The sequence below is a fragment of the Panthera onca genome, chromosome X, assembly GCF_046562875.1.
Source record: "Panthera onca isolate mPanOnc1 chromosome X, mPanOnc1 haplotype 2, whole genome shotgun sequence".
Classification (NCBI taxonomy): domain Eukaryota; kingdom Metazoa; phylum Chordata; class Mammalia; order Carnivora; family Felidae; genus Panthera; species Panthera onca.
The window spans coordinates 52707453-52851631 of record NC_138357.1 but is presented as its reverse complement, the minus strand read 5'-3'; the positions used below and the strand labels follow the sequence as shown (position 1 = coordinate 52851631).

The window sequence follows — 144179 nt, the reverse complement described above, 5'->3', positions numbered from 1 at the left end:
TTAAAGCAGAGATAATACCTATCTTTCTCAAGCTCTTCCAAAAAATAGAAAGGGAAAGAAAACTTCCAGACTCACTCTATGAAGCCAGTATTACTTTGATTCCTAAACCAGACAGAGACCCATTAAAAAAAGAGAACTACAGGCCAATATTCCTGATGAATATGGAGCAAAAATTCTCAATAAGATACTAGCAAATCGAATTCAACAGCTTATAAAAAGAATTATTCACCATGATCAAGTGGGATTCATTCCTCGGATGCAGGCCTGGTTCAACATTCGTGAATCAATCAACGTGATACATCACATTAATGAAATAAAACATAAAAAACATATGACCCTGTAATCGATGCAGAAAAGGCCTTTGACAAAATTCAGCACCCTTTCTTAATAAAAACCCTCGAGAAAGTCGGGATAGAAGGAACATACTTAAAGATCATAAAAGGCATTTATGAAAAGCCCACAGCTAACATCATCCTCAATGGGGAAAAACTGAGCACTTTTTCCCTGAGATCAGGAACACGACCGGGATGTCTACTCTCACCACTGTTGTTGAACATAGTGTTGGAAGTTCTAGCATCAGCAATCAGACAACTAAAGGAAATCAAAGGCATCAACATTGGCAAAGATGTACTTAAGCTTTCACTTTTTGCAGATGACATGATATTATACATGGAAAATCCGATAGACTCCACCAGAAGTCTGCTAGAACTGATACATGAATTTAGCAAAGTTGCAGGACACAAAATCAATGTACAGAAATCACTTGCATTCTTATACACTAATAATGAAGCAACAGAAAGATAAATAAAGAAACTGATCCCATTCACAATTGCACCAAGAAGCATAAAATACCTAGGGATAAATCTAACCAAAGATGTAAAAGATCTGGATGCTGAGAACTATAGAAAGCTTATGAAGGAAATTGAAGAAGATATAAAGAAATGGAAAAACATTCCGTGCTCATGGATTGGAAGAATAAATATTGTCAAAATGTCAATACGACCCAAAGCTATCTACACATTTAATGCAATCCCAATCAAAATTTCAGCAGCCTTCTTCTTGAAACTGGAACAAGCGTTCCTAAAATTCATATGGAACCACAAAAGCCCCCGAATAGCCAAAGTAAGTTTGAAGAAGAAGACCAAAGCAGGAGGCATCCCAATCCCAGACTTTAGCCTCTACAACAAAGCTGTAATCATCAAGACAGCATGGTATTGGCACAAAACCAGACACATAGGCCAATGGAAAAGAATAGAAACCCCAGCACTAGACCCACAAACGTATGGCCAACTCATCTTTGACAAAGCAGGAAAGAATATCCAATGGATAAAAGACAGTCTCTTTAACAAATGGTGCTGGGAGAACTGGACAGCAACATGCAGAAGATTGAAACTAGACTGCTTTCTCACACCATTCACAAAAATAAACTCAAAATGGATAAAGGACCTGAATGTGAGACAGGAAACCATTAAAACCCTAGAGGAGAAAGCAGGAAAAGACTTCTCTGACCTCAGCCGTAGCAATTTCTTACTTGACACATCCCCAAAGGCAAGGGAATTAAAGGCAAAAATGAACTACTGGGTCCTTATGCGGATAAAAACTTCTGCCCAGCAAAGGAAACAACCAACAAAACTATATGGCAACTGATGGAATGGGAAAAGATATTTGCAAATGATATATCGGACAAAGGGCTAGTATCCAAAATCTATAAAGAGCTCACCAAACTCCACACCTGAAAAACAAATAACCCAGTGAAGAAATGGGCAGAAAACATGAATAGACACTTCTCTAAAGAAGACATCCGGATGGCCAACAGGCACATGAAAAGATGCTCAACATCATTCCTCATCAGGGAAATACAAATCAAAACCGCACTCAGATATCACCTCACACCAGTCAGAGTGGCCAAAATGAGCAAATCAGGAGACTATAGATGCTGGTGAGGATGTGGAGAAACGGGAACCCTCTTGCACTGTTGGTGGGAATGCAAATTGGTGCAGCCACTCTGGAAAACATTGTGGAGTTTCCTCAAAAAATTAAAAATAGATCTGCCCTATAACCCAGCAATAGCACTGCTAGGAATTTACCCAAGGGATACAGGAGTGCTGATGCATAGGGGCACATGTTCCCCAATGTGTATAGCAGCACTCTCAACAATAGCCAAATTATGGAAAGAGCCTAAATGTCCATCAACTGATGAATGGATAAAGAAATTGTGGTTTATATGCACAATGGAGTCCTACATGGCAATGAGAAAGAATGAAATATGGCCCTTTGTAGCAACATGGATGGAACTGGAGAATGTTATGCTAAGTGAAATAAGCCATACAGAGAAAGACAGATTCCATACGTTTTCACTATTATGTGGATCCTGAGAAACTTAACAGAAACTCATGGAGGAGGGGAAGGGAAAAAAAAGAGGTTAGAGTGGAAGAGAGCCAAAGCATAAGAGACTCTTAAAAACTGAGAGCAAACTGAGGGTTGATGGGGGATGGGAGGGAAGGGAGGGTGGGTGATGGGTATTGAGGAGGGCACGTTTTGGGATGAGCACTGGGTGTTGTATGGAAACCAATTTGACAATAAACTTCACACATTGAAAAAATATTTAAAAAAATAAAAAATAAATAAACTCAAACAAACAAAAAAAACACATTGAGATATCACCTCACACCTGTCAGAATTTCTAAAATTAAAAATGCAAAAAAAAAGTGTTGGCAAGGATGTGGAGAAAAAGCAACCTTTCTGCACTATTACTATGAATGCAAGTTGGTACAGTCACTGTGGAAAACAATGTGGAGTTTCGTTAAAAAATTTAAAAAGAAACATAATTTCCATAGGATCTAGCAAATCCACTGCTGGGTATTTACCCAAAGAAAATACAAACGCTAATTTGAAACACTTATGTTTATTACAGCATTATTTATAGTAGCCAATATATGGAAACAACCCAAGTGTTTTTCCATAGATAAATGGTTATAGAAGATGTGAAATGGATAGATAAGTAGATATAAAGATAGATAGATGATACATAGATAGATAGATAGATACACAGATGTAGTGGCACATTACTCAGCCATTAAAAAGAATGGTATCTTTCCATTTAAAACAACATGGATGGATTTAGAGGTTCTAATTATAAGCAAAATAAGTCTTTCAGAAAAAGACAAATACCATATGATTTCATTCATAAGCAGAATTTAAGAAGGAAAACAAACAAGCAAAGAAAAAGGGTGCCAAACAAAAAACAGAGTCTTAAATATAGGGAAAAAACTGGTGGTTGCCAGAGGGGAGGTAAGGGGGATGTGTGAAATAGGTGAAGTATATTAAGAGTACACTTATCATGATGACCACTGAGTAATGTACATAATTGTTGAATCATATTATACACCAAAAACTAATATAATGTTATATTTTATTATATTTAAATTTAAAAATGGAGCACCTGGGTGGCTCAGTCAGTTGAGTATCTGACTTAGACTCAGGTCATGATCTCATGGTTCATGAGTTTGAGCCCCGCGTCCAGCTCTGTGCTGATAGCTTAGAGTGTGGAGCCTGCTTTGGATTCTGTCTCTCTCTCTCTCTGCTCCTCCCCTACTTGCTCTCTGTCTCTCTCAAAAATAACTAAAAACATAAATAAATTAAAAATGAATTAATTTTTAAGATAGGAATAGGTTATTATATGTAAATTGTTCCTCAATATCTTTTTATTAGATACATATGAGCAATACAAATCAAGTAATATATTTGACATAAAGTCAAAATTTCAGGGCCTTGTTTTAGGCCTACTTTCAAAAGCAATATAGGAAATTCTCAAAAGAAACTAAGATTACATGAACAGACTGCCAGGATAGTCATCACGAAAGCTTCCCAGGAAAAGGCCTAAGGAGAAGTTGTCAATTCCTAAATATAGCAGACACTTTTGATCATCTACCTCCCTAATAGGTACTATTTCCTTCATACTTGCTGCTGAGACCTACAATTTAATACAGGAATTCTATCCCTCCACCACATGACCCAAGGGTAAGTCCTGAGTATTATAATCTAATAACAGTGATCTCTTAAAATCAGGCAATGTTTGACTTATAGGTGAGTATGTGATTCACCTTTAGCTAATGAGAATAAACAGATCGGTTGGAAATTTTTGACAAATATTTCTTCTTAAAAAAATAAGGAAGGAAAAACTACATTTTTATTTCATTAGATATTGTCTTTTCTGGGGCAGAGGGAAAATGGCTTAAAGACAAAGCTAGGACAATAAAGATACCAGAACAAAAAATAGAAAAGACCTGAGTCCATGATGATATCACTGAGTCAATGTAATGAACTACATAGGATATGTCTAAATTGAATTTCTTTAATGGGGGAAATAAATTTCTTCCTTTTTATTCTACTTTTCTCTGTTTTCTGTTACTTCAAGTTGAAGCATCTTGATACTTGCACTGATATGGCAGCCTTGGGAAGAAATTCACTAAAGAATAGGTAGCTTAGTGGCTGGCAATTTTCCATGCAGTGAATAGCAATTCAATATAAAATTATATATTCACATCAAATTGAGAATATAAAAATACTATAAGGACCCAGGGTCTATTAAACTTAAATTGGCTTCATTTAGCAAAAACATAGCTTAACTAAAAATAAAAACAATACTTTAAGTATATGTGCAATCTGAAATGGAAAATGGAGATAATTATCCAAATAAGTCACTTTTTCTTGAATTACTTCTGTCTATCATGAAATATCTGTGAGCTGTACATAAGTACATTTTGAGAGAAAGAATATGGCTACATGTGAAATGCATAAATTAATGAAATTATTTTAAAATATAGTATATGTGAAAGTGATTACTCAACTATAAAATCCTACATTTAACTTTATGAGGTATTTATTTGGACTTATATATTCATTGGATTTCGCACATGTAGATACATGTATAGTTTCAACTTTAATCATAACATAAACACTATAGACCTTCTCTGCCACTTATGAAAATTTAGTTATGCTAAATATAGCAATTCTCATTATTTTTCATATACCCCTGAATACATGTATAGCAACATCATCTTACCAATTTGCAAATGGAGAAATGGAGATGGTTATAAAAAAAATTAAGTCACCCACTCTTAAGTATGTGATAGAAATGACCAGATGGAATTTGAAACAGAATTAAAATCAGAATTCAGGCACAGACTGAGCTTATCTTTTTAACAAGAATACCAAATCTCATTTCTTTCAAGGAGATACATAAAATTACAACATTCAGTGTATTGAAAAGTTTGTGGTAGTTTATCTGCAACTGTGAAAAATAAAGCAAGTTGTTTTCTAACACATATCTCCAAAGAAAAGAAATAAGGTCAGATAAGCAGGAGGGCATTGAGTTTCTTCAGTATTAGAAAATGTACTGGTTGAGTATCAGTCTTTAAATACTGAAGTATCCTCTGAACAAAACATTTATTTTTTTTTTTTTAATTTTTTTTCTAATGTTTATTTATTTTTGAGAGAGAGAGAGACAGAGTGCGAGCATGGGAGGGGCAGAGAGAGAGGGAGACGCAGAATCTGAAGCAGGCTCCAGGCTCTGAGCTGTCAGCACAGAGCCCAATGCAGGGCTTGAACTCACAAACTGTGAGATCATGACCTGAGCCGAAGTTGGACACCCAACCGACTGAGCCACCCAGGCGCCCCTGAACAAAACATTTAAAAAGAATAAAGATAAAGGAAGGTATTCCAAAGCAATGGGTTACAGAAGTTGTTGGGAAAGGAAGAGTTATGATTCATAACTGAAAAACTGCAGTTGATTTATTTATGTGGGACGTAAAGCAAACCAATTTCATTTGCAGAAATTAATAAAGAAGATGTTACAGTGCCGCATAATAGGATTATTTTGAAGAATAGAAGGGGAAACATAATGAAAAGCAATGTTTTATCAAAGGAAAATCAGAAGTAAAGAATCTAAAGGCCTAAAACTCTTTGTGGTAAGGATAGGACATACAGCAATTCTGAGTTCTACCAAAGAAGACAGAATATTTTTCTAACATGTTTATATATAACTGGGCTCATTTAAATTGTTGAAAGAAAACAATATAAAATAAGTAAAATATCCATTTATGATTAAAAGTTATTTTCTGTGTTAGTAAAATATTCTAGGACTATCATATTTAACAAACATATATTCCTTTAATATCTATTTTATACTGAGTTAACACTTTTTTTTTTTTTTTACATCTGCTCCTCAAGTCCTTTCTTCTTCCTCTTATATACCAACTTCCATAACTCAGAGCCTACCTCTGTTCTGGATGACAACTAGTGAGTCTGGGAAAGTAAGTCATTCTATAGTTTTCTGGGAATAATGAGATACTATGTTAGTTATTCCCACCTCTCTGTTCCCCTTGTAGGAGTCTCATTTGAATAGATGCTTCTGGGTGAACTCAACTTTTAAAGTAGCTTGGATACCATGGAAAGTGCACTTAAAACTGAACTGTCAATGATCAAGATTCAGCTTTTTTTGTGACTTACATTCCACTTGGTGAGTATAAATTAACCTCACTGACCATTAATTTTCTCTGCCTACAAAAGTTGTATAACAATATTTCCAACTTAAAGTTGTTAGAATTCAATGACATAATGTATGTAAAGGCACTTTGAAAATGGTAATATGCTGTACAGAAAACGGTAATATACTGTATAGGTGTAAGGCACCATTGCTTCCCCATAATCCTGAAAGAATAACTCCAATTAGAGGTGAGGATTTAAAGTTCTAAATTACAGACAGCGGGACAAAGAAGTTTGAGGAGGCACTCTTCACATTACACCATGTATGGGGCAACTATGGATTGGATCATGCCTAATAACTCTGTCCCATACCACAAATTTTAGAACATAATTCTATAAATTAAAAAAAGTGACTTTTTAGCTCTATATCTTATTTGTATTCAAAGCATCCTACACTAAACATATCTTGCAGAAAAGTTATTCAAATGATTTTCAAATATACACCCTCAAACATGAAAAAAACATAAGTTTGTGTGATTAGGTGTATGTATATGTATTAGTCCTGGAATACTGGTGCTGCTATACTATTTCTATTTCTTGAAGAGGTTATTAAACAGAAACATGCTCCATATGGAATAGAACAATCTACTAGTCTTAAGTAAAAATAATTTTCTAGGTATTATTACTTTATATTTTTCATTTTAGTGAGTAAATGTGTTTTTATCACTAATTATTAGCTTTTGATTTGAATCTCACGTTCACAAATTTGGCTCATTACTGATAAACATCCCCTGAAATCAATTGAGTTCAGGTTTTAAAAAGCTCTATTGAGATATAATTCACAGATTTTTAAGTTGTTTTTATTTTAATTTCAATATAGTTAACACACAGTGTTATATTAGTTTCAGCTGTACAGTATAGTGATTCAACAATTATATGCCTCACCCAGTGCTCCTCATGCCAAGTGAACATCTTAAACCACATCACCTAGTTCACCCATACCCCCACCTACTTCATCTTTGGTAACCATCAGTTTGTTATCTATAGTTAAGAGTCTGTTTTTTGTTTTGTTTCTCTCTTTTTTTCTTTGCATGTTTGTTTTGTTTGTTAAATTCCACATATGAGTGAAATCATATTATATTTGTCTTTTTCTCATTCATTTGCTTAGCATGACACTCTATAGCTACATCCATGTTTTTGCAAGTGGCAAGATATCATTCTTTTTATGGCTGAATAGTATTCCATTATATATATATATATATATATATATATATATATATATATATATATATATAATCCCTTCCTCTTTAGCCATTCATCTATCATTGGGCATGGGGGCTGCTTCTATAATTTGTCTATTAAAAATAATGCTACTATAAACATTGTGGTGACTGAATCCCTTTAAATTACTGTGTTTTTTTTTTTTATTTTAGGGGTAGATACTCAGTAGTACAATTGCTGGATCATAGGATATTTCTATTTTTAACTTTTTGAGAAACCTCCATACTGTTTTCCACAGTGCTTGCACCAGTTTGCATTCACATCAACAGTACAAGAAGTTTCCCCTTCCTCCACATCCTTGTCAACACCTGTTGTTGTTTCTGTTGTTCATTTCAGTCATTCTGACAGGTGTGAGGTGATATCTCATTGTAGTTTTGTTTTGCATTTCCCTGATGACCAGTGACATTGAGCATCTTTTCATGTGTCTGTTGGCCATCTTTGTTAATTCTTTGGAAAAAGGTCTATTCATATCTTCACATTTTTAGTTTTTGTTTTATTTTATTGTTTTTTGAGTGATGAGTTTTATACCTTCTTTATACATTTTTGGATAAAAACCCTTTATCAGTTATGTCATGTGCAAATATATTTTCCATTTCAGTAGGTTGCCTTTTAGTTTTGTTGTTCGTTTCATTCATTATGCAGAAGAAGCTTTTTGTTTAGATTAAATTCCAATAGATTAATTTGCTTTTGTTTCCTTAGCCTCAGGAGACATATCTAGAAAGATGTTTCCATAGTGATGTCAAAAAGGTTACTGTCTGTGTTCTTTTCCAGTATTTTGATGGTTTCTGGTCTCAAATTTAGGACTTCCATCCATTTTGAATTTATTTTTCTGTATGGTGTAGGAAAGTGGTCCAGTTTCATTTTTTTGCATGTAGCTGTCCAGTTCTCCCAACACCTTTTAATGGAGAGACTTTCTTTTTCCCTTTGGATATTCTTTCTCGTTTTTTCTGATATTCATTGACATACAATTATGGGTTTGTGGGTTTTCTGTACTGTTACATTGATCTATGTGTCTATTTTGTGCCAGTACCATACTGTTTTGATTTCTACAACTTTGTAGTATAACTCAAAGATTAGAATTGTGATATATCCAGCTATGTTTTTCTTTTTCAAGGTTGCTTTGGCTATTTGAGGTCTTTTCTGGTCCCATACAAATTTTGGGATAATTTACTCCAGTTCTGTGAAAAATTTTGTTGGTATTTTGATACAGATTATATTAAATTTCTAGATTTCTTTCAGTCCTATAGACATTTTAACAATATTTCTTCTTCCAACTCATGAGCATGGAATGTCTTTCCACTTCTTTGCATCTTCAATTTTTTTCATCAGAGTTTTATGGTTTTCAGAGTGCAGGTCATTCACCTCTTTGGTTAAGTTTATTTCTTGGTACTTTATCATTTTAGGTACAATTGCAAATGGGATTGATTTCTTAAATTCTCTTTCTGCTGCTTCATTATTATGATATAAAAATTCAACCAATTTCTCTACCTTGATTTTGTATCCTGTGACTTTATTGAATTCATTGATCAATTCTAATATTTTTTTGGTGAAGTCTTTAGGTTTATATATAGCATCTATATATTATTCTCTGCAAATAATTTTACTTCTCCCTTATCAATTTGGATGCCTTTTAATGTTTTTTTTCTTGTCTGATTGCTGTGAATAGGACTTCTGATACTACATTGAATAAGAGTTAGCATGGATATCCTTGTCCTGCTCATGACCTTAGCATTAGGAAAACTGAGAACTTTTTCCCATTGAGTATAATGTACACTGGGTTTTTCATTTAACATTTTTATTGCATTGAGCTATGTTCTGTCCAAACCTACTTTGTTGATATTTTTTACCATGAATGGATGGTTCACTTTGTCAATTGCTTTTTCTGCATCTATTGAAAGGATTAATTATTAATGAATGATTTTTTAAATATATTGTTGGATTCAGTTTGCTATTATTTTGTTGAGGGTTTTTGTTTCTATGTTAATCAGAGACATTGGCCTGTGATTCTCTTTTTTTGGTGGCATTGTTATCTGGTTTGGGTATCAAGGTTTCTATTTCTTCCTACTTCAGTTTTAGTAGGTTATAAGTTTCTAGGAACTTATCAATTTCTTCTAGGTCCTCTAATTTGTTGACATATAATTTTTTCACAATATTCTCTTAAAATTGTTTGTATTTCTGTGGTGTTGGTTGTTATTCCTTGTTTTTCATTTGTGATTTTCTTAATTTGAGTCATTTCTCTTTTTTAATGAGTCTGGCTGGAGTTTTCAATTTTGTTGAGTTTTTTTCAAGGAACCATCTCCTGGTTTCATTGATTCTGTTCTATTCATTTTTCAGTTTCTATATCATTTATTTCTACTCTAATATTTATCACTTCTTTCTGTTGTTTTTGGGTGTCATTTTTTTTTCTTTTTCTATATCCTTATTATAAGGTTATGTTGTTTATTTAAAAATTTTCTTGCTTCTTCAAGTAAGCCTGTATTCATATAAACTTCCCTCTTTAAACTGTATTTGCTGAATCCCAAATATTTTGGACTGTTGTGTTTTCATTTTCATTTGTTTACATGTAATTTTTAGTTTTCTCTTTCATTTATTGGTTGACCCATTCATTGTTTAGTAGCATATTATTTTACCTCCATGAGTTTGTGGTTGGTTTCTAATTTCATAGAGTTATGGTCAAAAAAGTTGCATACTATGACTTTCATCTTTTTGAATTTGTTGAGACTTGTTTTGTGGCCTAAGATGTGATCTATTCTACAGAATGTTCCACGTGCATTTGAAAAAAAAATGTGTATTCTACTGTTTTAGGATGAAATAGTCTCAATATGTCTGTTAAATCCATCTGCTCCAGTGTGTCATTCAATGCCACTGTTTCCTTGTTAATTTTCTCTTCGATGATCTGTCCATTGATGTATGTGGGGTGTTAAAGTCCCTTGCTATTATTGTAGTACTATGGATTAGTTCCTTTATGTTTGTAATTAAACTGTTTTATGTATTTGTGTGCCTCAATGTTGGGTGCATAAATATTTAAAATTGTTGTATGTTCTTGTTGGACTGTCCCCTTTATTATTATATAGTATCTTTGTCTCGTTATAGTCTTTGTTTTAAAGTGTATTTTTCCAATATAAATATTGATACTCCAGCTTTATTTGACATTAATTAGCATGATAAATGTTTCTCCATTCCTTTACTTTCAATCTGCAGGTGACTTTGATCTGAAGTGAGTCTTTTGTAGGCAGCATATAGATGGGTCTTACATTTTTTTATCCACTCTGTCATCCTATGTCTTTTGATTGGAGCGTTTAGTTCATTTACATTCAAAGTAATTAATGATAGATATGTTTTCATTGCCATTTTAGTATTACTGGTTTTTAATTTTTGGTTACCATTAAGTTGGTATATAACTACTTTTGCATATAGTAGTCTATATTAAGTTGATAATCACTTAAATTTACTTGCATTTTTTACTCCTTTCTCCCACTACATTTTTTGGGGTATATGGTGTTATATTTTGTATCATTTTATTTTGTGAATCCCTTGACTGATTTTTGCAGATATATTTCATAGTCTCATTTATGGCCTTTCCTTTCCACTCTGAGGAGAGTTCGATTTAATATTTCTTGCATGGAAGGTTTAATGGGCATGAACTCTTAGTTTTTTTTTAATGTCTGGAAGACTATCTTTCCTTTCTATTCTGAATGATAGCTTTGCTGAACAGAGTGTTCTTGGCTGAAAATTCTTCCTTTTCAGCAGTTTGAATATATCATGCCAATCTCTTCTGGCCTGCAAAGTTTCTGCTGGAAAATTCCCTGGGTTTTCCCTTGTATGTAACTACCTAGTTTGCTCTTGGTGCTTTAAATTTTTTTATCTTTATTTTTTTTTCAATTTAATTACTATGTGTCTTGATGTGAACCTCTTTGGGTTGATTCTTTGGAGGGATCTGTATACTTCCTGTGTCTGGATATCTGTTTCCTTCAGATTAGGAATGTTTTCTGCTATTATTTCTTTAACTAAAATTTTTGGCCCGTTTTCTTTCTTTTTCTTGTACTGGCATCCCTATAATGTAAATGTTATTACAGATGATGGAGTCACTGAATTCCCTAAGTCTGTTCTCTTTTTGCATTTTTTCCCTCTCATTTGCTAACTTTGATTAATTTCTATTACACAGTCTTCCAGGTCATTAATTCCTTCTTCTGCTTCCTATAGCCTACTATTTATTCTATCAAGTATGTTTTTAATTTCATTTATTGTGTTCTTCATCTGTGATTGGTTCTTTTTTATGTTTTCCATCTTTTTAAAGGGTCTCACTGATGTCCTCCACTTTTTCTCAATCCCTGTGATTATCTTTATGAACATAGCTTTAAATTCCCTGTCAGGCATGTTACTTACATCTGCTTTGCTTAGGTCTCTTGCTGTGATTTTTGTCTTTTTTTTTTTTTTTTTTTTTTTTTGAACACATTCCTCTCTGTTCTCATTTTGTCTAACTCTCTGTGTCTGTATCTGTGTTAGGAAATAAATCTACATACCCTGCCCTGGATTAGTGTCCTTATGAAGAAAAGGTCCTATAGACTCTGCCATGTAGTGTACCCTGTTCACTAGAAACTGGCGCTTCAGGGATATCTCCTATGTGTGATGCATGTGCCTTGCTATTGTGTCTGAGCTGCTTTTCCCATCAGTCCAGTCATCTTCACTGGCTTTCTTGGTCTATTATAAGCAGTGTGGTTCTCATAATAGCACCTGTCTATTATAATACCTGTGCTGTTAGTGGGCCAGTTTGTGGATACCTTGGGTTTGAGTCAGACTAGGTGTTTGCCAGACATGCAGTAACACCAAACTGCAGGGGGATTTCCCTGTGATGTCCCTTGAGAAACTTTCATTGGTGGGTGGTACCTGCAGTTAGAAAAGTTGTCTGCCTCCAGCCCACTGTTGTGGCCTCTCACTGGAATGTGTGGTTATCTTCCCTTCTCTCTCTGGGACAGGAGTCACTTTGGAGTATTGCTAGCCACTGAAGTGGCTGTTTTCCCACTGTCAGGCCTTCATCACCACCCTGTGTGGGCTTTGGCCAGGAACATATTGGAGAAAGCTGATCCTACAGAGCACAGCACAGAGGCAGTGAAGTGGGTGGCAGTGTTAGTAAGCTTTGCACACCAGGAAAGGGGACCTACAGCATCAAGACTGAAGTGGCCTATTTAGGTTTACAGAAGGGCAGTGCAGGACCAGGGGGGTGGAACATCAATTCTAACAAGTTTTTCATGCTCTAGGTCCTCTACAAAAGGGATCCTGTAACAATGGGACTGAGGCACCTTCTAGAGAGGTAGGTCCTTGGAAGCACGGTGCTAGGAAGGAGGAGGGCAATGAAGCATCAGTGTCAGCAAGTTTTGTGCCCCCAGCTCCTCTGCTTGAAGGGCCCTGCAGCACCAGGACTAAAGTGGCCTGTCTGGTTCCATGGAAGCACATTGTGTGAGGACAGTGCTGCAGTGCTAACAAGTTAGGTAGCTAGTCCCTTAGGTGCTTGTGTGTTTAAACTGGGGAATGGAGGAGGTAAATGATGCTTTCCAGTTCCTTTGATCCTAGAGGAGTTCCCCAGCAATTTCTGTCCCTCTGGGACAGGCCCTGAGATGAGTAAATAACTCTCCCTCCTGTATGCCCCAGAAAACTTTTCAAATTGCTACTTATATGCTCTATTTCTATGGGCTGTTTATTGTTCTGTCTCTTTAAGTGCAGGGACTCAGTTTCCTCTCACCTTCTCAGCTCTCCCTCATTTTGTTGAAGTTCAAGGTTTTAAGTGCCAGTTGTTGTAAGAACTTATGAAATTCAGCCCCTCTGGTTTTCAAAGCCAAATGTTATGGACATTTTTCTTCCCCTTGCAGGTGCTCCAGAACAGGGGTCTGTTTATCTCCCTTTTAGGTGCCCATGGATGGTGTCCCTCCTTTCCCCAACAGGGAACATCCTGCAAGTCCATTTAGTTCCCAGCTCTGACTTTGCCCTTCTTACCCTTTTCATTCTGGCCTCATCTGTACATTTAATTTTTGTGGAATTTATTCTACCAGTCTGAAGTCATTTTATGAGTTATTTACACTGCAGTGAATCTTCCTCTAGTTCTATTCAGGGTAAGACGAGGTGATACTAGGGTCTATAGAGGCTGCTTTTTAGCAACAATCTTGAGCAATGGACACTTGAGCAAGGTGAAAGTACCCACAGTGACCACCAAGTTGAGTGCAAACATGCTCATTAAGCAACCTACCTCAAAAAGGCCATAGGTCCTAACTAACCAATGTGTTACTTACAACTAGCACAGTTACCAAAAAAGGGAAAACTTCACATGTTCCCATACTTCCTCAATCCATCCTATTGAGGCATAGCCCCTCACCACCACCTTGTGGCAGACAGTCTCTCCTTTGCTGCACTGCCTGCTGCTCCCTTGCAGTGTATTCAATAAGAATTCTTTCATTGCCCACAGCTCTGGCTCTCACCCAATCAGACTGCACCATATGGTCCTCCTACTCTGCCATCATCCCTAGAAATCCATAATTCACATACTTTTAAATTGTACAATTCAGTGTTTTTTGTATATTCAAAATTTATGCAATCATCACTATAGTATAATTTTAGAACATGTTCATCACCCACAAAAGAAACACTGTACTTATGACCAGACACTCTCCATTTCTTCACAGCACCCCAACCCTAAGCAACCAATAACCTAATAATATCTTTTTACTATTTATATAGCTTTGCCCACCCTGGACATTTCATATAAATCGAATCATTCAATATGTTTTCCTTTGTGATTGGCTTTCACTTAGCATAATGTTTCAAGGGATCTTCCGTGTTATTTCAGGTATCACTACTTCATTCTTTTTATTGCCAAATAACATTCCATTAAAGGGATAAACCATACTTTGCCCACTTATCAGTTGGAGATTATTTGGGTTGTTTCTGCTTTGAGACGATTATGAACAACACTGCAATAAATATTCGTGTGCACATTTTTGTGTGGACATGTTTCATTTCTATTGGGTATATACCTAGGAAAGGAATTGCTGGATCATATGATAATTTCATAATAATATTTTGAGGAACTGCCAAACTTCTTTCCATAGTGGCTACACTATTTCACATTACCACCAGCAATGCACGAGGTTTCAACTTTTCCACATCCTCATGAAAATTTGTTGTTTTTTTTATGATAAGTAACTTGTGGGTGTGAAGTGGCATCTTGCTGTGATTGTGATTTGTAATTAATTGCATTCCATGATGGCTAATGTTCCTGAACAGCTTTTCTTGTGCTTATTGGCCATTTTTATACTTTTAGAGAAATGTCTATTCAGATCATTTGCCCATTTTTTTAAACTGGATTATCTTTTTATCATTTAGCTGTAGGATTTCTTTATATATTCTAGATACGAGATTTTGTTCAAATATATGATTACAAATGTTTTTTTTCCCCATTCTGTGTTTTTTTCATTTTCTTTATGATGACTTTTGCACAAAAGTTTTTAATTTTAATAAGGTTGAATTATCTATTTTTTATTCTGTCGCTTGTGCTTAAATAGCATACCTAAGAAACCATTGACTAATCCAGTATTACAACCCCTACTCATTTTTTAAATCAAATTTTCTTTTTTAAATACAACAGCTTTGGGGTACCTGGGTGATTCAGTTGGTAGGCGTCTGACTTCAAATCAGGTCACAATCTCATGGTTTGCAAGTTCAAGCATTGGTCCCTCTGCTGTCAGAGAGGGGACCTCTTCAGATCCTCTGTTCCTCTCTCTCTGGACCTCCCCCACTTGCTCTCTCTCTCTCTGTTGAAAATTTAAAAAATCATTTAAAATATTTAAATACAACATCTTTATTGATATAATCCATATACCACAAATTTACAATTTTCAATAAACAATTCAGTGGTTTTTAGCCCATTAAATTCCTTTCCCCAGCTTTTAACTGGGTTGCTCATCTCTTTGTTTTGGGTTGTAAATGTAATTTATATATCCTGGATACTAAATCTTAATAGATATATGATATATAAATATTTCTTCTATTTTGTAGGATATCTTTTAACTTTCTTGATACTCTCCTTTATTCACAAGTTTTTAATTTTGATAAAGTCTAAATTATCATCTAAATCAATCAATCATGTTTGCCTTTGTTTCCCTTGCCTCTGTAGTCATGTCTAATAAAAAGTTCCTGTGGCTGAAGTCATAGAGGTTGTAGCCTGTTTTTGCCTCTAGGATTTTGATGTTTTCATGTCTTACTGCTAGTTCTTTCATTGATTTTGAGTTTATTTTCATGTATGGTGTAAGAAATTGGTCCAGTTTCATTCTTCTGCATGTTGCTGTCCAGTTTTCCCAATACCATTTGTTGAAGAGACATTCTTTTCCCATTGGATATTATTTCCTGCTTGTTGAACATTAGTTGACTATATAGTTATGGATTTATTTATAGGTTTTCTATTCTGTTCTATTGCTCTATGTGTCTGTTTTTGTGCCAGTACCATTCTGTCTTGATGACTAAAGCTTTATAATATAACTTGAAGTCTGGAATTCTGATGCCTCCAGCTTTGCTTGTCTTTCTCAAGATTGCTTTGACTAATTAGGGCTTTTTGTGGTTCCATACAAACTTTAGGATTACTTGTTCTAGCTATATGAAAAATGCTATTGGTATTCTGATAGGGATTGCAATAAATGAGTAAATTGCTTTGAGTAGTACAGGTATTTTAACAATATTTGTTCTTCCATTCCATGAGAATTGAATGTTCTTTCCATTTCTTTGTATCATCTTCAATTACTTTCGTCAGTATTTTATAGTTTTCAGAGTACACATCTTTTACTTCTTTGGTTATGTTTATTTCTACATATCTGAAGTTTTTTGTTGCAATTGTAAATGGGATTGAATCCTTGCTGCTGTTAGGTATCTCTGCTGCTTCATTATTGGTGTATAGAAATGCAACAGAGTTCTGTATGTTGATCTTGTATCCTGGAACTTTACTGAATTCATGTATCAGTTATAGAAAAGTTTTATAGAGTTTTCTGAGTTTTCTATATAGAGTATCATGTCTTCTGCAAATAGTGTACATTTTATTTCTTCCTTGTTAATTTAGATGCCTTTTATTTCTTTTTGTTGTTTGATTGTTGAGGCTAGGACTTCCAGCACTATGTTAAATTACAGTGCTAAGAGTGAATATCCTTGATTTGTTCCTAACCACAGAGAAAAATGAAAAGCTCTCATTTTTTTGCCATTGAAGAGGGTATTAGCTGTGGGTTTTTTGTATATGGCCTTCAATTTGTTGAGTTTTTCACTCTATCCCTACTTTATTGAGGGTTTTTATCATGAATAGATGTTGTACTTTGGTAAACACCTTTTCTGAATTGAGAGGAACACATGGTTATCCTTTCTTTTATTAATGTAGTATATCACATTGATTTGCAGTGTTGAAATACACTTGAAGGTCAGGAATAAGTCCCACTTGATCATGGTGAATAATTCTTTTAATGTTTTGTTTGATTCAGTTTGCTAATATTTTAATGGGAAATTTTGCATATATCATCCTCAGGTATATTGGTTTGTAGTTCTTTTTTGGTGGAGTCTTTGAGGGTAATGCTGGTGTTATAGAATGAGTTCAGAAGTTTTCCATCCATTTCTATTTTTTGGAATAGTTTGAGAAGAATAGGTAATAACTTTTTCATTTGTGTATGGTGTAAGACAGTGGTCCAGGTTAATTCTTCTGTGTGTGGTTGTCGAGTTTTCCAAACACCATTTGCTGAAGAGACTGTCTTTTTTCCATTGGATACTCTTTCTTGCTTTGTCAAATATTAGTTGACCATATAGTTGTGGGTCCATATCTAAGTTCTCTATTCTGTTCCATTGATTTATGTGTCTGTTTTTGCACAAGTACCATACTCTTGATGATTACAGCTTTGTAATACAGCTTGAAGTCTGGAATTATGATGCCTCCAGCTTGGATTTTATTTCTTAACATTACTTTGGCTACTGGACCTCATCAATATACACATCTTCTGCACAGTAAAGGAAACAATCCATAAAACTAAAAGGTAACTGCCAGAATGGGAGAAGATATTTGGAAATGACATATTGAATAAAGGGTTATTATCCAAAATCTATAAGAATTTATCAGACTCAACACCCCCCCAAAAAAACCAACAAATAATCCAGTGAAGAAATGGGCAAAAGACATGGACCCACACTTTTCAAAGAAGAGATGCAGATGGCCAACAGACACATGAAAAGATGCTCAGCATCACTCATCATCAGGGAAATACAAATCAAAACCATGATAAGATATCACCTCATGCCTGTCAGAATGGCTAAAATTAACAACTCAATAAATAACAGATATTGTTGAAGATGTGGAAGAATTGGAACAATTTTGCACTGTTGTGGGAATGAAAACTGGTGCAGCCACTCTGGAAAATAGTACGGAAGTTTCTCAAAAAATTAAAAACTAGAACAACATTACTACTCTGAAATTGCACTACTAAGTAGTCAACTTTCCATTGACTGGTGAATGGATAAAGACGTTGTGGAATATACGTCCAATCGAATGTTACTCAGCAACGAAAAAAGAATGGATTATTGCCATTTGCAACAACATGGATGAAACTAGAGTGTATTATGCAGAGTGAAAGAAGTCATTTAGAGAAAGATAAATATCATATGATTTCACTCATGGTCCTTAAGAAACACAACTTATGAAAATCAGGGAAAGAAAGGAAAAAAATAAGGTAAAAAGAGAGGGGGGCAAACCATAAGAGACTCTTAAATATAGAGAATGAACTGAGGGTTGCTGGAAGGGTGTTCAATGGGGAAATGGACTAAATGGGTGATGGGCATTAAGGTGGGCACTTTTTAGGATGGGCACTGGATGTTATATATAAGTGATGAATCACTAAATTCTACTTCTGAAATCATTATTACACTCTATGTTAACTAACTTGGATTTAAATAAAATTTAAAAAATCAATCAATCAATCATAGTTGTGACTCTGGGTATGGTCTGTCCTGGGAAAAACTTCTCCATCTGTGGACCTGTGAAACTAGAAAACAATTTATTATTTTTTTTTCAAAATACAATTGTGAGATAGGCATAGGATAGACATTCCTATTCCAAAAGAGAGAAACAGGACAAAATATTGGCCATGCACTCCAAGGATGTCCAAAACCCAACAGGAAAGATTCCATTAGATTTCAGGGCCTGAGAATAGTCCTTTATGGCTTCAAGTTTTGTCCTGTGCATCCTTGGTTCTACCCTTGCCATTATTTTTCCTTAATTTTGTCCCATCTCAGTCCTTTTTAGTCCAAGCTTCCAGCATTTTTGCTGGCAAAAATTTTCCCAAATTCTGTTAGCCTCCCATTTAATTTATAGAGGACCAAGCCATTAGACAAGATGGTTCTCCGCTGACACTTCCCAGATAACATATCTTATTCTGGCTTTTGCTGAGATGTTTGATTGAATACAGAATTCACATCCCTTAGCAAATTGCTGTTCAGTCACACACTTGGCCATGCTTCCAGACCAATTATATAGACAAACAGAATATTTTCTATATCATCAGATGCTGGTGCCATTGTGCTTAATGCTTAATTTCTCAATCATGTCTCCTTTTATATTTTACTATAAGCAACAAGTAGAAACCAGGTTGAACCTTCCATATTGTGCGTAGAAATTTCCTTGGCTAAATATCCAAGTTCACTGTTTACAAATCCCACTTTCTCCCAGTAATAAGACATAATTCAGTCAAGACTGTTACTGTATTATAAGATTCACGTCTTCTCTAGTGTACAAAAGCAAAATGTTTATCATGCCTAATGACTCACCAGAAGTACATTTAATATTCATATTTCTCCCATCAGAGTTATCTATTATTTTTCTCTCACACACCTCAAAATTATTTTAGTTTCTACCTATTAATTCCAAAATCCACTCCACATTTGTAAACATATGCTATAGCAGTACTCCACTCTCTGACAGTATAATCTGTATTAGATTCCTAGGTCTTCCATAAAACTTACCACTAACTAAGTCACTTAAATTTACAGAAATTTACTAAGTCACAGAAATTTATTCTCTCACGGTTTTGGAGTCCAGAAATTTCAAACCAAGGTGTTGGCAGGGCTATGTGCTCTCTGAAGGCCTTATGAAACAGTCTTTCCTTGTGTCTTACAGCTTCTGGGAGTCTGAGAATCTTTGGAATTACTTTGCTTGTAGATGTATATACAACCTGTGTGTGAATCACTGCATGACATTCTTTTGTGTATCTGTGTCTCTTCATCTGTCTTTAAAGGACACCAGTAATATTGGATTGATGGCCAAACCTGCTTGAGTATGACCTCATCTTAAATAATTACATTTGCAATGGCCCTATTTCCAAATAATGTAACATTCTAAAGTAGTGGGGGTACCTCAAATTTAAACATACTTTTTGGGGACACAAATCAAACTACAATACACATTAGGGTTTTTTTTTGTAGATTCCTTAAGATTTCCTACATATTGGATTGTATTATCTACAAACATAAATAGTTTTCTTTCTTTTCCAAATTTGAAGACTCATTTCCTTATTTCTTTTTTTTAAATATATGAAATTTATTGTCAAATTCGTTTCTATACAACACCCAGTGCTCATCCCAAAAGATGCCCTCTTCACTACCCATCACCTACGCTCCCCTCCCTCCCACCCCCCATCAACCCTCAGTTTGTTCTCAGTTTTTTTTTTAATTTTTTTTGTTTTCCTTTTTAATGTTTCTGTGAATTTCCTTTTACATTTAACTTTTCCCAAGTTTTTTTTTTTAATATATGAAATTTACTGTCAAATTGGTTTCCATACATCACCCAGTGCTCATGCCAAAAGGTGCCCTCCTCAATACCCATCACCCACCCTCCCCTCCCTCCCACCCCCCGTCAACCCTCAGTTTGTTCTCAGTTTTTAAAAGTCTCTTATGCTTTGGCTCTCTCCCACTCTAACCTCTTTTTGTTTTCCTTCCCTTCCCCCATGGGTTTCTGTTAAGTTTCTCAGGATCCACTTAAGAGTGAAACCATATTGTATCTGTCTTTCTCTGTATGGCTTATTTCACTTATCATCACACTCTCCAGTTCCATTCACGTTGCTACAAAGGGCCATATTTCATGCTTTCTCATTGTCACGTAGTACTCCATTGTGTATATAAACCACAATTTCTTATTTCTTTATTTCTTTTTTTTTTTTATTATATATGAAATTTACTGTCAAATTGGTTTCCATACAACACCCAGTGCTCATCCCAAAAGGTGCCCTCCTCAATACCCATCACCCACCCTCCCCTCCCTCCCACCCCCCGTCAACCCTCAGTTTGTTCTCAGTTTTTAAAAGTCTCTTATGCTTTGGCTCTCTCCCACTCTAACCTCTTTTTGTTTTCCTTCCCTTCCCCCATGGGTTTCTGTTAAGTTTCTCAGGATCCACTTAAGAGTGAAACCATATCGTATCTGTCTTTCTCTGTATGGCTTATTTCACTTATCATCACACTCTCCAGTTCCATTCACGTTGCTACAAAGGGCCATATTTCATGCTTTCTCATTGTCACGTAGTACTCCATTGTGTATATAAACCACAATTTCTTATTTCTTTATTTCTTAATTGTTCTAGTTAGGACTTGCAATACAATGCTGAATACCAGTGGCAACAGAATCCATCTGAGTCTTGTTGCTGATCTTCAATGGAAAACTTTCAGGCTTTCAAAAGTTATTAAAATGTTATCTATAGATTCTTCATCAATGCCTTCCATCTTACTGGGAAAGTTATTTTCTATTCTTAGTGTGCAAAGTGTCCCTATGATGATAATGTTGGATTTTTTAAATACTTTTATTGCATAAATTAAGGTGATTATTTTTTCCCTTCATTCTATTAATGTAGTGTATTATATTGATTGCTTTTCTCTTGTTGAACCATTTTTATATTCATGGTATAATTCTCACTTTGTCGTGGTATATAATACTTTTAATATGCTTCTGGGTTTTGTCTGAAAGTATTTTTTGAGGATTGTGCATCTATATTCATAAGGGTTATTTGCCTATAGTTTTCTCATAGTGTCTTTCTCTGGCCTTGGTATATGAGTAATGCTGGCCTTATAAAATAAGTTAAGAAATGTTTCTTCTTTTCTGTTTTTATAACTCTCTGAAACAGACTGGTATTATTAACTAAAATTTTGGTAGAATTCACCAGTGAAATCATCTAGTCCTGGGCTTCTATTTGTTGGAAGATTTTTGATTGTTGAGTCAATCTCTTTACAAGTTATAGGTATGTTTTTATTTTCTCTTTCTTCTTGGGTCAGTTTTGTTAATTTGTGTGTTTCTAGGAATGTGTTCATTTAATCTAGGCTATATAATTTGCTGAAGTACAACTTTTCATAGTATTCTCTTATAATCCTTTTAAACTTTGTAAAGTCAGTAGTAATGTCCACATTTCATTCCTGATTTTTAGTTATTAGAAGTCTATTTTTTTCTTTGCAAGCTTAGATAGCTTCTTAAATTTTTTGTCTTTTCAAATAACCAACTTTTGGCTTTGTTCATTCTATTGTTTTTCTATTCTTTACTTCATTTATCTCTCCTCTAAATTTTTATTTCCTTCATTCTAAATGTGTGTTTAGTTTGTTCTTATTTCTCTTTTTTTTTAAGTTTATTTATTCATTTTGACAGACAGCGGTGGAGGAGAGGTACAGAGACAGAGAGAGGGAGAGAGAGAATTCCAAGCATGCTTCCTGCTGTCAGTGGGGAGGCTGACAATTCAGGGCTCAATATCGGGAAGTATAAGATTTAGACCTGAACAAAAACCAAGAGTCAGACACTTAACTGACTGAGCCACCAAGGTACCTCTTCTTTCTCCTACACATTGAACATATTCAAGTTACGTGTAAAAAAATTTATTGATTTGAGACCTTCTTTTTTAATGAAGGCATTTACAGCTATAAAGTCCCCTCTTGGAGGAGTTAAGGTAGCAGAGCAGCATGGAGACCCTGAGTTGTCTTGTCCCTGAAATGCAGCTAGATTAACATCAAAAATTTTGAACACATAGGAAATTGATCTGAGGATTAATGTAATAATCTGCATAACTTGGGCCACAGATCTTGGCAGGTATGTATTCCAGAGAGGTGAACTGGGGGAGAAAAAAGTTGCGGAGGGAAAGGAGCCATTTTCACAGAGAGAAGGCAGAGAGAGAAAGAGAAATAAAGAGACTGTGGCACACTGGGATCATGCAAGAAAAGCACTCCTCTCTGAAAGTAGTTGGAGAGAAAGAAAGAGAAGGAGTGAAAACACTCTCAGGGTAATGAACAAGAAAACTGCTCCTCAATAACATTGATGGGGAGAAAGGAGAAGGTTTCAATACCACCAGGATTCTATAAGCAGTGGAGGTCAGAGTCTGAAGGTTCACATCTCAGTGCCTGGTGGTTTTCTGGTGAGGAAATAGGGCAAATCCCCAGGAACAGGCAGCAAGGTCTGAAGGGCCCATGTGCCAGACAGGGAGAAGCAGTTCCCTTACTTCTAGTGCATTTAGTAGAGGCCATACAGCCTCTCCACTGCAAAGGTCCCAGCGGACCCCAGAGAGAAGCCATGTTTGCTGGTATTGGGACAAAGATGTCAGAGTGCAGGAAACCTGGTGCCTGCCGTGTGTTGTGATTTGCCATAATATTTGAATCTCTGCTACTGCACGATCATGTGAATGCTCTCTGGGGCACACCGGCACCCAGCCATTGTTCATCTATTCTCTCCTCCAGAGAATTGGCAAAGGTCTAAGCCGTGGGGGTCTCTGAAGTCTGGGTTTTTGGAACACAGCTCCAAATGAGATAAAACTCCTAGAGGGAGGTACCATCTGGCAGGTGGACAGTATGGACACAAACAGGGTAGAGGCAGAGAGCAGACAGAAGCCTGAGACAAAGGAAGGGTGTTGGATCTCCAGTACGTCAGAGCTTGAAGTCCTGCACCAGAGATTAGGGAGCTGGGTGAAGCAATTTTCACTTCTACCATGCACACACTGGCGTGTACCCACCCAGATCCACCCCAGTAAACATCGCCACCTAGTGGAGAGCAGAGCTTTACACCAAGCCCTGCCCAACCACTTCTTCCACGCACATCCTCAGAAGACTAGCAAAAATCCCTCCACCTGCTTATTGTATAGACTATAGGGTGTTTCAACATTTCACTTCTAGGGTAAACTGGATGTAACTTTATTCAGGTTTCATTCTGTTTACTGGTTTATTTGTTCATTTTCTTTGTTTCTGTTTTTGTTTAAATTGTTTTTTTTTTCTTCTTCTTTCTTGGATACAAAAAGAGCAAATTCCTTTATATTTTTATTTACTTATTTATTCGTTTATTTTTTATATTTTATTTAAAATTATTCTATTTTATTTTATTTATTTTATTTTATTCTATTTTATTACATATATACTTTTAGTTTTTAATGGTTATCTAGTTTTTTAAGAGAGAAAGCATGAGCAAGACAGGAGCAGAAAGAGAGGGACACACAGAATCCGAAGTAGGGTCCAGGCTCTGAGCTGTCAGCACAGAGCCAAATGCAGGATTCGACTAATGAGCCAGAAGATCATGACCTGAGCCAAAGATGGATGCTAAACTGACTGAGCCTCCCAGGAGCCCCTATAATTTTTTTTCAATATTTAATTTTTTATTATTTTTTTCTTTCCTTTCCCTTTTCTCTATTGTATCAAACTTCTTTGAAGAAGCACACCAAAACACATCTAGGATCTAGATTCCTTTACTGATTTTTTGTTTTGTTTTTAATTTATTATCTTTTAATTTTTATTTTATTGATGTTTTTCTTCCTCCAAAATGACAAGACAAAAGAATTCACCGCAAAAGAAAGAACAAGAAGAAATGATGGCCAGGGATTTAATCAACAAAGATATAAGTAAAATGTCTGATCTATAATTTATAGCCACAATTATACAAATACTAGCTGGGGTTGAAACAAAGCATAGAACACATCAGAGAATCCTTTTCTGCAAAGATAAAAGAACTAATCTCTAGTCAGGCCTAAATTTAAAATGCTATAACTGAGATGCCATCTTGAATGCATACTGTTATGGCAGGGAAGGACAAAGCAAAGCAGCAAATCAGCAATATAGAAGATAAAATTTTGAAGAATAATGAAGGAGAAAAAAAGAGGGAACACAAGCAAAAGATCACTATACAAAACTCAGACAACTCAATGACTTATTAAAAAGGAATAACGTTTGAGTCATAGGAGTCCAAGAAAATGAAGAGAGATAAAAAGAGGCAGAAGGTTTATGTGAGCAAATGATAGTGAAAAGCTTTCCCAATCTGAGGAAGGACACAGATACCAAAATCCAAGAAGCACAAAGAATTCTCATTATATTCAACACAAACCGACCATCATCAAGGCATATAATAGTCAAATTCACAAAATACATAGACGAGGAAAGAATTATGAAAACAGCAAGGGAAAAGAGTCCTTAACCTACAAGGGAAGACATATCAGGTTCACAGCAGATCTGTCCTCGAAATGTGGCAGGGCAAAAAAAAAAAAAAAAAAGTGGCAGGATATATTCAATGTGTTGAATTGGGAAAATATGCAGCCAATAATTCCTTATCCAGCAAGGCTGTCATTCAAAATAGAAGGCAAGCTAAAGAGTTTCCCAAACAAAAACTAAAGGAGTTCATGACCACTAAATCAGCCCTACAAAAAATGTTAAGAGGGGACTCTTTGAGTTCAGAAAAGACACAACAAAACAACAACAAAGACCAAAAGCAACAAAGAGTAGAAAGGACCAGTGAATATCTCCAGAAACACCAAGTTTACAGGCAACACAATGGCACTAAACTCATATCCTTCAGTACTAACTCTGAATTTAAATGGACTAAACTCCCCAATCAAAAGACATAATATATGAGAATGGATAAGAAAACAAGACCCATCTATATGCTTTCTACAAAAGACACATTTTAGATGTAAAGACTCCTGAAGATTGAAAGTAAGAGGATGGAGAACAACCTATCATGCCAATTGAGGTAAAAAAAAAAAAAAAAAAAAACCAGAGCAGCCATATGTATATCAGACAAACTAGATTTTGAAACAAAAAATGTGATAAGAGGTGAAGAATGGCATTATATCACAAAGAAGAGGTCTATCCACCAAGTAGATCTAACAATTGTAAATATTTATGTGTACAACTTCACCCAAATATATAAAGCAATTAATCACAAGCTTAAAATAATACCATAAAACTAAGGGACTTCAACACCACACTTACAGCAATGGAAAGTTCATCTATGCGGAAAATCAGTAAGAAACCAATGGCTTTGAATGACACGCTGGACTAGATGGACTTAACACATATTCAGAACATTTCATCCTTAGGCAGCAGAATATATATGCTTCTCAAGTGCACATTGAACAGTCTCCAGAAGAGATCACATACTGGGTCACAAATCATCCCTAATCAAATGCAAAAAGATAAAGATTACATCATACATATTTTCAGACCACAGTGCTATTAAACTTGAAATCAAACACAAGAAAATACTTGGAAAGACAATTAATATTTGGAGATTAAAGAACACCCTACTAAAGGATGAATGGGTTAACCAAGGAGTTAAAGAGGAAATGAAAAATGCATGGAACCTAATGAAAATGAAAACATAACAGTCTAAAATTTCTGAGATGTAGCAAAGGTGGTCAAAGAGGGAAGAATATAGCAATCCAAGCCTTCCTAAAGAAGGATGAAAGGTCACAGATACACAACCTAACCTTATACCAAACGGATCTGGAAAAAGAAGAATAAATAAAGCCTAAGCCCAGAAGAAGAAGGGGGAATAATAAAGATTAGAGCAGAAACCAATGATATTGAGGTTAAAGAAAAAAGAAACATAAGAACAGATCAAAGAAATCTGGAGCTGGTGGTCTTTGAAAGAATTAGCAAAAATGGTTAAAACCTAACCAGACTGAAAAGAAAGAGAAGAAAGAAAGAAAGAAAGAAAGAAAGAAAGAAAGAAAGAAAGAAAGAATCCCAATAAATAAAATAACATATGAAAGAGGAGAGATCACATGTCAGAAATACAAACAATAATGGAGAATATATGGTAAATTATATGCCAACAAATTGTGCAATCTGGAGGAAATGGGCAAAGTCCTAGAAACACATAAACTACCAAACTCCAAAAGGAAGAAATAGACAATTAGAACAAACCCCATACCCAGTAAATAAATTGAATGAATAATTAACAATCTCCCAACAAAAAACTGACCAGGGCTACATGGCTTTCCAGAGGAATTCTACCAAACAATGAAAGAAGAGTCAGTGCCAATTCTTTTGAAGCTGTTCCAAAAAAATAGAAATGGAAGGAAAACTTCCAAACTCATTCTACAAGGCCAGCATTACTTTGATTTCAAAACCAGACATACACTCCACTAAAAAGGAGAACTACAGAACAATTTCCCTGATGACCATGGATTTAAAATTCTCAACAAGATATGAGAAAACCAAATCCAACAATATATTAATAAAATTATTCACCATGATAGAGTGGGATTTCCTGGGATGCAGGGCTGGTTTATCTGCATATCAACCAATGTGATACATCACATTAAGAAAAGAAATGATAAAAACCACATTATTTTCTTAATAGATGCAGAAAAGGCATTTGACAAAATACAGCATGCCTTCTTGACAAAACCCTCAAGAAAGTAGGGATAGAAGGAACATACCTCAAGATCATAGAGGTCACATATGAAAGACCCACATCTAATATCATTCTCAACATACTGAGAAAAACTGAGAGATTTCCCTCTTAGGTCAGAACATGACAGGGATGTCCACTCTCACCACTGTTGTTCAACATAGTGTTGAAAGTCCTATCCTTAGCAATTAGACAACAAAAAAATAAAAGTCATATAAATCAGCAATAGAAAGTCAAACTTTGACTTTTTGCAGGAGACATGATACTCTACGTGGAAAAAAAACATAAAAAGACGCCACTAAAAAACTACTAGAACTGATCCATGAATTCAGCAGAGTTGCAGGGTATACCATCAACATACCAAAATTATTTGCATTTCTATACACCAATAATGAAGCAGCTAAAAGAGAAATTAAAGAATCAATTCCATTTAAAATTGCACCAAAAATATGATATCTAGGAATAAACCTAACAAAAGAATTAAAAGAACTATAGCCATTACACATTCAATGCAATCCCTATCAAAATAGCATCAGCATTCTTCACGGAGCTAGAGCAAACAATCCTAAAATTTGTATGGAACCACAAAATACCCTGAATAGCCAAAGCAATGTTGAAGAAGAAAATGAAAACTGTAGGCATCACAATTCTGCAATTCAAGATATATTGAAAAGCTGTAATCATCAGTACAGTATAGCACTGGCACAAAAACAGACACATAGATCAATTGATCAGAATAAAGAACCCAGAAATGGACCCACAACTATTTGGCAAACTAATCTTTGACAACACAGGAAAAACATGAGAAAAAAAAAGTCTCCTTAGCAAATGGTGCTGGGAAAACTGGACAGTGACATGCAAAACTAACCTGAGCCACTTTCTTACATTATACACAAAAATAAACTCAAAATGGATGGAAGACCTAACTGTAAGACAGGAAGCCATCAAATTCCTAGAGGAGAAAGCAGACGACCTTGGCTGCAACCAAGACATATTACTTGATATGTGTCCAGAGGCAAGGGAAACAAAAGCAGAAATGAACTATTGGGATCATATCGAGATAAAAAGCTTCTGCACAGCAAATGAAACAATCAGCAAAACTAAAAGGCAACTGAAAGAATGGGAGAGGATATTTACAAATGACATATTGGGTAAAGGTTTATTATCAAAAATCTATAAAGAACTTATGAAATCAACACCCCAAAAAACAAATAATCCAGTGAAGAAACAGGAAAAAGACACGAATAGACATTTTCCCAAAGAAGACATCCAGATGGCTAACAGAGAAATGAAAAGATACTCATCATTCATCATCAGCGAAATACAAATAAAAACCACAATGAGATACCACCTCACACCTGTCAGAATGCCTAAAAATAACAACTCAGGAAACAACAGATATTGGCGAGGATGTGGAGAAAGGGGAACCCTTTTGCACTGCTGATGGGAATGGAAACTGGTGCAGCCACTCTGGAAAACAGTAGGGAGGTTCCTCAAAAAATCAAAAATAGAACTACCATATGACCCAGGAATCACACTACTAGGTATTTTTCCAAAGGATGCAGGGTGATGTTTCGAAGGGACTCTGCTATAAACAATAAGCAAACTATGAGAAAAGCCCAAGTGTCCATCAACTGATGAATGGATAAATATGAAGTGGTATATATATACAATGATTATTCAGCAATTAAAAGGAACGAAATCATGCCATTTGCAACAACGTGGATGGAACTAGAGTGTATTTTGCTAAGCAAAATAAGTCAGTTATAGAAAGACAAATATATGATTTCACTCATATGTGGAATTTAAGAAACAAAAAGATGAACATAGCAGAAGGGAAGTAAAAATACGATAAAATACAGAGAACAGAGTATTTCTGGAGGGTTTCTGGAGGGGTGATGGATAGTGGGATGGGCTAAATGGGTGATGGGCATTAAGTAAGTCACTCATTGGGATGAGCAACAGGTGTTATATGTAAGTGATGAATCACTTATTTCTGTTCCTGAAATCATTTTTATACTCTATGTTATCTAACTTGGGTTAAGTAAATAATATAAATATTTATAAATGAATAAAGAAAGAAAGAAGTAAATTCCCCCCCCCCCCAACAAAAAAGTCCACTCTGACCCATGCTTCAACTATATCCGTTAAGTTTATATATATATTATATATATAGTCTGTTTTCATGAATCTCTATTCTCTAATTCCCTTTTTTATGTTTAACCTGTCTGTTTTCTAGGAATGTGTTCTTTATTTCTTTAAAATGTTTATTTATTTTTGAGAGAGAGAGAGAGAGACAGACAGACAGACAGACAGCATGAGAGGGGGAAGGGCAGAGAGAGAGAGGGAGACACAGAATGGGAAGCAGGCTCCAGGCTCAGAGCTGTCAGCATAGAACCCAACGTGGGGCTCAAACTCACACACCGCAAGATCATGACCTGAGCCGAAGTCAGATGCTCAACTGACTGAGCCACACAGGCACCCCAGGAATGTATTCTTTAATTTCCACATATTTGTGAATTTTCTAGTTTCCTTCAGTTACTGATTTTTAGTTTCATTCCATTGTGGTCTGTAAGATACTTTGTGTGATTTCAATCTTCTTAAATTCATTGAGACTTGTTTAATGGCCTAATATATGGCCTATCCTGAAGAATGCTCCCTATACACATGAGAGAAATGTGTATTGTGTTGTGCTTGTTGGGTTGATTATTTTTTCCATATATGACTATTATGTCTAGTTGGTTTATACTGTTGTTCAGTCCTATATTTTCTTAGTTATCTTTTGTCTAGATGTTCTATTCGTTATTGAAAGTGGGGTATTGATGTCTGCAACCATTATTGTCAAAACATTTATTTATCCCTTCAATTATGCTGATGCTTATTTTATATATTTAGAGACTTTTATCTTTAGTGTCTACATGAAATTATAATTCTTATTTCTTCTTGATGAATGACCATTTTATTAATATATAATGTACTTATTCACCTCTGATATTAATATAAACTCTCCTGTTCTCTTTTAGTTACTATTTGCATAGAATATCTTTTTCCATCCTATTACTTGCAGCCTATGTGTGTCTTTAGATGTAAAGTGAATCTCTTATATACAGTATCAAGTTGTATCATGTTTTTTAAATCTATTTTGTTAATATCTGGCTATTTTCCCCCATTTTCATAATCTGGTTTTATTTTATTTTATTTTATTTTGAAACTTCAAATTTTGGAAATCCTTTTATTTTTATTTATTTTTTAATATAATTAATTGTAAAATTGGCTAACATACAATGTGTACAGTTTGCTCTTGGTTTTGGGGGTAGATTGCTGTGATTTATCACCTACATACAATGCCCAGTGCTCATCCCGGTAAGTGCTCTCCTCAATGCCCATTACCCATTTTCCCCTCTCCCCTGTTCCCTACCAAGAACCCTCAGTTTGTTCTCTGTATTTAAGAGTCTCTTATGGTTTGCCTCCCTCCCTCTCTGTTTCTATTTTTTACCTTTCCCTTCTCCCATGGTCTTCTGTTAAGTTTCTCAAGTTCCACATATGAGTGAAAACATATGATATCACTCTTTCTCTGACTGACTTATTTCATTTAGCATAATACCCTACAGTTCCAACCACGCTACTGCAAATAGCATTTTTTCATTCTTTCTCATTGCCACGTAGTATTCCATTGTATATATAAACCACATCTTCTTTATCCATTCATCAGTTGATGGACATTTGGGCACTTTCCATAATTTGGCTATTGTTAAAAGACTGCTATAAGCATTGGGGTTCATGTGCCACTATGAATCAGCACTCCTATATGCTTTGGATAAATTCCCTGTAGTGCTCTTGGTGGGTCATAAGGTAGTTCTATTTTTAATTTTTTGAGGAACTGCCACACTATTTTCCAGAGCAGCTGCACCAGTTTGCATTCCCACCAATAGTGCAAAAGGGTTACCATTTCTCTACATCCATGCCAGCATCTGTTGTTTCCTGAGTTGTTAATTTTAGCCACTCTGACCGGTGTAAGGTGGTGTCTCATTGGGGTTTTGATTTGTATTTTCCTGATGAGTGATGCTGAGCATCTTTTCATGTGTCTGTTGGCCATCTGAATGTCTTCTTTGGATAAGTATCTATTCATATCTTCTGCCCATTTCTTCACTGAATTATTTGTATTTGAGGTGTTGAGTTTCGTAAGTTCTTTATAAATCTTTGATACTAGCCCTTTATCTGATATGTCTTTTGCAAATATCTTCTGCCATTCCAACGGTTGCATTTTAGTTCTATTCACTGTTTCTTTTATTGTGCAGAAGTTTTTTATCTTGATGAGGTCCCAATAGTTCGTTTTTGCTTTTAATTCCCTTGTCTTTGGATAAGCGTTGAGCAAGAAATTGCTGTGGCTGAGGTCAAAGAGGATGTTGCATGTTTTCTCCTCTAGGATTTTGATGAATTCCTGTTTCACATTTAGGTCTTTCACCCATTTTGAGTTGACTTTTGTGTATGGTGTAAGAAAACTGTCTAGTTTAATTCTTCTGCATGTTGCTGTCCAGTTCTACTGTTCAGAACCATTTGTTGAAGAGACTGTCTTTTTTCCTTTGGTATTCTTTCTTGCTTTGTCAAAGATTAGTTGGCCATACATTTAGGGGTCCAATTCTGGGTTCTCTATTCTATTCCATTGGTCTATGTGTGTTTTGTGCCAATATCATACTGTATTGAATATTAAAGCTTTGTAGTAGAGGCTAAAGTCTGGGATTGTGATGCCTCCCACTTTGCTTCTCTTTTTCAACATACTTTGCCTATTCAGGGTCTTTTGTGGTTCCATACAAATTTTAGGATTGTTTGTTCTAGCTCTAAGAAGAATGCCAGTGCATGTTGATTGGGATTGCATTGAATGTGTAGATTGCTTTGGGTAGTATTGACATTTTAACAATATTTATTCTTCCAACACAAGAGCATTGAATGTTTTTCCATTTCTTTGTGTCTTCTTCAATTTCCTTCATAAGTTTTCTGTATTTTTCAGCATACACATGTTTTCCATCTTTGGTTAGGTTTATTAATAGGTATTTTATGGGTTTTTTTTTTGCAATTGGAAATAAGATCTATGTCTTGATTTCTCTTTCTGTTGCTTCATTATTGGTGTATAGACATGCAACTGATTTCCATATATTGATTTTGTATCCTAAGACTTTGCTGAATTCATGTATCTGTTCTAGCAGCTTTTGGGAGTCTTTTGGGTTTTCCCTTTTTTAATATGAAATTTATTGTCAAATTGGTTTCCATACCACACCCAGTGCTCTTCCCAACAGGTGCCGTCCTCAATGCCCATCACCCACTTTCCCCTCCCCCCACCCCCATCAACCCTCAGTTTCTCCTCAGTATTTAAGAATCTCTTATGGTTTGCCTCCTTTCCTCTATATAATGTGTTTTTTCCCCCACCTTCCCCTCCCCCTGGTCTTCTGTTGAGTTTCTCAGGATCAACATATGAGTGAAAACATGGTATCTGTCTTTCTCTGCCTGACTTATTTCATTTATCATAACACTCTCCAGTTCCATCCACGTTGCTACAAATAGTCATATTTCATTCTTTCTCATTGCCAAGTAGTATTCCATTATATATAAACCACATCCTCTTTATCCATTCTTCAGTTGATGGATATTTAGGCTTTTTCCATAATTTGGCTATTGTTGAAAGTGCAGAGGACAAATAAAGAAATAAGGGCCCTGAATGATATATTGGAGCAGATGGACTTGACAGATATATTTAGAACTCTGCATCCCAAAGCAACAGAATGTACTTTCTTCTCAAATGCACATGGAACATTCTCCAAGAGAGATCACATATGGAGCCACAAAACAGCCCTTAATAAGTATAAAAGAATTAAGATCATACCATGCACACTTTCAGACCACAATGCTATGAATCTTAAAATCAACCACAGGAAAAAAGTCTGGAAAAACTCCAAAAGCGGAGGTTAAAGAATGTACTGCTAAAGAATTAATGGGTCAAGCAGGCAATTAGAGAAGAAATTTAAAAATATATGGAAACAAATGAAAATGAAAATACAACAATCCAAACGCTTTGGGATACAGCAAAGGCAATCCTGAGAGTAAAATAGATTGCAATCCAGGTCTATCTCAAGAAACAAGAAAAACCCCCAATACAAAATCTAACAGCACACCTAAAGGAAATAGAAGCAGAACAGCAAAGACACCCCAAACCCAGCTGAAGAAGATAAATAATAAAGATCTCAGCAAAAACAAACAATATAGAATCCACAAAAACAGTAGAGCAGATCAATGAAACCAAGAGTTGGTTTTTTGAAAAAATAAACAAAATTGACAAACCACTAGCCAGGCTTCTCAAAAAGAAAAGGGAAAGGACCCAAATAGATAAAATCATGAATTAAAATAGAATTATTACAACTAGTCCCTCAGAAATGCAAGCAATTATCAGGGAATAGTATGAAAAATTATATGCCAATGAACCGGACAACCTGGAAGAAATGGACAAATTCCTAAGCACCCACACACTTCTAACACTGAAACAGGAAGAAATTAAAAAATTGAACAGACCCATAACCAGTGAAGAAATTGAATCAGTTATCAAAAATCTCCCAACAAATAAGAGTCCAGGACCAGATGGCTTCCCTGGGGAATTCTACTAGACATTTAAAACAGACATAATACTTGTCCTTCTCAAGCTGTTTCAGGTTTTCCCTGTAGAGTGTCATGTCCTCTGTGAAACATGAAAGTTTGACTTCTTCTTCTCCAATTTTGATGCCTTTATTTCATTTGTTGTCTGGTTGCTGATGCTAGAACTCCTGACACTATGTTAAACAAGAGTGGTGAGAGTGGACACCATGTTACTGTCGTGTTCCTGATCTCAGGGGGAAAGCTTTCAGTTTTTCCCCACTAGGATGTGGGCTTTTCATATATGGCTTTTATCATGTTTAGGTATGTTCCTTCTATCCCACCATTCTTGAGGGTTTTTATTAAGAAAGGATTTTGTACTTTGTCAAATGCTTTTTCTGCATCTATTGACAGGGTCATATGATTCTTATTCTCTCTTTTATTAATGTGATGTATCACAGTGATTGATTTGAGAATATTGAACCAGCCCTGCAGCATAGGAATGAATCTCACTTCATCATGGTGGATAATTCTATTTATATGCTGTTGAATTCTATTTGCTAGTATCTTGGTGAGAATTTTTGCATCCATGTTCATCAGGGATATTGTTCTGTAATTCTCCTTTTTTGTGGGGTGTCTATCTGGTTTGGGAATCAAGGTAATGCTGGTTTCATAGAATGAATCTGGAAGCTTTACTTTCATTTCTACTTTCTGGAACAGCTTAAGAAGGATAAGTATTAACTCTAAATGTCTAGTAGAATTCCTCTGGGAAGCCATCTGGCCCAAGACTCTTATTTTGGGGAGATTTTTGATAACTGATTAAATTTCTTCACTAGATTGGAGAGTTTTGATAGCTGATTAATTTTCTTCACTTGTTATGGGTCTGTTCATATTTTCTAGTTCTTCCTGTTTGAGTTTTGTTAGTGTGTGGGTATCTAGAAGTTTGTCCATTTCTTCCAGGTTGCCTCATTTGTTAGCATATAATTTTTCATGGTATTCTCTGATAATTGCTTGTATTTCTAAAGGGTTGGTTGTGGTAAGTTCAATTTTATTCATGATCTTATCTATTTGGGTCCTCTCTCTTTTATTTTTGAGAAGTCTGGCTAGGGGGTTATCAATTTTGTTTATTTAAAAAAAAACCTTTTCGTTTCATTGATCTGTTTTACTTTTTTTCAGAGTGTATATTGTCTATTTCTGCTCTGATTTTTATTATTTATCTTCTTCTGCTGGGTTTGGGGTGTGTTTGCTGTTCTGCTTCTATTTCCTTTAGGTGTGCTGTTAGATTTTGTATTAGGGTTTTTTTCTTGTTTCTTGAGATAGGCCTGGATTGCTATCTATTTTCCTCTTAGGACTGCCTTTGCTGCATCCCAAATGGTTTGGATTGTCGTGTTTCCATTTTCATTTTTTTTCATATATATTTTTTTAAATTTCTTCTTTAATTGCCTGGTTGACAAATTCATTCTTTAGTAGGGTGTTCTTTAACCTCCGTGCTTTTGAAGGTTTTCCAGACTTTTTCCTGTGGTTGATTTCAAGTTTCATAGCATTGTGATCTGAAAATGTGCATGACATGATCTCAATGTTTTATATTTATTGGGAACTGTTTTGTGACCCAGTATGTGATCTATCTTAGAGAATGTTCCATGTACACTCGATAAGAATGTATATTCTGCTGCTTTTGGATGAAAACTTCTGAATATATGTGTCAAGTCCATCTGGTCCAGGGTGTCATCGGGGCCATTGTTTCTTTGTTGATTTTCTCTTGGATGATCAATCCATTGTTATAAGTGGAGTATTAAAACCCCCTGCAATTATCACATTCTTTTCAATAAGATTGCTTATGTTTGTGATTATTTTATATATTTGTGCATCTTCATATTGGGTGCATAAGCATTTATAATTGTTCTTCTTGATGGATAGACCCTGTAATTATGATATAATGCCCTTCTTCATCGCTTGTTACAGCCTTCAGTTTAAAATCTAGTTTGTCTGATATAAATATGGCTACTCCAGCTTTCTTTTGACTTATAGTAGCATGATAGATGGTTCTCCATCCCCTCACTTTCAATCTGAAGGTGTCCTCAGGTCTAAAATGGGTCTTCTGTAGACAGCAAATAGATGGGTCTTGTTTGTTTGTTTGTTTGTTTGTTTGTTTGTTTTTATCCATCTGATACCCTATGGCTTTTTATTCGAGCATTTAGTCCATTTACATTCAGTGTTATTATTGAAAGATATGTATTTAGTGTCACATTTTTATCTGTAGGTTTCATGCTTGTAGTCATATCTTGGGTCCTTTGTGGTCTTTGCAACATTTCACTCACCGCGTCCTCCTTAGGATCTCTTATAGGGCTGGTTTAGTGGTGATTAATTCCTTCAGTTTTTGTTTGTTTGAGAAAACCTTTATCTCTACTTCTATTCTGAATAACAGCCTTACTGGGTAAAGGATTCTTGGCTGCGTATTTTTCCTATTCATCACATTGAATATTTCCTGCCACTCAATTTTGGCCTGTTCATGTTTCAGTAGATAGGTCTGCTACTACTCTTATGTGTCTACCCTTGTAGGTTAAGGCCCATATGTACCTAGCTGCTTTCAGGATTCTCTCTTTATCTTTGTATTTTGCCAGTTTCACTATGATATGTAGTCAGAAGATCAATTCAAGTTATGTCTGAGGGGAGTTCTCTGTGCCTCTTGGATTTCAATGTCTGTTTTCTTCCCCAGATTTGGGAAGCTCTCAGCTATAATTTGTTCGAGTACACCTTCCACCACTTCCTCTCTCTTCTTCTTCTGAAACTCCTATGATACGGATATTTTTATATTTTTTTGAATCACTTACTTCTCTAATTCTCCCCTCGTAGTCTAGAATTTTTTTATCTTGCTTTTTCTCAGCTTCATCTTTTTCCATAAGTTTTTCTTCTATTTCACTAATTCTCCCCTCTGCCTCTTCAGTCCTCACTGTCACCACCTCTAGTTTATTTTGCACCTCATTTACAACATGTGTTAATTCATCATGACTATTTTTAGTTACTTGAGCTCTGCAGCAATAGATTCTCTGTTGTCTTCTATGCTTTTTTCAAGCCCAGCAATTAATCTTAAGACTATTATACTAAATTCTTGATCAGATATATTTATGTCTGTTTTGATCAATTCTTTAGCTGTCATTTCTACCTGGAATTTCTTTTGTGGAGAATTCTTCTGTTTCATCATTTTGGCTAGTTTTCTGTACCTTAGGTGTTTTAAAAGCTTGTTATGTGTCCTGCACCTGTGAGTACTACTATATTAAAGAGGGGTCACATGTTGCCCTTCAGGAGGTGTTTTTTGGAGCATGTTACTTGCTCTCTGTTATTGTGAGTCTGGTTGCTTTATCTCCCTACTTGTAGTGATTTTTTGGACCCTCCACCGAGTGTGCTTTGATTTGTTCACTGAAGTAGCCCTATAGCCCATCAGGTTGTCCCTGTGGGCATCTGGAGTTGTCTTTGTCACTCTGAAGCTGGGACTCTTGGAATCCAAAGTCCTTTGGCCTCAACACTGCTGTTTGAGGGACGAAGGAACTTCTGGTCCCCCTACTTCTCTGCCAGTTGGATCTCAATATCTGGTTATTGATTAAAGAGTTTAACCTATTTGCATTTAAAGTAATGGCTGCTAAAGAAGCACTATTGCCATTTTTCTGTATGTTTTCTCTGTTATTCCTTTTTTTTTCATTTTCTTCATTACTATCTTGTCTGTGTTTAGTTTATTTTTGTAGTACACAGTTTTGATACTCTCATTTCCTTTTTAAAATATATTTTAGATATTTTCTAAGTGGTTACCATAGGAATTAATTACAATTAACATAAATTTATAACAATCAAGTTTGAAATTATACCAACTTAGTTTAAATAGCACATAAAATTTCTTTTCTAATACAGCTGTCAAACAACACATTATGTTTTTATGTGGTTGTAAAAAATTAGTGTCATATATGTGTGCCCATTAACATAGATTTATAATTATTATTTTGTGTATTTGTCTTTTATATTCTATAGAAAATAAAGATAGGGATTTCTACCTAAAAATTACCATCACAGCTTTTACATTTACCTATGTAGTGACCTCTAGCTGAGTTCTTTATTTTTTCATATGGCTTTGAGTTACTGTTTAGTGTCCTTTCATTTCAGCCTGAATGACAATTCTTGTATGGCATGTCTACTAGCTGTGAAATTCCTCAGCTTTTGTTTATCTGGAATTGTCTCAATTTCTCTCTCCTTTTTGAAGGACAGTTTTGTGATACATGGAATTACTAATTGACAATTTTTTTCTTTAAATATATTATCTCAATTATTTTTGTCCACCATGGTTTCTACTGAGAACCATGTTCTTAATCTTATTGAGGATCTCTTGTACATTACATGATGCTTCTTTCTTGCTACTTTCAAGATGCTCTCTTTGTCTTTCAATAAAATGTGTCAGTGCATTTCTCTGTTTTTATCATTTTTGGAATTTGATAAGTTTTTTCATTGTGTAGATTCACGTATGGGGTATCAAATTTGGAAGTTTTTAACCATTATTTCTTCAGCTATCCTTTCTCTTCTCTCTTTCTTCTTCATCTGATGTTACTATTATTTTATTTTGGTACACTTTATAATATCTGATAGGTCTCTTAAGCTCTGTTCATTTTTCTTCATTCTTTTTTTTTATTGTTCCTTAGATAGGGTAATTTCCATGGTTCTATATTCAGGTTCGCTACTTTTTTGTCTCCTCAAATCTGGTTTTGATATTCAGGGAATTGTTGATACAACTTGAACACTCTGGATATTAATGCACATTGTTAACTTGCATTCACTTCATTTACTTCATCCATATATGACTTAGTTTCACTTTCCTCTCCTTTTTAATTCTGTCTATATCATTTTAATCCTAGCTTCCATTTAAGCAATTCTTCCCCCTTTTAACATTTTTATATTAAATTTATTTCTAGATCATTTTCATTCTGAGAAATATTTTTCCCTTTATTTTTCATTTTATAGAGCTTCTGGTTTATAACAACCTCATGAAATAGAGATCAACCTTTTTGGTTTCAAATATAAAAGTACTCATGCCTCTCTTATTAAAACACTGCTTTTCCACTACAAAGAAATTCCATGAAAAAATAGTGATAAAAAGAATGAGAATTCACGAAAAGCAATCACCACATTATGCCAAGTATTTGTTATATTTTGGTCCTCTGTTATTCTATTTTTCTACCTGCAAATGGTTTAACATTTAATTGGTAGTAGAGTCTATTCATGCAACCTATATTACACTCAAAATATTTTTACCTAAGCTCTATATTCTTGATTTTTATTATTTCTCACTAATTTTAATCTATATGTATTCAGTAAAAACCTGAAAGTTGGCCACATTTTGTTTGTCTCTCCTTTTCTATTCCTCTTTAAAATAACCTGTTTTGATAATAAGTTTACCTAAAGTAGGAAGATAATTTTTCTGAACACTTTCTTATAAAATTTTGGAGTGATAGTTTTTGACTGATATTTTCTTTTGATTCATTCAACATTGCATCTTTATACTGATGCTACTAAGCACTCTTTCATACTTTTAATATTTTTTCTCCATGAAACAAATTATTTATTTGATGATATGCTTGGTACTCCATGACTTGAAGGGCAAATTTCATTTAATTTTTTATGCTTATTTATTTTTGAGAGGGAAAGAGAGAGAGACAGGGAGAGACAGAAAGAAGGGGAGAAAATCCCAAGCAGGCTTTATGTTTTCAGTGCAGATCCCCACACAAGGCTCATATTCACGAACCATATGATCATGACCTGCATCAAAATCAAGACTCAGGTATTTAACTGACTGAGCCATCCAGGCACCCTTCACTTAATTTCTCTTCTTTCTTTCTTTTTTCTTTCTTTCTTTCTTTCTTTCTTTCTTTCTTTCTCTCCAAAATTATATTCCATTCACCCTTTGCTTCCCTATTCATCGTCTATAGCAATGATTTTAAACTTTTTTTTTGTTTTTTTTTGTGGAATACATAATGCATTTATAGGCTTCAGGAGCTTACATTGATTGACTTTAGGAATATCACATTTTGAGCTGAAAATAGATGAAGGCAGGAAGCATTTTTATTAGTAGTAGTATTAGCATTAATATGAACAAGATTATTTATTTTAGTTAAATTTGTTTAGGGAGAAGCTCTTATGTTAAATTATTCTCCAAAAGGAACCAATTAGAACCTAATCTTTACATGATATTTACTGATGTGTGAGTATATACATGGGTAAGTTGTACCGTGTCAAAATTGTTTAATACACACTAAATAGAGTAAAGGTTATTATTTGTAATATTTATTACCTAAAATAGCATAGCCTCAAATCCTAATGCCTCTGGCAATATCCAAAGAAAACAAGCTAATCAATATAAAATTGTGTCAAATACCCAACTCTGATGTTCATACATTCATAACTGTAAAAAGACTCCATTAATTGACTGTAAACTTCTCTTTACATCAAAATGCATGATGTGAATACATAAGATGCATGCAATCTGATACTCATATTGGACTCCAGACCTATTTTAAGAACAAGACAAATCATACATTAACTACTACAAATTTTGTTGGTCTGCTGCTCTTCTTTCTCACATAATTGTAGTTGTACTTCATTGTTGTAAATTGTACTTTAGTAAATCCATGCAAAATTATATTCTTCTAGGCTCTCCTGCTTTCTGTTGCCAACTTCAGCTGCATTCCATACCCTGAAATACATTCACTGTCACGACTAACCCCTATAGAGTTTTAAGAATCATTGTAAAACTCCTGTGACTGTTTCAAAGCAATTCAGAAATCCTCAGCTGCAACTACAGTCAAAATGCAAAATTACTTTCTGTCCTTTTCCAAAGTGAAAACATGTGGAGTGCTAAACATGTACTTTTAAAGAGATTACCTTCCCTTACTGATTTTGTTTTCCTGCTATTTTCCTAAAACATACCAGGATCCTTCCAGTTTGGGAAGATTCAGGTCACATCTAAGCCCAATCCTTTTCTGAATATTCACAAATAAATCATCCTCAAAATAAAGGAAAAGGTCACACAATCTTCCTACAGCACTAAATTTGTAATCACACAAACAAGTCATGAAATTCAGGACTATGGTTCCCACAGTCCTGTTATCTAAACTGAAATTAGATAAATCAAAATAGCTCACGGGAATTCTAGGTAGAACAGAAAATAATATTCATGTTACAAAGCAATTCTATTAAATCTTACTTGTATTTCCTAAGTTAGCAACTAATTGTCATCTACTGTCTGAAGAATCATCTGTTGAAGGAGGAATAAACTATTGATCCAGTGAGAAATGAAACTGGATTATCTTTTATGCTTGAGGTATTTTGTGACTTCAGAAAATAGATCAAATGTTTAGAATATTTCCAGAATGGACTCTGAGTGTAACATTTTGCAGTTATGTTTTTTTTTGTAAACAATTTTTTAATGTTTATTTAGTTATTTTGAGAGAAAGAGCATGTGGGAGTGGGGGAGGGACATAAAGGGAGGGAGAGAGAGAATCCCAAGCAGGCTCTGTCAACATGCTCCTCATTTTTTAAAAAGTTTTTATTTAAATTCCAGTTAGTTAACATACAGTATAATATTAGTTTCAGGTATACAAATAATGATCCAACACTTATATACAACACCCACTGCCCATCACAACAAGTGCACCCTTTTATCCCCATCACCTATTTCACTCATACCCCCACCCACCACCCCTCTGGGAACCATCAGTTTATTGGTTTGCTTCCTCTCTTTTTTTCACTATGTTCTTTTGTTTCCTTTCTTAAATTCTACATATGAAATTATATGGTATTTATCACTGTCTGCCTTACATATGTGCTTAGGATAATACTCTAGTTCCATTTACATTGTTGTAAATGGCAAGATTTCATTCTTTTTATGTCTGTGTAAGATTAAATTGAATATATATATTCATATATATAATATATCATATATATTAATATATTATATTATAAATAATATTATATATTCACATACATATACACATATGTATATATGTATAATAACACATTAAATATACATATATGTACATATATGTATACATATATGTATATGTATATGAATATATATAATATTCTTTATCCAATGCTCAGCTGGGTGCTTCCAAAATTTGGCTATTGTAGATAATGCTGTAGTGCAGAATTGTGATACGTCCTGTTTAGCTTGTTTTTCAGTGTTGCTTTGGCTAATCAGGGCCTTTTGTGGTTCCCATACAAATTTTAAGATTCTTTGTTCTAGTTCTGTGAAAAATGCTGTTTCCCTTCACTTTCAATATCAAGGTAAAATGAAGACTCATTTTAAGTTTAAAATGAGTCTCTTACAGGCAGCATATAGATGGGTTTTGGTTTTTATCCATTCTGACACTGTTTTTTTTTTATTGGTACATTTAGGCCATTTACATCCAGAGTAATTACTAATGGACATGTATTTATTGCGATTTTATTACTTGTTTTGTCCTTGGTTTTGGAGATTTTCTCTGTTCTTTTCTTGTCTTTGTCACTTTTGGTCTTTCCTTTTGACTAAAAGTGTCTCATTTAATATTTCTTGTAAGGATGGCTTAGTGGTCACAAACTCCTTTAAGTTTTGTATGTCTGGGAAAATCTGATCTCTCCTTTTCTGAATGATAGTCTTACTACATAGATTATTCTTAAATGCATATTTTTGCCATTCAGTCCTTTGAATATATCATGCCATTTCCCTCTGGCTTGCCATTTTTTGTTCAGAAATCTACAGCAAGTCTTATAAGTCTTCCCCTTGTAAATTTTTTTGTCTTGCTGCTTTTAACACTTTTTTTTATCACTAAATTTTGGATATTTAATTACAATATGTCTTGCTGTTGTGCTGGGGTTTTTGCTTTGTTTTTTTTTCCTTTATTTTATTTTATTTTATTTTATTTTTTTAAATGTGAAATTTATTGTCAAATTTGTTTCCATACAACACCCAGTGCTCATCTCAAATCGTGCCCTCCTCAATACCCATCATCCACCCTCCCCTCCCTCCAAACCCCATCAAACCTCAGTTTGTTCTCAGTTTTTAAGAGTCTCTTATGCTTTGGCTCCCTCCCTCTCTAACCTCTTTTTTTTCTTCCCCTCCCCCATGGACTTCTGTTAAGTTTCTCAGGATCCACATAAGAGTGAAAACACATGGTATCTGTCTTTCTCTGTATGACTTATTTCACTTAGCATAACATTCTCCAGTTCCATCCACATTGCTACAAAAGGCCATATTTCATTCTTTCTCATTGCCACGTAGTATTCTATTGTGTATATAAAACACAATTTCTTTATCCATTCATCAGTTGATGGACATTTAGGCTCTTTCCATACTTTAGCTATTGTTGAAAGTGCTGCTATAAACATTGGGATACAAGTGACGCTATGCATCAGCACTCCTGTATCCCTTGAGTAAATTCCCAGCAGTGTTATTGCTGGGTCATACGGTACATCTGTTTTTAATTTTTTGAGGACCTTCCACACTGTTTTCCAGAGCTGCTGCACCAGTTTGCATCCTCACCAGCATCTATAATCTCCTGATTTGTTCGTTTTAGCCACTTTGACCAGCGTGAGGTGGTATCTGAGTGTGGTTTTGATTTGTATTTCCCTGATGATGAGCGACATTGAGCATCTTTTCATGTGCCTGTTGGCCATCTGGATGTCTTCTTTAGAGAATTGTCTATTCATGTTTTCTGCCCATTTCTTCACTGGGTTATTTGTTTTTCGGGCATGGAGTTTGGTGAACTCTTTATAGATTTTGGATACTAGCCCTTTGTCCGATATGTCATTTGCAAATATCTTTTCCCATTCCGTTGGTTGACTTTTAGTTTTGTTCATTGTTTCCTTTGCTGTGCAGAAGTTTTTTATCTTCATGAGGTCCCAATAGTTCATTTTTGCTTTTAATTCCCTTGCCTTTGGGGATGTGTAAAGTAAGAAATTGCTGTGGCTGAGGTCAGACAGGTTTTTTCCTGCTTTCTCCTCTAGGGTTTTAATGGTTTCCTGTCTCACATTCAGGTCATTTATCCATTTTGAGTTTATTTTTGTCAATGGTGTAAGAAAGTGGTCTGGTTTCATCCTTCTGCATGGTGCTGTCCAGTTCTCCCAGTGCCATTTGTTAAAGAGACTGTCTTTTTTCCATTGGTTATTCTGTCCTGCTTTGTCAAAGATTAGTTGGCCATACTTTTGTGGGATTAATTCTGGGGTTTCTATTCTATTCCATTGGTCTATGTGTCTGTTTTTGTGCCAATACCATTCTATCTTGATGATCACAGCTTTGTAGTAGAGGCTAAAGTCTGGGATTTTGATGCCCCCCGCTTTAGTCTTCTTCAATATTACTTGGGCTATTCGGGGCTTTTTGTGGTTCCATACAAATTTTAGGACTGCTCGTTTTAGCTTCGAGAGGAAGGCTGGTGCAATTTTGATTGGGATTGCATTGAATGTGTAGATAGCTTTGGGTAATACTGACATTTTAACAATGTTTATTCTTCCAATCCATGAGCATGGAATGTTTTCCCATTCCTCTTTACCTTCTTCAATTTCCTTCATAAGCTTTCCATAGTCTACATCTTTGGTTAGGTATATTCCTAGGTATTTTATTCTTTTTGGTGCAATTGTGAATGGGATCATTTTCTTTATTTTCCTTTGCATTGCTTCATTATTAGTGTATAAGAATGCAACTGATTTCTGTACATTGATTTTGTATCCTGCGACTTTGCTTAATTCATGTGTCAGTTCTAGCAGACTTTTGGTGGAGTCTATCGGATTTTCCATGTATAATATCATGTAATCTGCAAAAAGTTAAAGCTTGACTTCATCTTTGCCAATTTTGATGCCTTTGATTTCCTTTTATTGTATGATTGCTGATGCTAGCACTTCCAACACTATGTTAAACAACAGCGGTGAGAGTGGACATCCCTGTCGTGTTCCTGATCTCAGAGAGAAAGCTCTCAGTTTTTCCCCATTGAGGATGATATTAGCTGTGGGCTTTTCATAAATGGCTTTGATGATGTTTAAGTATGCGCCTTCTATCCCGACATTCTCGAGGGTTTTTTTTTTTTTTTAAGAAAGGATGATGAATTTTGTCAAATGCTTTTTCTGCATCAATTGACAGGATAATATGGTTCTTATCTTTCCTTTTCTTAATGTGATGTATCACATTCATTGACTTGCGAATTTTGAACCAGCCCTGCAGCCCCGGAATGAATCCCACTTGATCATAGTGTATAATTCTGTTTATATGCTGTTGAATTTGATTTGCTAGTATCTTATTGAGAATTTTTGCATCCATATTCATCATGGATATTGGCCTTTAGTCCTCTATTTTTACTGGGTCTCTGTCTGGTTTAGCAACGAAAGTAATGCTGGCTTCATAGAATGAGTCTGGAAGTTTTCCTTCCCTTTTTATTTTCTGGAATAGATTGAGAAGCATAGGTATTAGCTCTGCTTTAAATGTGTGGTAGAATTCCCCTGGGAAGCCATCTGGTCCTGGACTCTTACTTGTTGGGAGATTTTTGATAACTGATTCAATTTCTTCGCTGGTTATGGGTCTGTTCAAGTTTTCTATTTCTTCCTGTTTGAGTGTTGGACGTGTTTGGGTGCTTAGGAATTTGTCCATTTCTTCCAGGTTGTCCCATTTGTTGGCATATAATTTTTCCTAGTATTCCCTGATAATTGCTTGTATTTCTGAGGGATTGGTTCTAATAATTCCATTTTCTTTCATGATTTTATCTATTTGGGTCCTCTCCCTTTTTTTTTTCTTGAAAAGCCTGGCTAGGGGGTGATCAATTTTATTTATTTTTTCAAAAAAACAACTCTTGGTTTCATTGATCTGCTCTACTTTTATTTTGGATTCTATATTGTTTATTTTTGCTCAGATCTTTATTATTTCTCTTCTTCTGCTGTGTTTGGGGTGTCTTTGCTGTTCTGTTTCTATTTCCTTTAGGTGTGCTGTTAGATTTTGTATTTGGGATTTTTCTTGTTTCTTAAGATAGGCCTGGATTGCAATGTATTTTCCTCTCAGGACTGCCTTCACTGCATCCCAAAGCATTTGGATTGTTGTATTTTCATTTTCATTTGTTTCCATGTATTTTAAAATTTCTTCTCTAATTACCTGGCTGACTTATTCATTCTTTAGTAGGTTGTTCTTTAACCTCCATGCTTTTGGAGGTTTTCCAGAGTTTTTCCTGGGGTTGATTTCAAGCTTTATAGCATTGTGGTCTGAAAGTATGCGTGGTATCATCTCAATTATTTTGTACTTATGAAGGGCTGTTTTGTGACCCAGTATGTGATCTATCTTGGAGAATGTTCCATGTGCACTCAAAAAGAAAGTATATTCTGTTGCGTTGGGATGTAGAGTTCTAAATATCTCTGTCAAGTCCATCTGATCCAATATATCATTCAGGGCACTTGTTTCTTTATTCATCCTGTGTCTAGATGATCTATCCATTGTTGTAAGTGGGAGTATTAAAGTCCCCTGCAATGACCACATTCTTATCAATAAGGCTGCTTATGTTTGTGGGTAATTGTTTTATATACTTGGGGGATCCCGTATTAAGCACTTAGACATTTATAATTGTTAGCTCCTCCTGATGGATAGACCCTGTAATTATTATATAATGCCCTTCTTCATCTCTTGTTACAGCCCTTAATTTAAAGTCTACTTTGTCTGATATAAGTATGGCTACTCCAGCTGTCTTTCGACCTCAAGTAGCATGATAGATAGTTCTCCATCCTCTCACTTTCAATCTGAAGGTGTCCTCAGGTCTACATGAGTCTCTTGCAGACAGCACATAGATGGGTCTTGTTTTTTTAATCCATTCTGATACCCTATGTCTTTTGGTTGGCGCATTTAGTCCATTTACGTTCAGTGTTATTATAGAAAGATATGGGTTTAGAGTCATTGTGATGTCTGTAGGTTTCATGCTTGTAGTGATGTCTCTGGTACTTTGTCTCACAGGATCCCCCTTGAGAACTCTTGTAGGGCTGGTTTAGTGGTGATGAATTCCTTCAGTTTTTGTTTGTTTGGGAAGACCTTTATCTCTCCTTCTATTCTAAATGACAGACTTGCTGGATAAAGGATTCTCGGCTGCATATATTTTCTGTTTAGCACACTGAAGATATTGTGCCAATCCTTTCTGGCCTGCCAAGTTTCAAAAGAGAGATGAGTCACGAGTCTTATAGGTCTCCCTTTATATGTGAGGGCACGTTTATCCCTTGCTGCTTTCAGAATTTTCTCTTTATCCTTGTATTTTGCCAGTTTCAATATGATATGTCGTGCAGAAGATCGATTCAAGTTACATCTGAAGGGAGTTCTCTGTGCCTCTTGGATTTCAATGGCGTTTTCCTTCCCCAGTTCAGGGACGTTCTCAGCTATCATTTCTTCAAGTATCCCTTAAGCACCTTTCCGTCTCTCTTCCTCCTCTGGGATACCAATTATGCGTATATGATTTCTTTTTAGTGTATCACTTAGTTCTCTAATTTTCCCCTCATACTCCTGGATTTTTTTATCTCTCTTTTTCTCAGCTTCCTCTGTTTCCATAATTTTATCTTCTAATTCACCTATTCTCTCCTCTGCCTCTTCAATCTGAGCTGTGGTCGCCTCCATTTTATTTTGCACCTCATTTATAGCATTTTTAGCTCCTCCTGACTGTTCCTTAGCCCCTTGATCTCTGCAGCAATAGATTCTCTGATATCCTGTATACTGTTTTCAAGCCCAGCGATTAATTTTATGACTATTATTTTAAGTTCATATTCAGTTATATTGCTTAAATCGTTTTTGATCAATTTGTTAGATGTTGCTACTTCCTGGAGTTTCTTTTGAGGAGTATTCTTCCATTTCATCATTTTGGATAGTCCCTGGAGTGGTGCAGAACTGCAGGCTCTTCTCCTGTGCTTTCTGGAGTAACTTGTGTTGGTGGGCGGGGCCACAGTCAGACCTGATGTTTGCCCCCAGCACATGCTGGAGCCACAGTCAGACTGATGTGTACCTTATCTTCCCCTCTCCCAGGGACAGGACTCACTGTGCAGTGGTGTGGCCCCTGTCTGGGCTACTTGCACACTGCCAGGCTTGTGGTACTGCTTTTATGGGATCTGGCCTATTAGCTGGGATGGATCCACAAGGTGCACAGTGGCAGGAGTGTCAGGTGCAGCTCGCTTTGTCTTCACTGGTCCACTGTGGGAGGGGCCCTGCAGCACCAGGAGGGAAGCAGACCCCTGGGAGGGATGGATCCACAGAAGCACAACGTTGGGTGTTTGCACGGTGCAAGTTCCATGACAGGAACTGGATCCCTTCAGGATTTTGGCTGGGGGATGGGCGAGGGAGATGGTGCTGGCCAGTGTCTTTGTTCCCCGCTGAGCTGAGCTCTGTCTTTCAGGGCTCAAAAACTCTCCCTCCTGTTGTCCTCTCGGGGCAGAGCTGTTGACTTATAACATTTCAGATTTTACCTCCTGCTGGCTGTCAGAACTCACTCAGTCCAGCCCCTCTACTTTTGCAAGTCAGACTTGGGGGCTCTGCCTTGCTGAGCAGACTGCCCCTCCACCGACCTGGCTCCCTCCAACCAGTGTAGCGTGCACCGCCTCTCAGCCCTTCCTACCCTCTTCTGTGGGCCTCTTTCATATGGTTTGCTCTGGAGAGTCCATTCTGCTAGTCTTCTGGCAGTGTTCTGGCTTATTTAGGCAGATGTGGGTGGAATCTAAGTGATCCTTAGAACGCGATGAGTCCAGTTCCTCTTACTCTGCCATCTTTCTCCCCATTTTTTTTTTTTTTTTTTTTTTTGCTTTGCTTTTGATGAGTGTTCTCTATGCCTCCTGAATCTGGAAGTTTGTTTCCTTCCCCAAATTAGGAAAGTTTTTAACTATATTTTCTTCAAGGACATTTGCTGCCCCCTTTTCTCTTTATTCTTCTTCTGTGACTCATATAATACAAATGTTATTTTTGATGGAATCACTGAGTTCCCTAAGTCTATTCTCATGTTCCATAATTCTTTTTTCTCTTTTGTTCAGCGTCATTATTTTACACTTTTGTCTTCTATATCATTTATTCATTCCTTTGCTTCTCCCAGCCTTGTGTTCATTGCATCAGTCCTGTTTCTAATCTTACATATTGCATTGTTGCATTGTTCAATTCTGGCTGATTCTTTTTAAGCACTTTTATCTCTTTGGTAAGGATCCCCCTGAAGTTCTAGACTTTTCTTTGGCCCAGCAAGTGTCCTTAAGATTGTTGTTTTAAAATCTCCATCACGCATATTACTAAGCTCTTTTGCTTAGATCTCTGGCTGTGGCCTTATCTTGTTCTTTCATTCAGGATGAACTCCTCCATCTTGGCATTTTGTGTAAGTCTCTGCATTCTTCTCTGTATTAGAAAAGCATGTTATATTTCCTGCTCCTGAAAGTAATGGCTTTATGAAGAAGAGGTATTGTAGTGTCCAGGGCTGTCACTTCAGGAAATCTCTCTGGTGTGTGCTGCATGTACTCCACTGTTGTGTTTTGGCTGCTCTTTTTTTTTTATTTTTTTAATGATTATTTATTTTTGAGAGACAGAGAAAGATAGCATGGGCAGGAGAGGGGCAGAAAGAGAGAGGGAGACCCAGAATATGAAGCGGGTTCCAGGCTCTGAGCTGTCAGCACAGAGCCCGATGTGGGGCTCAAACTCATGAGCGGTGAGATCATGACCTGAGCTGGAGCTGGATGCTTAACCGACTGAGCCACCCAGGCACCCTAGTGGCTGCTCTATCTTTTATGTCATTCGTCTGCAGAGGCTCTCCTTGCCTTCAGTTGGCAGTGTTTGTATCTGGGCCAGAATATGTTGAGTTTTAACTAGGTGTGCACCCTGCTGAACTCTTTGGTCAGGAGACATTTTGTGAGCTAGTATTTCTGCTGGAGTAAGAAAATCGGGCTGCCATTGTGACCACTGCACTGCTTCCTACAAGTAGTTCTATGTTTATGCTGAGGGGCTGCAGAGGGAAATGGCGCCAACCAGCTACATTGTCCTGGAGAGGTATCCCCCACAAATGCGGCTTCTCAGAGACATGTTCCAAGAACTATGAATAATCTCCCCACTGTGTGCTTTAGGCATTTTTCAAATCATAGTTTCCATGCCTTCTGCACTCTGATTGTTTGCCTTCTTTTCAGGAGCAGGACAGTCCCTCAGGGATCTACCCTAGCCAAGTCCACCGACCTTCAAAATTCCAAGCTTTATGCCCCACTGGTTGCAAGAATTCACAAAATTCAATCCCTCTAGTTTCCAAGCCAATAGCTTTGGATAAATATTGTCGTTTTGCGTTCCACTGTGTGCCCCTCTCTCTCTTGCCCTTCTCTGCAACCATGGCCCCCTCCCCTCTTGATTATCCACGGTCTATTTCTCCCTTGAACTACATCTCCCCACTTCCTACTTTCTTTGATGTGGCTTCTCTCTCTCTGTTTTCTCTCAGGCTTCAGGTTGGTCCCTAGGGTATTTAGAATGATTTGACATTTATGTAGTTTTATATGTAAGATGTGCTGAGGCTAGGGTCCTCCTCTTCGGCTACCATCTTCTCCTCTTCCTCAATCATCTTAACTGTTATATGTAAGGAATATTCTTTATCATATCAGAGTATGAATATATAATGTCAAAAGATTAACGCTTTCTATGTGGTATTTCTAGTTGTTAGATATTCAACAACAAAGTAATGGACTTTCAGATTTCTGGATCATTGCCTGAAATAACAATTAAGTTTTACTTAATCTCTTAAACCTTATTCAGCTTCCTTATCTCAATTTATTCTGTGCTCAGATTAATTTATGCAACAGGTTTTCTCCCAAAAACTGAACCAAAATCCCTCAATTTATGGGCTTATTCTTTTATAATGATTTTGCTTTGTTATTTATAACTTTTTATGAGACACCTGGGATCCCTTTCAACAACATTGCTTATCAACTCCTCATAGGTAAGGAACTACCACATTTTTATTTATCTTCTTCCATTTTGTATATGGATTTGTCCCTTTTGCTATAGCTACCCATCTCCTTCATGTTCTTAGTGTCTCATACTTATATTCCTAAGATATTCATAATTAGGGTTTTTTTCCTCTATAGAGACAATTAAAGTACACCATGATTATGGTTACCTGACAAAATACAAGATATCCAATTAAATTTTAATATTAGGTAAACAGCAAATTTTTGCATATGTATGTCACAAATATTGAATAGAGTGTATTTATATTAAAATATATTCATTATATGAAATTCAAATTTGCATTGGAGTTATATACACTTATATTTGCTAAACCTGGTAACCCAATGAGCCAGAAATCAATCTCTATTGCACTACTATGATAAGGATCTTTCCTTCCCAAAGAAATACAGGTCATACTAATGAATTCAGGGTAAGAAGAGGAGGCACGAGCCTCTGAAGTGATATGAAAACTATCCAATTTCTTATGACCTTTGCATATGACAAGGCAATGCTGATAACACCATAATGCTAGACTATCCATATAGGTAGGGGAAGTATGTAATTATCTACTTTTTTCCCAATTTGAGGAGCTCTTAGAAATCTTACCTACTAAATATTCTCTCAATCTTTTCTCCATGCATCCTTTTTGAAAATTCAAATATTTCTGGGAGAGTTAACATTTTGTATACCTGAAACAATATATTTCTGAGAGGGAAACATAATATATACTTCAGAGAATATATTTTATCATGTTATTTATTATTAGGAAAAAAGCGTAGGGAAGCAAAAGTTTGGGACACACTGTAGGGAGGTGGGCAGTTATGAAAGGTAAGAAAGGACAGAAAAAGGGAAGATTGAGCTGAGTTGGACACAAAACCTGCTCACAAATATGCTTAAGCTGTGATCCTGTCATAAAATAAAGTTAGAAAACAAATACCCTTGTTTTATCAGAGGCAGTACTACATAGCAATAAAGGGTGAAGACTCTGAAACCACCCTACCTATCACTGAATCTCAAATCTGCCTGTTTTGTAAAATGAAGATAATATTAGTACCTATATCACAGGGTTTCTTGTGTCCTACATGAGATGATACATGTAAATTAGTTATAAGAGTGTCCAGCACATAGAAAGTACATATGTGTTGGTCACTGCATTGCTATTGTCATTACCCAGTAAATTTTTAAAATTTATTACATTTATTATTGGTATCTATTTTTCCTAATAATCGATTTCATGAGAATACACATCTATCTCATCTTTTAACACATTGAAAACTTGTAGTCACTTTTCTGTACCAAAAAAAATAGTATCAGGGAAAATATTTAACTCTACTATGATCTTTAGAGCATTTCATCCCCCAACCCAACAACTACGATTAGTGGAGGTAGACTGGTGTAGTGGACATTCATACTAGGGACAGTCTCCGAAACTGTGGTAACTTTTTTTATAATCTTAAAAGACAATATGTTAGCATGACCCTTATTAAAGCTATAGAAAAGGGAGAGGTTGGAAGATGGCGGCATAGGAGGATGCTGGGCTCACTGCGCATCCTAAGTGCTGATCACTTAGATTCCTCCTACACCTGCCTAAATAACCCAGAAAACCGCCAGAGGATTAGCAGACCGGAGTCTCCGGAGCCAAGCACAGACGAGAGGCCCACGGAAGAGGGTAGGAAGGGCGGAGAGGTGGTGCCCCCTCCACAGACTGGCGGCAGGGAGCCGGGGCTGATGGGCAGCCTACCGGCCAAGCAGAGACCCTGAGTCTGGCTTGCAAAAGCAGAGGGGCCGGACAGAGTGTGTTCCGACAGCAAGCATGATGTAGCGTCTGGGAGGTCATAAGTTAACAGCTCTGCTCAGAAAGCGGGAAGGCTGGAGGACAAAGGGAGGGAGAGCTGCTGAGCCCCTGGACGACAGAGCTCAGCTTGGCAGGGAACAAAGGCGCTCGCCAGCGCCATCTCCCTCGATCACCCCCCAGCCAAAATCCCAAAGGGAACCAGTTCCTGCCAGGGAACTTGCTGGCTCCTCACAAACACCCAACTCTGTGCTTCTGTGGAGACAAACCTCTGACAGCGGATCTGACTCCCTCCCGCTGCCACAGGGCCCCTCCTGAAGTGGATCACCTAAGGAGAAGTGAGCTAAGCCTGCCCCTCCTGCCCCCTTGCACCTTGCCTACCCACCCCAGCTAATACGCCAGATCCCCAGCACCACAAGCCTGGCAGTGTGCAAGTAGCCCAGACGGGCAATGCCACCCCACAGTGAATCCCGCCCCTAGGAGAGGGGAAGAGAAGGCACACACCAGTCTGACTGTGGCCCCAGCAGTGGGCTGGGGGCAGACATCAGGTCGGACTGTGGCCCCGCCCACCAACTCCAGTTATACACCACAGCACAGGGGAAGTGCCCTGCAGGTCCGCACCACTCCAGGGACTATCCAAAATGACCAAACGGAAGAATTCCCCTCAGAAGAATCTCCAGGAAATAACAACAGCCAATGAACTGATCAAAAAGGATTTAAATAATATAACAGAAAGGGAATTTAGAATAATAGTCATAAAATTAATCGCTGGGCTTAAAAACAGTATAGAGGACAGCAGAGAATCTCTTGCTACAGAGATCAAGGGACTAAGGAACAGTCACGAGGAGCTGAAAAGCGCTTTAAACGAAATGCAAAACAAAATGGAAACCACGATGGCTCGGCTTGAAGAGGCAGAGGAGAGAATAGGTGAACTAGAAGATAAAGTTATGGAGAAAGAGGAAGCTGAAAGAAAGAGAGATAAAAAAATCCAGGAGTATGAGGGGAAAATTAGAGAACTAAGTGATACACTAAAAAGAAATCATATACGCATAATTGGTATCCCAGAGGAGGAAGAGAGACGGAAAGGTGCTTAAGGGATACTTGAAGAAATGATAGCTGAGAACGTCCCTGAACTGGGGAAGGAAAACGCCATTGAAATCCAAGAGGCACAGAGAACTCCCTTCAGACGTAACTTGAATCGATCTTCTGTACGACATATCATATTGAAACTGGCAAAATACAAGGATAAAGAGAAAATTCTGAAAGCAGCAAGGGATAAACGTGCCCTCAAATATAAAGGGAGACCTATAAGACTCGTGACTCATCTCTCTTTTGAAACTTGGCAGGCCAGAAAGGATTGGCACAATATCTTCAGTGTGCTAAACAGAAAATATATGCAGCCGAGAATCCTTTATCCAGCAAGTCTGTCATTTAGAATAGAAGGAGAGATAAAGGTCTTCCCAAACAAACAAAAACTGAAGGAATTTGTCACCACGAAACCAGCCCTACAAGAGATCCTAACGGGGATCCTGTGAGACAAAGTACCAGAGACATCACTACAAGCATAAAACATACAGACATCACAATGACTCTAAACCCGTATCTTTCTATAATAACACTGAATGTAAATGGATTAAATGTGCCAACCAAAAGACATAGGGTATCAGAATGGATAAAAAAACAAGACCCATCTATTTTCTGTCTACAAGAGACTCATTTTAGACCTGAGGACACTTTTAGATTGAGAGTGAGGGGATGGAGAACTATTTATCATGCTACTGGAAGTAAAAAGAAAGCTGGAGTAGCCATACTTATATCAGACAAACTAGACTTTAAATTAAAGGCTGTAACAAGAGATGAAGAAGGGCATTATATAATAATTACAGGGTCTATCCATCAGGAAGAGCTAACAATTATAAATGTCTATGCGCCGAATACCAGAGCCCCCAAATATATAAAACAATTACTCACAAACATAAGCAACCTTATTGATAAGAATGTGGTCATTGCAGGAGACTTTAACACTCCACTTACAGAAATGGATAGATCATCTAGACACACGGTTAATAAAGAAACAAGGGCCCTGAATGATACATTGGATCAGATGGACTTGACAGATCTATTTAGAGCTCTGCATCCCAAAGCAACAGAATATACTTTCTCCTCGAGTGCACATGGAACATTCTCCAAGATAGATCATATACTGGGTCACAAAACAGCCCTTCATAAGTTCACAAGAATTGAAATTATACCATGCATACTTTCAGACCACAATGCTATGAAGCTTGAAATCAACCACAGGAAAAAGTCTGGAAAACCTCCAAAAGCATGGAGGTTAAAGAACACCTTACTAAAGAATGAGTGGGTCAATCAGGCAATTAGAGAAGAAATTAAAACATATATGGAAACAAACGAAAATGAAAATACAACAAACCAAACGCTTTGGGACTCAGCGAAGGCAGTCCTGAGAGGAAAATACATTGCAATCCAGGCCTATCTCAAGAAACAAGAAAAATCCCAAATACAAAATCTAACAGCACACCTAAAGGAAATAGAAGCACAATAGCAAAGACAGCCTAAACCCAGCAGAAGAAGAGAAATAATAAAGATCAGAGCAGAAATAAACAATATAGAATCTAAAAAAAACGTAGAGCAGATCAACGAAACCAAGATTTGGTTTTTTGAAAAAATAAACAAAATTGACAAACCTGTAGCCAGGCTTCTCAAAAAGAAAAGGGAGATGACCCAAATAGATAAAATCATGAATGAAAATGGAATGATTACAACCAATCCCTCAGAGATACAAACAATTATCAGGGAATACTATGAAAAATTATATGCCAACAAATTGGACAACCTGGAAGAAATGGACAAATTCCTAAACACCAACACTCTTCCAAAACTCAGGAGGAAATGGAAAGCTTGAACAGACCCATAACCAGCGAAGAAATTGAATCGGTTATCAAAAATCTCCCAACAAATAAGAGTCCAGGACCAGATGGCTTCCCAGGGGAGTTCTACCAGACGTTTAAAGCAGAGATAATACCTATCCTTCTCAAGCTATTCCAAGAAATAGAAAGGGAAGGAAAACTTCCAGATTCATTCTATGAAGCCAGCATTACTTTGTTTCCCAACCAGACAGAGACCCAGTAAAAAAAGAGAACTACAGGCCAATATCCCTGATGAATATGGATGCAAAAATTCTCAATAAGATACTAGCAAATCGAATTCAACGGCATATACAAAGAATTATTCACCATGATCAAGTGGGATTCATTCCTGGGATGCAGGGCTGGTTCAACATTCGCAAATCAATCAACGTGATACATCACATTAATAAAAGAAAAGAACCATATGATCCTGTCAATCGACGCAGAAAAGGCCTTTGACAAAATCCAGCACCCTTTCTTAATAAAAACCCTTGAGAAAGTCGGGATAGAAGGAACATACTTAAAGATCATAAAAGCCATTTATGAAAAGCCCACAGCTAACATCATCCTCAATGGGGAAAAACTGAGAGCTTTTTCCCTGAGATCAGGAACATGACAGGGATGCCCACTCTCACCGCTGTTGTTTAATATAGTGTTGGAATTTCTAGCACCAGCAATCAGACAACAAAAGGAAATCAAAGGCATCAAAATTGGCAAAGATGAAGTCAAGCTTTCGCTTTTTGCAGATGACATGATATTATACATGGAAAATCCGATAGACTCCACCAAAAATCTGCTAGAACTGATACATGAATTCAGCAAAGTTGCAGGATACAAAATCAATGTACAGAAATCAGTTGCATTTTTATACACTAACAATGAAGCAACAGAAAGACAAATAAAGAAACTGATCCCATTCACAATTGCACCAAGAAGCATAAAATACCTAGGAATAAATCTAACCAAAGATGTAAAAGATCTGTATGCTGAATACTATAGAAAGCTTATGAAGGTAATTGAAGAAGATATAAAGAAATGGAAAGACATTCCGTGCTCATGGATTGGAAGAATAAATATTGTCAAAATGTCAATACTACCCAAAGCTATCTACACATTCAATGCAATCCCAATCAAAATTGCACCAGCATTCTTCTTGAAACTAGAACAAGCCATCCTAAAATTTATATGGAACCACAAAAGGCCCCGAATAGCCAAAGTAATTTTGAAGAAGAAGACCAAAGCAGGAGGCATCACAATCCCAGACTTTAGCCTCTACTACAAAGCTGTGATCATCAAGACAGCATGGTATTGGCACAAAAACAGACACATAGACCAATGGAATAGAATAGAAACCCCGGTACTAGACTCACAAATGTATGGCCAACTCATCTTTGACAAAGCAGGAAAGAACATCCAATGGAAAAAAGACAGTCTCTTTAACAAATGGTGCTGGGAGAACTGGACAGCAACATGCAGAAGGTTGAAACTAGACCACTTTCTCACACCATTCACAGAAATAAACTCAAAATGGATAAAGGACCTGAATGTGAGACAGGAAACCATCCAAACCCTAGAGGAGAAAGCAGGAAAAGACCTCTCTGACCTCAGCCATAGCAATCTCCTACTCGACACATCCCCAAAGGCAAGGGAATTAAAAGCAAAAATGAAAAACTGGGACCTTATGAAGATAAAAAGCTTCTGCACAGCAAAGGAAACAACCAACAAAACTAAAAGGAAACCAACGGAATGGGAAAAGATATTTGCAAATGACATATCAGACAAAGGGCTAGTATCCAAAATCTATAAAGAGCTCATCAAACTCCACACCCGAAAAACAAATAACCCAGTGAAGAAATGGGCAGAAAACATGAATAGACACTTCTCTAAAGAAGACATCCGGATGGCCAACAGGCACATGAAAAGATGTTCAATGTCGCTCCTTTCAGGGAAATTCAAATCAAAACCACCCTCAGATATCACCTCACGCCAGTCATAGTGGCCAAAATGAACAAATCAGGAGACTATAGATGCTGGAAAGGATGTGGAGAAATGGGAACCCTCTTGCACTGTTGGTGGGAATGCAGATTGGTGCAGCCGCTCTGGAAAGCAGTGTGGAGGTTCCTCAGAAAATTAAAAATAGACCTACCCTATGTCCCAGCAATAGCACTGCTAGGAATTTACCCAAGGGATACAGGAGTACTGATGCATAGGGGCACTTGTACCCCAATGTTTATAGCAGCACTCTCAACAATAGCCAAATTATGGAAAGAGCCTAAATGTCCACCAACTGATGAATGGATAAAGAAATTGTGGTTTATATACACAATGGAATACTATGTGGCAATGAGAAAGAATGAAATATGGCCCTTTGTAGCAATGTGGATGGAACTGGAGAGTGTGATGCTAAGTGAAATAAGCCATACAGAGAAAGACAGATACCATATGGTTTCACTTTTATGTGGATCCTGAGAAACTTAACAGAAACCCATGGGGGAGGGGAAGGAAAAAAAAAAGAGAGTGGGAGAGAACAAAAGCATAGGAGACTGTTAAAAACTGAGAACTGAGGGTTGATGGGGGTGGGAGGGAGGGGAGGGTGGGTGATGGGTATTGAGGAGGGCACCTTTTGGGATGAGCACTGGGTGTTGTATGGAAACCATTTTGACAATAAATTTCATATATTGAAAAAAAAACTATAGTAAAAAAAGGCCTTAAATAAATCAATTTGAAGGAATGTCCCTTAGATATATAGAAAAGATGAACAAAAGACAGTTCCTCATCTATATGCTTGTTTCCTCAGCAAACAAAGGTGTATTCTCTGACTCCCTTTGATATCAGAACTCTTATTTATCTCCTCGAATATATTCTGACCATGTCTACATTTGCCTACATATTCTCTCCTGGTCATCATGTTTCTCTCTATTATCTTTGCTGTTAAACGTGCATGGGTATCTGCCTCCAGGAGACACATTCAAAGTCATTGCATAGACATGAAAATGAAATGCAAAACAAGAAAGAAAAGACACATATATCATTATATGTTATTTTTATTATACCCTTGCTCAGTAAACTAGTCACAATTTATGTTCATGACCATATGAGATGATACCTAATACATGAAAAGAAAAAAAATGGAGAGAGAGAAACAAGATATCTATTTTAAATTTAAAAACACTTGATTTATATCCACATCACTTTTTTATTTTGTAATCTTGATGATTTGATCTTTAGGACAGAAGTTCAGATGCTAAATCATAAGCTAAAATATGTACCACTGATATTTTTTCTTAGAAAAGAAATTATGCCAGAAAACAGTAATTCTTTGCAAAAATAATAAAGAATTTAGATGAATATTTCTAATTTTTCTAGAGTGTAGCTGTACTACACAGAGGGTATACCATGCAATATGCTCTTCAAAATTACCGTGGTTTTGTATATGTTGTCATTAATATGGCAACAGTCTATGAAGAGTTACAAGAAAAATATAATTTAATACCTTAACCCACCACTATCTCAGAACTAGGGCCCTGGGAATGACAGCTGTAATATTTCCGGAAAAATATTCATCAGATTTTACTTCCTAAATCCCTCATGCTTCTGTATAGAAACTCATGTTTGGGGCATAACTGTCTGGTTAAATCAAGAGTTGAGAAACAGAGCTCTAATTTATTTTCTGCTCAATTCACGTCTCCTTGTATATCTTTGGTTTACTTATTTGCTTCACCACATTTCATCAGTTTACTGATCCATAAAGAAGCCATAATAGTGCTTATTCCTTAGCTGTATTTGGAGGTTAATTTCCTAGGGTGCTTGTGCAAAAACAAAAAAAAAAAAAAAATGAAAAAAAAGAAGAAAAAAACACATGATTTCCATCCTCACTAGTCCCAAACTATGCAATGACACTTTGTGGTATGCTGTCAGTTCTCCAATTCATTCATGATAATTATGTCTCCCAAGTTGGCACTAGAAAGAAATTAAAATTTAAAAGGATTCAAAATCACAATACATACCATTCTTATATAAAACATAATTTCATCTTATTTTGTTACCTACCTACCCTTTATATCAGCCTTATTCTCTTTCTTTTCCCCAAAGACTAGATATTTTGTATCCTATCTCCAAGTTGCACTAAGCATTCTCTTCAACCCACCAAAATACAAGGCAGGTTGCAAATTCACTATGTAATTCCACAGTGTATGTTTGTCACCTCTCCCAAGTCTCTGCATTCTCACCCCTTATGTATGTTTTCCACCTGCTGCTCCCTCTTAAAAACCAATTGTTACAATATAATGGTATCTCAAATACCTTATCAATAATGATCGAAGATTTTTCAAGTTAAATGTTCTAGAAATCCCCTATCCAATAAGCCCCACTTTAGCAAATAAGCCAATCTGCAAACATTGCAAACATAGTTCATTGAAATTCACTTACGTGTTTATTGAAAACCTACTTTCTAAAAACAGTGCTGCCCGCAAGGGATGCATAAATCTTAGAACAAAAGTAGTAGAAAATCACAACTGTCCACATTATCAAATGGTTATGTTTTGTGTGCCTTGTAATGAAATTATACAAATACATTAATATCTGTAGTTTGTATATTTTAAAGTATTAAATAATTTTCGAGAAATATATATATATATACATACATATGTGTGTGTGTGTGTATATATATATATATATATATATATATATATATTCCGTAACTGCTCTCTAAATTAAGGGGAGTGAGTTTCTTTAGGGAATTGGGAATTGTACTGCTTATCCAAATTTTTAACCAATCTTCTTGTGTGCATATCACACACAATTTTTTATGTGAAGTTTGTATGTTCCTATTTAAACATCAAAAGAAATAAATATGCTTTTGGAATCACTGGTTGCCTTTAGTTTCTGAGCCTTTCTGCTGTGTTACAGGAACTTCTCCCTTTGCAGATATTTGAGTTTATATCTTTCTACTCTGTTACATAAATCACTGTTCATCTGTTTGTTTTCTATCTAGTAGATAGGTCTAGTCTTCTGGGTTTCCTCTCCTACTCTCTTTGTCCTTGTGCTTTCACACCTTTTTAATTGCTTTTACTATCCATGCTTTATGTGCTTCAAGAAGTGGCATAGATAAACACATATCTTTATGTAAAAATCCCATTAAAGTACTTTAGTTAGGGGAGTAACATGATCAGATATACATCGCAAAAAACGATGACTCAGGCAATGGTGTAGACAGAATAATTTGAGGAATGGAAGACTGAAAACAAACAGAAAAACTGGAAGAAATGAATAGAGACTGAACTCATGAGTGAGAATAAAGACGAGGTGCCATATATGAAAATTGCTAAGGACGTAGAATTATTCAGAAGTGGTTTCAAATTGAATGTAAAAGCCTATATCTCCACCACAATTGGAACTAGCAAAGGGAGAACAAGCTAGCAAAGGTATAAAAACACATGATTTCTATGTTGGACATGTTTATTTTATGGGTCAATAAGACATGCAGGTAAACATACCCTGTAAACAAATAACTACACAAAACTGAAATTCTGTGGAGAGGTCTAGGCTGAAAATACAGATTTGAGAGCCACCCAAGTAGTTATGCTATAACTTGTCAGAAACACAAATTCTCTATATTAATATCAAAACATGTTATTAAATAGAGATGATATCTTCATTCTATTTTAATGACTTTAGATCTTTCTGAAATGTGAATATATGTGAATAAAACATGCCCATTGCCATCATTTTAGGAAAGCATTCTCAGATGAACATTTATTATGCATATAACACAATTTTGTATGTGAATAACATTCATCTAATAATACTATCATATTTTATAATCAGGTGGAATGGATGGTATCTAGCTCTGACCACATTGGTCACCAGGGTTGATTCTGGACATCTAGCTAGCTAAATCGATATCACCCTTTTACCTCACTTCACTATATATGTCTCTTCCAAAGATATGTGCTCACTCAAGTAAATAATCAGGTTGAAATTTAGTTAAGATTATATGTTAATCATTTTATGGCAGCAAACTATTTGCATACCCCTATTAGTCTTTGCTTTCATGTTGTTTTTGTTTGCTCTAATGTTGTTTAGAAAGATTATATGAAAAGACATCTTTTATGCTGTATAAATTCTAATTTCACCCATGCTTATGAAAATAATTGTTTTCCTTCATGCAGGGACAATAAACAAGTTCCATATTTTTCAGGAGATAGATTCTTAAATTTAACTTATTATTGTTATCTAGCACTTTTATACACTCAAAGGAATTTTATTTTATTATAAATAATATGTCTTCGAGATTGGGAAATTATAAATTATACCATTAAAATAGTATTGAACTTCCATTAATCTTCAAATTACAAATCTTTATCTCAAAACAGAAATCATCTCCTAGTAAAATTCAATAAGTTTATTCATCTCCTATTGATGCCTTTAGTCTCCCAAATATTCTTTTTAAAAAGACCTTTTAATATAAAGTGACTTAGTTGAATTACATTTAAAACCAGATAAAGAGAAATATGTTTTTTCACACCTGATTACAGTAACAGTTTTTTTCATGTAGGTGCTTTTGTTTTGGCAAGCTGTCAAGAGACCCCCAAATTCAACTGTGAAACAGATTCACTAGCCACTGCCTCCCACTAAGATCCTATGCACTACAGAAAACTCATGGTAATTCATTGTCTTTTCAGGATCTCACAGTTGAGGCTGGTGACAGTATTCCTTTCTTGTCTCCCTACTAACCTTTCATAATGTAAATGAGGGTGATATTGTTTACAGGGGTTTAGAATTGAAGATTTTTCCTGATGCTCATTATTTTTCTGTATATTTTGGCCTCAAAAACATCGTTTTCCCAAATTCCAGCATACTAAGACATGATAGTAAAGATTGTTCATACATAAAATCTCCAAAAGTGTTCATATCAAAATTATGCATTTATATCATTTGGAGGTCTTTTGCTCTTTTCTCAAAGCATATGTTTCAAAGATAACACTTATTATACCACACTGGGAGGTACTTCTGTTTTTACTTGCTTCCTTCCCCTTCCTTTTCACTTTACAGTCTGCCTATTTGTAATGTTCTACTTTTTCAGTTAATGGAGATTTTAAGTGTACTAGAGTACAATTTCAACAATGATTTCCAATTGAAATTACAAATTCCCAACTACTCAAGATCAACTAAGTCCATTAACCTGATTTATTGAAAATAATGATTAGAATAACTTCCAAATGGCTCTATGCATGTAAAATAACTTCCAGATGGCTCTATGCATGTAAAATAACTTCCAAATGGCTCTATACATGTCATACATAAATGTATTTAGTTAAAATGAGTTTGATGGCACATACAATTCTTAACATCAATATATTTACTCCCCCAGCATCCAACACAATGTTATTTTGATACTACTTGGCACTGAACTATTAACATTTCAAGTGCAAACTGATGTCATAGTTAAATCACAGCTAATATGTTTGGCATTAGTGCACACTTTGCTGTATTTGCTGTATATATTTTCTTCAAGCTCATATATGCAGATCTTAATTAATCCAGAGACTTGTGGATTTGTGAGCTTATAGTATACTAGTACTACATATCATAGAAGAAGTCCAGGTGAGAAAACATCCCAGATGGTTGAAATTCTGATGCTAAAGTCACATTCTTATGCATATAAAACTAAATAATTTTCCTTATTTAGTTTTATTTACTGAAGTGTTATGCTCTAAAAAAAATGAAATAAAATGAAAATCACAAGTTCTGAGTACAGTGTTGATCATTAAATCACTGAGCTTAAGAGAAATCTTTACTCGAAATAAAATTTGCCATTTGTCTGTTTTACAAAACCAAACATTTCTCCATTATTTCTCTACCACCAAATACACAAGCACAGTATGAAAGAGTAAGATTAGTAATTCTGTTGTAAGGACTCATTACTAAACATGAATTTTCACTATAATGTATATCTAGGCTGAAATGTAACATCCATAATTACCCTTATTCCTTACAGATAAGTCAGCAGGATATTAAATGTTTGAGAGACATTTTTTAAAATAGCCAGAAAATAATTGCAGAGTAATACTTCCCTTTCATCAGTGTACATATGACCAAAAATTGTTTAGTCTGAAGGAAAGCTACTGGTGTTTGTTAGTAAAGTTTATCTTATTTTTACTGGTTGTTATACTTGAAAAGTCAAATATAAGAACTATGAATATAAATTGAATCAAAACTTATAAGTAAAGAAATTATTGAAATAATAGCTAGAGCTATATGCATAGCTGGCCTTGGGCAAATGAAGTAGTGCTTAACTTCAGCATATAAGGAAAAAACTAAATGTGAGTGTGCCTGACCCAATGCTCAGCAAACAGTAGTCTCTTGTTAAAATTTTCCCCCAGAATCATTATACTTCTTTCAGCTTTTTTTCCCCTACTCACAGATATTTCTGCACAATCATCAAGGTATCCCCACCATATCTTTATGCTATATTCCCCATCACTCTCTAATTAAATTCACTACTACCAGATCATTTCCTATATGATTCCTATATTTCATTTCCTATATTATCATTTCCTATATGATTCCTATATTTCCTATATATCATTTCTTTCTTGAAAAACCTCTTTCCAACAGATTATTTTGTTGAAAAGGATATGATCAATTAATTCTCACTTAAGGTATAACAACACTTCATAGCCTAATACATTCTCTCCCAAAGCTACTAGTAACTTACTAGGGACCATCAAAATCTAAACTCCAAAGAGTGATTAATGGTTATTACAGGCGCCAGTAGGGAGCTATTTGGGGGTGTACATTATTATGAGGAGAATCTGTTTAAGTTCTCTCTGTCTACACCCACCAACATTATATTCCAGAGGGCTTTTAAAACATTAAATGTTCATCTTGGGATAGGCCAACATGGCAGAGAAGTAGGGGGATCCATACTTCCTGCATATCTCAAACAAAGAAGTGTTGAAGCCAAAGGGCTTTGAACCCCATAGTCTGGGAGGAAAAGAGACTGAATCTACCTGGAAGAGAATGGGTCAACCAGAGAAAAGATAGGTGGGTGATTGTGAACTGGGGGAGATAAAACAGGCTGTGTAGACACAGAGGGGAGGGATCCCCTTCTGTGGAGACAAAGGGAAGAGAAAGAGAGGCTAGGGAAGTGTAGGACCATATCTAGATAGGAGAAAGATCTCAGACTGGGACTTAGAGGGATACTATCTCTAACTGTGGGGCTTTCTTCAGACTGGGGCCGGCTCCCTGTTCCTGCACCTGGGGAGGAGGAGAGCCAGCCCTGGGCTCGGTGGTAGGTCAGAAGTGCAGTTCACAGTGGTAGAAAGCAGTACCCTCCCTGGAGGGCTTGGGAATAGTACAAAGCCTGCCTGAGTCCACCACCACTGGGCTCAGTGGCTGGGCCGAGGGTGCAGTCCACAGTTGGAGAAAGCAGCCCTCTCCCTGGAGTGCTATGGGGCAGAGCAAAGCCTGCTTGTGTCTACCACCCCTGGGGTTGGCAACAAGGTCAGCAGTACAGTCCATGGGTGGGAGAAAGTGGCCTCCACCCTGGAGTGCCGTGGGAAAAGACAAAGCCTGCCTGCATCAGCCACCCACGGGGCTCGGCGGTGAGGTCAGCAACACAGTCCACAGTAAGAGAAGGTGGTCCTCCCTGAAGTGGGGTGGCACCAAGCCAGCTGGGACCACATATGGGTCCTCACTGAGAGGCACTTCCCCAGTGCCAGAGTGCATGGAGCCGGACTTTAAATCCTAGCCAAGTGCACGGTCAGGGGAGTTGGTGGAGCAAGAAGGACTGCCCATTCTGTGCCGGAGGCACAGTGAGGATGACTCAGATGGAGTCCACCGGGTCTGGGTCTGTGGAGAAGAGACTGCAGGATTGCCACCCCTTACCACCAAGGTGTGGCCTCAGAAATCAATACCAGGGCCCATAGTGGAGGTGGGTCCAGACTACATCAAACCACAACCCTTTGAACAGGGTAACTACATTTCTATGGGAGCTGGACAGACCCTGTAGAGAGCTCCTCCAGACCGGCCCTGCAGAATTGCCTGGATTAACTCTAGGTCGATTCTGGATATACAGATATACCCCCCCCCCCATTTCTCTTCCTTATCTATTCCCTCCTTTATGCTGGTTAATCTGGTTATTGGTTTGTCTAAACAGACATATTTAATCCATTCTCTTCATATATGTTCTACACCTCCTTCTTTACATTCTTTTCTCTGTCTCTCTGGAATAACCAAGCCATATAGTTTCTCAGTCTGGGTAAATTCATTTTCGTTTCATTTTCCCCACCTCCATCTTTATTTTACTTTCTCTATATATATATCAAGCCTTTTAATCTCACTACCTAGTTAGTGTTTGATTATTCTTTGTCCTTGCTCCTGTCATTTCTCTCTTTATATGTGCTCTTCCATCAGCATGCCTCCATCCTGTTCCTTACTTGTAGTCAGTGTTGTTGGGTTTTTTGTTTTTAGTTTTAGTTTTTGTTTATTTGTCTGTGTTATTTGTTTGTGTGTCTGCGTGTTTTTATCTCTTGTTTGTTTGTGTGTTTGTTTTCCTTTACGGGGTTACTCTGAGGAACAAATCGAAGTACACCTGGTGGAGGGTGCAAAATATCACTACAAGTAGGGTAATAAAATAAGCAAAGTCACAACAATGGAGAGAAAGTAACAATCTCCAAAAAAATTAAAAACACCTCCTGAAGGGCCAGGCCCTGGACAGTGTGTGACCCCCATTTAATATAGCAGTGATTGCAGGTATAAAGCACACAACAAGCTTTTAAAACACATAAGGGAGAGAAAACTAGCCAAAATGACAAATGGAAGAATTGTCTACAAAAGAAATTCCAGGAAGGAGTGACAGCTAATGAATTGATCAAAACCAATTTAAGCAAAATAAATGAACAATAATTTAGAATAATAGTAATAAAATTAATTGCTGGGCTTGAGAAAAGCATAGAGTAAGAGGAGAACCTATTGCTAGAGAGATCAAGGGACTAAGAAATAGTCATGAGGAACTAAAAAATGCTATAAATGAGGTGGAAAATAAAATGGAGGCAGCCATAGCACGGATTGAAGAGGCAGAGAAGAGATTAGGTGACTTAGAAAACAAACTTAGGGAAAAAGAGGAAGCTGAGAAAAAGAGAGACAAAAACATCCAGGAGTATGAGGGGAGAATTAGAGAACTAAGTGATGCAATCAAACAGAAAAAGAAACATATCATAGGAATTCCAGAAGAAGAAGAGAGAGAGAAAGGGGCTTAAAGTGTACTTGAACAAATAATAGCTGAGAACTTCCCACATCTGGGGAAGGAGACAGGCATTGAAATCCTAGAGGCACAAATAATTCCCTTCAGACGTAACTTGAATTGATCTTCTGCATGACATATCATAGTGAAACTGGCAAAATACAAGAAAAAAGAGAATTCTGAATGCAGCTAGGGATAAACGACCCCAAGCATACAAAGGTAGACACATAAGGGTAGTAGCAGACCTATCTACTGAAACTTGGCAGGCCAGAAAGGAATGGCAGGAAATGTTCAATGCGATGAACAGAAAAAAAAAAATATGCAGCCGAGAATCCTTTACCCAGCAAGTCTGTAATTCTGAATAGAAGGAGAGATAAAGGCTTTCCCAAACAAACAAACACCAAAGGAATTCATCACCAATAAATGAGCACTATAAGAGATCCTAAGGGGGACTCAGTGAGTGAAATGTTGCAAAGACAATAAAATAACACAGACAACACTACAAGCATGAAACCTACAGATATCAAGATGATTCTAAACCCATATCTTTCAATAATAACACTATGAATGTAAATGGACTATCTTCTCCAACCAAGAGATATAGGGTAGCAGAATGGATTAAAAAAAAAAAACTATCAATTTTCTATCTACAAGAGACTCATTTTAGACTTCAGGAAACCTTCAGATTGAAAGTGAGGGGACGGAGAACTATCTATCATGCTACTGAACTCAAAAGAAAGCTGGAGTAGCCATACTTACTTCAGGCAAACTAGACTTTAAAATAAAGGCTGTAACAAGAGATGAAGAAGAGCATTGTGTAAATATTACAGGGTCTATCCATTAAGAAGAGCTAACAATTATAAATGTCTATGCACCGAATTCAGTAGCCCCTAAATAGATAAAACAATTAATCACAAACATAAGCAACCTTATTGATAAGAGGGTGGTATTTGCCGGGGATGTTAATAGTCCTCTTAAAACAATGGATAGATCATCTAAACAAAGAATCAATAAAGAAACAAGGGCCCTGAATAATACAATGGATCAGATAGACCTGACAGATATATTTAGAAATCTGCATCCCAAAACAACAGAATATACTTTCTTCTCGAGTGCACATGGAACATTTTCCAAGATAGATCACATACTGGGTCACAAAACAGCCCTTCATAAGTATAAAATAATTGAGATCATACCATGCATACTTTCAGACCACAATGCTATGAAGCTTGAAATCAACCACAGGAAAAAGTCTGGAAAACCTCCAAAGCATGGAGGATAAAAAAAACACCCTATGAAAGAATGAATGGGTCAGCCAGGCAATTAGAGAAGAAATTTAAAAATATATGGAAACAAATTAAAATGAAAATACAACAATCCAAACGCTTTGGGATACAGCAAAGGCAGTCCTGAGAGGAAAATACATTGCAATCCAGGCCTATCTAAAGAAACAAGAAAAATCCCCAATACAAAATCTAACAGCATACCTAAAGGAACTAGAAGCAGAAGAGCAAAGACACCCCAAACACAGCAGAAGAAGAAAAATAATAAAGATGTGAGCAAAAATAAACAATATAGAATCCAAAATTAAAGTAGAGCAAATCAATGAAACCAAGAGTTGGTTTTTTGAAAAAATAAACAAAATTGATAAACCTCTAGCCAGGCTTCTCAAAAATAAGAAGACCCAAATAGATAAAATCATAAATGAAAATGGAATTATTACAACCAATCCCTCAGAAATACAAGCAATTATCAGGGAATACTAGGAAAAATTATATGCCTGGACAACCTGGAAGAAATGGACAAATTCCTAAGCACCCACACACTTCCAAAACTCAAACAGGAAGAAATAGAAAACTTGAACAGACCCATAACCAGCAAAGAAATTGAATCAGTTATCAAAAATCTCCCAACAGATAAGAGTCCAGGACCAGATGGCTTCCCTGGGGAATTCTGCCAGACATTTAAAGCAGAGATAATACCTGTCTTTCTCAAGCTGTTCCAAAAAAAAGAAAGCGAATGAAAACTTCCAGACACATTCTATGAAGCCAGCATTACTTTGACTCAGAGATCCAGCCAAAAAAGATGACTACAGGCCAATATCCCTGATGAAATATGGATGCATAAATTCTCAACAAGATACTATCAAATCGAATTCAACAGCATAAAAAGAATTATTCACCATGATCAAGTGGGATTCATTCCTGGGATGCAGGGCTGGTTCAGCATTCACAAATCAATCAAGGTGATACATCACATTAAGAAAAGAAAAGGTGACTGAGTGCCGGAAGATGGCGGCGTAGGAGGACGCGGGGCTCACAGCGCGTCCTGCCGATCACTTAGATTCCACCTACACCTGCCTAAAGAACCCAGAAAACCGCCAGAGGATTAGCAGAAGGGAGTCTCCGGAGTCAAGCGCAGACTAGAGGCCCACGGAAGAGGGTAGGAAGGGCGGCGAGGCGGTGCGCGCGCCACGGACTGGCGGGAGGGAGCCGGGGCGGAGGGGCGGCTCGCCGGCCAAGCAGAGCCCCCGAGTCTGGCTGGCAAAAGCGGAGGGGCCGGACGGACTGTGTTCCGACAGCAAGCGCGACTTAGCGTCTGGGAGGTCATAAGTGAACAGCTCTGCTCGGAAAGCGGGAAGGCTGGAGGACAAAGGGAGGGAGAGCTGCTGAGCCCCCGGACGGCAGAGCTCAGCTAGGCGGGGAACAAAGGCGCCAGCGCCATCTCCCCCGCCCATCCCCCAGCCAAAATCCCAAAGGGAACCAGTTCCTGCCAGGGAACTTGCTCGCTCCGCGCAAACACCCAACTCTGTGCTTCTGCGGAGCCAAACCTCCGGCAGCGGATCTGACTCCCTCCCGCTGCCACAGGGCCCCTCCTGAAGTGGATCACCTAAGGAGAAGCGAGCTAAGCCTGCCCCTCCAGCCCCCGTGCACCTTGCCTACCCACCCCAGCTAATACGCCAGATCCCCAGCAACACAAGCCTGGCAGTGTGCAAGTAGCCCAGACGGGACACGCCACCCCACAGTGAATCCCGCCCCTAGGAGAGGGGAAGAGAAGGCACACACCAGTCTGACTGTGGCCCCAGCAGTGGGGTGGGGGCAGACATCGGGTCGGACTGCGGCCCCGCCCACTAACTCCAGTTATACACCACAGCACAGGGGAAGTGCCCTGCAGGTCCTCACCACTCCAGGGACTCTCCAAAATGACCAAACGGAAGAATTCCCCTCAGAAGAATCTCCAGGAAATAACAACAGCTAATGAACTGATCAAAAAGGATTTAAATAATATAACAGAAAGTGAATTTAGAATAATAGTCATAAAATTAATCGCTGGGCTTGAAAACAGTATACAGGACAGCAGAGAATCTCTTGCCACAAAGATCGAGGGACTAAGGAACAGTCACGAGGAGTTGAAAAACGCTTTAAACGAATTGCAAAACAAAATGGAATCCACGATGGCTCGGCTTGAAGAGGCAGAGGAGAGAATAGGTGAACTAGAAGATAAAGTTATGGAGAAAGAGGAAGCTGAAAGAAAGAGGGATAAAAAAATCCAGGAGTATGAGGGGAAAATTAGAGAACTAAGTGATACACTAAAAAAAAATAATATACGCATAATTGGTATCCCAGAGGAGGAAGAGAGAGGGAAGGGTGCTGAAGGGGTACTTGAACAAATTATAGCTGAGAACTTCCCTGAACTGGGGAAGGAAAAAGGCATTGAAATCCAAGAGGCACAGAGAACTCCCTTCAGACGTAACTTGAATCGATCTTCTGCACGACATATCATAGTGAAACTGGCAAAATACAAGGATAAAGAGAAAATTCTGAAAGCAGCAAGGGATAAACATGCCCTCACATATAAAGGGAGACCTATAAGACTCGTGACTGATCTCTCCTTTGAAACTTGGCAGGCCAGAAAGGCTTGGCACGATATCTACAGTGTGCTAAACAGAAAAAATATGCAGCCGAGAATCCTTTATCCAGCAAGTCTGTCATTTAGAATAGAAGGAGAGATAAAGGTCTTCCCAAACAAACAAAAACTGAAGGAATTTGTCACCACGAAACCAGCCCTACAAGAGATCCTAAGGGGGATCCTGTGAGACAAAGTACCAGAGACATCACTACAAGCATAAAACATACAGACATCACAATGACTCTAAACCCATATCTTTCTATAATAACACTGAATGTAAATGGATTAAATGCGCCAACTAAAAGACATAGGGTATCAGAATGGATAAAAAAACAAGACCCATCTATTTGCTGTCTACAAGAGACTCATTTTAGATCTGAGGACACCTTTAGATTGAGAGTGAGGGGATGGAGAAGTATTTATCATGCTACTGGAAGCCAAAAGAAAGCTGGAGTAGCCATACTTATATCAGACAAACTAGACTTTAAATTAAAGGCTGTAACAAGAGATGAAGAAGGGCATTATATAATAATCACAGGGTCTATCCACCAGGAAGAGCTAACTATTATAAATGTCTATGCGCCAAATACCCGAGCCCCCAGATATATAAAACAATTACTCATAAACATAAGCAACCTCATTGATAAGAATGTGGTCATTGCAGGGGACTTTAACACCCCACTTACAGAAATGGATAGATCATCTAGACACACAGTCAATAAAGAAACAAGGGCCCTGAATGATACATTGGATCAGATGGACTTGACAGATATATTTAGAACTCTGCATCCCAAAGCAACAGAATATACTTTCTTCTCGAGTGCACATGGAACATTCTCCAAGATAGATCATATACTGGGTCACAAAACAGCCCTTCATAAGTTTACAAGAATTGAAATTATACCATGCATACTTTCAGACCACAATGCTATGAAGCTTGAAATCAACCACAGGAAAAAGTCTGGAAAACCTCCAAAAGCATGGAGGTTAAAGAACACCCTACTAACGAATGAGTGGGTCAACCAGGCAATTAGAGAAGAAATTAAAAAATATATGGAAACAAACGAAAATGAAAATACAACAATCCAAACGCTCTGGGATGCAGCGAAGGCAGTCCTGAGAGGAAAATACATTGCAATCCAGGCCTATCTCAAGAAACAAGAAAAATCCCAAATACAAAATCTAACAGCACACCTAAAGGAAATAGAAGCAGAACAGCAAAGGCAGCCTAAACCCAGCAGAAGAAGAGAAATAATAAAGATCAGAGCAGAAATAAACAATATAGAATCTAAAAAAACTGTAGAGCAGATCAACGAAACCAAGAGTTGGTTTTTTGAAAAAATAAACAAAATTGACAAACCTCTAGCCAGGCTTCTCAAAAAGAAAAGGGAGATGACCCAAATAGATAAAATCATGAATGAAAATGGAATGATTACAACCAATCTCTCAGAGATACAAACAATTATCAGGGAATACTATGAAAAATTATATGCCAGCAAATTGGACAACCTGGAAGAAATGGACAAATTTCTAAACACCCACACTCTTCCAAAACTCAATCAGGAGGAAATAGAAAGCTTGAACAGACCCATAACCAGCGAAGAAATTGAATCGGTTATCAAAAATCTCCCAACAAATAAGAGTCCAGGACCAGATGGCTTCCCAGGGGAGTTCTACCAGACATTTAAAGCAGAGATAATATCTATCCTTCTCAAGCTATTCCAAGAAATAGAAAGGGAAGGAAAACTTCCAGACTCATTCTAGGAAGCCAGTATTACTTTGATTCCTAAACCAGACAGAGACCCAGTAAAAAAAGAGAACTACAGGCCAATATCCCTGATGAATATGGATGCAAAAATTCTTAATAAGATACTAGCAAATCGAATTCAACAGCATATAAAAAGAATTATTCACCATGATCAAGTGGGATTCATTCCTGGGATGCAGGGCTGGTTCAACATTCGCAAATCGATCAACGTGATACATCACATTAACAAAAAAAAAGAGAAGAACCATATGATCCTGTCAATCGATGCAGAAAAGGCCTTTGACAAAATCCAGCACCCTTTCTTAATAAAAACCCTTGAGAAAGTCGGGATAGAAGGAACATATTTAAAGATCATAAAGGCCATTTATGAAAAGCCCACAGCTAACATCATCCTCAACGGGGAAAAACTGAGAGCTTTTTCCCTGAGATCAGGAACACGACAGGGATGCCCACTGTCACCGCTGCTGTTTAACATAGTGCTGGAAGTTCTAGCATCAGCAATCAGACAACAAAAGGAAATCAAAGGCATCAAAATTGGCAAAGATGAAGTCAAGCTTTCGCTTTTTGCAGATGACATGATATTATACATGGAAAATCCGATAGACTCCACCAAAAGTCTGCTAGAACTGATACATGAATTCAGCAAAGTTGCAGGATACAAAATCAATGTGCAGAAATCAGTTGCATTCTTATACACTAACAATGAAGCAACAGAAAGACAAATGAAGAAACTGATCCCATTCACAATTGCACCAAGAAGCATAAAATACCTAGGAATAAATCTAACCAAAGATGTAAAAGATCTGTATGCTGAAAAGTATAGAAAGCTTATGCAGGTAATTGAAGAAGATATAAAGAAATGGAAAGACATTCCCTGCTCATGGATTGGAAGAATAAATATTGTCAAAATGTCAATACTACCCTAAGCTATCTACACATTCAATGCAATCCCTATCAAAATTGCACCAGCATTCTTCTCGAAACTAGAACAAGCAATCCTAAAATTCATATGGAACCACAAAAGGCCCTGAATAGCCAAAGTAATTTTGAAGAAGAAGACCAAAGCAGGAGGCATCACAATCCCAGACTTTAGCCTCTACTACAAAGCTGTCATCATCAAGACAGCATGGTATTGGCATAAAAACAGACACATAGACCAATGGAATAGAATAGAAACCCCAGAACTAGACCCACAAACGTATGGCCAACTCATCTTTGACAAAGCAGGAAAGAACATCCAATGGAAAAAAGACAGTCTCTTTAACAAATGGTGCTGGGAGAACTGGACAGCAACATGCAGAAGGTTGAAACTAGACCACGTTCTCACCCCATTCACAAAAATAAACTCAAAATGGATAAAGGACCTGAATGTGAGACAGGAAACCATCAAAACCTTAGAGGAGAAAGCAGGAAAAGACCTCTCTGACCTCAGCCGTAGCAATCTCTTACTCGGCACATCCCCAAAGGCAAGGGAATTAAAAGCAAAAGTGAATTACTGGGACCTTATGAAGATAAAAAGCTTCTGCACAGCAAAGGAAACAACCAACAAAACTAAAAGGCAACCAACGGAATGGGAAAAGATATTTGCAAATGACACATCGGACAAAGGGCTAGTATCCAAAATCTATAAAGAGCTCATCAAACTCCACACCCGAAAAACAAATAACCCAGTGAAGAAATGGGCAGAAAACATGAATAGACACTTCTCTAAAGAAGACATCCGGATGGCCAACAGGCACATGAAAAGATGTTCAACGTCGCTCCTTATCAGGGAAATACAAATCAAAACCACACTCAGATACCACCTCACGCCAGTCAGAGTGGCCAAAATGAAGAAATCAGGAGACTATAGATGCTGGAGAGGATGTGGAGAAACAGGAACCCTCTTGCACTGTTGGTGGGAATGCAAATTGGTGCAGCCGCTCTGGAAAGCAGTGTGGAGGTTCCTCAGAAAATTAAAAATAGACCTACCCTATGACCCAGCAATAGCACTGCTAGGAATTTATCCAAGGGATACAGGAGTACTGATGCATAGGGGCACCTGTACCCCAATGTTTATAGCGGCACTCTCAACAATAGCCAAATTATGGAAAGATCCTAAATGTCCATCAACTGATGAATGGATAAAGAAATTGTGGTTTATATACACAATGGAATACTACGTGGCAATGAGAAAAAATGAAATATGGCCTTTTGTAGCAACATGGATGGAACTGGAGAGTGTGATGCTAAGTGAAATAAGCCATACAGAGAAAGACAGATACCATATGGTTTCACTCTTATGTGGATCCTGAGAAACATAACAGAAACCCATGGGGGAGGGGAAGGGAAAAAAAAAAAAAAAAGAGGTTAGAGTGGGAGAGAGCCAAAGCATTAGAGACTGTTAAAAACTGAGAACAAACTGAGGGTTGATGGGGGGTGGGAGGGAGGGCAGGGTGGGAGGGAGGGCAGGGTGGGTGATGGGTATTGAGGAGGGCACCTTTTGGGATGAGCACTGGGTGTTGTATGGAAACCAATTTGACAGAAAATTTCATATATTAAAAAATAAAATTAAAAAAAAAAAAAAAAAAAAAAAAAAAAAAGAAAAGAAAAGGTAAGAACCCATGACCCTGTCAATCGATGCAGAAAAAGCATTTGATAGAATTCAGCATCCTTTCTTAATAAAAACTCTCAAGAAAGGCAGGATAGAAGGAACATACTTAAACATCATCAAAGCCATTAATGAAAAGCCCACAGCTAATATCATCCTCAATGGGGAAAAACTGAAAGCTTTCCCCCTGAGATCAGGAACACGACAGGGATGTCCACTCTCACCGCTGTTGTTTAACATAGTGTTGGAAGTTCTAGCATCAGCAATAAGACAACAAAAGGTAACCAAAGGCATCAAAATTGGCCAAGATGCAGTCGAGCTTTAACTTTTTCCAATGACATGATAGTATACATGAAAACCCGATAGACTCCACCAAAAGGCTGCTAGAACTGATACATGAATTCACCAATTTGCAGGATACAAAATCAATATACAGAAATCAGTTGCATTCTTATACACTAATAATGAAGCAACAGAAAGACAGATAAGAAACTGATCCCATTCACAACTGCATTAATAATCATAAAATACCTAGGAATAAACCTAACCAAAGATGTACAAATCTCTATGCTGAAAAGTATAGAAAGCTTATGAAGGAAATTGAAGAAGATATAAAGAAATGAGAAAACATTCCGTGCTCATATATTGGAAGAATAAATATTGTCAAAATGTCAATACTACCCAAAGCTATCTACACATTCAATGCAATCCCAATCAAAATTGCACCAGCAAGGGGCGCCTGGGTGGCGCAGTCGGTTAAGCGTCCGACTTCAGCCAGGTCACGATCTCGCGGTCCGTGAGTTCGAGCCCCGCATCAGGCTCTGGGCTGATGGCTCGGAGCCTGGAGCCTGTTTCCGATTCTGTGTCTCCCTCTCTCTCTGCCCCTCCCCAGTTCATGCTCTGTCTCTCTCTGTCCCAAAAATAAAATAAAAAACGTTGAAAAAAAAAAATTAAAAAAAAAAAAATTGCACCAGCAATCTTCTTGAAGCTAGAACAAGCAATCCTAAAATTTGTATGGAACCACAAAAGACCCTGAATAGCCAAAGTAATATTGAAGAAGGTGACCAAATCGGGAGGCATCACAATCCCAGACTTTAGCTTCTGCTACAAGGCTGTAATCATTATGACAGCATGGTATTAGCATAACAACAGACACATAGACCAATGGAATAGAATAGAGACTCCAGAATTGGACCCATAAAAGTATGGCCAACTAATCTTTGACAAAGCAAGAAAGAATATCCAATGGAGAAAAATACAGTCTCTTTAACAAATGGTGCTGGGAGAACTGGACAGCAACATGTAGAACAATGAAACTAGACCACTTTCTTACACCATTCACAAAAATAAACTCAAAATGGATAAAGGACCTGAATGTGAGACAGGAAACCATCAAAACTCTAGAGGAGAAAGCAGGAAAAACCTCTCTGACCTCAGTCGCAGCAATTTCTTACTTGATACATCTCCAAAGGCATTTAAATTAAAAGCACAAATGAACTCCTGGGACCCCATGAAGATAAAAAAAACTTCTGCACTGCAAAGGAAACAATCAACAAAACTAAAAGGCAATTGATGGAATGGGAAAAGATATTTGCAAATTACATATAAGACAAAGGGTAGGATCCAAAATCTATAAAGAATTCACCAAACTCCATACCCGAAAAACAAATAATCCAGTGAAGAAATGGACAGAAGACATGAATAGACACTCCCCTAAAGAAGACATCAAGATGGCCAACAGGCCCATGACAATATGCTCAATGTCACTCCTCATCAGGGAAATACAAATCAAAACCACACTGAGATATCACCTCATGCCGGTCAGAGTGGCTAAAATGAACAAATCAGGAGAGTATAGATGTTGGAGAATATGTGGAGAAAATGGGACCCTCTTGCACTATTGGTGGGAAGGTAAACTGTTGCAGGCACTCTGGAAAACAGTGTGGAGGTCCTCAAAAAATTCAAAACAGAAGTACCCTATGACCCAGCAATAGAACTGCTAAGAATTTACCCAAGGGATACAGGAGTGCTGATGCATAGGAGCACTTGTACCCCAATGTTTATAGCAGCACTTTCAACAATAGCCAAATTATGGAAAGAGCCTAAATGTCCATCAGCTGATGAATGGATAAATAAGTTGTGGTTTATATACACAATGGAATACTATTTGGCAGTGAGAAAGAATGAAATCTGGCCTTTTGTAGCAATGTGGATGGAACTGGAGAGTGTTATGCTAAGTGAAACAAGTCATTCAGAGGAAGACAGATACCATATGTTTTCATGCTTATCTGGATATTGAGAAACTTAACAGAAGACCATGGGGTAGGAGAAGGGGGAAAAATAGTTACAGAGAGGGAAGGAGGCAAACCATAAAATAGTCTTAAAAACTGTGAATAGGGGCGCCTGGGTGGCTCAGTCGGTTGAGCGTCCGGCTTTGGCTCAGGTCATGATCTCATGATTTGTGAGTTCGAGCCCCGCGTCGGGCTCTGTACTGACAGCTTAGAGCCTGGAGCCTGTTTCAGATTCTGTGTCTCCTTCTCTCTCTGCTCCTCCCCTGCTCGTGATCTGTCTCCCTCTCTCTCAAAAATAAATAAACATTAAAAAAAATTAAAAAAAAAACTGAATAAACTGAGGGTTGATGGGGATGGGAGGGAGTGAAAGTGGGTGATGGGCATTGAGGAGGGCACCTGTTGGGATGAACACTGGGTTTTGTATGGAAACTAATTTGACAATAAATTTCATATTAAAAAAATAGAAAAATATATTGTACCAAGTAAGAAGCAACCTGAAGGCTTTTATAGTTTCTTTGGAATTTTCCTTCAACTCTCATACAACCTTGGTTACAATATGCCATATGATATACCAATACAAAGGAAGAAAATTCATCTTCTTATAAAAATAATAGGAAATACAAATATGGTGATGAGAAATACTAGAAATAAACATAATTACAGGCCTCCCCCAAAATTAATTAAATTATTTTGCTCACAGGAATGAATGGGCTATCACTGAATGTGACCAAATTTTGGAAATTTCAAAGGATTTCTGGAGGTTTTAATCTTTTTCCAGTTTTTAGTTGTAACTGGCAAGGGTGCATAAGTTCTAGGATTATGAAATCTTCTAGTATAAGTAAGAATATATATATGACTTAAAGGTCATAATCATATCATCTACTGTTCACAAAGTAAATACTCAAGATCCAGTAATTAAAAGTCAATAGTATAAAAATGAGTCAAGAAGAAACAGATGGATGTAACACAACTCTGGGTCTTCATTGACATTTACACAGTAACTAGTTATATTTTGACAAATTCTAGAACAGATGCCTATATTGAAATATGTTTGGTACATTAACGATTTATATTTGTGTAATTAACTGAAATGGTAAAATCACTGACTTATAAAACAAGTTAAATTTATAGAAAAGAAAAACAAAAAGAAATGTAAAGAAAAATCTTACTTTCAATCTTATTGTGGGATCAAAATATTGACAAGTTGTATCAATCAAGAGCAGTATGAATTCCTGTTGCTAAGACTAACAGGCAGTTTGAGATTGGTTCTGCACAGCCATTTCCCTCTTCAAATGCTATTTAACTGGTACTTAGTTTATGTGACACCAAGCAATGAATTATTATTATTTTTTTTCACTGAATGGAATAAGTTCCTTGGTTAGTTTAACTTATAGACTGCCTGAAATAATAGAAACTTCACCATTACAGTACGTTAATGGGAAATGATGGTCTTTCTAGTTTTGAATGGGTTGGCTGCTGAGCAGTATGGTGCTCTGTAGGCTACATACAAACATATGCAATAACTTAATATCCCCTTTAGTAGAAGATTAAAAATCCATTGATATGGATGCCTTTCCAGAATCTTCTTGCCCATTAAAGTAAATTTCACTAGGAATCTCTTCCATTACTCTGTCTTTTAGGGCCTGTTCAGGGCACTCACCTGCCTGTTTGAAAGTGTATCTACTCTTTTTTGAAGGTGCTATTAAATTTTTTCATTGTCTGTGGTTGTGCAAAATCATTAGTGAAAGGCAGTTCAGTGGAATTCAGGTTGGTCTTGTTTGTTTGATATTGGGTGCTTGAAATCCTCAGTGATGGTCATAAATGCACCGAGAGGCAGTGGAAGAGCACTGCATCTTCTGGTAGTTGTCCAGTTCTTCTGACAAGTTGGCTAGGTCTGCAGAAATTTCTTTGCCTTTAGTGAAAACAGTTCATAATGAGGAGGATCAAACACTTCCTGAAATCTAATTTTATTAAAAGCAGTTTTGAAAGCCATGGCCGTTTTTGAAGATGTTTCACTTGTACTAAAATTTAAATAATGACAAGGAGAAAGACAACCCTTGTTGTAATGCCACTAATTGTTCCATGAGTTTTAGTGATTTGTTCAAATAGTCCTGCTTGTTTCTTTATTCACAATAATTTTCATCCAAGGGCATGCACAATTCTGAACACCATTACAGATTAAGGAATTATTGGTGCACATGTTGCTTTGGGAAAAGAAAGAGCTAACTGTACAAGCAGGTTTCACAAAGAAGTAAAGAGCATACTGAACCTGCTTAGTTGACCACCTTAGTTCTCCCACATTCGGATCACTCCAACTCCTATTTTCAGCATTATATCATTGGCCACAGTACTGCAAAACTTATCCTTCAGATTTTTAATAGAACTGCCTCCATGATAAACTGCAACAAATTTTCTATTGCATTAATTTAGGTGTAATCTAGAAGTCTCAAATAATTCTTGGCTTTTGGAGTAGCTTTAATTGTCCTTATGCAATCAACTACTTGGCCAGGCTTTGTTGTTTCTTCTTTTCTACCTGACTGGAACATACATTCTATCAGCTCCCAAGAGCTAAAACTGGCAATCTGGGATGGAATTTAAAATACCCTCTAGGTAAGTAAAGTCTGGATCTGGAATAAATGAATATTTTGCCTGAAATCCCAATCCTTCAAGTACTTCATAAGAATTAAATTTAATCCACACAAATATCTCTGTTGATCTAATTAGTGGAGGGCTTTTCACACCACAGTAACAAACTGTAAGGGGAGAGAAACAAAATGGCCTGTCTCGAACTTTCAAGTGGTCAAACTGACATCCAAACGATAGTTCTATATAATGTTCATCAAAAGCCAACTCTATTCTTTGACATGGAGCAACTTCCAAAATGTAGGAACACTCCTTGTTTGGTGGATAAGATTCAGGATAATTTGATGAAGTAAAATGACCTCCATTGCTGATTGGAACCCAAATGGTACACTGGGTTGCAGGAACATGCTTAATTCCAACATTTTGTCCATCAGTGAGGGCCACATAAAACTTATCCTTTCTATACTTGCATATAGCTAATTATCAGATTTTAGTGCTCTTCTCATAAATAAGTGGACACTCAAGGATCACCCGACATTTGAGGAAACCTTCTTGGTTCCTTCCACTCCAATCCCTTCCACTACAAGTATTGCTATTAACAACACTTTGAGAACCACGCAAAGCTGTTCCAGAGCCATGTTTCCAAGTGGCCTGGCACTTTGTGGAGGGCTGAAGCAACAGTAAGGAAGAAGGGGTGGTGGTTCAGCACTCACAGCATGGTGTGGTGGCAGTCCCACTCTGTTCCCATTATTGGCCACCAGGCTGCCTCCCCATGAGGCAGGGCTCAGGTCCTGCAGCCCACCATGCCGAAGTCCCACCAACCCGTGAGCTCTCACACTGCTCAAGCCCCCTCAACCACTACAGGTGCCACCTCCTGCTCCTCTGTACTCTCTCTCATGAAGTGGCAGGAATTGGGAGCCCAGGCTTTGAGTTTCTTTTCTCATCACAATGGAATGAAACTATAGTGAAACTGACAAAACTTTAGCTAGTTTTACTAAGGGAAAAGAAAGTTAATTAAAATTACTAAGGTCAGATATTAATGTGAGAACAATACTAACAATTTTGTTAAAATAAAAGGATTAAAAAACAATAGCAGGAGCAATTCTACACCAAAAAAAAAAAAAAAAAAAAAAAAAAAAAAAGATAACCTAGAGGAAATGGATAAATTCCTAAAAACACACCAACTACCAAATGTGACTCAAGTAGAAACTCTGAATAGACCTATATTGTACAAGGAGATTGAATATGTAATCAAAAACCTCCAACACAGTAAATCTTAGGACCTGATAGCTTCACTGGTGAATTCCATGAAATTTAAGAAATAAATGAACACCATTTTTTTTTCAAACTCTTCTGAAAAATTGAAGAGAGATTTTCTAAATCAGTGTTAGGCCAGTATTATCCTGATACCAAAATCAGACATAGACAGTACAAGAAAAGAAAACCACAGACCAATATCCCATATGAATATTAATGCAAAACTTCTCAAATGAATATTGGCAAAAGTATTCAGTAGCATATTAAAAGGATTATATATTATGACTAAGTGATAATTATTCCTGAAAGGCAAGGATGATTCAACATACAAATATAAAACATTTTAGTATACTATATTAAGAGAATTAAGGAAAAGAATCACTATTATCTCAGTTGATTCAGAAAGAAAAAAAAACGTTTGACATATTATAACACTCATTTATGATAAAAGTGCTAAATAAAGTAGGAATATAACTTCCTCAACATGAGAAAGGCCAAATATGAAAAACTCACAGCTATCATAATACTGAAAGATGAAAGATGGAAAGATCTTCTATTCAACCTAGTAATGAAGGTCCCAGATATAGAAATTAGGCAATAAAAGAAATAAAAGACATTCAAATTGGAAAGGAACAAGTAAGATTGTCTCTGCAGATGACATGATTTTTTAATAGATTTTTTAAAGTTACTTTGTTTATTTGTCGGGGAGAGTGGCAGAGAGAGAGGGAGAGAGAATCCCAAGAAGGCTCCTCATTCTCGGTGCAGAGCTGGATGTGGGGCGCAATCTTACAAACCATGGGATCATGACCTGAGCTGAAAAACTGGATCCTTAACTGACTGAGCCACCCAGGTGCCCTGACATGATTTTAACTATAGAAAATCATTAAGATTACACACACACACACACACACACACACACACACACACACAAATGCTGTTAGAATTAATAAGTTCAGCAAAGTTGCAAAATACAAAGTCAAAACAAATATTGGTTGCATTTCTGATACTAGAGGTGGAAAAATTTGAAAAGGAAATTTTTAAAAATTAATTTATAATACAATCAAGAAGAAAGATATATTTAGAACTAAATTTAATCAAGAAGGTGAAAGAATTCTACACTAAAATCTACAAAACATTGCTGAAAGAAATTAAAGTAGACCAAAATAAAAAGAAAAACAACCCATGTTCATAAGACTTAATATTATTAGAATAAAAATACTATTCAAAGAGATCTACAGAGCAGGCCACTTCAAAGGGAAGAGCACTCTAAAGTAGAAAAATCCCCTACTTTTCAAAGGGGAAAAATTAAATCACCTGAGAATAATTGAAATCTGTTTCAATCATACATCAATTATATATTCTTTTCAATTGCAGTTGCACAGGTATGTCCCTGTATATAGAAAAACTGTCCTTCTTCAGGCTATTCCTGCTAAGGAGCTGTTCAGAATCAGGGCAGAGATGAGGAGTTAGTACTACCTCAATCTTTGATTTTATGTTAACTTCTTTTAGGAAATAGGGACACAGACTTCCTAACTGTATTTACAATGTAAATGATATTTTCTCTTTCATTTCCTATATCTTTTCATGCTTAAACCAATTATCCACATAATTGATTCAGTACCCTCCTTCCTTTTAATCAGCATGCTGTACGGTCTTGATTTTAATCACTGACTGCTCCTTGTTTTCTAATTGCTCATCCTAATAAAGTCTGTGATATGAAAGTAATCTATACAGTTAGAGAGGGCAAAAGGGGCCTCCAGTGAATATGGTGTAGTAAATTCATGTAAATAGAGCTTTGACAGAAAAAAAATATTAAAAAAATAAAAAGGATATAGCCAGGATCATAAAGGATACCAACATACCCATTCACCAGAAACAGAACTAAAATGCAGTGAAGTTATCAAAGCTGAGGTCAGGGCTTAAACGCTATAACCTGAAAACAAGCATTGGTTTCCAGGAATCAGGCCATGAGTAAAATGAGACTAAAATTGCTCTACTTGGTATAAAGGACAGACAGTGAGAAATACTATGAAACTGACCAATAGAAGAAACTGACCAAATTGTACTACTTGTGGGCAAAACTTGTGGGATAAGGCTTAAGTGGCATTTGGAACAAATTTATAGCAGTACATGCATTTATTAAAATCATGAAAGATGTAATAAAGAAGCTATAAAAATCACAGAATAAACCAATAGAAAATTGAAGAAAGATAAAAAGTTAACAGAAGGAAGTAATGGAATAGAAACAAACAATATAGGGAATTTAAAAAAACAAAATATGATTCTTTAAAAAAACAAGATTGGTAAAAGAGCTTAGCAAAACTAATCAAGAAAGACAAAAGTCATACAACTACAGAGAAAGTAGAGGTAAACAATCATAAAATAGTATAAATGATATTATAGCAATACATTTGAAACCCTCAATGAAATGAATAATTTCCTAGAAAATATAAATTACCAAAATTATTTACTGATAAAAAATAGAAAGCCTGACTATATCAATAATCATTAAATAAATTAAATCAGTGATAATAATTTCCACTAAAAATTGGCACTAGCCCCTGGTGATTTTAACAGGTGATTTTTATCAAACATCAAGAAAATAAGAATCTAATTTATGTTAAGTGTTCAGAGAACAGAGAAATAAAGAAAACCCTAAGCCACCACTTGGTAAAATTGTGTAGCCATGGGAATACTCATACACTACTAATGGGAATGTAAACAATTTCATGTACATTGTTTAGACAATAATTTGGTGGTATCTAGTAGATTTGGTGATAGATCTACCTTTTAATCCAACAACACAGGGCATAGAAATATCTTTAGAAGTAGAGAAACTTTCACACATTTATACAGTATCCTCAGAGTATTTTCTTTTTCTTGTAGTACTACTAGTAACACCTAAAATAATCAAAAGAAACTAAAAGTGCACCAACAAGAGAACAAACTGGAAAACACTCAAACAATGGAAGAGTACATAGCAATTAAAATGAAAAACTAGAGCTACTTGTATCAATATTATTTTAAGCTCGAAAACAAGTTCGAGAAAAAAAAAGGCTGCAGTGTGATAGTCATTAGAATGATACTGTTTATATTAAATTCATATACAATTTAAAAACATGCAAATAAATTATATAATTGGCACAGTTATATAATTGGCACATATATGCATATGTATGAATATATATCAAATGAAGATTGTCCATCACCTCAAGGAAACAAGTCAAGGCAGCTGGAATAGGAAAAATATCTCTAATATTCTTTTTTTTTCATTCTGAATCAAATACTGAATAATAGCAAAGTTTAGGGGTGAGCACAAAAAAATTTTATTTAGTTATCATGTTTTTCTAACAATTTGATACATCTCAGAACTTTTAAAAAGGGGAAACACACCAAGTGTTTGATATGAACCAGATATAAGTCAAAGCATGTTGCTTGGCTCTTAAATGTACTTGATATATTTGATGAATAAGTGAGTGAATGAATGAATGAACCTATAAAACTCAGCAACATAAATTGAATTTCTTCCTCTTTATTACTTTTTCACCCAAATGCCTTAACTTTATGTTCTCTCAATGTCAGCTTGCATAAACTGTATCTTTATGAAGCACTCTACCTGAAGGAATCGGAAACAACAGTAAGAAAGAAAAAAGAATCCTTTGCCATTTTGCATTGAATAACTGGTGTGTCACCACAGCTCCCTTCGTTTAGAATAGGAATTTCCTTTTTCTGAAAGTTCCCTTCGCTTTTTTTTAGATTCCTCTGATTTTGACTCATTGAACACAAGCACTGTCTGAAACATATTCTAACCTTCTCTCCTGATGTGTAGGAAATAAAATGGATGGTCTTTATTGAAGGATCTTAATGCATCACAGGAAAGGAAATTAACCAATACAAACAATGAAGATCTCTTTTGTCAATAAATTCTGTCAGCTTATGTATTACTGTACTACAATATAGTTACAAGTTAAAGAAGATATAAATATCAAACTTAAAGCTGATTTGTTTCAAAGATGACAAAGTGGGTTTCAAAATGCCTGCCATAATCCTGTAATTAAATTAAAAATATTTTTCTAAAGAGGTTGAGGAATGGTATCTCATAACAAATGTTATTTTCTGGTAAAGGTAGTCTTAAAACAATAGATCACAGATATCCAGAGATAAAAGGGAACAGAGTCTGGATTTCTTATTTTCCAAAGATAATATGAGTCCCAGTGAAGGAGAAAGTGGCTTGCCTTAAATCATTCATCTAGTTAGTGGCAAAGTCAGGATCAGAATATTAGTTCCTGATCCCTGGTTTAGTGCATTTTTGCAAATGTCTTATTCATACTTACAGCCATTTATTTTTATGTTGAAAATTTAATGAGTTAAAAGAGAAACCAGCCAGTAGGCACTGTTGGAAGTAGAGCACTGCATTTCATAACTGCAGCTTCAGTGTGATTCAGGACTCAATTAAATTTGTGCACCACATAGAATAGAGTTTGAGCATCAATTTTAACTAAAGTAACCAGTTAGTTCCCAGAATAGTAGAAACAAACCTGGACAGTTCTACAGGCCTTTCATCAAAGTTTATTGAGACTTCAGGGAAGAGTGTAAATTTTGCCTCGTTTTATATCTTGAAAAATACAACCCTTGGTTCATTTTTGTTACTATATGCTTAGTATTTCCTTATTGCAACAAATCTACTTTAAGAATGTAAAATAACTCATCTCAAGCCTGGAAACACAAAAACACACGTAGGCATCCAGTCACATACACAGGAAGTGTAACATTTGTTTGATCTTATTCTGGTAAGGATTAGGAAGATACATCTAAATAGTCATGCTACCAGAAAGCTGCTTTTTACCTGCTTTTGTTTAGTGGAATAAGTGTATTATCATGCAAGGGTACAATTATATGAAAAAAAAGGTGAAGGTGAATAGGAATATTTATGGCAATGGCATTTGCCTAAGATAAAATTTGTGAAGGAAAAGTAATGTTTATCCCCTAATATGAGCATCTTAAAGTCAGCATTGTTTTGGCACTGAGATGAGAAGAACCATCTGTTTGTGTAGTTATATCATACTGGAGCATTTGATTAGGAAACCCATGTAAGGATCCGTGATTTAAACAGCAGCCACCTGCAACCTATGGAGTCTAGGCACATATCCAATGTAGAAATCCAAGAATCTATAAAACAAAAACTTATCTAAAAAAGAGGAATCTCCACAGATATTTTTTAAAGCAAAATAGGAATGTGAGAATGTAAGACCATTTTAGAAGATCCTCCATTTACATACTCATTTATTACATGCGCTTGGCTAATATAATACCCTACCCAATCTACACTCTGAGTGACATCCACCTAGGAAGCCAGAGGTAATTTAATGATTATAAACTAAATAATGACTGATGTAAAAAACAGTGAATGTGAGTTTTTACACTAATGTTTTCTCAATTCAAGGAGATTTTCTTCTAGGTCCAAAATTCAAAAATTTAGGGAGTGAAAGTATTTTGAGGTCCTAAGTAAAGGTAAAATAGAAGTTGCGATAATGAAATTCTGGAAAACTGAGGTAAATTTTCCCAAAAAAGTACAGAGAAAAATAGAACTTTCAGTTTCAACTTTTAGATATATGACCATGTCACAAGCAATCCAAGCCAATACCCAGAAAAATGACATGTAATAAGAAGCGATGTAAGATGCAATTGTTTTACTGTAAATACTTCATTCTGCTGTTATCAATACTTCTTTGCATGTTTCAATATCACTGTGCAATCACAAGGTCAAAGGAAATTCACTGGTATATAATGGCATTGCTGAATATATGGTTTCACTAATTTTGTTGGCAAGACACTTATGTGTGAAGAAAGAGATCAAAAACAAAACTAACAGACTATGTAATTGATGCCTATTCATCAAGTGTGCATTTTCATCAGTTCTCAGTTAACTCAAAGGGATCCATTGCAATCTACATGCTTCTTAAATTCCCATTACTTTCAATAATTCACAATTCTGTCACTGTTTTGGGGAGCTTTTACCATTATTCACTCTCAACAAAAGTATGATACTGTACTAGATTTTCTTATCTTTTATATGGTTAACAACAAACTGGATATCAGAGTTCAGTGTAGAAGACATTTTGGTTAATCAAACATCCTCATATATGTTAGCCATTTACTGGCTGAATGTCCTATCAGTAATTGAACCATCATAAATAATGAGGTACGAGGTGTTGTTTTTCTTCTTAAATGGCAAAAAATCATTAAAGTAGGCTGCCCACTAGATTTAACAAGAATATGATGCACACAGCAAATACATTATGTCAGCACCAGGCTCGTATTAAGAACCCCTTAAAGGTTTTAAGATCAGCATTAAGGAATGGCAAATAAGTCTTTGGTAAACTGGACATAAGAAAGGTAAATAAAGTCATTATCTTTAAGGGGACTTTTGGTGTTATCAAGTTGGGGATTTATTCCTGAGTTAAAAGTGTGGTTCAATATTTGCAAATCAATCAATGTACTATGTCATGTCAATGAGAGAAATGGTAAGAACCATATGATCATTTCAAAAGACAGAGAAAAAACATTTAATAAGTACAACATCAATTCATGATAAAAACCCTTAACAAAGTAAGTTTAGAGGGAACATACCTCCGCATAATAAAGACCATAAATAAACTTAAAAATCTTCTGCAGATAATCCTCTATGGAGAAAAACAGCTTTTTCCCTAAGGTCACAAACAAGACAAGGATGTCCACTCTTACCACTTTTATTCAACATAGTCCTAGCCACAGCAACCAGACAAAAAATAAGGAAATAAAAAGAATCCATATTGTTAAAGAACAAATCAAACTTTCACTATTTGCAGATGACATGATACTCTAAGTAGAAAACCCAAAAGACTCCACAATAAAACTGATGGAATTGATTTTAAAAATTCAGTAATATTTCAGGATACAAAAGAATTTTACAGAATTCTGTTGCATTTCTATATACCCACAATCCAGTAGCAGAAAGAGGAGATAAGAAAACAATCTCATTTACAATTGCACCAAAATAATAAAATACGTAGGAATAAACGTGTACTCTGAAAACAACAAGAAATGGAAGATGACACAAAGAAATGTAAAGACAATCCATGCTCATATATTGAAAGAAAAATATTTTAAAATCTCTACAACATCCAAAGCAATCTACACATTTAATGCAATCCCTATAAAAGTGCCATCAGCATTTTTCACAGAACTAGAAAAATTTTTTTTTATTCTCAAGTTAGTTAACATACAGTGTAGTCTTGGCTTCAGGAGTAGAACCCAGTGATTCATCTCTTACATATGACACCCAATGCTCATCCCAAAGAGTGTCCTCATTAATGCCCATTACTCATTTAATCTACCTCAACACCCCCCACTCCCATCAACCCTCAGCTTGTTCTTTGTATTTAAAAGTCTCTTATGGTTTGCCTCCCTCTCTGTTTCTATCTTATTTTTCATTCCCTTCCTCTATGTTCATCTCTTAAGTTTCTCAAATTCCACATATGAATGAAATCATATATCTGTCTTTCTCGGACTGACTTATTTCACTTAGCATAATACCCCCCAGTTCCATCCACATTGTTACAAATGGAAATATTTCATTCTTTGTCAACACCGAGTATATATACAAACCACATCTTCTTAATCCATTCATCAGTTGATGGACATTTGGGCTCTTTCCATAATTTGGTTATTGTTGATAGTGCTGCTATAAATATTGGGGTGCATGTGCCCCTTTGAAAAATCATCTTTGTATCCTTTGGATAAATTCTTCATAGTGCAATAGCTTGGCCATAGGGTAGTCCTATTTTTAATTTTGGGGGAAACCTCCGTGCTGTTTTCAAGTGCTGCACGTTTGCATTTCCACCAAGAGTGCAAGAGGGTTTCCCTTTCTCCGCATCCTTTGGTTTCCTGAGTTGTGCATTTTAGCCATTCTTACCAGTGTGAGGTGGTATTTCATTGTGGTTTTGGTTTCTATTAGCCTGACGATGAGTGAGGTTGCGCATCTTTTCATGTATCTGTTTGCCATCTGGATGTCTTCTTTGGAAAAGGGTCTATTCATGTCTTCTGCCCATTTCTTCAGTGGATTATTATTTTGGGGAATGGTCATTTTGGTAAGTTCTTTATAGATTTTGGATACTAACCCTTTATCCAATATGTCATTTGCAAATATGCCTTCCCATTCCCTAGGTTGCCTTTTAGTTTTGTTGATTGTTGCCTTCACTGTTCAGAAGATTTTTATCTTGATGAGGTGCCAATAAGTACATTTTTCTTTTATTTCCCTTGCTTCTGGAGAAATGTCAAGTTAGAAGTTGCTGCGGCTGAGGTCAAAGAGGCTGCTGCCTGTGTTTTCCTCTAGGATTTTGAGGGTTTCCTGTCTCACATTTAGGTCTTTCATCCATTTGAATTTATTTTTGTGTAAGGTATAAGAAAGTAACCTAGCTTAATTCTTCTGCGTGTTGCTATCCAGTTCTCCCAGCACCATTTACTAAAGAGACTGTTTTTTTTTCCATTGGATACTCTTTCCTGCTTGATCAAAGTTTAGTTGGCCATATATTTTTGGATCCATTTCTGGGTTCTCTATTCTATTCCATTGATCTATGTGTCTGTTGTGCCAATACCATACTGTCACATCTGTTTTTGTGCCAATACCATACTGTCTTGATGATTACAGCTTTGTAATACAGGTTAAAGTCTGGGATTGTGATGCTTCCATCTTTGTTTTTCTTTTTCAACCTTACTTTGGCTCTTCAGGGTCTTCTGTGGTTCCATTCAAATTTTAGGATTGTTTATTCTGGCTGTGAGAAGAATGCTGGTGTTATTTTGATAGGTATTGCAATGAATGTGCAGATTGTTTGGGTAGTATCTACATTTTAACATTTGTTCTTCCAACCCATGACCATGGAATGTTTTCCCATTTCTTTGTGTCTTCTTCAATTTGCTTCATAAGCTTTCTATAGTTTTCAAAAGACAGATCTTTTACCTCTTTGGTTGAGTTTATTCCTAGGTATTTTGTAGTTTTTGGTGTAATTGTAAATGGGATTGAGTCTTTGCTATTTCTTTCTGTTGCTTCATTATTGGTACATAGAAATGCAACCAAATTGCATACAGTGATTTTATATCCTGAGACTGCTGAATTCATGTATCAGCTCTAGCAGTTTTTTGGTCAAGTCTTTCAGGTTTTCAATGTAAAGTATCATGTCATCTGTGAAGAGTAAATGTTTGACTTCTTCTTTGCGAATTTGAGTGCCTTTTATGTCATTCTTTGATTCATGAGGCTAAGACTTCCAATACTATGTTAAACAACAGTGGTAAGAGTGGGCATCTGTGTGGTATTCCTTATCTCAAGGGAAAGTTCTCTGTTTTTCCCCACTGAGGATGATATTGTCTGTGGGCCTTTCATATATGGCTTTTATGATGTTATGTTCCTTCTATCCAGACTTTATTGAGGGTTTTTATTAATAAAGAATGTTGTATTTTGTCAAATGCTTTTTATGCACCTATTGATAGGGTCTTCTGGTTCATATCTTTTCTTCTATTAATGTGATGTTTCACGCTAATTGATTTGTGAATATTGAACCAGGTCTGCAGCCCAGGAATGAGTCCCACATGATTGTGGTGAATAATTCTTTTAATGTATTATTGAACTCAATTTGCTAGTATCTTGTTGAGAATTTTTGCATCAGGTTCATCAGGGATATTTGTCTGAAATTCTCCTTTTTAGTGGGGTCTTTGTCTGGTTTTGGAATCAAGGTAATGCTGGCTTCATAGAATGAGTTTGGAGCTTTCTTTTCATTTCTCTGTTTTGGAACAGTTTGAGCAGAATAGGTATTAACTCTTCTTCAAATACCTGGTAGAGTTCCCCTGGGAAGCCATATGGCCCAGGACTCTTATTTGTTGGGAGATTTTTGATAACTGATTCAATTTCTTTACTGGTTATATGTTCATATTTTCTATTTCTTCCTGTTTGAGTTTTGGTAGTGTGTGAGTGTCTAGGAATTTGTCCATTTCTTCCAGATTGTCCAGTTTATTGGCATATAATTTTTCATAGTATTTGCTAATAATTGTTTACATTTCTGTGCTGCTGTTGGTTGTGATCTCTCCTTTTTCACTTGTGATTTTATCTACTTAGGTTTTCTCTCTTCTCTTTTTGAGAAGTCTGGTTAGGGGTTTAACAATTTTGTTTAATCTTTCAAAAAAAACCCAGCTCTTACATGCTTTCAAAGTTCACTCTTTATCTTTCTATTTTGCTAATTTCACTATGATATGTCATGCCGTTGACCTGATTTTGTTTATTCTGACGAGAGTTCTCTGTGCCTCTTGGACTTGGATGCATGTTTCTTTCCTCATATTAGGGAAGCTAAAAGCTATAATTTGTTCAAATAAACCTTCTGCCCCTTTCTCTCTTCTTCTTCTTCTTCTGGAACTCCTATGATACAGATATTGTTTCATTTCATGGAATCACTTAGGTCTCTACTTCTTCCCTCATGACCTAGTAATTTCCTTTCCCTCTTTTTTTCCGCTTGACCTTTGCCCATAATTTTATCTTCTATTTCACCTGTGCTCTCCTCTGTTTCTTCCATCCTCACTGTCAGTGTATCTAGTTTATTTTGCATCTCATTTATAGCATTTATCAATTCATCACGACCATATCTCAGGTATTTGATCTCTGCATCAATAGATTCTCTGGTGTCTTCTATGCTTTCTACAAGCCCATCTATTAATCCTTTTGTTCTAAATTCTTTTTCAGATATATTGTTTATATATGTTTTGAGCAATTCCCTGGCTGTCATTTCTTCCTGGAATTTCTCTTAAAGAGAATTCTTTGTTTGTTTGTTTGTTTGTTTTCATTTTGGCTAGGTTTCTGTCTTTTTTGCGTGTTTTAATAACTTGTTATGTATCCTGCACTTGTGAGAACTACTATATTAAAAAAAAGGGTCATACACTGTCCAGGGCATGGCACTTCAGGAAATGTTTTTGGTGTATGTTGCATGCACTCTGTTGCTGTGCTTTGCTGCTCTATCTCACTTGTCAGTCCTCTGCAAAGTTCATCTTTGCTTGTAGTTGTGGAGTGTTTGGACCTTCAATAAAGTGTGCTTTGATTTGTTTGTTGAAGTTGGCCTGGAAAAAAGGGAAAAGGAGGCGGGGGGGTTGCTGATCCCATAAAAAGAGAAAAACTAAATGGTGGAAAAGAACAGCAAGCAGAGATTCAAACAACTGTAAGGCTAAATCCAGGGAAAGTGAATGCAAAATACAAAAGAAGAGATGGAAAATGTGTAAATAGAGGCGGTGAGTGGCTCTGTCCATTAAGCGTAAAACTTCGCTCACGTCGTGATCTCATGGTTTGTGAGTTTGAGCCCCACATTGGGCTCTGTGCTGACAGCTTGAAGCCTGGAGCCTGCTATGGATTCTGTGTTTCCCTCTCTCTCTGCCCCTCTCTGGCTCATGCTCTGTCTCTCTGTGTCTCTCAAAAATAAATAAACATTAAAAATTTTTTTAAACTGAAAAGGTGTAAATAGAATAGAGTAAAACTGCCTGATCATACAAATTTTATCTATCTATCTATATCTATATCTATATCTATATATATATACATACACATATATTTGAACAAATATATATACACACGTATATTTGAACAAAAACAAAGTTGAAACTATGAGCCTGATTCCAAAAGAAACAAATAAGAGGGTAGAAAGAAAAAGGAAAGGGAAGAGAAGAGAGGAGTCAAATAGACTAACAAAAGCAAAATAAAACAGAAAAACAGTTGTCTGTTGGTGTCTGGGACCGGTGGCTGTGCTGGTGTGGAGGAGGGGTCAGTTGTGTTGGGTCAGTCATTCTTTCTCCAGTAGATAAGCAGTTGCCAGGCAAGGAGGGGCAGGGTTTGGTGTAAGTGGGTCCCACCTCCACTGGGGGCTTCTGTGTTGCTCTCTGAAGTCCCACCATGTTGGTGTTCAGGAGAAAAATGGTGACCCCTCCCAAACTCTCTTTCCCCCACTGGATGTCTCAAACCACTCTGTTCAGGCAGCCTTCATAGAATAGGAAGAATGGCCAATTTGCACTGCTCCACAGTTTTCCCACACCTTCTAGGCTCTCAGCTGGGATTTAAAACCTATGTCTTAAAGGACTCCCCACCCCGCAGACCCTGTTCTGGTGTAGCACCACTCTGCCCTGATTATAAAAGGCTTTGGTGCAGCCGCTCTGGAAAGTAGTGTGGAGGTTCCTCAAAAAATTAAAAATAGACCTACCCTATGACCCAGCAATAGCACTGCTAGGAATTTATCCAAGGGATACAGGAGTACTGATGCATAGGGGCACTTGTACCCCAATGTTTATAGCAGCACTCTCAACAATAGCCAAATTATGGAAAGAGCCTAAATGTCCACCAACTGATGAATGGATAAAGAAATTGTGGTTTATATACACAATGGAGTACTACATGGCAATGAGAAAGAACGAAATATGGCCCTTTGTAGCAACGTGGATGGAACTGGAGAGTGTGATGCTAAGTGAAATAAGCCATACAGAGAAAGACAGATACCGTATGTTTGCACTCTTATGTGGATCCTGAGAAACTTAACAGAAACACATGGGGGAGGGGAAGGAAAAAAAAAAGAGGTTAGAGTGGGAGAGAGCCAAAGCATAAGAGACTCTTAAAAACTGAGAACAAACTGAGGGTTGATGGGGGGTGGGAGGGAGGGGAGGGTGGGTGATGGGTATTGAGGAGGGCACCTTTTGGGATGAGCACTGGGTGTTGTATGGAAACCATTTTGACAATAAATTTCATATATTAAAAAAAAAAGGCTTTGGGCTGATGACTGCAGGGTCATTCGTCTTTGGGGAGGCAATAAACCCTCTTCCCAGTGCACTTGAGGAAGGGGACTATTCTCTCTCAGTGTGACCCTGAGGTTGCTACTACTGCACCCTGAAGCTGGCTCCCTCCTCCCCAGGAGCAAGCAGACAGACAGCTTCCCAGCTTAACTCTGGAGAAAGTTGCACACCTTTGGAACCTTTAAGTTTCAGCTCCTAAGGCTGTTTGCAAAATAGCAACTGGAACTCTCTGTAATTCTCATTTCTCGGTCCGTGGTCTGGAGAGGTTTTCCTCTTGTGCTAACTAGGAACTGAAGCCTTCCCGCTTTCTCTCTTTTTTGTCTCCGCAAAGAAAGTGTTCCCTCTTCTCCGTGCCCATGGCATTTTATCTCCCCCAATTCACATACACGTACTTCTATCCTGCCAAGGTGTGTCCCTCCAACTATGGAGATCTTTCTGCCACTCTGCAGATCAATACCCTGAAGGTTCCAAGTGATCCGACCTTAATTCAGCTGTGTTTGAGGGACAAGGAAAATCCCATGTCCCCTACTTCTCCACCATCTTAACTCCTCCCCCCTTGAAAACACAATTGTTTAATTGTATGGAACAACAAAACACCCTGAATAGCCAAAGAAATCTTGAAAAAGAAAATAAAAACTTGGGGTGCCTAGGTGGCTCAGTTGGTTGAGTGTCTGACTCGATTTTAGCTCAGGTCATGAACCCAGGGTCATGGGATTGAGCCCTGCATCAGGCTCCATGGAGCCTGCTTGAGATTCTCTCTCTTCCTCCTCTCTCTTTCTCCTGATCTCTCTCTCTGTCTCTCTGTCTCTCTTTGCCTCTCTCTCAAAATAAAATAAATCTTTAATAAAAAGAAAAGCAAATCTTGAGGCATCACAACTCTGGGCTTCAAGTTACATTACAAAGCTGTAGTAATTCAAAACAGTATGGTAGTGTCACAAAAATAGACACATAGATCAAGGAAACAGAACAGAAAACCCAGAAATAAACCCACAACTATATGGTCAATTAATGTTTGACAAAGAATATCCAATAGGAAAAAAGACAGCCTCTTCAACAAATGGTGTGGGAAAACTGGTCAGCAACATGGAAAAAAATGAAAGTATACCCCTTTCTTAAACCATACACAAAAATAAATTCAAAATTAATTAAAGACCTAAATGTGAGACCTGAAATCATAAAAATTCTAAAGAAGATCACAGGTTGTAACCTCCTTGACACTGGCCATAGCAAATTCTTACTAGATATGTGTCTTGAGGTAAGAGAAACAAAAGCAAATATATACTATTGGGACCACATCAAAATAAATAAAAACCTTCTTCACAGTGAATAAAACAATCACTGAAAGTAAAAGGCAACTTACAGAATGGGAGAAGACAACCTACAGAATGGGAGAAGACATTTGCAAATGGCATATCCAATAAGGGTTAGTATCCAAAATCTATAAATAACTGATACAACTCAACACAGAAAAACAAATAATCCATTTAAAAATGGACAGAAGACACAAATAGACATTTCTCCAAAGAAGACATGAAGATGGCCAGCAGACACATGAAAAGATGTTCATCATCACTTACCATCAGAGAAATTCAAATCAAAACTACAATGATATATTACTTTAGTCAGAATGGCTAAAATCAACAACACAAGAAATAACAGGTGTTGGCGAGGGTAGGGAGAAAAATGAACACTCATGCACTGTTGGGAATGCAAACTGGTGCAGCTATTGTGGAAAAACAGTATGGAAGTTTCTCAAAAAGATAAAAAATAGAAAACCTATGATTCAGCAATCACATCACTGGGTATTTACCCAAAGAGCATATGCACCCCTATTTTTATGGCAGCATTTTTTACAATAGGCTAACTGTGGGAGCAGCGAAACTGTCCATCAATACACGAATAAAAAAAAGAAGTTTATATATATATAATGTATATATATTAAATATGTATATTAAATATTAATATATATTAGATATATATTAAATATGTATAAATGTAAATATATATTAAATATTATGTGTATATATATTAAACATTTTCAGCCATGAAAAAGAACAAAATCTTGCCATTTGCAAAGACATGGAAGGAGCTAGAGAGTATAATTCTAAGCAAAATAAGTCAGTCAGAGAAAGACCAATACAGTATGATTTCACTCGTATGTTGAATTAAGAAATAAAACAAATAAGCAAAAAGGGAAGAAAAGAGAGAGAGAGAGAAGAAGCTCACTCTTGGGGTGCCTGGGTAGTTCAGTTGATTGAGTGTCTGACTTTAGCTCATGTCATGATCTCATGGTTTGTGATTTTGAACCCCCTATTGGGCTTGCTGCTGGCAACACAGAGCCTACTTCATATACTCTGTCCCCTTCTCTACCCATTCCCTGCTTTTTCTCAAAAATAAAAATGTAATTATAAATTAATTATAGAGAATAAACTAAAAGTTACCAAAGGGGAGGGTGGGGGGATGGTTTAAACAGGTGATGGGTATTAAGGAGTGCATTTGTGATGTTGAGCCCTGGGTGATATAAGGAATTGTTAAATCACTATATTGTACACTGGAAAGTAATATAACACTACATTAACTAACTGGAGTTAAGTAAAAATCTTTAGAAAATAGATTTTATTCAGGACTTTGCAATGAGGGAAAACATACCACCACATAGAACTGGGCTCAATTCCGAATACAGCGGAGACAGTTGGGGATTTATAACCATGGAGCAGGTGGGGGAGGGGTGGTTAGTAGAAAATTATTAAGCGGGGACATCAAGGATAAAGAGAATTCTTGCTATAGTGACCTAATAGGATTTTTTCTGAAAGCAGACTAAGGTGGTCAGATACCACCTGGGAAATGGTGGGGTAGGAGGCATTTAACCAGATACCTAGGGTGGGGGGTTCTACTTAAACTTAGTAAGATTCATACTAGAACTGGGCAATGCAGGCCCAATAAGGAGAGACACTGAAATCCATGGTCAAGGCCTCATTGAGAAGAGAGCTTAAGGAAGCCTGATTAAAGTTTGGTCAATAATATCTATCTATCATCTATCCATCTATCTGGATGGTTGTACAAGTTAAGTTTTAATATCTGTCAAAACTAATTTCCTTGAAGCATTCTTATTTTCATAGATTTCTTAAGGATTCTCAGATATTAGTTAATTCTTCCATTTGAATTGAAACAATTTCATCTGGTTTCAAAGAAAACATTCAAAATATTTGTGTGTGTGTGTGTGTGTGTGTTTTGGTTATACTACTTGTATGGGAAATTGGGATGAATTGATGTTTTCTAATAATCTTTTTATACAGAAACATGGTAGACCTCCTTCCACTTAGGGAAAGATATTTTAAATCTTTTAAGGAAATGTATTAGCTCTCTTCACATAGGTCCAATATTTTCTTTATTACACTTAATCTTAAGTATTTCATATTTTTGTAATTATTATGAATACAATATATTTTTTCATTTGGTTTTCTAACTACATAGTCCTGGTATAAAGAAAAACTATTGATTTTCTTTAGTTACAATTTATCTTTATATTTTATAAAATTATCTCGTAATCACTTCTATTTTTTATCATCTCTTATATTTTCTACGAATACAATAGTATGGTATAATTGTATATGCCTCTTTATTTCCAAAATTTGTGTCACTTATTTACTGTCTTAGTGCACTAGCCAGGTTTCCAAAATAATGTTCACTATTAATTAAAAACAGCACAACTGAGTCAATCCTGACTTAAATGGGAATTTAATATCTTATTTTACAATGTTTCTATAGTTTGCAATTAACAGTTTTATCATGATAATATGTTTCTAGTCCACATATACTGAGATATTTCTAGAAATTTTAGCTGAATTTTAGTAACTAATGTTTATGCATCTACTGATATAACTATATGGTCAGTCTTTCTCCTTCAATTTTTGGAGGTAATGAATTATGTTGTTAGATTTCCTCATGTTGAAACATCGTTATATTTCTAGAATACACTATGCAATTATGGGGTATTATTCCTTTAATTAACTACTTGACTCAATTTTTAGCAATTCATTTAGAGCCTAGCATTATACGGATGAGGAATATTGGTCTGTAGTACATCGAAAACAAAAGTTCCAAGCCATAGCGCAAATCAGTAATATAAAAACTCTTGAGTGGGGCCTAGGCAGGAGCATTTTTCAAAAGCTCCTCAAATTATTGTATTGTGCATCCTTGATTGAGAACCACTGATCTACTTTTTTGTTGTTTTATCAGTTTTGACATTATGATTATATTATCTGAACAAAATGAATTGAAGAAATTTTACCTTATTGAAATAACAGGATTTGTAAAATGGAGAAGTTCTACCTTTTTGAATTACTTGTAAAAACATCTGGACTTGATGCTTTTTGAAGAAAAATTCAAATTGGTAAACTAACATGAAAAACTGCCCAACTTCATTAATTCAAAAAATGCAAATCAAAACATTGATTTATCATTCCCATTCTGTACCTTATTGAGAAATTTAATAGCTTTCAGTGCAGTTGAGGTATTAAGAAAGAATCATTCATACACTTTTGGTTGGAGAAAGAATTGCTAAACATTGCAGAAAATAATCTGGCCAAATCCACTTTAAAAAGTTATGCACATAAACTTTGATTCAGCAATCCCATTACCGACTATCCTGTTTCCTGTATAGAATTGCATCATTAAGGAGTTTGGGAAAAGATTACACTGTGTAATATCATGCGAGTATGAAAAGCTAATTAAAATTATAAGTATAGACTGATCAGGAATAAAAGTGAAAATAATATCATGACCTGAGCTAAAGTCGGACGCTCAACCTACTGAGCGACGCAGGCACCCCTATTTTTGTACTTCTAATAAAGATATTAAGGATAAGTGAAACAATTAAAAACATCAAGTCTCTGATGACATAGGTAGAAAATTAAAAGTAAACATGCCATAGCCCACACAAATTACTCTTCTTCTCCCTGCCTAATCCCTGGTAACAGATTCTTGGATATTCTTCGAAATATTTTTTTGCACATAACTGCAAACATATATTGTGATATATTATATGAGGGTCTGAGTACCAGCTATTTAAGAATTGCTGGGAAATATCAGTTGCCTAAACTGGAGAGTTACAAACTCTCCTGTGAAGGAGAAGCTTTTAGTCTAATGGGATCTTGAGTTGTGGAGTTGCCCTTGTAGTTTGAGTAAAAGTGGTCTCAGGTATCCCAGCAACCCAAAATAGCCCCTTGGAGCATTCTTGGATCACCCACTACCCAAAGAGTATAACATTGTTTTGTGGCTTACTGTTTCTTTTAATAATATATCTTAGCTATCATCCCATAGCTACATAAACAAATCTAATTTATTTTTGCACTGCTTCATTACATTAATATGCCACAATTTATTTAACCAATTTCCAATTGATGGGAATTTATGTTTTCCAGTTCACTATTGCTACAGATACTGCTGGAATGATATCTGTGGGCATATTTTGGCACACTTTTATGAGTGTATTGTTTAGTCAATTTTTTATTGTAAATCAGAGATTGAAGTAATTTTGAATTTTGATGATATAGCAAAATTGCTTTATAAAAATGCTGCCCCAGTTTATAGTATTATCAATAGTACATACAGTGTCTATTTCCTGTACCTTCCAACAACAGATACCACGTTTTTAAATTATTATCCTTTTAATCTTTTTTCCTGATATATAAGACATGGAATTCCACTGTTTTACTTTTCTTTGTCATTTTACGCAAAGTTGACAATCATACCCTATGTCTCAACTAAGCTTATATTTCCTTTTCTGTAAGCAGCCTATTTATATCCTTGTCAAGTTTATTATTTTATCCAAAAATTTCCTTATTGTTATATAGCAATATCTTGTAAATTAAAAAACTGCCCTCTATCATACGTGTAGTATAGGGGCCAAATGGAAGACAACCCCAAGATAGGGCACTTTGACATGAACATTATTTTGAATTAAAAACAATCGAAACCCAGAAAATTCAGAAAAAAATCTTTACCTCCCCCTCAACTTCCTGTTTGTACCAAGAAGAGAGCTATTAACAGAGATTTCTCTTTACCCAAGAAACTCATCTATATAATATGACAACCTTTGTTTTCCAAACATTTCCTTTAACTTTCCTGCTAATGGTCATTTTCCTCTTTGTATCCTCAGAACTTTGCCCTTCTCCTTAGCTCATATAAGTACCATGTTGCCTCCTGGTCTTTGGAATTTCTGTCTGTATGGAATCCCCCAAAATACACCATTAAATTTTATTTTCTGCCATTAATCTGTCTCATGTCAGTTTGATTCTTAGTCTAGCTAGAAGAATCTTGAAGGGCAAAGTAAATTCTTCTCTCCAACAGTAGCGATTGTTTTACCAGTTTGCCTTTAGATTTTTTTTTAATATAGCATATTTTTTTTGTGTATTTTAACTTTTATATAGTCAAATGTATTGGTTTTGTTTTTTGTGTCCTATTTATAAAGATCTACCAATTTCAAGATAACCTATAAATTCACTAATTTGGGTTTTTTTATTAAATATTTTTATGTCTTATTTTATGTTGAAGTATTTGATTCATCTGAAATTTGTTTGGGTGAAAACTGGGGGGTAGGAATCCATGTTTATTTCCTTTTCTGTTGTTTCAAAACCACCTATCCTTTATTGCTGAAAAGTTACAGTTTTAATATATATCAAATTTCCATATATCATTTTGGCTTATTTATGGATTCTTTATTATAATCCATTCACTTCTTGCCTAGTTCTTCTCCAGTACCCAGCTGTGTTAATTATTGCAGCTTCAAAATATGTATTAATATGTATTAGGAATCGTCAGGTATCTTATGTCATGTCTACACATACCTACTATGGAAATTCAATTTTCTAAACGTTTTAATGCAGTGAAATAACTTTTATTTCTTTGGTTAACATTATACCAAATCATTTATTTAATATTTGTTTGTATTTTTCAACCAATTGTTTTGTTTGATATTATGTACAATGAACATCTTCAAATAAATTGATTCTTTATACAGTATTCACATACAATTTAGCCCCTTTCAATATCAACATTAATTTTATTTTATTCTGTTTTACTTGTGAAAAGCCCTTTGAATGAGTTATAGTCTTACTTATAATGATTTGTAGAGTCAAAATATAAAGATCAGAAATTTTTTGTATCAATTACTGTAATGCAATTCTAAATTTTAATTGTCAGATATCCTGGAATGAAAGTTAATCTCAAGTTATGATGTATATGCTTGTATATATAGGATATAGTTTATGTAATAACCTAGCTAAAAAATGTCACTGTCTTATTCAATAAAAAAATATTTATTTTTATTCTTCCAAAATGGAGCATATTGAATCACTCATCAAAAATACCAATATCAATGCTTTTATTTTCATACATTTAAACTAGATTTCATTTTTAAAAAGTATACTTCCTCTGGGGTGCCTGGGTGGCTCAATTAGTTAAGCCTCCAATTCTTGATCTGGTCTCAGGTCATTTTGGGGTCGTGAGCTCAAGCCCCATGTTGGAATCTATAGTGGGTGTGGAACCTACTTAAAAAAAACAGTATACTTCTTTTTATTTTTTAAAGTTCACACTATTATGTCATTGACTCTTACCTGTTACACTTGTTTAGACTAAATGACTTTCATTTCTTAGTGCATTTAATTTCCTAGCCACTAACATCAAGATAGAGTATAATCTTCTTGATTTAATCTTTCAAAATTAAATAATTATCCATATAACAAAACCATAAAACTTATAATATTTATGAGGCAATCCAGGTTCTGTTAAGCATACTTCAAAAATTATTTTTATGTAGACACTACAAGCAAGAACAAATAAGGAACAGTTTAACAATTTACACTTTATTGTGTAAAGAACCTATATTATAGCTATTCTTAATCAAATTGGACAGTTAAAGCAGTTCTTAGTTGAAAAAAAGAGCACATAATCAAATGATTTTATGTACCTTTAAAATTATGTTTTCTATGAATTTACTTTTTTTAATGTTTATTTTGAAAGAGAGAGTGCAAGTGGGGAGAGGGGCAGAGAGAGAGAGGGAGAGAGAATCCCAGGCAGGTTCCAGGCTGTCAGTGCAGAGCTTGACTTGGGGCTCCATCTTGTGAACCGTGAGATCCCGACCTGAGCCAAAATCAAGAGTTGGATGCTTAACCAACTTACCCAACCAGGTTCCCCTCAACAAATCTGCTTCTAATTCAACAAGTGTTCTTTTTTCTTTTTTAATGAGACACATTAAAATGTTGTACTAGTCTTCTGTATATGCAAAGGGGAGAACTCTGAACAATTCCTCTTTTGGGTGCTTTATCCATATGGAACTACAAACTGGTGTAAGCTATAAAGATTTGTCTCATATATAACATTTATAAGCTTTTCTCTGGTCCTCAAGTCAACTGTCCTCCTAAGGCTACCGAACCACAAAATCCAGTGCCATTTCCATTATACTCTATTGGTTTAAGATATCAATAATTAAGAATTGGCAATCTATTTTTTCAACTACCTTTTGATTTAATTACTTGGCAATATATATGATAACATGTTAGGCAAATACCTTATTTTACTCCATTTTATCACTAATAGTTTAAGATTCTTAAGCGCACACACATCTGAAAGAAAGTAACTGTATGCAGAAAAAACCCAAATCCTACTTGCTGAAAATACCACAACATTTTTCTTTCTATTATCCTCTTTTTAAGGTGTTAAGAAAAGGATAAAGAATCAGTAAATATGCAAACAATCAAAACCTGCTATGGGCTTCCTACTAATAAGACTTTTGTCACCTAGCTTCTCATAATAAAAGCAAAAGAGGTTGGGGCTCTGACTTTTGTTAAGGAGCATATCTATTTGATACCAAAGGGGTAAAGTTTACTGAATTTCTTTAATAAACTTCCTGAATACTTTTGTACCAAGTAAATTCAATCAAAGGTATAGAATCACTAGTGTTTCTAAAAGTTTCTTAACCTTCCTGCTTTAGTTTCTTCTTCTAATAGCAACAAAAAGACCCTATATCATAGACTTCTTAGCAGGATTAAATAAGATATATAAGGTGCTTAGCATAATACTTTGTATAGATAAGTATTCAATAAATGTTGACTAGCATCATAGTTATTAAAGTGCAGTGAGCCACTTGGAGAGCTTGTTAATATGCAAATATAAAGCACTTGGTATAGGAGCATAAAATCTGCCTTTTTATTGAGCATCCCAGGGGATTCTAATGCAGATAACCCAGGAAAGCCTTCCTTTGAGAAACACTGAACTAGTCACTCCAAAAAATAGTTTCAGCCAAAAATATTTATTCATATGGATAACTGATAGATTATATAGCTATTATGGACATCCTCCCCCAATTAAACACAACCAATTAGCAAATCTTCACTGAGCTTCAGCTTTGAGTCAATAAAGGATAAAGAGTAATATGACAGAAGTTTTATACATCGAGTCTTTCTATCCTGCTCACTATTGGATTCCTAACACAGCTTCTGGAACACAAGAATCTACAATGCATTGGGAAGTTTAAGTGCTAGGTAAGAGGATACACTGATAGTGATCACCACTAGCAGCATTAGCTTTTCTAAAATATTCTACTGGTGTGCATAGATGTGGATCCAGATAATATTCCCAAGAAAGCAAGAAATATATCAAAACCTTGAATTCTTTAGAGTTAAAAAACTGACAATAACAAAAATCACCGGTGTGAAATCAGGGGAATGCAGATGAAAACCACAATTAGATATCACTTTACACCGTCAGAATGGCTAAAATAAAGAAGAAGAAGAAGAAAGAAGAAGAAGAAGAAGAAGAAGAAGAAGAAGAAGAAGAAGAAGAAGAAAAAGCATTGTTGAGAATGTGGAGAAAAAGGAACCCTCTTGTCCTGTTGATGGGAATGCAAATTTGTGCAGCCACTGTGGAAAACAGTATGAGTTTCCTCAAAAAATATTAAAAATAAAATTACCATATGATCTGGTAATTCCACTATTGGATATTTATGAATAGAAAACAAAAACACTAATTTGGAAAAAAAAAATATGACTATGTTTACTGCAACATTATTTACAATAGCCAAGATACGGAAGCAACCCAAGGGTCCATCAATAGGTAAATGAATAAAGAAGATGTGGTATATAATGAAATATTAGTCATAAAAAAGAATGAAATATTGCCATTTGCAACAACATGGATGGGCCTAGAGGGCATAATGCTAAGTGAGATAAGTCAGAGAAAGATAAATACCATATGATTCCATTCCTATGAGGAATTTAGGAAACAAAACAAATGAACAAAGAAAAGAAAGAGAACTAACAAAAAAAACCCCAAACTCTTATATATAGAGAACTGGTGGCTGCCAGGTGGGTGAAGGAAGGCATGAAATAGATAAAGGGGTTAACAGTACATTTATCTTGATAAGTACAGAGAAATATATAGAATTGTTGAATCACTATATTGTACACCTGAAATTAATATAACACTGTATGCTGATTATACTTGAATAAAAATATTTTAATTAAAAATAAACAAGCAGTTAAATATGAGCAACATATGACAGTTTCTCAGGGCTGATGCAATCTGAGGGCAGTGTGAGAACGATGGAATGATAATCCCATACTGAAAGATATCTTATGTATCTTGTACTTACACTGACTTTTACATGTTGAAACATGCAAGCAATTCTATACACAATACAAAAATCTTTGGAGAGTCTCATCAGTACAATATATCTAATGGAATAGGCACAGATCCATATGATAATATGGATATTGTACCATCATCTTTTTCAAAGGAAATAAGGAATGAAATCAGAGAAGAAAATGGAAAGGCACAGAATGCAATGCCATCTATACAAAGATATAATCTCTAAAGCAAAATATTATTAAGATGACTATAGAAATTCTTTCTTAAGATATGTAACTTACAATGCCATTACTTGCTATTCTCCTCCCCCAACCCCTGCCTGCTCCCAAAAAGATTCCATAGAGCTACTATGGAGCTATCTTGACATATCCCATTAAGTAAAGATGGTTTTTGTCTCTATGCTCCATAATTTCATTTTCAATGACTCCCAATATCAGTATCAGAATAACATTACTAATTCAAACCAATTATAAGTAGAGAAATCCTTAGCAGATGTTAACCTGAAAATCAGGAGTAAGTATTTAATAGCCCAGAAATCCTCCACATTATCATTGATATGCCTCTCCTCTACACTCTCAGGCTTTATGCCTGAAGTAGTTATGGTGCTTCTCTTTCCCCAACTAACTCTATTCTCTTTAACCCTTGAATAGGCTCATCAGCCTGACTCTGATGTACTGTGTTCCATATCATGCTTCCAATTTTTTTGACAGTTCAAAATATTTGGTTAAGAGCAATGGCCTTGTGGGAAGCAGAGATAGGTATAAATCTCACTGATATAAATTTTTAGTTGTGGAATTTGGGCAAATTATTTAACCACTCTAACCAGTTTTACCACCTGAAAAAAATATTTTGAAATAAGGCAAAGTGAAAATAAAAGGAATGGTATGTTCAGGGCTTAGGAAAATGCCTCAATAAATGATAGACATTGTTTTCTCAATGCTCATTCTTGTTTTTATCCCCAGTTTATTGCCTGATGCCTACAAGTTCCCTGTGTTTTATTTGCTTTGAATAGTCTGACCTGAATTCCTCCCCAATTCTGGCCTCTTCCTCTGATAGTAAGGAACATTCCTTATACCATATTACATGGTAATAAAGTGTGATTTCCTCAAAACATCTATCTAACTCATGTAGAATTTTCCAGCTAATCAAAATATATATCTAATTTATCCAACTGACACAAAATATCTAACAAACCAAAATGGGGAACTTCAAAAGCTACTGTTCTCTGGTATATTTGCCTCACTTATAAATTTCTCCATAACTCTGCCCTGCCAATATCATAATAATCTATATGGCAACATCAGCTAGACTTTTTCTAATTACTTGGAACTGCTGTTCTTGCTAACCCTTTGGAAAGGCTCAAACCTCAGATCAGGGATACTTTTACATCCCTATGGATCAATGATCTTCACAAAAGATAATTCAAAAATCAGAGGAATTTTAATGTCATTTGGTATAGTAAGTGCTCCAAAACTGCTGGGCATTAAACACAAAGTTCACGATTCTGTTAAATGTGTGCATAATTGCCCTTCTGCAAATGTCTTCTTGAGATTAGACTGCCTTTGAAAGTATTTCTAAACCGAGTGAAGGGGAGTAGAATACTCCACCCCAAAATGTGCCATTTTGGCATGTGGATTATTTTGAGCTAAAGGCAATCAAGACCCGGTAGACTGAAGAAAAATTTTTACCTCTCTAACTGACTAAAAGAATTTAGATAGGAGGCTTGGCTCAGAAAGTGAGTTATTACCAGAAATAACTTTTTATCTGAAAGGCTTACTTGGATTGCAAGGCAAATATCTGATTACCAAATATCTCCTTTTCTTATCCTGTGAATTGCCCTCCTCTCCTTTGAAGCCTCAACCCCTATCCCATCCTTTAGCTCAAAATGGCATATAAGCCTCAATTGTCTGACTGCCCAGGTCTTATTTTATTATGAGGCCCACATACATACAAAATAAAATTTGTTTTTCCCCTACTAGTCTGCCTTATGCCACTTTAATTATTAGACCAGCCAAAGAATCTAGAAGGGTAGAAGGATAATTTTCCACTTCCACACCAGGCATAGAGTTCTTTCACTAAACTGTAAATTCCCTGAGGGCAGGGAATGTGTCTCTATATTTATCTCAGGATTTAGCATGCTTAGCAAACATTTAATTCATTAAATTAATTTATTGAACTCTGGCTCAATTTGTAGATTAACTTTTCAGATATTCTTATAAAAAAATAACAATAATGCTGAGAAGAGATTTTCCTAGCAGGCTGCTGCAAAAGTCTATATATAATTCCCAGGAGTTAAACTGATATCGTTTGCCTTTTTTTGTTTTTGATTTTCTTCTTTCTCTCTTAAAATAGGTGGAAAATAATATTATTTTATATTTTTTAGTTATTTTGTCATTTTTTCCAGAAAAAGTGCAGACAAAACCCTAACCAGCAATCAATCTGTGGTTTTCTTGATGTTTCTGATTCTCATCTTATGGCTATATTGTCAACCTTTTTCAATAATTTTTCTAATAAATGGCTTTATTTATATTAGGAGAAGGCAGCTCTTAACAAACGCTTTATATTCTTGCTAAAGACAGAAAGGTTTAGAGGTTAGTTATCAAGTGTCTTGGAATGAGATATAAGCAATTGTTAACTACAACAGTTTCCTTTCCCATAGATCAACATCTGAAGCACAGCAGCTATCCACGTGAATCTGATATAGTGTCAGAGCGCTCTACAAGCCAGATGAAACCAATCTGTTTATTTCCAATGATGACTGTTTAATGGTCCATACCTGAATACTGCCTCACATTTTTTGTTTTGTTTTGTTTTTTTCTTGCAAAGCTTGTGGCTCTTAGTGTTTGTCTCAGCCTAATCTGATCAATTATATCCCGTCATGTCCAGTGATAATCCAGTAAGAGGTTCTTTTAATTGTTCAGGAAATCAATCGGCACTCTAGGATGTTTTCATCCAATTTTTATTTGTGTATACTACCAGCATATTAACTTCAAGATGCCCAAAGTGGACCTCATATTCTATCCCAAATTTGCTCTTCCTTGCATTTCATATTTTCCTTAAACATACCTATATCCACTCATTATTGAGGCTTAAAATATCAGGGTAGTCTTTGGCATTTCTCTTTTCCCTACCTCTCTTATACAATCAGTTACTAAGCCCTGCTGAATTTATCTCTTTCATATCCCTGTAATTAAAATACACTCCTCATTTCTAAAGCTACTATAATCCACTAAATTAATTAACATGGTAAATATTTATTAGGTACATAATTGTGTCAGGTACCTTAGTAAGGGTTGAGGATACAAAGATAAATATACTCTCTACTCTCAATTATCTCCAACTATTATAGATATTAGTATAGAAGTCTGAAAGTGAAGAGAAGTATAACTGAGGGAATGGTAAATACCCACCCCCCCCAGAGTTGGTGAGAAAAGTCTTTATAGAGGGACTAAAAATAGAACTGAGTATGTATATTATTATTCAATTAAAAGTTTAAATACAGAGCTGAAGGTAGGGAAAGGTACTCAAAGCAGAAAAAAAATGTTGAAAGAATAATGGACAACAGAAAGGTAATTTAGTAGGCAAGTCAGTAGAAATAAAGCTGGAGAGGTAAGCAGGATACAGGTCATGGAAGGCCTTGCATGCCATGCTAAGAATATTCTTCATCCAGTTGGTAATGTACAGCCATTGCAAAATTTTAAGCAAGATAATGTTTCTTTCAGAAATAAACAATTTGTTTCAGAAACATAACTGTGGTGACAGATTAATAAATGTTTTAGAATTGTGTTAAGATTTGAAGCAGATAGAATATTACACAGATAGTTCAGGAAAATGATGATTAGGGTCTAAACGAAGAATATAATAGTAAAAATTAAGAGGGAACAGATGAGGTCAAGGGGATGGTCAAGTTTATAATTCCTGTATGCTATGTTGACTCTGCATCACATTCACTGAGATTGGATAAATAGGAAGATAATTACTTTTTAAAAACTATTTCATTTTTAAACGTTTTTAAATGTTTATTTATTTTTGAGAGAGAGAGAGACAGCACACAACCAGGGAAGGGGCAGAGAGAGAGGGAGAGGGAGACAGAATCTGAAGCAGGCTACAGGCTCTGAGCTGTCAGCACAGAGTCCAAAGTGGGGTTTGAACTCAGGAACTGCGAGATCATGACCTGAACCAAAGTTGGACGTTTTACCGACTGAGCCATCCAGGTGCCCCTAAACATCTTTAAACATGCTGAATTTTTTTAAATGTTTTTATTCATTTTTGAGACAGAGAGAGAGAGACAGAGCATGAGCAGGGGAGGGGCAGAGAGAGGGGGAGATACAGAATCTGAAGCGGGCTCCAGGCTCTGAGCTGTCAGCACAGAGCCTGATGCGGGGCTTGAACTCACGGAGTGTGAGATCATGACCTGAGCTGAAGTCGGACGCTCAACCGACTGAGCCACCCAGGTGCCCCGAAACATGCTGAATTTGAGATGTGCATGGGTATACATGTGGATAAATTCAGCAGGAAATCCTGAATCTCCTGAAGTTTAAGAGATAGACAAAGATCTAGATTTGGGAATCATTGATACATAAGTAATATAAGCCATAAAATAATGATTATTACCTTTTACATTAGTTAAGAGATTTGGCTAAAAGTGACTGAAAATCCGAAATAAGAGTAAAGCTTAAATTAAAAAGTTTATTTCTCTTTCCAAAGGCAGTCCATTCAGGGCAGTTTCATTAGCTTCTCAAAACCATAAGAAACACAGGCTCCTTCCATGTGCTATTCATTCATTCTCAAGCCATGGCCTTTACTTCATGGTCCAAGATAGCTGTTTTAGTTCCAGCCTGCATTACATCAAGGATAAAAAAGGAAGGAGAAAAGAAATACCCTTTTCCTATGAGAGTGCTTTCTGAAAACTACATACAATATTTCTACCTAATTTCTATTAGCCATGCAGTATTTCAGGGGAGCCATGAGAAAGGAAGTCAGGCTGCAGAAAGTTGAGGAGTAAACACAAGGAATGAAACAACAACAACAACAACAAAGAAAATGAAAACTGAAAAGTGAAAAATGTTCTTGGAAAGTTTACTTTTTAAAGAAATAAGAGAAAGTGAAGCCATAGATATAGGAATTTGTTTTATTTTTACATTGGGAGAGGTTTATATGTATAAAATGCTGGAGATAAGCCATCAGAAAAAAAAAAGAAAACTTGGATTAGCTAATAAAATAAAGCCATAATTTCAGAGAAAACAGAAACAGAAGACAGATGACAGGTTGAAAACAATCAAATTTGAATAGGAAAAAACTGCTCCTCTAGGACTGGAGGGAAATTTCAGTTCAGATCTGGCATCTCAGAGGTTGAAAGACATTTACTCCATTTCCAAAGTTCGAGTTCTAGTATATTTTATTTTTATTTTTTTTTTATTTTTGAGAAAGAGAGAAAGAGCACAAGTGGAGGAGGGGCAGAGAAACAGGGAGACACAGAATCTGGAGCAGGTTCCAGGTTCCAAGCATCAGCAGAGAGCCCAATGCAGGTCTCAAACTTGTGGACTACTAGATCGTGACCTGATGCTTAACCAACTGAGCCAGCCAGGAGCCCCAGCTCTGACATATTTTAAAAATGAAGAAATTTAGGGGTGCCTTGGTGGCTCAGTCGGTTAAGCGTCCTACTTTGGCTCAGGTCATGATCTCATAGTCTGTGAGTTTGAGCCTCACATTGGGCTCTGTGCTGACAGCTGGGAGCCTGGAGCCTGCTTCAGATTCTGTGTCTCCCTCTCTCTGTCCTTCCCCCCTTGAGCTCTGTCTCTCGCTCTCTCTCAAAAAAATAAACATTTAAAAATGTTTTTTTTAAAAAGAAGAAATTTCAAAAGAAAGTTTCAAAACAGTGAGGCTTATTTTCAAATATTCAATTATTTAGTGGTAAGACTTCTTAACTTTTATTTATATACCTTGAACTTCTTTATTTTTGTACCTTTTTTTATATTACTCGCCATCTGGATTGCACCTCATTCCCTGCCCAAAGTCCAAAATCAAACTCAAGTGCCATTTCCTCTGTACTTCCTCTGGCCCCTTAACTAGAAATTATTTCTTTGTCCTCTGAACTTCTTGAGCACTTACATGTACCTCTATTTTATCACTCATATTTTTCAGTCTTAATTTATAGTTAATTACGTATAGGATTTATCTTTTTTTTATATTAATTGTTTTGTCAAATTTGGATCCTATTTAAATTCATTAATTATCTGCCACACTACTAGAAGAGCTCTGGACACAAAACCGATAATGAAAAATATTCATACTGTTAATTAAAGAGCCAAGATGCTCTATTCATATATCTTGGTCATTTTTTAACTATGATCATCAGGTTCTCCAAAATATCATGCCCATCTCTAGGCTTCCAAAGTGAATTTTTTTAATGTTTATTTATTTTTAAGAGAGAGAGTGTGTGTGAGTAGGGGAAGGGCAGAGAGAGAAAGGGGGACAGAGAATCCGAAGCAGTCTCCAAGCTGTCAGAGCAGAACTCAATGCAGGGCTTGAACCCATGAGCTGGGAGATCATGACTTGAGCCAAAGTCAGAGGCTAAACTGACTGAGCCACACTGGCGCCCCCCACAAGTGAATCTTTAAGTCAAATACATGAAGTAATTAATATATACTTTCTCTTTGTATAACTACAAATAGCTTTTGTTTAAACAAAATCAAATCAGAAGTCAAAAGTATGGACAACTGTAAGCAAAAGAAGTCCACTCATTATCAAACTATTTGCTGTATGTCTAGCCTACCCCAGTAGTAGCACAAACACCAAGATCTTCAAAGTCAAGCAATGACTTGTTGCAGCCAATAGACAGTAACCAGAAGCTGTAGCTGAGGAAGACTATGCTGTGATGTGACATTCTGAAACATAACGGAATTTACAAGTTCATACATCAGTGAGGCCAAAAAGGAGAACAAAAACACAGTACAAAAAGCCAAATAAGATCAAGGTACAGCCATTCAGATATAAAGAAAGTGTCTGCGGGCCATAGATGTATTATGCCAATCATTGCCATCCTCATAAAATATCCACATAAAAGCCACAAAAATATACAAGAAATTAAGTAATATTTAACCCCCCTTTTATACCACAAAAGTCAGACAAATTATAACCATTTTATACTCACACACAGAATCAAAGGAGAGAATTTAGAAAATTCCAGTTTTTCTTTTCTACCATAAGGTGAGAAAAACCTTGCAAGAAATACACTGTGGAATTAAAAGTTCTGCTTATAGGAGGATGCTTATACATAATATTGGAGTTTATTATAATCAAATATTTAAAAACCATCACCTATAAAAACAATTTAAAAATTAAAAATAAATAAAATAAATGATAAATGAAATTAAAAAATAATAAAATAAAATAAAATAAAATAAAATAAAATAAAATCCATCCTCAAATAAATCCAACAGGAAAAGTTAATGAGTACCAGAGTCAAAACTTAGTCCTTGCTGAAGGAGAAAGCTGATAGCTTAACTACCATTCTCTTGATTAAAAAATAAATAAAGGTAGGAGTCTAAGCAATTCATATAAATATAATAATTCATTTTTCTTAACAGAATAAAATATAATTGAAAATTATGTTAACTTCAATAAATAATTTAGTAATTACTTTTTAACGTCCATATCTATAAAGACATTTGAACAGTCACAGAATTTTAGAGATTTAGTGACTTGATAAATCAGTTGCTTTATTCATCTCAATCCCTTACATACATTGGCATTCCACAAATATTTATTAAATGAATGAATGGATGAATAAATGTACAATCAAAGGAATATAATCAATACTGACAGTTTTAATATGGGAAAAAATTGCCAAAAATGTTAAAAGACTTGACTGAAATCATGAAGCTAGTGGAAAATCCATGACTAAAAGAAGTTTCCTGAGGTTTTCTTTTATAGGAACTTAAGGGGAGAAGATATAAATCCTTATGCACCTATCAGGGCACCACTATAACAACTGTCTTTGGACATGCTAGAGACTGTGTGTCAGAAGAGAGTAAGCCAATACTGTATTATCCCCAGTTAACATTTACTGTTGTCCTTTACTGCTTTTATGTCTTTTTTGAACAATTATTAAATTATTATTAAACAATAGAGTTAAAAAAGAACCTTATTCATTCAGCAAAGGTTTATTTAGCATCTACACTATACTAGATACAGTTCTAGGTGCTCGAGATACATAAGAGGACAAAAGAGACAAAATTTTTGTCCTCGTGTAATTTACAGTCCAGTGAACATAGAGGTAAAATGTTCCTCGTTATTTTTGTAGATGGGGAAACTAAACCCAAGATAAGTGAAATGACTTACCTACATTATACAGTGAGCTTACAATAGGGCTGAATTTAGAACTCGGGTCTCCCAGTGTACTTCAATTTCCACTTGACATGCCACCTTACAATTTTCAAAAAAAATTAGAAAAGAACACCATTGATTTCCTCTCTCCCATTCTCTTTCTTGTTGTCCCTCCTTCTCTCCTTCCTTCTTTATCTCCCTCTATTTCCCTCTTCTTCCTTCTCTGTCTCCCTCTCTCTTTCCTTCTCTCTTACTTTCTCTCTCTCTCCCACCCTCTTCCTCATTCTTTCTTTCTCCCTTCTCCCTCCCTTTTTTATCACCATAGACCACTATGCATTAGCTTCACATTGGCAATCAATTGCCAAGGTTTTGAATCATTTACAGCAACAACAGAAATATATAATTAATATAATTATAGCACCTAGCTACTTTTAAAGTTATGTCATTGCATTTCTTTAAATCTGAAGCAAGGGAAGCATAAGAAAGGAAAGAAGGAAGGTAGGAAGGAAAGAATATGAGGAGAGAGTTGGGAATGAGGGAGGAGGATGGAAAAAACTAGCAAGCAATGCCTTAAAAATGCACACAAACTGTAAATCAAGTTTCAAACACTCTGACAAAATATTGATTCCTGTAGTTTAAAGAGAAAAATTATAATGAGTTATGGATTTCCTAGATCTAAATTGACAGCAAAAGGCAGTTAAAAATTGTGGAGACACTTTTAAAAACAAAACACCCTTTACCATTTAAAGTCTTATAATCCTAGAAGAGTTATTTCAATGATTTTCTTATGCTTCTCAACTAAACTATTTAGAAAGATGGAACATGAGTGATACACATAGGGACTCTTCTTGGACCCTTAATTTATATTGCAGGAATAGTGATACCATTCACAAATATACATTCTAATTGGAAGAACTGGAAACTGGTTCTTTGAACTCAAATCTGTTGGCCATCTGTTTCATTTGGCTGCATATATTATGTTTGAAAATATTAATTTATATATATTATATATATAAATTATATATATAAATTATATATATTAATAAGTTATATAAATATATATAATATATTTAATTATATATTATATTTATATTTATATATAAATATATATAATATATTTAATTATATATTATATTTATATTTATATATAAATATATATAATATATTTAATTATATATTATATTTATATTTATATATAAATATATATAATTATAATATATATATGTATGTATGTATATATATGTATATATATATATATATATATACACTATATTAAGGAAAGGGAAATGTGTACAAAATAGGAAACACGTTTTGAAATGTGAAAAGAACACTTCAATTTCATCTGGGATCATAACATTAAACAAAAGCTAGGTGTACTGATGTACAAAGAGCAGTTAAATCAAACAGACATTTACAATAATATATATTTCAAAGAAAAAGTCATTTGACTAAATTCAATAAATTTGTTTCTGCTTTTGTTTTGCTTTGCTTTTCATATCATATCAACTCAAATCAATTTGTGTTTAGCAAATGTTAATGGTTACAGTGCTTTAAAAAGTTTACTGGAAGTTTTGAGCTATCTGTTATAAAAACAAGCAATCAACAAATCATAACAATGCATAGAATTCTTTAAAATGCTGACTACTGAGCTTAATGATTTAATTATCTAAAAAGAACAGAAAATATGTAATTTAATCAACCTATATTTCTTAATTTAAAAATAGATCATAAATGCACATAATTTCTGTCATGCAAAAAGCTTGAGACTCTTTTAATATTTTACTCAGCATTCCAAATCTAGAGATGGCTCACTTGTATCATTTCTCTAAAAAATTACCTAAGGGTGAAACTTTATTATTTTTTTTTCTTTTGGTATCGATGTAGGTCTTAGAATATCTAATTGAAATTTCTACGTATCTAAAATTTAACTTAAAAGGTTAAATATTAAAACTTAGTGTTAAATTTCAACCAGTTTAAAGACAGGAATAAGGAAAGGATGCCAATTATCAGTACTATTAGCTAATATTTTTCTGGGAGTATTAATAAATTAAATGAAATAAACAGAAAGGGGGGAAATATTGTAAAGAAAAAGGCGACTCATGGAGGAAGGGGCCAAGATGGCAGAATAGCAGGGAAGGGATTTTTGCTTCTCTCATCCATGAAATAGACAGATCAACACTAAACAATCCTGCACACCTAGAAAAATTATTTGAGGATTAACACAACAGTCTGCACAACCTGAACCACAGAACCAGCAGGTACACAGTGTTGAGAGGTGAACTGGAAGAGAGAGAAACCATGGAGGGCAGGGAGCTATTTTTGCTTGGAGACAGAGGATGGAGTTGGTGGAGATTACAGGAAAAGCACCTCCCCAAAAAGCTGCTGAAGAGAAAATGGGAAAGTGTAAACAGCCACAGGGACTGAAAAAAAAAGGAGAAAGGAGAAAGGAGAGAGTTTAAATTCCATTAATACTCTATAAACAGGTGGAGTGCAGAGTCTGAAACTCTGCAGCTTAATACCTGGTGGTGCTCTGGGAAGGTCAAATCCCTAGGAGCGGAGATCGAGGTCCGAGGGGTCCTGTGCCAAACGGGAAAAGAAGGTTCCCCTGCAGGGAGAAGATTTTGTAGAGGCTGTGCACCCCATCCCCACAGTGGACCCTGGAGAAAAACCACATTTCTGGTGCTGGAACAAAGATGTTAAGGGAGAAGCCTGGTGCCAGATGTGTGTTGTGATTTACCATAATTTCTGAATGTTGCTACACAATTGGGTGAACATTCTCGGGGCAGGCTGGCACCTAGCAGCAGTCTCTGGGCATTGGCAGCAGCATGTTCCTATAAGTGTTCCTGTGCGTGGGTGGGCGCTCAGCCATTGCTCAGTCAGACCCTCCCCCAGAGGATCTGAGCAGGTCACAGCCTCAGTCCCTCATAAATGAGGCATTGGGAAACACAGCCACATCTGAGATAAAACTCAGGAGGGAGGTGCTTCCTGGAAACCTACAGCTTGGTCACAGTATAAAAGCAGGGAGTGGATGGAAGCTGGAGACAAAGGGGGGCTGCACGATTACTGGTTGGGGAGAACAGTGTTCCAATACTAGAAACTGGGTAGCTAGATTATGCCATTTTTACCCCTCCTGTGCATGCACATACACACCTACAAGTACCATAACAATCCACCCAGTAAGCTAAGCAGCACCATCTAATGGATAAAGGAGCCTTTACACTAACCCAGCCCAACGAGGCCAACCTCAGTTTTCAGGAACACCACAAGTCTCTCCACTTGCTTAGTTTATGGAGTATAAAGTGCTTCATAGTTTGACTTCTAGGGGAAACGGATGTAATTTCAATCATTTTTCAGTCTGTTTGTTGGTTCAACTATTCATTTTTTTTTGTTTTTCTCTTCTTATTCTTGAATATAAAAAGAAAAATATTTTTATTTCTAATTTTTGTTAAAAATATATTTTTAAATTTTTTCTACTATATTTTTTTTTACTTTTTTTGTAAATTCTTCAAATTCTATGTACTTCCATCATTACATTTTATTCTATTTCATTGTATTCATTTTTTCAAATTTTCAAACATTTTCCTTTTTTAATTTTTTTTTTCTTTTCTAATCTTTCCATTGTTTCTCCAATCTGTCAAGCTCCTTTCAACAACCAGACCAAAACACATCTAGGATCTAGCATCATTTGATTTGTGTGTGTGTGTGTGTGTTTTCTAATTTTACTCTTTTTTTTTTACCTTATTAATTCCTTTTCTTCATTCAAAATGATGAAACAAAGGAATTCACCCCAAAAGAGAAGTTGGAAGAAATGACAGCCAGGGACTTAATCAACACAGATACAAGCAAGATGCCTGAACCAGAATTTAGAATCACAATAAAAAGAATAATAGGTGAAGTTGAGAGTAGATTAGAATCTCTTTCTGTGGAGATAAAAGAGGTAAAAACTAGTCAGGATGAAATAAAAAATGTTATAACTGAGGTGCAATCTCAAATGTATGCCATGGAGGCAAGGATGGATGAGGCAGAGCAGTGAATCAGTGATATAGACGATAAATTCATGGGGAATAATGAAGCAGAAAAAAAAAGGGAGACTAAGTCAAAAGAACATGATTTAAGAATTACAGAAATCAATGACTCATTATAAAGGAAAAACATCAGAATCATAGGGGTCCCAGAAGATGGAGAGAGAAAAAAAAGAGTAGAAGGGTTATGTGAGAAAATCATACCAGAAAACTTTCTTAACCTGGGGAAAGACACAGACATCAAAATCCAAGATGCACAGAGGACCCCCATTAGATTCAACAAAAACTGACGGTCAACAAGGCATATCATAGTCAAATTCACAAAATACTCAAGTAAGGAAAGAATCATCAAATAAACAAGGGGGAAAAAAGTCCTTAAACTAAAAGGGAAGACAGATCAGATTTTCAGCAGACCTATCTGCAGAAATTTGGCAGGCAAGGAAGGAGTGGCAGGATATATTCAATGTACTAAATTGGAAAAATGTGCAGCCAAGAATTCTTTATCCAGCAAGGCTGTCATTCAAACTAGGGGAGACAAAAAGTTTCCCAGACAAACAAAAATTAAAGAAGCTCATGACCATTAAACCAGCCTTGCAAGAAATTTTAAGGGGGACTCTCTGAGGGGAGAAAACACGACAAAAAAAAAAAAGACCAAAGGAAATGAAGACTAGAAAGACAAAAGAATACCACCAGAAACTCCAACTCTAGAAGCAACAAAATGGCAATAAATTCATATCTTTTAGTACTCAATCTAAACATCAATGGACTAAAAGCTCCAATCAAAAGACAGGGTAACAGAATGGATAAGAAAACAAGATGCATATATATACTGTTTACAAGAGAACCACTTTAGACCTAAATACACCTTCAGATTGAAAGAGGACGGAGCACCATCTATTATGCTAATGGTCGAAAAAAGAAAGCCAGCATAGCCATGCTTATATCAGACAATCTAGACATTAAAATAAAGACTGTGGTAAGAAGTGAAGAAGGGCATTATGTCATAATTAAGGGGTCTATCCACCAAGAAGCCCTAATAATTGTAAGCATTTATGCTCCAAATGTGGTGACACCCAAATATGTAAATCAATCACTAACATAAAGAAACTCATTAATAATAATACCATTATTGTAAGAGACGTAAACACCCCACTTCCAGCAATGGACAGATCATCTAAACAGAAAATCAAGAAGAGAACAATGGCTATGAATGACACACTGGTCCAGATGACCTTAACACATATATACAGAACATTTCATCCTAAAGCAGTGGAATACACATTCTTCTCCAGTGTACATAGAACATTCTCCAGGAGAGATCACACACTGGGACACAAATCAGCCCTCAACAAGTACAAAAAGATAGTGACCATACCGTGCATATTTTCAGACCACCATGCTATGAAACTCGAAGTCAATCACAAGAAAAAATGTGGAAAGACAACAAAAACTTGGAGACTAAAGACCATCCTACTAAAGAATGAATGGGCTAACTAAGAAGTTAAAGAGGAAATTAGAAAGTACATGGAAGCCAATGAAAATGATAACACCACAACCCAAAACCTCTGGGATATGGCAAAGGTGAACATAAGAGGGAAGTATATAGCAATCCAGGCCTTCCTAAAGAAGAAAGAAATATCTCAGATACACAACCTAACTTTACACCTTAAAGAGCTGGAAAAAGAACAGCAAATAAAACCCAAAAGAAGCAGAAGACAGGAAATAATAAAGATGAGAGCAGAAATCACTGCTATCAAAATAAAAAAATAAACAAAAACAAAAGCAAACAACAACAAAAACTGTAGAACAGACCAATGAAACCAGAAGCTGCTTCTTTGAAAGAATTAACAAAATTGACCATAACCTAGCCAGTTTAATCAAAAATAAAAAGGAAAGGACCCAAATAAATAAAATTAAGAATGAAAGAGGAGAGATCACAACCAACACAGCAGAAATACATTATGAACAATTATACGCCAATAAAATGGGCAATCTAGAGGAAATGGACAAATTCCTTGAAACATATAAACTACCAAAACTGAAACAGAAAGAAATAGAAAATTTGAACAGACCCATAACCAGTAAAGAAATAAATTTTTAATCAAAAATCACCCAAAAAACAAGATTCCAGGCTCAGATGGCTTTCCACGGGAATTCTACCTAACAATAAGGAAGAGTTAGCACCTATTCTCTTGAAGCTGTTCCAAAAACTAGAAATGGAAGGAAAACTTCCATACTCTATCTAGGAAGCCAGCATTGCATTGATTCCAAAACCAGACAAAGACCCCACTAAAAAGAACTAAGGACCAATTTCCCTGTGAACGTGGATGCAAAAATCCTCAACACGATACTAGCCAACCAGATCCAACAATACATTAAAAAAATTATTCACCATGATTAAGTGGGATTTATACCTGGGATGCAGGGCTGGTTCAATATTCACAAAAAAATCAATGTGATATATAACATCAATAAAAGAAAGGACAAGAGCCACGTGATCCTCTCAATAGATGCAGAGAAGGCATTTGACAAAATAAAACATCCTTTCTTGATTAAAAAAAAACCAGGAAAGTAGGAATTGAAGAATCATACCTCGAGATCATAAAAGCCATATATGAAAGACACAATGCTAATATCATCCTCAATGGGGAAAAACTGAAAGCTTCCACCCTAAGTTCAGGAATGAGACAGGGATGTCCACTCTCACCACTGTACTCAACATAATATTGGACGTCTTAGCCTCTGCAATCAGACAACAGAAAGAAATAAAAGGCATCCCAATCGGCCAGGAGGAGGTCAAACTTTAACTCTTCGCAGATGACATGATACTCTATATGGAAAACCCAAAAGATTACAACAAAAAATGCTAGAACTGATCCATGAATTCAGCAAAGTCACAGGATATAAAATCAATGCACAGAAATCAGTTGCATTCCTATACACCAATAATGAAGCACCAGGAAGAAAAATCAAGGAATTGATCCCATGTACAATTATACCAAAATCCATAAAATATTTAGGAATCAATCTAGCCAAAGAGTTGAAAAATCTATATACTTAAAACTATAGAAAGTTCATGAAATTGAAGAAGACACAAAAAATGGAAAAATATTCCATGCTCACAGATCGGAAAAACAAATGTTGTTAAAATGTCAATACTACCCAAAGCAATCTACATATTCAATGAAATACCTATCAAAATAACTCCAGCATTGTTCACAGAGCTAAAACGAGTGATCCTAAAATACGTATGGATCCAGATAAGACCCAGAATGGTCAAAGCAATCCTGAAAAAGAAAACCAAAGCTGGAGGCATTACAATCCCGGACTTTAAGCAATATTAGAAAGTTGGAATCATCAAGACAGTATAGTACTGGCACAAAAACAGCCACTCAGATCAATGGAACAGAATAGAGAACCCAGAAATGGTCCTACTAATGTATGGCCAGATAATCTTTGACAAAGCAGGAAAGAATATCCAGTGGAATAAAGGTGGTGTCCTCAGCAAGTGATGCTGGGAAAACTGGGCAGTGGCATGCAGAAAAATGAACCTGGACCACTTTCTTACACCATACACAAAAATAAACTCAAAATGGATGAAAGACCTAAATGTAAAAGGAAGCCATTAAGATCCTCTAGGAGAAAGCAGGCGAAACCTCTTTGACCTTGGCTGCAACAACTTTTTACCCAACACGCTCCAGAGGCAAGGGAAACAAAAGCAAAGATTAACTATCAGTACCTCATCAAAATAAAAAGCTTCTGCACAGCAAAGGAAAGAATCAGCAAACCGAGAAGGCAACAGACAGAATGGAAGAAGATATTTACAAATGACATGTCAGATAAACGGTTAGTTTCCAAAATCTATAGAGAACTTATCAAACTCAACACCCAAAAAAGCAAATAATCCAGTGAAGAAATGGGCAAAAGACATGAATAGACACTTCTCCAAAGAAGACATCCAGATGGCCAACTGACACATGAAAAAATGCTCAACATCACTCATCATGAGGGAAATACAAATCATAACCACAATGAGACGCCACCTCACACCTGTCAGAATGGCTAACATTTACAACTCAGGGAACAACAGATGTCAGCAAGGATGTGGAAAAAGAGGATCTTTTTTGTACTGCTGGTGGGAATACAAACTGGTGCAGTTACTCTGGAAAACAGTATGGATGTTCCTCAAAAAATTAAAAATAGAACTACCCTATGACCCAAAAATTGCACTACTAGGTATTTATCCAAGGTTAAAGGTATGCTGTTTCGAAGGGGCACATGCACCTCAATGTTTATAGTAGCACTATCAATAATAGCCAAGGTATGGAAAGAGCTCAAGTGTCCATTGATGGATGAATGGATACATAAGAATAAATAAGATGTGGTGTGTGTATATGTATATGTGTGTGTGTGTGTATATATATATATATATATGTATATATATATATATATATACACACACACACCACATATACATATAATGGAGTATTACTAGCATTCAAAAAGAATGAAATCCTGCCATTTGCAACAACATGCATGGAACTAGAGGGTATTTTGCTATTCAAAATTAGTCAGAGAAAGACAAATATCATATTATTTCACTCATATGAGGACTTTAAGATGCAAAACAGATGAACATAAGGGAAGGGAAGCAAAAATAATACAAAAACAAGGAGAGGGACAAAACAGATGAGACTCATATATGGAGAACAAACAGAGGGTTTTTGGAGGGTTTTGTGAGGGGGGATGGGCTAAATGGGTAAGGGGCATTAAGGAATCTACTCCTGAATTCACTGTTGCACTATATGCTAATTAACTTCAACGTAAATTAAAAAATAAATAAATTTAAAAATAAAGAAGCAAGTTTACTATTACTCATAGATATTATTAATAGATAGTATAATTGTCTACTTAGAAAATTCATGAGAATCAACTGAATGAAACTATTAAAATGAAAATCAGAATTTAGGAAAGTGGTGAGAATAGTAATATAGAAAATAGGAATACTGAATAAAAACAATGGAAGGAAATATCCTATTTAAAACCATAACAACAACACATTTAAAATACTTAATGTTGAATCTATGAAATGAAGAAAAATTCAATATTCTACTACCAGATATAAAAGAATATGTACACAGATGCAAGGAAGTATATATCTTCTTAATATATAAGGGACTGTAAAAAAATAAGCAAAGGAAAAGAATGCAAAAGTTTAAAAATGGAGAAAAGACAGAGACAAGTAAGAAAATAAAAAGGGAGCTAATCAAATACCAATAAATATTTGAGGGGTACCTGTGTGGTTCAGTCAGTTAAGTGTTGGACTCTTGGTTTTGGCTCAGGTCATGATCTCACCATTCGTGAGTCAAGCCCCACGTCCAGGCCCATGCTGCTAGCTCTGCAGAGCCTGCTTGGGATTCTCTCTCTCTCTCTCTCTCTCTCTCTCTCTCTCTCTCTCTCCCCCTCTGCTCATGCTGTCTCTCTCTCAAAATAAATAAATAAACTTAAAAAATTGAAAACAATTAATTTGTGATGGAAATAAAATATATCTTAGTTATTAAATTGCAGATATAAAATTGCATTAACACTTTGTGCTGAGGGCATACAGCTTGGGATATTACAAATTATTGCATCTTTCTAATGGGTACTTTAGTAGTGCAAACCCAAGTTCTTAGAATTGTCTATTCCCTTTAACTCAAACATTCTACTTTTATGAGTTTCAAGGAAATAGCTATATTTATTTTTATTTGTTTATAAATAGTTCACCAACATTACTTGAAATTATAAAATATTGGAAATGATCCAAACACTGTACCATATATGATTAGTTAAAAAAAACTATTATTTGATTAATACTATGCATAGATTAAAAATGACAAAAAGTGCTTATATATTTTGTGTGTAAACATGTAAAATAATAATTGTATTTTTGTTTATATATATACACACTGTACTTTTTCCTTATTTATTAAATAAATTATGTTAATGTGTATGTATATTTTTTCAATGCCTAAGGGTCATGTTCTATTAATTCATTAATCATTAATCAGTACATATTTATTAAATATTGGTTATTATTATTAATATATAGTTTGCTACATATTACATTGGTCTACAATAAGTGACTTATAGGTGACCTTAAAGGATAAAAAAGGGTGTAAAGTTACATGACCTCTCATTAAATGACACCAGTGTTCTATTCCAAATTCCAAATAAGCAGGAATGAGGGAAACAGGGTTAGGCTGAAGGCTCCTATCCCAAGCACAGAAGTGGGTATTACTTACCTCAGGAATATAGTGTCTAAAGCCCAAGGTGAAAATCAAAATGTTTAATCTTGGAAACAAATTAAATCAATATGTCATGCAAACCACCCAAATCCAAACATAGAAATTCTCAGCATAAAATCAACACAATGAAAGCTGTGGGGTAAACATCTAAAGCAAAGGTTTGGAAACAGTCTAGTGTAATTTCTTAAGCCAATTATTTGCAGCTATAGTGGACCCTTTTTATGGCTTCTGTGCCTGAAGATGAGGAATAAACTATGACCTAAGTGTTCAACTCACATACTGCACACACACATACTTCTTTGTTTTTTAAGTTCTTAGATTTTATCATTTTAGAGTTGACCTTTGAACAACACAGGTTTGTACTATGTAGGTCCCCTATACACAGATTTTTTCAATACAGTAAAGTACTATAAATATATTTTCACTTCTTTATTATTTTCTTAAGGACATTTTCTTTTCTCTAGCTAACTTTATTTTAATAATAAAGTATACAATACATATAACATACAAAATGTGTATTAGCTGATTATTTATGTTATTAGTAACATAAGTCCACAGTAAGATATTTGTAGTTAAGTTTTGGGAGAGTCAAAATTTTTATGTGGATTTTTGACTCTGTGGGGGGCAGTGTCATAAACCTCCACATTGTTCAAGAGTCAACTGTACTTTTTCTCTCTTCCACTGTAACCTGCCATTTATGTTATCATTATGTCTTTATCTTTTTCTGAGCATACTCTGTTTTAATTTGCTGCTTATCATCTATTATGTAGTGGAAAACCATATAGTCAAGTATGTTTGAATGTGTTTAGTATAAAAAAAAAGTGATAATAAAAATGATGGAGTTAGAAAACCACCATTTTGCAACCATCATACTAATAATTTATTATGAAAATCAACAGACTGTAAAACCATTGAATGATATATGAGGAACAGTATACCATATTTATATAGTATCAATGCATTTCTCCACAAATTTCATATTAATTACAAACTTTACAGTGGAGCAATATGGCTGATATCATGTTAAAACCAAAGTTAATATCACTACTGATAACAAATGTGATATAATTTAAGGAACCTATTTCTTCTATTATACTTGCCAAAAAAGCATGACCCAAATGTAATCATGAGGAAACATCAGATGAATGCAAACTGAGGTACATTCAACAAAATATATAACCTATAATCTTCAAAAATGTCAATATCACAGAAAACAAAGAAAGGTTGACGTAACATTCTAATTAAAGGAGACTAAAAGTCACATGACAGCTGAATGCAATGTGTGATTATGTGTGGCTAAAAACGAAATTATTGTGGCAACTGTCAAAATTTGAATATAAACTACATGCTAGAAAAGAGTATTGTGCCTACTACCCAAGAGGAAGAATAATAAAGGAAACGTAACAAACTATTAACAATGGGTAAATATATGAAGGATAATGGGTGCTCTTTGTACTATTCCTGATTCTGTAAGTTTAAATTATTTCAAATTAAATTTTTAAAAAGATAATAATAGAGTACCTACTTTTATTTTCCTTGAAGCAAAGTACATGGGCTTGACTGACACATACTTTGGCTACTCAGATACCTTCTTGGCTAAATACTATTTTGCTATTTAAAACAAACGCAGAGGAATTAAATGTTAGATGTTAATAATTTACAAAATTATTTACTGTTATCCACTGAGTTGACTGTATATATTTTATTGATAGTAAAACACACTTATATGTTCACTTTAGTCATAAGTCTATACCTTTGCACCATTCATGATTACTTACCTGGATAAAAGAGGAAATCTATAGACTATATAGAAATTTGTCAAAATCATAGCCTAGGGCTTCATATACATGATTTCATCATTTGAACTGAATTATAGGTTACAGTCACAATCAGATAGTTGATAACTTTCTATGTGTGTGGTCCTAATAGCTTTATTGTCCAAAGGTGGGAAGCAAGAAGTACATAATTCAATAGTATCATAAAGAATAACCATGAAAGCTATTTATAACAAAAAAAAAAACTTGACCTGGGAAAACTATCTGTATTGTTACTAATAATTCAAAGCTACCAATAGTTCTAGAAATAGTCAATCTTACTCAAGCTAAATAAGAAGTGGCTACAGTGTTCTCCATCTCTCCTGCGAAGCAATGTTTCTCCAATGAGAAGGAGAGAGAATGTTTTTAATCTGCCTTTGGTGTGATTATGACAGAAAATAGAAAACATAACTGGACTACAGAAAATGTGACCCATATGGATCTGCTATTAACAAGCAGAAATCATCCAGTCTGAATGAAAGATTAAATGTGTTGAGACTGAAATTATTTGCATGATTTGATGTGGTAGTAAAAATCCATCACCTGAATAGAAATAATTTTATTATTTTATGCCCCAAACTTGCTATTTTGTTAATAGTTGTAATAATACCATTTTCATTCATGATTTTATCTATTTGGGTCTTCTCCCTTTTCTTTTTGAGAAGTCTGGCTAGAAGTTTATCAATTTCGTTTATTTTTTCAAAAAAACCAACTCTTGGTTTCATTGATCTGCTCTACAGTTTTTTTTTTTAGATTCTCTATTATTTATTTCTGCTCTGATCTTTCTTATTTCTCTTCTTCTGCTGGGTTTGGGGTGTCTTTGCTGTTCTGCTTCTAGTTCCTTTAGATGTGCTGTTAGATTTTGTATTGGGGATTTTTCTTGTTTCTTGAAATAGGCCTGGATTGCAATGTATTTTCCTCTCAGGACTGCCATCACTGCATCCCAAAGCGGTGTTGTTGTATGTTCATTTTCATTTATTTCCATATATTTCTTAATTTCTTTTATAATTGCCTGGTTGACCCATTCATTCTTTAGTAAGGTGTACTTTAACCTCAATGCTTTTAGAGGTTTTCCAGACTTTTTCCTGTGGTTGATTTCAAGTTTCATAGAATTGTGTTCTGAAAGTGTGCATGGTATGATCTCAATTCTTGTATACTTATGAAGGGCTGTTTTGTGACCCAGTATGTGATTTGTCTTGGGAAATGTTCCATGTGTCCTCTAGAAGAAAATATATTCTGTTGCTTTGGGATGCAGAGTTGTAAATATATCTGTCAAGTCCATCTGATCCAATATATCATTCAGGGCCCTTGTTTCTTTATTGATCCTGTGTGTAGATGATCTATCCATTGTTGTAAGTGGGAGTATTAAAGTCCCCTGCAATGAGCATATTCTTATCAATAAGGTTGCTTATGTTTGTGATTAATTGTTTTATATATTTGGGGGCTCCCATATTCAGTGCAGAGACATTTATAATTGTTAGCTCTTCCTGATGGATAGACCCTGTAATTATTATATAATGCCCTTCTTCATCTCATTACAACCTTTAATTTAACCTCTAGTTTGTCTGATATAAGTATGGCTTCTCCAGCTTTCTTTTGACTTCCAGTAGCATGATAAATAGTTCCCCATCCCCTGACTTTCAATCTGAAGGTGTCCTCACATCTAAAATGAGTCTCTTGTAGACAGCACATAGATGGGTCTTGTTTTTTAATCCATTCTGATACCCTATGTCTTTTGGTTGGCACATTTAGTCCATCTACATTCAGTGTTATTATAGAAACATATGGATTTAGAGTCATTGTGATGTCTGTAGGTTTCATGCTTGTAGAGATGACTCTGGTACTTTGTCTCACAGGATCCCCTTTAAGATCTGTTGTAGGGCTGGTTTCATGGTGATGAATTCCTTCAGTTTTTGTTTGTTTGGGAAGACATTTATCTCTCCTTCTATTCTGAATGGCAGACTTACTGGATAAAGGATTCTTGGCTGCATATTTTTTCTGTTCATCACATTGAAGATTTCCTGCCATTCCTTTCTGGCTTGCCAAGCTTCAGTAGATAGATCCGTCACTAGTCTTGTTGGTCTCCCTTCATATGTTAGAGCGTGTTTATCCCTAGCTGCTTTCAGAATTTTCTCTTTATCCTGTATTTTGCCAGTTTCACTATGATATGTCATGCAGAGGATCGATTCAAGTTACGTCTGAAGGGAGTTCTCTGTGCCTCTTGGATTTCAATGCCTTTTTCCTTCCCCAGATCAGGGAAGTTCTCAGCTATTATTTCTTCAAGTACACCTTCAGCACCTTTCCCTCTCTCTTCCTCCTCTGGAATACCAATTATGCATATATTATTTCTCTTTAGTGCATCACTTAGTTCTCTAATTTTCCCCTCATACTCCTGGATTTTTTTATCTCTCTTTTTCTCACCTTCCTGTTTCCATAATTTTATCTTCTAATTCACCTATTCTCTCCTCTGCCTCTTCAATCTGAGCTGTGGTCACCTCCATTTTATTTTGCACCTCATTTATAACATTTTTAGCTCCTCCTGACTGTTTCTTTGTCCCTTGATCTCTGTAGCAATAGATTCTCTGCTGTCCTCTCTACTTTTTTCAAGCCCAGCGATTCAGTTTATTACTATTATTTTAAATTCATTTTCCGTTATATTGCTTAAATCGTTTTTGATCAATTCGTTAGCTATCGCGATTCCTGGAGTTCCTTTGAGGAGAATTCTTCTGTTTCATCATTTTGAATAGTCCCTGGAGTGTTGCGGAACTGCAGGTGTCTTCCCCTGTGCTGTCTGGAGTAACTTGCATTGGTGGGTGGGGCCACAGTCAGACCTGATGTCTGCCCCTAGCCCACTGCTGGGGCCATAGTCAGACTGGTGTGTACCTTATCTTCCCCTCTCCCAGGGGCAGGACTCACTGTGCAGTGGTGTGGCCCCTGTCTGGGCTACTTGCACACTTCCAGGCTTGTGGTGCTGCTTTGATGGGATCTGGCCTAGTAGCTGGGGTGGATCTGCAAGGTGCACAGGGGTGGAATGAGCAGGCTTATCTCACTTTGCTGTTGATGATCCCCTGCGGGAGGGGCCCTGCAGCACCAGGAGGGAGGCAGGTTAACCTGTGGGAGGGATGGATCCATAGGAGCACGGCATTGGGTGTTTGCATGGTGCAAGCAAGTTCTGTGACGGGAACTGGTTCCCTTTGGGATTTTGGCTGGGGGATTGGAGAGGAAGATGCTGCTTGCCAGCGCCTTTGTTCCCTGCTGAGCTGAGCTTTGTCTTCCGGGGCTCAACAACTCTCCCTCCTGTTGTCCTCTAGCCCTCCCGCTCTCTGAGCAGAGCTGTTGATGCATAACATTCCAGATATTAAATCCCACGGGCTGTCAGAACTCACTCAGTCCATCCCCTCCACTTTTGCAAGTCAGATTCGGGGGCTCTGTCTTGCCGGGTGGGCTGTCCCTCCACCACCCCAGCTCCCTCCTGCCAGTCCCTGTAGCATGCACCGCCTCTCGCCCTTCCTACCCTCTTCTGTGTGCCTCTTGTTTATGCTTGGCTCTGGAGAGTCCGTTCTGCTAGTCTTCTGGTGGTTTTCTGGGCTATTTAGGCAGATGTGGGTGGAATCTAAGTGGTCAGCAGGACGTGGTCAGCCCAGTGACCTCCTATGCCACCATCTTCCTTCCATAAGCACTATACTCCCTCATGACTACAGCTTTTTAATACAACTTGAGGTCCAGAGTTTTGATGCATCCAGCTTTGCTTTTCTTTTTCAAGATAGATTTGGATACTCAGCATCTTTTGTGGTTCCATACAAATTGTAGGATTGTTTGTTCTAGCTCTGTGGAAAATGCTGGTGGTGATATTTTGATAGGGATTGCTTTAAATGTGTAGATTTCTTTAGGTAGTAAGGACATTTTAACTACATTTGTTTTTCCAATCCATGAGCATGTAATGTTTTTCCATTTCTTTACATTTTCTTCAATTTCTTTCATCTGTGTTCAATAGTTTTTCAGAGTACAGAACTTTTGCTACTTTGGTTAGGTTTACTCCTAGGTATCTTATGGTTTTGTTGCAATTATAAATGATACTGATTACTTGATTCCTCTTTCTACTTCTCCATTATTGGTGTATAGAAATGTAACAGATTTCTGTATTTTGACTTTATATTTTTCAAATTCACTAAATTTGAGAATCAGTTCTAGAATTTCTTTGCTGAAATCTTTTGGGTGTTCTATATAGAGTATATGTCATCTACAAATAGTAAAAGTTGGACTTCCTACTTGCCTATTTGAATGACTTTCTATTTCTTTGTGCTGTCTGATTGCTGAGCCTAAGACTTCCATTATTATATGAAATATCAATGATGAGAGTGGACATCCATTTTATTTCTGACTATAGAAGAAAAACTCATTTTCACCATTAATGATATTAGCCATGGGTTTTTATCATGTTGAAGTATATTCTCTCTAGTCTAATCTTGTTGAAGTCTTTTTTTTTTAAACGTTTATTTATTTTTGAGACAGAGAGAGACAGAGCATGAATGGGGGAGGGTCAGAGAGAGAGGGAGACACAGAATCTGAAACAGGCTCCAGGCTCCAAGCTGTCAGCACAGAGCCCGACGCGGGGCTCGAACTCACGGACCGCGAGATCATGACCTGAGCCGAAGTCAGCCGCTTAACCGACTGAGCCACCCAGGCGCCCCGAAGTCTTTTTTTTTTAATCAAAAATGTATGTTGTATTTTCTCAAGTGCTTTTTCAGCATCTATTGAAAGAATCGCATGGCTCCTATATTTTCTTATATTAATGTGGTGTATCATGTTGATTCATTTGCGAATAATTACCACCCTTGTAGCCCCAGAATCAATCCTAATTGCTTGTGGTGAATGATTCTTTTAATGTACAGTTGTATTCGATTTGCTACTATTTTATTAAGAATTTATGCATCTATGTTCATCAAGCATATTGGTGTGTAGTTCTCTTTTTTAGTGGAGTCTTTGTATGGTTCTGGTGTCAGGGTAATGCTGGCCTCATATAATGAATTTGGAATATTTCCTTCCAAGTTTATTTTGAAGTAGCTTGAGAAGAATAGGTATCAACTCTTCTTTCAATGTTTGGTATAATTCACCCATGGAGCCATCTGGCCTTGGACTTTTGTTTGTTGGGAGATTTTTTTATTCTGATTTGATTGTTTTGCTGGTTATTGATCTGTTCAAGTTTTCTATTTTTTTCTTGTTTCAGTTTTGGTAGTGTGTATGTTTCTAGGAATTTTTGCATTTCTTCCAGATTGTCCAATTTGTTAACATAAAGTGTTTCATAATATTCTCTTATAATTGTATTTCTGTGGTATTGGTTGTTATTTCTCCTCTAATTTGTGATTTTAGTTATTTGATTCCTTTCTCTTTCTTTTTGATAATCTGGCTAGGGTCTTATCGATTCTTTTTTTTTTTTTCCAGAGAACCAGCTTCTGCTTTTATTGATCTGTTCTATTGTTTTTTAGTTTCCATATCATTTATTTCTGTTCTGACCTTTATTATTTCCCTTCTTCTAATGGATTTAGGATTTGTTTGTTGTTTTTTCTAGCTCCTTTTGGTGTAAGTTTAAGTGGTTTATTAGAGATTTTTCTTACTTCTTTTTTTAAATTTTTTTTACTTTTATTTCTTTATTTTGAGAAAAAGAGCACACTGGAAAGGAGCAGAGAGAGAGAATCTCGAGCAGGCTCTGCACTGTCCTTGCAAAGCCCAATGCAGGGCTCAAACTCACAAACCTTGAGATCATGACCTGAGCCATGATCAAGAGTGAGGTGCTTAACCTACTGAGTCATACAGGTGCCCCTCTTGCTTCTTGAAGTAGGTCTGTATACTATATACTTCCTTCTTATGATTGTTTTTATTGCACCTGAAAGGTATTTGTCCATCATGTTTACATTTTCATCTGTTTTCATGTATTTTTTATTTCTTTTTTTTATTTTTTGGCTGATTGATTCATATTTATTATTTAGTAGCATGTTGTTTGACTTCCATGTATTTGTGGTCTTCTCAATTTTTTTCTTGTGGTTGACTTCAAGTTTCATAGTGTTGTGATCAGAAAATATACATAGTTGGACTCCTAGGTGGCTCAGCTGATTGAGAGTCCAACTCTTTATTTCAGCTGAGGTTGTGATCTCACAGCTGTGAGATTCAGCCCCACATTGGGCTCTATGCTGGACATGAAACCTGCTTAAGATTATCTTTCTCCCTCTGTGCCCCTTCCCTCTTCTCGCTCAAAAACAACAACAAATAAAAAGGCACATATAATCTCAATCTTTTTGTACTTGATGTGGCCTTATTTGTGACCTAGTGTGTGTTCTAGTCTGGAGAATGTCCCATATGCACTTGACAAGAATGTGTGTTCTGCTGATTTAGGATGGAATGTTCTGAATGTACTTGCTAAATCCATCTGCTCCAGTGTGTGTCATTTAAAGCCACTGTTTCCTTGCTGATTTTCTGCTTAGGTTATTTGTCCATTGATGTATGTAAGGTGTTAAAGTTCCCTAAGATTATTGTATTATTATAAGTGGGTTCCTTATATTTTTTTATTGTTTTATATATTTATATAGTGCTACTCCACTTTCTTTGACACCCATTTGCATGATAAATATTTCTCCCTTCTCTCACTTTCAATTTGCAGTTGTCTGTAAATCTACAATGAATCTCTTATAGGCAGCATATAGATGTGTCTTATTTTTTATCCATTTTATTACTCTGTGTCTTCTGATTGGAGCATTTAGTCCATTTACATTAAGAGAAATTATTGATAGATATGTATTTAGTGCCATCTTATTACTTATTTTCTCTGGTCCTTTCTTGGCTTTGTCACTTTTGGTCTTTCCTTTCCACTCAAAGAGTCCCCTTGAATATTTCTTGAAGGGCTGGTTTAGGGGTCACAAACTCCTTTAGGTTTTGTTTGTCTGGGAAACTCTTTATCCCTCCTCCTAGTGTGAATGGTAGCCTCACTGGATGGAGTATTCTTGGCTGCATATTTTTCTCATTCAGAACGTTGAATATATCATGCCACTCCAGGCTTTCCAAGTTTCTGTGGCAAGGTCTTCAGCTAGCCTTATGGGTCTTCCTTTGTAGGCTTGGGGCTTCTTTTATCTAGCTGATTTTAGGATTTTTTTCTTTATCGTTATATTTTGCAAATGTAATTTCAATATGTCCTAGTGTTGGCTTGATTTTTTTTTATTTAGATAGGAGTTTTCTGTGCCTTTTGGATTGGGATGTCTCTTTCCCTCCCCAGATTAAGGAAGTTTTCAGCTATATTATTTTTTCAAAAAACATTTTCTGCCTCCTTTTCTCTCTTTTCTTCTGAGACTTCTATAATACAAATATTATTACATTTGAGGGAATCACTGAGTTCCCTACATCTATTTTAATGTTCCATAATTAATCTTTCTCACCTCTGTTCAGCTTTTCTTTTCCATTATTTTATCTTCCATATCACTTAATAGTTCCTCTGTTCTTCCATCCTTGTGTTAATTGCATCCTGTCTGTTTTGAATATCAGTTACTGAATTTCCATTTCTGTCTGATTGGTTTTTAGCTGTTTTATCTCCACATTAATGACCTGCCTGGTCTTTCATTCTTTTCTCAGGCCCAGTGACTAACATTGTTGCTGCTTTAAATTCTTTACCATGCATATAATTTATATCAGTTTTGCTTAGATCTCTGGCCATAATCTTATCCTGTTCTTTCATTTGTGATGAATTCCTCCATCTAGACTTTTTGTCTAAATCTCTGTCTTCTTCTCTGTGTTAGAAAAGCCTGTTATCTTTTTTGCTCCTGAGGGAAATGGCTCTAGAAAAAAGAAGTCATATACTGTTCAGCACCTGGTACTTCAGGGGATGTCTCTGGTTTGTGCTGCATGTATGCTGCTGCTGTCTTTTGGATGCTCTATCCTTCAAGGCAGTCATCTGCAGAGGCCTTTGTTAAAGTTTTTTTTGTCTTTGGCCAGAGTGTGGAGAGTTTTAACTAGGTGTGCTCTGATCTACTTATTAAATGAGACCTGATGCTATTATCACTAGAACTGAAGTGTTGCAGGACTCTCTGGTTGGGAGATGTGGTATGGGCAGGGTTTTCTGCTAGTCTTCTGGAGAAAAGGACCACTGTGCTCAAGTAAAGTTTACCGAAAAGGGCAGTACCAGTGGAGAACAGAGTATGCAAGTAAGGCAACCAGTGTTCAAGCTGTACTATTTACCATGGGTGCTGAGGGGCAGGGGAAGGAAATGGCACCACCCAGCAACTTTGTCCCTGGAAAGGGGTCTCTGTGCTTGTTGCTGTCAAGGAAGCACTCTGAGAAGAGAGAATAATCTCTCCTCTCTGGGTCCCAGGAATTTTTCATATTGCTGTTTTCGTGATGTCTTCCTGTGGGTGATAAGCTTAGAAATCCCCCCGGGTTTACACCAATGGGTTAACAAGGCATAAAGAAATACAGAGCCATAAAATGCTCACACTCGAGTTTGGGTAAACCAGATTGGCACCCCAAGAATACGAGGGTGCAAAGACACTCTGAGAATAGGGAGGCAAAAGGTGTCAGGAATAAGGAGGTGCAAAGGCACCCCAAAATAGGGAGGGGTTGCAGAGCCCCCAAAAATATATAGAGAGAGGCAAAGGCCTGAAATAGAAATGGCACAAAGGTGCCCAATACATAGGAATAACAAGATTAGATATTCAGGGTGAAAGCACCCCAAATTTAGTACTATAGCAGAAAGCTGCTTTCTTAGGAGAATAGGGCCAGGTTAGGTAAATTGGTGAATTGGACTATGGATCCCTGAACTGCAGGCAAAGCAGCCCAGAGTGGAGATGGTTAACAAAAGAAAAGATGTCTTGTTAACCCTGAGGTTATTTCCCTTGTCTCATCCCCTAGGCTAGCAAAGATAAACAAGCAGGAGCCTCCTGTCTGCTGTTAACAACCATCTACCCATATGCCCGGTGCCAGGATTGTGTTTTATATTGACCCAAACCCCAAACACTGTATATCTTCAAAGCTACTCTTTTTCCTCATGTCCCCAAGTTAATGTTCTTAGTTTCTTTGTCGCTTTGTATACACCAATCACGTTTGTAAGCCTTCTGATCTAAATAAATATGGGGCAAGGACCCTTATTCGAGGCTCTTGTCTTTTCCCCTGGACATTAGTCATCTCTTGCTTTAATCCTACATTCACTCTTTTGCTGGCCAAAAGAGAACTTTAGACTTAGAGTCTATGATATCTGCCTCTGGGTTGTTTGTCTGCCTTCTCTCCCAGAGCAGTGCAGTGCCCTCAAGGATATTTCTTTTTAAAACTCCATAATTTAGGTACATACTGTGGGCAGGAGCCTGTGGTGGTCTTCTGGAAGAACGTCTCCCTGCTCCCTTATGGAGGTTTGACTGAGCAGGGTGATCACACCAGAGTTCGGGGCCATGGGACTTGGAGCAAGCAGGGTAGGCATCCAGGGTTGGGCTGAGTTGCCCCTGGGTAGGTGGCTTTGTGTTTATGCTGAGAGGCAGGGGAGGGAAATGGCACCCACATATTCCTTTGTTGCTGGAAAGGCATCTCAGTGAACGCTACCTCTCAGGGACTCCAAGAGTAAATAGTCTCCCCCCATGTGCCCTGACATTCCTCAGATTGCAACATTTGCCTTCAGATTGTTGCCTGCCTATTGTTCAGGAGTAACACAACACCCTCACTCAGCACTCTACCCCAGCCAAGCCTGCTGACCTTTAAAACTTCAGTCTTCAAGCCCTCTGTTTGCAAGAACTCACAAAAATCAGCTCCTTCATTTTCCCAGCCAATGGCTTTGGAGATTTGTTCTCCTTGTACATTTCCATGTGTTTTTCTCTCTCTCATCATTCTCCAAGACAATGGCTCCCTCCCCTCCACAGCACCCACAATCTTTTTCTCCCCCAAACCACATCTCTGTACTTCCTACTTTCCTTGATGTGGCCTCTTCCCTTCCTCTAGTTGTGGAGTTTGTTCTGTCAGTCTTTAAGTCAATTTCATGGGTACTGAGAATGATTTGATAATTATCTAGTTGTATTCAAGGGACTAGATGGGCCTACAGTTCTACTATGAGGCTATCTTAACTCCTCCAAGAATACATTTTTAAACCACTTGCTTTTTGGATCAGAAATTTCCACCACAAATATTATAGACTGAATCCTTATGCAGATGTCACCCTGGAAGAGTTCCTTCTTGTATGTCATTCTTTATTCTGGTTCCTCAGGTGCATTTTAGTATAGTACTCCCCCTTTATCCTTGGTTTCACTTTCCTCAGTTTTGCTTTCTGCAATTTCAGTTGTCCACAGCCAACAGAGGTCTGGAAGGAGATGAAACTCCTTCTGATGTCACTATTAGCATATCACTACATAACAATGCCTACATCATTCACCTCACTTTAGTTTGTCATTTATGCATTTTATCATCTCACATAATCACAAAAGAAGAACAACAATCAACAAAGAAGAAGAAGAAATGTGAGTTCACACTTCAATGAGTCACAGATAGAAGTTACATCAGCTGGGCTGTGGCAGATGGCCCATGGGAGTGAGGATATCCTGGGTGAGCAGGTTTGAGTCTTCACCTCCTATCTTTCAGCCAAATCAGGTGAATAGAGCCTTCAGGTTGGAGGGAGGAAGCTCGACTGTCCCAGAAAAGATTAAGTGGGAAGGAAGCTGCCAGGCAGAACCAAACTATGTGCAGGATCTCTAGAGGATAGTCCTGGTTGTCACTGCTCTCCTTGAGGCCAGGGTGCAGGTGGAGCTCTGGGTGATACCCAGGTGAGGGCACTAGCTCACTCAGGGATTCCACCATGGAAGAACTGTGAAGATGGAGGGTGGGGAATAAAGGATGCTGCCTTCACTACTCCCTGGTAGCACTCTGGGTGGCCCCAGTTACAGCAGCAGGAACAGAGAACACAGGCCCACTGAGAAGGAGGCTGGTGAAGCCCAACAGCTGTTTCTCTGTACTATGGGAGTTGACAAAATAGCCAAAGAACAAGGCTCCCCATTACAATTTCCTTGGAGCCCTTTTTTCTTTGCTACTTGGAGCTGATTTATGCAGAAACATGCCTCACACTTGTACCAGGAGGAACTGGAGACAGTGAATTTGACCTTTACTGGCGGTTATCTACCTAGTGTCCATAGTGGTTGCGGTTTCTGTATGTGTGTGTGAATTGCAGAAGCTGAAGGTTGGAATACATGCCAAGGCTTGGTTTATTTCTGGAATCTTTTTGCTTTTGACTATACCTATACTTGTCTGGGAGATATTGCAACATTTAGTGCATTATACACAACTGAACTACAGAAACCAATAATAAGGATTCTTTGGATGCCACCCATATACAATTTAGATAGTTGATAGTTTTGAAATATCACAGCATTGTGATATATGTGGATAGCTGCAGAGAATATTATGAAGTTTATGTCATTTACAACTTTATGGGATTCTTTACCAATTATGTAACTAACAGGTATCCAAATCTAATATTAACCCTGAAAGCCAAAGATCAGCAGAAACATTCCCTTCATTTATGTTGCTGTCCACCATGAACTATAGGAGAAGTATTGCTGTTTAGGTGCAAACTGGGTGTATTGTAGTATACAGTTGTCAGACCATCCACCACTGTTGTTGCTTTAATCTGTGAGCTGCTTGGTATATATGAAGAGAACTTTAGTTTTTCAAATGCTTTGACTTACTTGGTTATAAAAAACAACATGCCACAATTGTTTGACATATATTATCTTCTGCTATTTTATAAAGTACTGAAAGGAAGAAATGAGTTCAATCCAACCTGTTGGCAAATTTCTTTATCTAAAACTGGTGGTTTTTGTTTCTTTTTGATAAGCAGAAGTTATTGCTTTGCTGGTAAAATTTGGCATTATTTATGAAAACATATATGGGAATGGCAAACTATAGAAGCTGTGGCTTAAGGACTCCAAGACTTTATCATCTGTATTGATATGTTCCTTGTTTCTATTGCTCATCACTATACTTTCTCACATAAACCATATGTCCAAGAAGCAGAAGAGGGCTCATGCTTTGATTCCTTTCTTTCCATGTGGGATGTTTCAGATATTAAGGATGATATTTCTGAACAAGTAAGGCATGTTGGAAAGACAGTCATGGGACATCCTTGGAATGGATCCTTCCTGATGATCAAGATCAAAAGGAGCATATAAACTTGTCATCCTCCTCACCACAAGATGTAATTTCTGTTGCCTTTTCTGTACCACCTTCACCCATGGGTCACTACAAACGGTTTGGGCATGCTGTGGCTCCCCAGACTACACCTACTATGACTAATATAACTGATGGAACGTGTAATGATAGTACAGGAGAGAAAAAAATAACTTTCAGATAAATCTGTGACCTCCTGAACAGTGTGGAAAAGCAAACTGTGATCCTTTTACTATGTTATTTCATTACCTGGTATCCCATTGCTCAGGATTTTTGTGCTTGGGAGAAGCCATGAATTATGGAAATTTTTGAAATTTTTCACAAAGAGGGTGAAAGCCAGGTACAATTACTGGATTTGTATAACTGAGTTTTGTATATCACAAATAATCAGTCTAAGTATCCTAAGCTTAGACTTGATTTCTTAGAGTATCACATACTCACATGGTAGAAAGTGACTCAACTAAATGTTCCTGATGTTACATTGCTTTATCAAGAGGGTAGACATTAAAAAAATTAATGCTTCCTACTACTGCTGTATTAATATAATGCTCTGGAATTTATCAGAAATGTAATGTGGAAATATGAATTAGTGGAAATTAATCATTATCATATATGCCTACTTAACAATTATTTTCCTATTTCTCAAATGGCTATATTTCAATAAATAATTTATCATTTTTTTAAAAGAAATTACACCAGGTGGAGTTGCACTTTATTTTCAGCAAATAAAGATATCACAAGGAATAACTCCAAAGCCATGACTCTTTAAGCAAGGTTGAATGGGTTCCTTTGATTTAGGGTTAGGATGAATATTTAGATAGGGGAGTCTTGTCATCACATGTAGAAATGAGCATAAGGTCACACATGAGCCTTAAGGAAACATGCCAATACATACATTGTATGCTATATAAATGAGGCTTATGTTTCTTCTTGGGTAGAGATTTTAGTATCATAATGAGATGAAGGTAACTGTCAGTCATTCCATGGGACACTTAATGGTCCCTCTGTGCAGGCATGAGTTGGGGGTTAAGTTCAAACTGGACTGGATGTTCTGAACTGGCCAGAACTCTTTGTTTAGGCAGTAGTTATTGCTCGAGGGGTAGCTTCTGTTTCCACCCTGGGATGCTGCAACCCTCAGGTCTTTTGCCTGTGCTAAGAGATAAACTGGAAAGTAGAGCTTAAGGGACAATATAGGATGAAAATAGGTGAGTACAAGCATGTAAGCATTAAAGGTCAGGTCTTTGGGTCTACCTGGTGACAGGTTGAGTATAGAATAAGATATTTTTAAGAGAGACAACATTCATGTAATTTTTATTACAGTATATTGTTCCTATATCCTACAATATAACTATTGTATTTTATTATTAGTTATTGTTGCAAATCTTTTACTGTATCTAATTTATAAATTAATCTTTATCATAGGGAAAAAAGGATAGGGAAAAAACATAGTATATATAAGATTGAGTACTATCTGTGGTTTGAGGCATTCACCAGAGGTCTTGGAATGTAACCCTTGTAGGTGAAGTGGGTGGGGGGTAATGTATCATGGAAACTCAGAGATAAAAAAGACTTAAATTTCTACCAAGCGTGAGAATCTCTTTTAGAATGTTCCCCAAAACACTGTCATATAACACCTTGAACGTCCCAGTAACAGGCAGCTATCTGCTCTATGAAGCAATCTGTTCTATTATAGGGCCATTCTAATTAGTAGAATTTCCTTTATATTATATGTAGATTGACCTCCCTTTTTTAACTCTTACAATTGGTCTTAGCACTGTTCTTTGGAGCTAAATAGAATGAGGTTCCACCTTAAATCACTTTGAAACATTTGAATAAATCACTTGAAATAAATCATTTGAAAACAGCTATCATCTCCCAATAATTATTTTTTAATCTCCCTTTACTTTGTATACTTTTTATTTGTTTAATGTGTATTTATTTTTGATAGAGATAGAGACATAGTGCAATCAGGGGAGAAGCAGAGAAAGAGGGAGACAGAGTCTGAAGCAAGCTCCAGGCTCTGAGCTGTCAGCATAGAGCCTGACGTGGGGCTTGAACTTGTGAACCACGAGATCATGACCTGAGCCCAAGTCAGACGCTTAACTGACTGAGCCATCCACGTGCCCCAATCTCCCTTTAATTCTTGTGTGTGAAGGAAGACTTGCTTGAGGAGCTAATTCAAACTCTGTTATCTCCCCCAGACCCTACTCAGATTCAAGAACATAGCATAAATTTTGGAAGACAACAAAGATCTATTTGCTTCAAAAAAATTCTTACAACCAAAAAGTTAAGAAGAACTTTTCCTTTTTTAGAAATATTCCAGCTCATAAATGAATAAGGAATGATAGAATTACAATATAATCATTTTTGCATCTTCCACTGGGGAAAAAAATTTGCTAATGTTCATTATCAGCTTCTAATATTTATAAAAGAGAGAGAGAGAGAGGGAAAATACTAGAATTGAGCTGCCTCCTGAGGGTAGAAATCAACAGTACCTTTAAAGCATTCTTTCAAAAACAAATTTAACCTAATATGACCAATACTCAAGATCCAACTACTAATTCATAGAATTACATAGATCAGTAGAAAAAACTATACCACAAGTATTCAATCTGCAAAATCCAGACTCTGGAAAAATCTGAAGAACATATGATCAATAAGTAACATGGATTAAATGTTTATTTATTTTTGAGAGAGAGAGAGAACACCAGCAGGGGAGGGGAAGAGAGATGGGGGACACAGGATCTGAAGTGGGCTCAGCGCTGATAGCAGCAAGCCTGGTGCAGGGCTTGAACTCAGGAGCAACCAGAACAAGATCTGAGCCAAAGTCAGATGCTCAAACGACTGAGCCACCCATGCGCCCCAATAAGTAACATGGATTAAGAGAAGGACAAATGGAATTAAAAGGTATGTCAACAAATTATAATGTACAGATTTATTTAGATCCTCATTCAAAGGAATTATAAAATAATATTTGTGAGACAACTAGGAAAATTTATGCAATAACTGGATATTTAAAGATGTTAAGAAATTGTAAATTTTATGTGCATTAACAGTATTGTTAACTTTTTGTCTTTTAAAGTATTTATTTGCTTGTTTGTTGAGAGAGAATATGTGCATGAATAGGGGAGGAGCAGAGAGAGAGAAGGAGAAAGAGAATCGCAAGCAGCCTTCACATTGTCAGTGCAGAACGTGATGAGGGGCTCGAACCCATGAATTGTGAGATCAGGACCTGAGCCAAAATCAAGAGTCTTACACTCAAATGACTGAACCACCCAGATGCCCCTAACTTCTTGTATTTTTTTAAATAAAGTATTAAAAAAAATTTTTAATGTTTATTTATTGTTGAGATAGAGATAGACACAGTGTGAGCAGGGGAGGCACAGAGAGACAGGGAGGCACAGAATTTGAGAGCCAGCACAGAGCCCAATGCGGGGCTCGAATTCATGAATTGCAAGATCATGACCTAAGCCAAAGTCCAACACTTAACCGACTGAGCCACCTAGGAGCCCAATTTGTCTTTTTAAGATACACAGGAAAACATTTATACATGATATAACATATCTGAAATTTGAGGATTTTCTTCCAAATAATCCAGTCAGGAGGATAATAGATAAAACAAGATTCTCCATAAATTGAAAACTGTTGCAGCTGGGTGATGGGTGCATGGGAGATCATTATACTACTCTCACTGTTTTGGCATCTGTTTCCAATTCTCCATGATAAGCAGTGTAGGGGAGGAATTTCCCTTGATTGCCCACCAATCCCCATCCTATGTGCCTTATTTCCTCCAGCAGAATGATTTTGCATTAAGCCATTTCTCCTATGACTTGGACTTCAGAATTTTCACCATTATAGTTATCCTTTTCTTGGAAAATCAAAGTCCCCCTTAAATATAATCTCCCAAAAGTGGTCTGAACACTACAGAGAGACTATTATCTCCCTTAATAAAACTAATAGCAGTCTGTTGAAAACCTAGATTGTATTAAATGACTTGTTACTCATGTCATATATTCAATTCAAATTGAACTTACAATCAACTAAAACCATCAGGTTTTATTCACATGAGGTGTATATTCAGGTCCTCCATTTATACAATTTATTTTCTTCTTAATTTCTAATTTCTAAATTCCATGTTTAGTTTCAGACTATCTTTCTGCCCTATGGAAGTAATAATAGGTTCCAATAAAGAATAGAAGTTACTATTCATTCTGTGCTGGGTGATTATTTGGTCTTTATCCATTAATGAAAAGTAATTTGTCCAGGTCTCACAGCTAGTAAGTGGCAGAGTTGATTCAAGCCTTCAATCTTTCTATCAACCCATGTTTTTATCTTTTTGCTCTAGGGTGCCCTCTGTAAATATTAGTTATTCTCCCTAATGTCATTTTCATAGTTTATAATGATGTCTTCTTAGAAATCTTTAAATAAATTTATTTATCAGAACATGAACATAGAGTACTTATGGAGGAAACCATCTGATATTGATTTAATTTTTTTAATGTTTATTTTTATTTTTTGAGAGAGAGAGAGAGAGAGAGAGAGCACGAGCGGGGGAGGAGCAGAGAGAGAGAGGGAGACATAGAATCCGAAACAGGGTCCAGGCTCTGAGCTGTCAGCACAGAGCCTGACATGGGGCTTGAACTCACAAACCGCAAGATCATGACCTGAGCCGAAGCTGGATGCTCAACCGACTGAGCCACCTAGGCGCCCCGCGGTATTGATTTAATAACCAATGCCTTTTGTTTAGAATTAGTCAACAAATTATAAAACTTATTTAGTTTTATTCTCAACAAGCCCACATATCCCTATCTATTGTAAATGAATAGCATGTTAAAGGTTGTCAAATGTTTGCTTAAAAAAGGCAATTTCTTATCTATCGAGCCAGTAACATGACCAAAAATCTAATGAGGTTATTTTAGCATGATTTATTCCTAGAAGGAACCAGCTAGTTTTCTTTTATTAGTGTGTATAAAACATTTATTTCAAAATCTAATCTAGAATCTTGCCAAGAAAATATGCCCAGATTATAGTTCTCTATTGTCAGGAATCCATCTTTTTCTCCCATTTAAGTCATCACATATGCCTGTCTCCTGTCCCATAATGTCTCAAAGATTACTGAAATGAATCTAAAATCATATTTTCAGGTTATTTAAACACCCTAGGATGTAATTTTTCTGGCTTTCAACACTTTCCCCCAATGGGAGTTTGCAGACGGGTTGATTTAAAACTACATGTGATGTTTATTCAGAAGGCACAATTATTGTAAATGCAGTTTATAAAATGAAGCTTCAGAAATGTCAGAAAGGAGTCAATATTGACTGGAGGAGAGAAAGAAATTTGTAGGAGGAAGGCAATATTGCAAAGAATTTTGAGACATGTGCAGATGTGAAATGGGAATTCATTAATTTCATTTTTTGATTGCCATCCATCCCAGTCCTTTTAGTTTTTGCTCCAAATATAGATTTTTAAGTATGTTACTGTCCTCTCCTTAGCTTCATAGATTTTTTTATGTAACAATTTTGGGCTTCATCTTTTATTATTTTACCTTTCCCCCTGTGCAAGAGTGGCCAGGGCCTCTTCCAAAGGTAGAGTTCTGGGAGTCAGGTTTAGGTGAAGAGGTTGACCAGGTCAGCATGCAGTTGTGAAGTACACAATCTGGGACAAAACCAGCTGAGAAAGTAAGGGCCAGGCTTAAAGTGGAAAATGCAAAGGGATTAGGACAAAAGCAACAAATGATCAAAAAGGAATGGTGGTGCAACCAGTGGAAGGTATGATCTAGGAAGGAGGTTTGAGTGGCATGGACAAGGGAGAGTTCTTGAGAGAACAGTAAACACAACAGGAAAAATCCTTATTATATAAGGAAGAAAGGGCTTTATAGCCCTTTTAGAATTGATTTGAACAGTCCTTACACTATTGTTTAAAGGTATAAATGCTGTTTTTAACATTTAGTATGTTAAAATATTTACTTCTAACAAGAAGTAATGATCATTTAGAAAATCTACTATGACTATCAAGAATAAATATTATGGACTTGTTTAAATAATGTACTCTGTTGCTCAAAATAGTAAAATTATACATGTATCTCAATCATTATACATTTCCCAGAACTTCCAATGTGCAAGAAATACCAATGTATCTTTGATAAGAAACAACACAGATATGATAAAGATTAAGACACAATCCTGAGAAGCAGGGACTTTATAATCCCAACAACCAGGTAAGGTATTATTACTAAAATATGACAGCCTATTTATAAGGGTAAAATGAGTGATATAAGTTATATATGCTGTAAGTGTTCAAAACTGGGAGGAAATTCAGTGTTGGAATAATTAGATGAAGCTCATAAACCCATATCTTAAAGATTCTGATAGGAAGAAAAAGAGTACAAATAACATTTCTCTAAATTCTTTACATGAAGTGTGAATACAAATGTCTCCTTCTAAAATGGGCTTGACTAACCAGATTGAATTCTACAAAATGTCTTCTTAATTTTGTACTCCAAAAATTTACTGTTTCCTTTATGCCCCACAGCCAATATTGGGAGATGTTGAATGAGCAACTGCAAAGATACAGAAAGCTTTTGAGAACATTTTGTAAATTAAAAAAACATGGTCACCCTGAGGTTCCACAATGGTAA

General features: G+C 36.2%; 1 pseudogene; it reads right to left on the bottom strand.

The window, feature by feature from the left end:
- Positions 1-79128: 79128 nt before the first annotated feature.
- LOC145714124 (neuropilin and tolloid-like protein 2) lies at positions 79129-80802 on the bottom strand (annotated as a pseudogene).
- Between the last annotated feature and the right edge of the window lie 63377 nt (positions 80803-144179).